Source organism: Furipterus horrens, unplaced genomic scaffold, assembly GCF_987537825.1.
Source record: "Furipterus horrens unplaced genomic scaffold, mFurHor1.1.pri manual_scaffold_6, whole genome shotgun sequence".
Taxonomy (NCBI): Eukaryota; Metazoa; Chordata; class Mammalia; order Chiroptera; family Furipteridae; genus Furipterus; species Furipterus horrens.
In genome coordinates this window covers 106,804,656-106,948,834 of record NW_028327176.1, presented here as the reverse complement: position 1 = coordinate 106,948,834, position 144,179 = coordinate 106,804,656, and the positions used below count along the sequence as shown (strand labels likewise).

Sequence of the window (144,179 nt, the reverse complement as noted above, 5' to 3'; positions counted from 1 at the left end):
AAAGGCTGAAAAAGCATTTTTATAAAATCCAGCACCCGTTTGTGATAAAAACACTCAGTAAAGTGGGACTAGAGGCAGCATCCCTCAACATAATAAAAGCCATATATGAGAAACCTCTATCTAGCATTATACTCAATGGGCAAAAACTAAAAGCTTTCCACCTAATATTAGGAACAAGACAAGGTTCTCCGCTTTCACCACCCTTATTCAACATAGTACTGGAAGTTCTAGCCACAGCGATCAGACAACAAATAAATAAATAAATAAAAATCATCAAATTGGAAAGGAGGAAGTAAAACTTCATTTTTTGAAGAAGACATGATAGTGTACATAGAAAACTCTATAGTTTCCACCAAAAAACTACTTGACCTAATAAGTGAATTTGGCAAAACAGAGGGATACAAAGTTAATATTCAGAAATCGATGACATTTTTGTACACCAACAATTAAATATCAGAAAGAAAAACTAGAAAAATATCCCATTTACTATAGCAACAAGAAAAATAAAGTACTTAGGAATAAACGTAACCAAGGAGGTAAAAGACCTGTACTCAGAAAACCACAGAACACTGAAGAAAAATATTAAGGAAGATACAAAACAATGGAAGCATATCCATGTCCGTGGACTGGAAGAATTAACACCACTAAAATGTCCACATTATACAAAGCAATCTATAGATTTAATGCAATTCCTATTACAATATCAAAGGCATATATCACAGATCTAGAACAAATATTTCAAAAATTTATGGAACCCCAAAAGACCCCAAATAGCCCCAGCAATCTTGAGAAAGAAGAAGGAAGTAGGAGAAATCACAATATTTGCTACCAAACTATACTACAAGGCCACTGTAATCAAAAGAGTCTGGTACTGGCATAATAATAGACACAGATCAATGGAATAGAATAGAGAGCCCAGAAATAAACTCAAGTCTCTACAATCAATTAACATTTGACAAAGGCAGCATAAGCATACAATGGAGTAAAGATAGCCTCTTCAATAAATGATGTTGAGGGAACTGGACAGGTACATGCAAAAAAAAAAAAAAAAAAAAAAAGAAATGATACTAGACCACCAACTTACACCATACACCAGAATAAACTCAAAGTGGATAAAAGATTTGAATATAAGCTGTGACATCATAAAGTCCTAGAGGAAAACATAGGCAATTAAATTTCAGGTATCCCACATAGTAATACTTTTGTCAATGTATCTCCTAGGAAAAGGGAAATAAAGAAAAATATAAACAAATGGGACTACATCAAATAAAAAAGCTTCTGCATGGCTAACGAAAAACATGAGCAAAATAAAAAGGGAACCAGCCATATGGGAGAGCATATTTGCCAGTGATATGTCAGACAGGGTTTGATCTCCAAAATATGTATAGTACTCATACAACTCAACACCAGGAAGACAAACAATCCAGTTAATAAAGGGGCAAAGGACCTGAATAGACACTTCTCCAAGGAGGACATACAGAGGGACCATAGGCATATGAAAGAATGCTTCATATCACTAGCTATCAGAGAGATGCAAACTAAAATCACAATGAGATACCACCTCACACTTGGCAGAATGGACATCATGAATAAATCAAGTGCCGGTGATGATATGGAGACAAGGGAACCCTAGTGCACTGTTGTTGGGAATGCAGACTGGGGCAGCAACTGTGGAAAACAGTATGAAATTTCTTAAAAGAACTAAAATGGAACTGCTTTTTTGACCCAGCAATTCTGCTGCTTGGAATATACCCTAAGAATCCTGAATCACCAATTCAAAAGAACTTATGTATTCTTATGTCCACAGCAGCCCGATTTACAATAGCCAAGTGCTGGAAACAGCCTAAGCGCCCATCAGTAAGTGAGTGGATCAAAAAATTGTGGTACATTTACGCAACAGAATACTATGCAGCAGAAAGAAAGAAGGAACTCCTATCTTTTGCGACAGCATGAATGGAACTGGAGAATATCATGCTAAGTGAAATAAGCCAGTTGGTGAAAGACAAATATCATATGACCTCACCTATAAGAGAAATCTAATGAACAAAATAGAACCACAGGCATGGAAACATGAAACAGACTGACAATGACCAAAAGGCAGGGGGTGAGAAGAATAATGGTTAAAAGAAGCGGAAGGAACTGGACAAAGGAAATGTATGAATGACCCATGGATATGGACAACAGTGTGGGAATTGACTGTGGGAGTGGGGGATGAGATGGGCAAAGGAAGGCAAAGAGGGGAAAATTGGGACGATTGTAATAGAATAACAATAAAAATGATTCAATAAAAACAAAAAGAAATATCAAAATCTACATTTTGGAAGTTTCACCAGAATTCACTGAGCAGTTATTACCTCAAAATAAAGCAAGGAAATCACTATGTATGCTTTGTCTTGGCAAGTAACTTTGGTTTAGGTGTGGTGTTGGCTTAGATCCATGCACTGTGACAGAGACCAGGGTCCCTCCTGCCAAGCCACTTACTTAGCATGAGTGGGTAAGCCAGAATAAGGGACTGTGGATAAGAATAAAAGAGCGCTCAAAGAACTGAGCCAAACCATGAAGCCAGAAGTATTTCTTTTTAGAGCTCTGGTTATTTAAATATGAAAATAAACATAATTTGTTTTCCACCCTGCTGCAAAATACAGCATATCAGTTATATTTAAAATAATATTTTCTTGTATTTTTGTAGATGACTTGTATAGTAGTTTTATTTCTTCAAACAGGTTATTATCTCTCTGGGAATAAGAACCATGTCTTCCTAACATTCTTATGGTCTAAGATAGCATCATTAACTATAGTAATGTATGTATATTAAATACCTGATATGTGTTTTTTGACTAAATGATATTTCATCTTTATATAGCTTTATGGTTCATGATGTGCTTTCTCTTTCTCACTTTCTCTCACATACACACATAGATACAAAAAAATATTTAACATACACACAAAATTATTTAACAACCTGGTAGAGTCAGATGCATCAAAAAATTGTTTCTGTGAAACTTGAGGAAATAAGGGAGTTGTTCATAGGTAAAGCCTCATAGTTAATAATTAGAAGAACCAAAATTTAAATCAAAGCTTACAAAATCTAAGTGTATTACTATTCTAATGACTACCACTGGTGGCAATCTGGTGGCCCTCAAGCTGAATTTCAGCCACAGATTCATTTTTCCCCATTTTGATTCAGCAGTAGATGACTCTTTTCTCTGGCTGACCCCATGCTCACCATTTGATGCTGAGCAACACCTCGTGCCCTTCAATAACTTATGCTACTTGCTTCACCCCTGAGGACTTGATATCCTAAACTTCACCATAAAATATGGATCATGGAAGTTGTCTGTACAAGCTTTGGCATATTGCTTAAAAGTGAACTCATTAAAGGTTAGAAGGAAGCCAAGTAAGCAGAAAGGGAACCTGAAATGATATATAACTATTGAGAAAGACATTGTCATGGGAGATCTTCATGAAGTATCTGAGTCCTGAGACTTCTCTCTTATAATGATCTTTCCTTCTTATAGAATACAAAGGAATTGCAAACTGTGAGTTGTGTTTTTAAACAAATGAAGTCACTTAATAACCCTTCTCAAAACAGGCAGCATATAAAACAATGGAGATAACTATGTAAGTCTACATTTTTTCTACTCTTATAAATCACTTTGTTTTAAAAAATAGTTTGTATTTGCTTGGTTTGTTATATTTTTATTAGGAATTTGAAAGTAACTTGCTCTTCGGTGATATAAATCAAAGAAGTCACAACTGAAAATCACCAAGGATCCACAGAATCTGCCAAGTGAAGGTAATGGAAGAAGTTAGGATACATTCACACTTTGCAAAGAGACCCCATGGCCCCACAGGTCACACCTAGCAACAGCTACAAAATCCAAGCACTTTTCTATATTCCCATCCCCAACTGCTGCAAGAACACCATGAGCCCTAGGTTCAGAATTTATTGGACAAGTAACAAATCTCAACTCAGGCCAAAGTTGGAAGCACTACTATGATAGATTCATATTGCTTAGCATCATATTTACGTATCTCTAATTTTCCTGACATTGCTCTCTCTTAAATCCTCTGATGAGGATATATTTCTTGATTTTAGAGAGAGAGTAAGGGAGGGATGGAATTGAGGGGCAGAGGGGGAGAGGAGGAGAGGGAGAAAGGGAGAGAGGGGGAGAGGCAGAGGGGAGAGGGGGAGGGGGAGTGAAGGGGAAGAGGGGGAGGGAGAGTGGAGGGAGGGTAGAGAAGGGGGGCAGGTGGGGAGAGGAGGAGAGAGGGGGAGAGAGAGAGAAGGGGAGACAGAGGGGGAGACAGAGAGGGGAGACGGGGAGAGAGGTGGGGAGATAGAGAGAAATATCAATGTGTCCTGACTAGGGATCGAGACTGCAACCTTTTGGTGTACGGGAGGATGTTCCAACAAACTGAATCACCCAACCAGGACAACATACCCCTCTCTTTATCCTCTTAAAAGAATCATATAAATCTCATGCTCAGAGAAGGGAATCACCCTTAATCTTGACAGATCTTAAAAAAGGATTAACGTTCTGATTCATACTGAGGGACTTTTAATCATTGAATTCCCTAAAATGGGGTAACTTTTATTAAAAGTCTGTCTCCTATCTTTGCCCATCTTCTCTAATTCTTATGTCATTTTCCAAGGCATGATGAGATGAGTCTATATATTCCTCAAAGAGATCTTTTGATATAACGTATTTCATGTGAAAAACTATGGGACATTTACACAATAGAATACTACTTGGTGTAAAGAAAAAGAAAATTTTACCCTTTGTGATGTGGATGGACCTGGAGAATCTTATGCTAAGTGAAATAAGCCAGTCGGAGAAAGACAAGTACCATATGATCTCACTCATATGTGGAATCTAATGAACAAACTGAACTAACAAGGAAAATAGGGACAGGCTCATAGATGGAAAGCAGGCTGACAGCTAAGGAGGGGGAGGGTAGGGGGTGGAGGGATGGAGCAAAAAGAAAAAGGACTCATGGACACGGACAACAGTGACTGCGGGGGAAGGAGGTATAAGGGGAGTAAGTGGTAATGGAAAAAATACAATAAAAATTTTAAAAATAAAGTTTAACTGGAATAAAAAGAAAATAGGTTGTTAAGACTTAAGATATTTTCCTCTTCTAATATATTGGTATTAGTTAGTTATAGTGGCTAGTTTAGAAGAGCTAAGAGTCTATTTTGGGTTCACAAAGAATTTTGAGATTAGTTTGTGATCTTTTCCAGACTTCACAGAAAAGTGAAGATGGGAGGGCCAGGCATTTGCCATGGTCACTCTGATAATCTATCATCAATATAGGCGATGTGTTTAACTAAGGTGGATATCACTCAGGCTTGTTGGAATCTCAATGAGAAACGAAGGTTAAGGACTTGACTAGCTCTAATATAAGGCTCACAGCTGACCGTTACTTCACAGGTGCTTAAGAATACAACTGCAGCATGCAGAGAGCTAAAAAGGAACCAACGCTAAACCAGGTCCATATTCCTGGGCCTGACTGGACAACTACAGCCTGGCAAGTCAGATTCCAACAAAGAAAATTACTTAAGTCTAGGCAGATGACCTTGTTGGGCATCTGGTTGACTGACCTTGTTTTTATCCCCTCAGCAGTGACATATGTAGGAGACGGGACATCAAAGATGTCCTGGGCAGCATCAAAGATCAGTTAGGTCAGGGCTAAGCCTAGCAGGGAAATGGGTTGTGAAGTAGAAATTGAGATTAAAAGGAAAAAACACAAATTGGGAAAATCTGGCCAGGCAGATGTTTGCAGTGCAGTGAACTGAGCCCACTGAATCATGCTAATGGTAAAGACTCCTGCCCCAAGATCTGTCCCAGCCTGTCTCTATCAGCTTTCTGTCTCTGCCTCAGGCTGGATTGAAGGGCTGGGGCCCCTACCCTGGGCTCTAGAAGGCCAGTCTGAGCCGCCAGAGAGCAGTGTGGTGGCAGCATTGAGAGAACATAGGCTTTTCTCAGCTGACCATAGGATGCGACTGTCATGGACCTAAATCTGCAGCAGCTGTTTTGACAGGATCTTCACTTTTAACCATGGTAGAAGAGGTTCAAAGCAAACATTTTGCTTCCATATTTAATGCCCCTTAGTACAACCTCCCCTACCCATGCCAATACATAATTATCCTTATCAAAATCATGTTGGCTTTTTAGTTTTTCATAAGTATGGTTTTAAAGAGAGTAGTTTATAGACAACAGATCCAGTACAAGAAACAGCCAAATGTTGTGGAACACATTTTATGTGAAAGAGGGCTTTTAACATATTTGTTGAAATCATTTTCATGTATCTATTTCTCAGAAGATTGTGCCTGTTTTGTAATTCTTTTCCAACACTATTGGAACAGTGCCAATAAAATAAGTGATGTAATGTGGATGTTAATCTCTATAGGAAAAGTGGATATACTTTGTTGTTGATTAAGATATGAGAGAAGAAGACTAGACCAAGATGCAACCCGGGAGGCTCCTGAGCTCCCCCTCCCACAGACACACTGAATGTACACACAGAGCTGTTTCCTCTGAAAGACACCAGAAACTAGCTGAGCAACTGCTGCATATCAAACAAATGAGAAAATAACCACATTCAAAAGGGTAGGAAAGGCTGAGACACACGCTGGCCATAAACCGCACCAGGTCTCACCGCCATGCAATTGGTGGGGGACGCCCAACTCTCAGATTCTCCTCAAGGAGCAAAGAGATTGGATTCCATAGCTAAAGTCCCAACTTTTAAGACTCTCACTGAATGGGTGGGCTCCCAAAACACCTAGCTCTGAAGGCCAATGAGGCGTTCGTCCATGAGACCCACAAGACTACAGCAAATAAAGAAGCAGTTATTAATAGGTGCACAAGCACATCCCCATAGCTATCTCCTCGGGGCTCGGAGCTCAGGGAACAGGCAAAACCAAAACAGCCCACTCCAGGTCCTTCCTGGAAAGAGGTTTACCTGCGTAATTTAAAAGCTGCTCCGGAAGGCCAGGTAATGGAGCAGGCATTCGAGGCTGGCTATGAGCCTCCCCGGAGACCGGGGAAGCTAAAGGGCACATCTCCCCGCCTCTCCCAAGTTGCCAGCAACTCCCTGGAAGGACCTTGTACAATCAGCTGCAACCCAGCTTTAAGGGCTGTCACCTAAGGATTGGGCCCCCAGATTCCTGGCTCTGATAACCAACAGGGCTTTATTCCCCAAATCACACAGGACTTACCGGGTAGGTGCACCAAACGCTTTTCGCAGGTGTCCTCACAGAGCTCCGCACAGAAGGAGCAAGTAAAAAATTCCCAGTCTTCTCTGGAAAGGGGTTCATCTACATACTTTGAAAGTTGCTGCCTGAGAGCCAGGGTTCAAATTTAGCAGGCATCTTGGGGCTGGCTGCCATCCTCCCCAGTGACCAAGGAAGCCAGTGTACAGTTCTTCACGCTTCTATCTTCAGAATGCTCAATGATAAAACCAAGTCACCTAGAAGGAGCCCATGCGCACATGCTGCAGCCCAGCTTTTGTAGCTGCCACCTGAGGGATGGGCCCCCAGATGACCTTCCCACTCCTGCCCACTACCCCCATACACCTGGGTCTATCACAGAGAAAACAGACAAAAGCACCCATCTCCCGGTTTCTACCTAAAAGGAGATTAACTACATACTTTCCCAGTTCCTGCCTGAGAGTCCAGCTGTAGCTAATCAACCTGGAATCAACACTAGGCAAGACTGAGTTGTGTTCTGTACACCAGCAAACTATCAGAGAGATTAAGAAAATCCCATTGACAATAGCTACAAAAAGAATAAACTACTTAGAAATAAATTTAACTAAGGAGGTGAAAGACAATAGATCTTAAGTGTTCTCACACACACAAAAGGTAAATAAGTGAGGTGTTGGTTTTGTTAGTTAACTGAATGGGGGAATCTTTTCAAAATGCATCAATATATCAAATCATCCCACTGCATGCCTTAAATATCTTACTATTTTATTTGTCAATTATACCTCAATAAAGCTGAAAAAAATGGGAGAAAAAAAAAAGAAATTACGTGGGGGGAGGGCATAACTGCTCAAAATTGTCAGTTACCATAGTTAGTATAAATGTTCCTAAAAATTTAGTTGTATGAGCATCACCTGAAAATCTCTGTTGAGTCATATAACAGTTTGAGCATGGTAGATTTATTAAATTTAGAAAATTACTGTAGGTGGAATAGTTTTCCTGATTGATTCTTAGAGCCTTAATTTTGAACACTGAATGCAAACTATATTCTGAAAAAAATTATGAACATTACTTTAAATGGTGTATTATAATTTTAATTATCCTATATTTCAAAGAAACAATTGTCTCTGTTTTTGGAAATTGAATTACTTTTTGTAAAAATAAATATACAATTGCCCAATGAGTAAAATGTTCTCAGTGTTTTTAGTAATGAAATACTAGCTTTTTGTTTTGTTTTGTATGTGGACATTCGCCTGTGCCATTCAAAATATGAAAACTATGTCTCTATACATTTTTTAATTTTCTGGAAAAACTGTGTGGCAAAATATGTAACTGCTAAAAGATATATTACTTCTAAAAGAGAGGGCTAGGTTAATTCAATCAACTGAAATATATTTCTAACAATTAGTTAAACATTACCAAAAAAAAAAAAGCATTCAAACAAATTATATGCACATCACCACCAGTACTAAGATAGTTGTATATTTTGTATTAATGCAAGCGTGGGCATTTCTTTAATCATTTGAAATAATGTTTTTTAAATCATTAACTATGAATTCAGACATATAATTTTGAACAAAATACAATTGAATATTCCTCCCTTTGAATACAGTGCAAGCCTGGGCTTCTTTGTTCTTTTATAGTATTTCAAAGTCGATTTTAACAAAGCATCAGGAAGGAAGTTAAATACAAGGCTGCCTTGAATTTATAAAGTAGTTTTCTTCCCAGAAAATCAAAATAACTTGCATATATTCTTACATGACATTTGTCAGTCTGCCAGTCTTTAGTTGTTCTCTTATGCTAAAACATCCCTGGCAAAATAAACACCAACTCCTGCCTTTTAACCAAGGGTGCTGAGCAGAACCAAGTAGATCTCTAAGTGCTACGAGTCTGATTTACTTTTAGACACAATATACCTCATACATCCATATACATATAGGATTGTATTTGTAGGAACCATGTCAAACATTCCATGAAGTCGCTACTGTATCAGATATATTTGGGTAAAGGGTGGTGTTCCCTTCAGAGCTCGTTAATGGCCCCATAGTGCCACACAGCACTCTGTGAGTACATTCCATGTTCATTAAACCCATTTGCAACTGATCTCCATTGTTCTTCTTATTGTTTCCATCTATTAACTTACCCCACGATGAAGATTTTGCCACTAATGTATGAATCCAAAGAATGAGACACCAAAACCAATCCCTGCCTTTTGTAGATCAGTTCAATAAAAATAATGTTGGTAAACATTTAGCTAACACTTTCTAAAATCTCTCTGAGAGCCAGAAACTATTCTAGGTCTTTTATTTGCATAATTCCATTTAATGATGTTCAACACAATCTGTAGAAAAAAATTTTTTAAATGAGTTATTGAGAGATTACATAATTTGCATATGGCCATAGCTACTAAAATGCTCTCCATATGCAAGTTTAAATTGCCCATTTTCAAGTCGTTTATGACCAAGGCAAGCAATACATGGGTAACTGACACAAAGATACCATTTACAATGTACAGAGTGAGAAAGAAAGATTTATGGTCTAAAAATTAAAGAATTTTCAATAGCATAGGTAGGCATATCTATTTGTCAGACAAGTGGGCTTGCACTGGGCAGTACTGTATGCAAAAGAGAGACCTCACACTTGGACTCAGGCTGATTCAAGCTTTGTGGTGCCTGAAGCATACTTAATTTGGGAAGTCCTCCTTAAGGAAAATATTATAAAAATATGACACAAAACATAAAAGTGCTTATTTATTAGGAATGAAAAAAATCTCAAAGAATTAAAAAAGTTAAACCATCAAATACCACATCAATATTAGCAACCTGATACGCGTGTCAATACTTTATTTTCCATAATTTTTGGTGCATGCTCTTGGTTTTTTCCAATGACAATGATTTTATAACAGAAATTTTTTAAAAGAGAAGAAAAGTAATATTTAACTTCTTCTCTAGCATGGCTGATGGAAAGTTGGGTGTTTTTAAAAACCATTGATTCAGAGGTCTCTTTCTATGTTATTTTCTTTAAACTGATAATGCCACATGTGTTTATAAAGTGCTTCTTGCCTAGAGGAAGTCATCAGAGAACTGCAACGACAGTTGCTGGTCCAGCTTGGCCACGTCCTCCCTTCCCATTCCAGCCCTCACTAGGCCATGGGTGTGCAGAGCATGGCATAGCCATGAAGCCTGGTCATGGTAATCTCTGAGCAGTGAGCAATGAAGCAGACTCTGAATCAATTCCTGTTTCTTTAAGTCAAAGATGGGGTCCAATGCCTGATGAGGTCTATCCAGCATAGATCTAATTGTTGGCAGTAAATCTCGTAGCCTATCGGCCTTTCCTCAGGTTCAGGGCCACCATCATGGGATAGAAGGTGTTACCCACACTGGGAAGCACACCATGCTCTCAGCACCTCTCCACATCTTCTATGGAGAATGCACCAAGCCATGTCTCATTATTGTCCTGATAAAGCTGCCTCTGACTGTAATACTTTACATATTTATAGAGAAATTGGAGGTGGAAAGTGACATCCCATGGATTATACAACTATGAAAGTTTCCTAACCAGGGAAATGGCATGTTGTAAAACGAGAAAATCCAGGTGAGTCTGAGTACCAGCACTGCATTTATGTGGAGAACCTGGGTCTTTCATTTGAATCGGCTCACTTAGCTAGCCATCTTTCTGCTAGCTTATTGAAACTTCAAGAGGGAAGGAGCCAACAGGGGCATTTGGGAGAAAAATTTAAACTCTCCTCAATGCTCATAAAGAGAATGACTTTTAGATTCAACTAGACCATGTTGGATTCTATCACTTACTATTTCTATACGGTGGGAGTAATACATACTGTCGACCATTGAGAAGCGATTGAATAAGATATTTGCAAATAAAGGTGAGTTGCTTGACCTATACATGTTTAATGTTAAAATTCTACCATCTCTCCTGAACCAACCAAGACCAATATTCTTTACCAGTGGAGTGGGTTTTATTGCTGTAAACTGGGCAGGCAAGGTGCCATGCTAAGCTCTGACACAGCCAATGTCAATCTCTGTCCTTTGTTTAATATTGCCTTTTTGAGTTTAGCATGTTGACCACACTGGATTAAATCCTTGCTGTAAAGCTCCACTCACTTGACTAATTCTAAATATATTAATAGTGAAGATACTTAGTATTGATGACTACTGACGCGAACATTTCTTGATGTGAGTGACCCCTGCTATCTTGTTCAACCCACTAAATTGGATTTCCGTCAGTATTGCGGCTGGCCTGTCTGAAACCAAGAATTACCCAAGCCCTGTGGCACTGAGGGGCTGGCTGCAAAGCTAAGTCATTTGATTTCATCCAGTGCTTTCATGATTCTCTTTCCTGCTGGCTCCTGCTGCTAAGTTCTCAGCAAGCAGGAGGGTCTAATCCAGTCTCTTAAGACACTTCCCAATGGGGTACACAAAACCATTTTGAATAACATCATGCTTGAAAAACATATATTAATTCCCAGGATGACTAGTCTATAAAAACCACATTTATTTGAATAAAAATTGTAAAGATCAAAATAATGCTGAGAACTTTACCTTCATTATCTCTCTTATTCATCAGAAATCTATAGGGGACCTACTAAAATTAAGTCTATTTTATAGATCAGGGTTTGTCACACTATGGCCGATGGGCCTGACTGCCACCTGTTTTTGTGTGGCCTATCAACTATGAATAGTTTTTAAACCATTAAGTGGTTGAAACATAAACAAAGAAAGAATAATACTTTTGACATAGAGAAATTATATGAAATTTAAATTGAATATTAATTAATGAAGTTTTATTAGAACATGGCCACATCCATTTATTTACATTCTGTCTATGGATGAATTTCCTCTACGAGGCCTAGGGGAGTATTTGCATCAGAGACTCTGGGGCTGGCAATGCCAAAAATATTTACTATCTGACCCTTATTTGAAAAACTTTGCTGACCCCCATTTAGGGATAATGAAGCTAAAGAGAAGAGAATTCAGTTACTTACCCTCACCTCTCCTAAAAATAAGTGGTGAAACTGAGAAAAAAAATCTGGGTCTGACTGATTCAAGAGATCATACTTTTAACAACTACATACTGTGACTATAGTTCTGGTTGTTAGGAAATTTAGTAAATCTCACAGATAGAAAGTAATCACATTTTAATGACTCTGTGGTCATATTTTCTCTCTTGACCATTGCAAGTAGGTTTGGCAGAAGGTGAGTGCTACCACTTCTGTAAAATGGTGTGCTGCTGATTTATAAGGAGAGCATTTTGCTTTGCTGACATCTGCATGGTGCAGTGAAGTTCTGGTCCTATTTCAAGTAGAATGATTGCCAAGCCCCATATTATGAACACTTCTACTTCTAACCTAACTTCAAAAGCACAGCACATATGCTAAGATTTTGGAATTGGATGAAGGCATGGGACCATGTCCAAGAAATAATTACAAATGATTATTCAAATTATACCTTCACTTAATTGCCAGTAAAAAAAAAAAAAAAAAAAAAAAATTCCTTCCTGGTTTCAGAAGCCAGAAATGGTGACAAAGGGTTCAATCCATTAAATAAATAGAAAAGAATTGTATCATAAAAGTCATTATCTTAGAGTGACATTTTAATATCCAACATTCATTTTTTTAATTTTTTCTGTTGTATTTTTTTCCATTACCATTTATCCCACTTATACCCTCCTTTCTCCTGCAATCGTCACACTTTTGTCCAACATTTATTTTAAGATCAGTTTTTAATATAAATATTAAAAATACATTTATATTATTTTATTTATATCTTAACAACTGTTAAATTTCAGATCTAATGATTTAAAATAATTATACAGTCTTTTTTTTGTTTTCACCCTGGTGCACATAATGCTAATTTTCAAGGATGTCATTATTTAATATATTAGAGCATAAAATTAGGGACATGAAGGATTAAGGAACACTGTTTTTTAATATTTTCAGAGCTGCATAGACTGCATAGACTATCTCTGCATAGACTGGCAAGTGACAAAGTAATATTATTGTGATGCTACATTGACTTATGAATTAACAAAGTCATAATGGTATTATCACATGCTATCCTCATTGTCAACGGTATTAGGATCTTTGGAAGGAAACAATCTGCATTTGTGACATGCTGTCCACTCTGGAAGTCTTCATCCTCCTAGTATTGGCATGTTGAATCTTAGAATACCTTTTTTTTTTTTTTGCCTTGGCTTTAAAGGTAAATGCCACATTTTGGGAGAACACTGCTCTTGTAGAACTATTGCTTACCTCAGTGGAGAAATAAAAGAGGTAAGGCAGTTTTTTTTTTTAAATTCATTAAAGCCATACAGACTGAAAAATCAGTAACTCGCTGGAATCTGTAAAAGATGGAAGGAAACACATGGAAACCAGTGCCCTGAGAATTGCAGACACACATGTGAACACTGGGAGCCAAGGCTTAAGGAACAGCGCCACAAGCAGAAATTGCCTTGGGAACAAGTGCCAGGAGTAGGAACACCCGACTGAACTTGAAGAATTTCTGGAGTCTCAGAGTTAACAACTCTGAGGGTAAAAAGTCCAGGGGGATCCAATCAGATGGTGGGCCCAACCTATTGGGAATTATCTAGAAGTGAGCCAGATTCTGAATGGGAGGGTGGAAAAGAAACCATTTTGAAACACTAAAGCACAGTATCTTAATAAGGTCTGCCCTCAGAAGATACTAGTTAACCAGGACCCGACTGCCTGAAGTATTACCAGAACGTAAAAAAAAAAAAAAATTGAGTAAATGAAGCACCCAAATACAAACCACTCTTGCCATCCTGTTCTACCACAGTGGGGGGGGGGGGGGATTGAGAAACACCTGTGAAGGCTCTTAAAAGTCTGAGACCTAATTGTAGGCCGATAGAACGCTTTCTCTCCCTCCGCCACCCTGCACCTCAATGCCACATCATTAAAGGCTTATTTACAACACTTTCTTTTACCCAGCAAATTGTGTTCCTTAGCAAAAAAAACAAAAACTAAAACAAAAAAACAATGCATACCAAAGAACAAAAACAACAACAACAACGACAAAAAAACCACACACACAAAAGATTGAGCAAGCATCATTACTAGACATGGCAGGAATATTGGAATTATCAGACTGAGCATACTCAACAACTCTGATTAATATGCTAAGGGTTCTAATGGATAAAGCACGCAGTATGCAAGAGCACGTGGGCAATGTAAAAATGAGATGGAAATCCTAAGAGCCAGCCAAAACAAATGCTACCATTCTGGTAAGTGATGTCGATAATGAGAATATGCATGAGTGTGGAGAAGGAATATAAGAGAAAGTTCTGTACTAGCCTCTTAATTTTGTTAATAAACTTAAAACTGCTCTAAAAGTTAGTCTTTAAATAAGAATATTAAAGCAAATAAGGTATTCCAAAACTGCTTTTACTTTCAGTGTCTTCGACCAATTTTCTGGACAAAGATTCCTTCAAAATTAAGCTATTTTCATATAGATAGTATGTATAGCTTGTGAATCTTCACCTGGTTATGTTTCTTTCATCTTCTGAGTCATTTTAGTATTTTGTCTGCCTGCCTCTTATTGAACTTTTGGTGTTTTATTATTGTTGTTTATTTACTTGAGTCACTCTCCTGGATTCATCACATTGTAAACTCTTTGAAGGCAGGTGCTGAATCTTAAAAATTATTTTCGTTTCCTAATATAAGGGATTAATGAAAAGTCACTAACTTGAATGAAACATTTCATTGTAAAAATGCACATTATAAGGACAGATGTATGCTGTTGTCGGACATACACAGAGAAGCTATTATGTGCCATAAAATTTCCTGTGCTAAACTAATGAAAATCTGTTCATTGTGAATGCCTGATTTGCTTTGATGTTTTGCAAAGACAAAGATTGGATAAACATGAACTGGGGAGGAAATTTTACTTCTTTCAGCAGAAAGTAGATAAGGAGAAGGGGAGCTTCAGAGAGTAATAAGAATATTATACCTGAAAAGTGCTTGCAACTCCCAAGGCAATGATGGTATAAGACAGAATGTTAGGACCACTGGAGAATGTCCAATCTGAACATATTTTTCAGCATTATTTTACTTCTAGGTACAATCAGAGCAGCCAAGAATGTTCCTCTCTTTTCCCATCTCTAGTACATATGGAACATTCAGGACATGCTGAGTGCTGTTCTAGGAACCATAATATTTTGTATTCTAAGTGCCTCAAATTAATTTTGCTGAGGTGAATAGATAAATACGATTCTTTATTCTAATCTGTGATAATAAATCTGGTCTGAACTTTGTGGTTAAGACACTAATGGGCATATGGAAGATGAACCAGTACTAAACATTTGTTTTTCTTTTATGGGCTTTGAAATCTAATCATCTTAATTTGAATTTTGATTCTATCATTTACTATCACCTTATATCCTTTGAGACTATTAAGGAAAGTGTGTAAGCTTCAGTTTCCTTATTGGGTAAATGGGAGTAACAGTAAAACTTAACCCATAAAGTTTCTGTGAGGATCACTTGAAACAATGCATAAGTTCTCAGTGCCTCCTATTATAATGATTGCTGATTTATTGTGCAGCTGACCCTACTATGGCTCTATTGATCCCTGGGGCAGACATTTTTTAAATGGATAATTAATGATGGTAAAGTTTGAATTTATTAACTGGACTTCAATGAGATAATATTTGTCCTTTCAGAATGCTTTATATAAAAATAACTCCCCAAGCCTATGAGTCCTTAGTTTCCTCTCCATACTTAGCAAAGCACAGAATCATCAATTTTGATGACCTTTCCATTTTTTTTTACCTAGCTCCATATACTAAGGCATATTAAAGTATGTCTTATAATTCATTAGCTATTTAAATTTAATCTAAATTGAATATAAATCAATGGTATGTGTTGTTTTTTTTTTTTAATTGAGTTCTATGGTTAAGTCTTTACTTGACCCCAGTATAAAGAGAGTCCTCCTGAACATACACTCTTGCCTATGTTCCACTCTGAGTGTAAACATCCATATTCTCATTTTACTGGCCTTTCTGGTATAATTACATTGACTATTCTTTAACTTTGCAACCACGAGAAAATGTCCAGTTTTATAGACTCTCCAGGCAACCAAAGCCACTCCTTAGTTTATATTTGTTCAGCCTGTCTTTCTGAGTTCTTAAAAAATTGAATGCCATTCTGTATTTTGAAATACTTTAAAAATTTTTTTACCAAGATCATTTTCAAGGCACAAACTAGGGTTTCCTGAGATGGTGCTATGTAGACAAACAAAATACTTTTTATAAAGCAGCATTCAGCTTAATGATCAATTTGAATACTCTACAGCTCCACTGAACTGCCCTTTTTATTGTCACCCATGCAGTGACACTTTTTTTCAAGTCTGAAATCTATTTAAACTGGTCAAATAAATGCATTAATGAACAACTGAGTACCACTAAGTTCTTGATATCAACAGGTCATCCAGACATCTAAATAGTGACAAATTTAACATTTTGGGGATGACTTAATAGATATTCATCTGTAGCACTACCTTTAAGAACCAAAAGTCTTGCCCTGACAGGTGTGGCTCAGCAGGTTGTGTGTTATTCTGCAAACTGGAAGGTGTCCAGTTCAACTCCCTGTCAGGACACATGCCTGGGTTCTAGGCCAGGTCCCCAGCTGGGAGTGTGGAAGAGGCAGCTGATTGATGTTTCTCTGGCACATTGATGTTTATCTCCCTCTCTTCCCTTCTCTCTAAAAAGAAATAAATAAAATCTTTAAAAAAAAAGAACCAAAGGGCTTGATTAATATAAATATGTAAACTTATACATTCTGTTAAACTCTATTTCTGTACTTGTACTTATGTGTTTACATAATTTTGATAATGTGGGAGACAGTGTTTGATGTAGCTCAGTAATTTAATAGTATGCATATTGACTTAAAATCTCAACTCATCCTATCTATTTATTGCTCTGACCTAGGGAGTTACAAGACAAATAATATTCAGATATAGAAAAGAAAATAATTTGTTAAGTATTTGAAAATGAGCCTATAAATAGTTTTTGCTGATTATATATTAATATGAGAGAAAAAACTTGCATAAATTTAGAGGAATCAATATGGAGCCTGATGTAGGAAAATCTGGATCTAATCTAAAATCTGTAGTTTAGTGTGTATACGAATCAGGCCCTGTCACCACACATTAAACGCACCTTTTGTCATTAACCAAACTGAGGGGGGCTGCTCTTGGGCTAGATGGCCGCTCAGAATCCCAAGCATGAGATAAAGAAGACAACTTAAAACTAACTTCCCAAGCTCACTAAACATTAAGAAATCTTACAGTATCAACGAGGGGGAAATTGGGACAAATATAATAGAACAACAATAAAAAATTTTAAAAATGAAATTTTACAATCTCTTAAACCATTGTTTTTAGTATTCCCAGAAGAGTCCATGAGATTCTAACATTTCTGGCTGATGGAACAGCTGTCACTCCCTGCCCGTCTTCAGGAGGTTGTGCTGGAATCTATGTCTGCCCCTCTCCAACTCACCTTATTCTGGTCAATCTCTGACCTCTGGTTTTACATTTCTTGGAACTCACACAAGAACATTTTAAGCTATCTGACATTTAAAAATATTTTTTACCCTCACATACTTACAGTTTTAATTCCCAGAGTCTGGAAAGCAACTTCTTTGTCAAACCTTGAGTTCAAAGGAGAGAACTCAGAATTTAAAAAGTTATTACTGCCTTTAGCCAAGTTAAAAACAAAATAAAGCATTCAAAGCCATGCTTAAAAGATGATAATTCTACTGTGCTAATATTTACCTTGTCCCCTTCGTTCAAGGGGACTCAAATGATAAGGTAGATGTCTTTAATATTTACTTACTCCTATGAAGTACAAAATATAATTTTCATTAAATAGGAAGGAAAACAAGGACAAAGAAGTTCAATCTCAAAAAGTGGTTTGTCAGAAGATAGAAGTAACATTCAGCTTTTTACTTGCTCTCTGCTCTTCCACCTATTTTAATTTAATCTTATTTTAAAACAATGTCTTCCACCTTATTAGTATTGGAATGCAAAATAAATCTCTCATGTTTTTCCTCTGGAAATCAAATGAATTTAGCACTTACAGTCCCATCCCTGTGCCGAGCACTCTGAATGCACTTGATATAACAAATATTTAAAAATCTTGAATCACATAAAACACATTAAAAATACTTTGCAAAGCTTAATACTTTTTTATACTTGAATTAGCCAAATATATAATAGAATTTTAAAAGAACAACATTGTATTCTTCTTGGGGAAGAAAAATAAGAAATCAAAGTATTTAAGGCTCTTCATTTACAGAAACACATCTAATTCTGAGCTTTATGGTATACCTTCATTAACGAGAATGCTTACTGTTATTTAATGAGTATATAACTTATTTAGTCTTAGCAGTTAACTAGAGTAAAATTTGGGTAGGTTGTAAAATACAAAAGTAAAAAAGAACATTCTTTCTAAAATGAAATCTGTTAAACCTAATTGAATCTGCCTGATGATTGAGACATATAAAGATGGTTAACAATCTTTATTTTTACAGCTAGCAAGAAGAAATTTAGAGACACAATGTGCTAGTATCAAGATATGCCCTTAAATTTGTTTTCTAAAATAAATCCCTGATTCAAATTTTTATTTTCTTTTTATTTGGGGGGTTGTTGGTTCACCCTCCCACTCTCATTTACCTTTTTCTAATGAAGGTCAAATAGTGGCGATCATTCTGTCAAATTTATTTTGTAAATTTTGTCACAAATATTTTGTGTATTGCTGTGGATGTTACAGATACGACTTGTATTTTCTAGGCCATTCTAACTCAGTAAGAATAAGGAAACAGTAAGTTCCCATCTAAATCTATTGTGGTGGAATTTTAGTACCCCCTAAATTCTGCCATATATATTCTATGAGTCTTTAGGTAGATTTTTATCCTCTTGGCTACCTCATTGCATCTATTATTTCCTGCTCTTACTCATTGTGGTAATACTGCCAATTGCCTTTCACACCAAAAGTGGTCTATGTGCCTAACTGTTGCTCAGCAAAGATTCTGCAGTTACTGCTACAATTTTTCAATATTAGCAGAGAGGTTGCTCTATAAAGCCAGAGGCTGTGTACTGCAGGCCATGGTGGGGGTGGGCACCGCCCAGCCCCTGATACCTGCCTCGTTTTTTCTAAGCACCACCTGGCGGTATTTTAGAGCAGCCTTTTCCCCTTACAGTCTCACATATTCGGCCAATGTTGGTTGACATTCTAAATGACTAACGCAAGTCACCACTTCCTTCCCTAGAGTGCCAATTGCCTTTGAACGCAATTTGAACAGCCTACTCCATTTCCTTTAGGATAATTCTTCATCAGGGGTTTTCATTTGTTCAAAGAAAACAATCCTCAGAAGATCAGCCCTGCTGGACCTCTAAAGATGCCCAAATTCTAGGGTAAATGTGACTGAAATTTAAACTAGAAACACCTTCTCCATTAACCCATTTATGATGCCTTTGTAAACATAGCTATTCAAATAGTTATAAAATGCATATTTTAATGCATAGATATTAAAGGAATATATATTTTCCAATTCCAGTCAAGGAAATGACTGGATTTACACATAGAATATTTACCAGGCATCTCTATGTGCACATCTGCTAGGCACTAGGAGTACATCAAAGCACAGTTTGGACAAATAGGTCACACAGTTTTTTTTTTTTTTTTCTGAAAGTTAAATTTTTTTCCATTACCATTTAGTCCCCTTACACCCTCTCGCCCTCCATAATCACCACACTGTTGTCTGTGTCCATGAGTCCTTTTTCCTTTTTTGCTCAATCCTTCCACCCCCTACCCCACAACTCACGCTAGCTCTCATCTACTCTCTATCTTTGAGTATGTCTCTGTTTTGCTGGTTAGTTCAGTTTGTTCATTAGATTCCACATATGAGTGAAATCACATGGTGTTTGTCTTTCTCTGATTGGCTTATTTCCCATAGTTGTCTTACCACTCATTTATTGATGGACACTTGGGCTGCTTCCATATCTTGGTGATTGTAAATAATGCTGAAATAAAAATAGGAGTTCCTACGTTCTTTCAAATTAGTGTTTTGGGTTCCTTCTGATATATTACCAGAAGTGGGCTTGCTGGGTGAAAAGGCAGATCCATTTTTAATTGTTTGAGGTATCTCCATACTGCTTTCCACAGTGGCTGCACCAGTCTGCATTCCCACCAACAGTGCAGTAGGGTTCCCCTTTCTCCACATCCTCACCAGCACTTGCTGTTTGTTGATGTATTGATGATGGCCATTCTGACAGTGTCAGATGGTATCCCATTGTGATTTTAATTTGCATTTTTCTGATGACTAGTGATGTTGAACATCTTTTGATATATCATGTCTGTATGTCCTCTTTGGAGAAGTGTCTATTCAAACCCTTTGCCCAGTTTTTCATTGGGTTGTTTGTATTATTTTGGTGTTGAGTTTTTAAGTATTTTATACATTTTGAGTACCAGCCCCTTATAAGATGCATTGGTAAATATGTTCTCCCTTTCTGTGGGTTGTCTTTTTATTTTGTTGATGATTTCCTTTGCTGTGCAAATACTTTTTAGTTTGATGCAGTCCCATTTGTTTATTTTTTTTCCTCTTGTTTCCATTTTCTGGGGAGATATATCCAATAAAAAAATAACTTTGGGCAATATCTGAGATTTTGTTGCCTATGTTTTCTTCTAGAATTTTTATGATTTTGGGTATAACATTTAACTCTTTGATCTATTTTGAATTTATTCTTCTGTGTGGTGTAAGAAGGTGGTCTAGTTTCATTTTTCGGCATATATCTGTTCAATTTTCTCAACACCATTTACTGAATAAACTATCTTTAGCCCATTGTATGTGCTTGCTTCCTCTGTTGAATAATAATTGACTCTAAAGGTGTGAATGCATTTCTGGGCTCTCTATTCTGTTCTATTGATTTGTGTGTCTGTTTTTATTCCAGCACCATGCATTTCTTTTTACTATGGCCTTATAGTATAGTTTGATATTAGGTGATGTGATTCCTCCAACTTTGTTCTTCTTTCTCAGGGTCAGTGTTCCAATGCAGGGCCTTTAGTGGTTCCATATAAATTTTTGAAATATTTGTTCTAGATCTGTGAAATACATAATTGGAATCTTGATAGACATTGCATTGAATATATAGAGTGCTCTGGATGGTATAGACATTTTAATGATGTTAATTCTTCCTATCCATTAACATGGTATGTGCTCCCACGTATTTGTATCTTCTTCAGTTTCTTATAATTTTCCATATACAGGTCTTTTACATCCTTGGTTTGATTTATTCCTATGTTGTCGTCGGCGGCGGCAGCCGTCCGTCTTGAGAGACGATGGCGTAGCTTCTTGAGAGTCTATCTGCACCGCCGAGAATGGCTGTGCAGTCCGACTCGGGAGTGACAATCCCTGCCACACTTGTTACAGGTGAAGGCAGATGGCTGTTGTTGCTGCTGTTGACGCTGCTTCCGCCTCAATCTTTTCTGGACCGCCTCCTCGTTGCGCGCAGCCTCTGCGCGTGACGTACCTTGTCTGACCGCGAGCCTTCTTCTGCTTGAACTTCCCATGTGTTGAGATTGATGGAGCATTGTGTCATGTCCTTTTTGCAGATGTCTTTGAACCGCAGTTTTGGGCGCCCTGTCATCCTCTGGCCTTCTGCTAGCTCGCCGTAGAGGAGGTCTTTGGGAATATGGCCTGCATCCATTCTTTTGACATGGCCGAGCCACCTGAGGCGTCTCTCACTAAGAACTGCATGCAAACTGCTCATGTTGGCTCGCTTCAGCACCTCGGTGTTGGGAATCTTATCCTGCCAGGCGACATGCAGGACGTGTCGCAGGCACCTCGTGTGGAAGCTGTTGAGTTTCCTTTCATGCCTTGCGTAGGTGGTCCACGTCTCGCTGCCATAGAGGAGAGTGCTGAGTACGCAGGCTTGGTAGATGCGCAGTCTGGTTTTCTCAGTGAGGCTGGAATTGTTCCACGCTCGCCGGTTCAGTTTGGCCATAACTGTGGCTGCCCTGGCGATTCTCTGATTGACCTCCAAGTCGACTGACAGAGAGCTCGAGATGGTGGACCCGAGGTAAGTGAAATCGTTGACAACCTCCAGGGTGTATCCATCGATGGTGATGCATGGGGGAGTCCCCGTGCCTTGAGCCATAACGTTCGTCTTCGTCAGGCTGATGGCTAGTCCGAACTCCTTGCATGCGTGGGAAAGGCAAGTGACTAACTGCTGGAGTCCCTCTTCGGAGTGTGATGTCAAGGCTGTGTCGTCGGCGAAGAGCATCTCACAGATGAGCACCTCTTTGACTTTGGTCTTGGCTCGTAGACAGGCCAGGTTGTAGAGCTTGCCATCGGATCTGGTGTGAATGAAGACATCCTCGCTGCAGTCCTTAAAGGCGTATTGGAGGAGCATGGAGAAGAAGATTCTGAACAGCGTAGGCGCGAGGACGCAGCCCTGCTTTACTCCGCTGCTGACTGGGAAGGCCTCAGAGGTTGCGCCGTTGTAGGACACCATGCTGTGCATGTTGTCGTGAAAGGACATGACCACAGCAAGCAGATGTGGCGGACAGCCAATCTTCCGTAGCAAGCTGAAGAGTCCGCTTCGACTGACCAGATCAAACGCCTTCGTGAGGTCGATAAAGGCGAGGTAGAGTGGTTTATGCTGCTCGTGACACTTCTCCTGCAGCTGGCGTAGGGAGAAGATCATGTCCACTGTTGAACGGCCAGCTCTGAAGCCACACTGGGACTCTGGGTAGACGCGGGAAGCAAGGGTCTGCAGGCGGGCAAGAGCGACCCGGGCGAATACTTTGCCGACGACGCTGAGGAGAGAGATGCCCCGGTAGTTGTTGCAGTCGCTGCGGTCTCCTTTGTTCTTGTACATGGTGATAATGTTGGCGTCTCTCATATCCTGGGGGATGTAACCCTCCTTCCAGCAGAGACAGAGTAGATGGTGGAGCGACTGTAGCAGGACTGGTTTCCCGCTCTTTAGGATTTCTGGAGGGATTCCGTCGCTTCCTGGTGCTTTCCCACAAGCGAGGCGGTCGATGGCTTTGCCGAGCTCTGCCGCAGTAGGTGGGGTGTCTAGCTCCTCCATGACTGGTAGGTCTGGGATGGCGTTAAGAGCAGTGTCTGTTACGGTGTTCTTCGTTGCGTACAGCTCGAGGTAGTGCTCGGCCCACCGCCGCATTTGCTGTTCCTGGTCAGTGATGACCTCACCTGTCTTGGACTTAAGGGGGGCAATCTTGGAGGGGATTGGGCCTGTTGCCTTCTTGATACCCTCATACATTCCTCGTGCGTTGCCTATATCGGCGGCTTCCTGGATGCTTCTGCACAGGTTTAGCCAATAGGTGTTGGCACAGTGGCGGGCGGTCTTCTGGACTTTGTTCCTGGCAGCCCGTAGGGCTTGAAGTGTACTGGGAGTGGGCGTGGCCTTGTAAGCCAGTAGGGCCTTCCTCTTAGCTTCGATCACGGGTTCCATTTCTTCCCAGTGAGCCTCGTACCAGTCAGTGTTCTTCCGCTCTTTCTTCCCGTAAGCAATAATGGCGGAGTTGTATATGGCGTCGCGGAGACGTGGCCAATTGGATTCGATAATGTCATCTGCCACCGTTCCCTCGCCAAGTGCATCTTCCATCCTGTTGATGAATTGCTGGGTCTTAACTGGGTTGCTGGCACAACTGGTGTTGATGCGTGGGCGACCCTTCATCTTGGAGTGGTGCAACCTCTTCGACGTTATGCGCACCTTGCTTACCACGAGGGCATGGTCCGTGTCGCAGTCTGCACTGTGGTAGCTGCGGGTGAGGAGGGTGCTGCCAATATCCGTTCTTCTGGTGATGACGAGGTCAAGCTGGTGCCAGTGGTGGGAGCGGGGGTGCCTCCATGACACCTGGTGGATCTCTTTTTACTTGAAGAATGTGTTTGTCACGCACAGGCCGTGGTGACACGAAAGCTCAAGCAGTCGCTGATCATTCTCATTGATCTTTCCTCTCCCAAAGTTTCCGAGGCAGGTGGGCCAGGCCATGTGGTCGGCTCCTACTCTTGCGTTGAAGTCTCCAAGGAGATAAAGAGCGTTACTTCTGGGGATCTTGGATAACGCTTCGTCCAGTGCATGGTAGAACTGTTCTTTCTCTTCGGTGGTGGCGCAGAGGGTTGGGGCGTACACACTAAGAATGCTGACTGGGCCGAAAGTTGTTGACAATCGGAGGGCAAGTAATCTCTCTGTGCCTCCTGTGGGTGGCTCTATGGAGTTAACAAGCGTGTTCTTCACAGCGAACCCAACACCGTGCTGTCTTGATTGGTCCGGAGACTTCCCTTGCCAGTAGAAGGTGTAGTTGGTTTCTCTGATAGTTCCGTTGTCGGCCAACCGGGTCTCCTGTAGAGCCGCAATGTCGATGTTTAGTCGTGCCAGTTCCCTGTCGATGATGGCGGTTTTCCTGGCATCATTGATCCACGGAAGTATTCCTATGTATTTCATTGTTTATGAAGTAATTATAAATGGGATCATTTTCTTATCTTCCCTTTCTTTTAGTTTGTTATTGGCATATAAAAATGCAACTGATTTCTGGATATTAAGTTTGTATCTTGCTACTTTGCTGAATGCATTTATCAGTTCTAGAAATTTCTTGGTGGAATGTTTGGGGTTCTCTATGTATCGTGTCATGTCATATGCAAATAAAGACAGTTTTACCTCTTCCTTTCCAATTTGGGTGCCTTTTATTTTTTCTTCTTGTCTGATTGCTGTAGCTAGGACTTCAAGTACTAAGTTGAATAAGAGGTGAAAGCAGACATCCTTGTCTTGTTCCCTATCTTAAGGTTTTTGTACTTCATTTTGTTTATGTGATGAATCACATTTAGATTTGCAAATGTTCTACCAACCTTGCATTTCCAGTATAAATCCCACTTTATCATAGTATATGATCTTTTTTTTAAATTTTATATTTTATTGTTTTTCCATTACCATTTCCCCCTTATACTCCCCATAATCACCACACTGTTGTCCATGTCAATGAGTACTTTTTCCTTTTTGCTCAATCCCTCCACCCCCTAATCTTCCCTCCTTAGCTGTCATTCTGTTCTCCATCTATGAGTCTATCTGTAATTTTCTTTAGTTCAGTTTGTTCATTAGGTTCCATATATGAGTGAAATCATATGGCATTTTTCTTTCCTTATTGGCTTATTTTTCACTTAGCATAATATCCTCCAGGTCCATCTATACTGTCGCAAAGGGTAAATTTTTCTTCTTTTATTTTTTACCGCTGAGTAGTATCCCATTGTGTAAATGTCCCCTAGTTGTTTTATCCACTCATCTACTGGTGGGCATTTGGACTGCTTCTGTTTCTTTCTTTCTTTTTTTTTAATGTGTTTTATTGATTATAGTGTTACATTTGTTCCAATTTCCATTCCCTCTGCTCCCCTCCACCCGGTGGCCCCCCTCCCTCCCCTTGCCCCCCCCTTTTAGTCCATGTCCATTGGTTGTGCATATAGTTCTTCTCAACCTCTCTCTGTCTATTCCATTCCCTCCTACGATGTTTCTTAATTCCCATACCATCTCCCTCCCTCTCCCCCTTCCCTGCTTACTTCCCCCCAATATGCTCCTCATACCTATAGTTCTTTTTCCACTCTCGTTGCCTAGTTTGCCTTTGTTTCAATTTCTTAGCTTCTGTTGTTGTTTCTTTTGATGCAGTTTTCATTTTAGTGTTCATAGTTTTGACCCTCCTTTTTCTAAACCAGTCCCTTTAACATCTCATATAACAGTGGTTTGGATCTAATGAACTCTTTCAGTTTTATTTTGTCCTGGAGACACTTTCTCTGCCCTTCTATTCTGAATGACAGCTTCACTGGATAAAGTATTCGTGGTTGTAGGTTTTGGATTTTCATTACTTTGAATATTTCTTGCCAGTCCCTTCTTGCTTGTAGGGTCTCCCTTGAGAAGTCAGCTGATAGTCTAATTGGGACCCCTTTGTACATGATTCTTTTCTTCTCTCTTGCTGCTTTTAAGATTCTCTCTTTATCTTTAACTTTTGACATTTTGATGATAATGTGTCTTGGAGTGGTTCTCCCTGGGTCCAGTTGTTTTGGAACTCTCTGTGCTTCCTGGACCTGTAAGTCTATTTCCTTCCCCAAGTTTGGGAAGTTCTGCTTTATTATATTTTCACTTAATTTTTCAATTTCCAGTTCTTCTTCTTCACTCTCTGGCAATCCGATCATCCGTATGTTGGATCTCTTATAGCTGTCCCAGAGGTTTCTGATCACCTCATCATTTTCCTTGCTTCCTGTTTTATCTCTCTGCACTGGTTGACTGTTTGTTCCTTCTCTATGTTCTGGTTTGTTGATTTGAAATCTGGATTTTATTTCCTCACCATCTGTCTTGTATATGGTTTTGTTCCTTTCAGTATGAGTGTTTTCCAATTCTTTCTCATCTTTTTCCAGATCTTTTGTTAATTCTGTAAGCCACCTGATAACAATGGCCCTGAACTGAGCCTCTGACAGGTTTCTTATTTGTTCATCTGTCAGGTTCTTCATCTGTTGCCTGGTGAGCTGCGCCACCGGGATTTCTATAGTTGTCTGCCTCATTTTGACAGATGCGTTTTGTTTTCTTGGGCCAGCTATAGGGGGCAGTGCCTGTGTACTTGTTACAACCCAGTGACTGGCAGCGATCCGCAACCTCTTTCGCCACGCTGTGGCACTTTGTCGTCACTGCCCAGCGACCAGTGGCTACCCGCAACCTATTTCACAGCGCTGTGGCGCTTTGTGTGGGGGCGGGGGTCCAAGATGGATTCCTGCAGTTATTCTTTTAGGAGACCGGGATCCGTCCTCCCGCCCTCTGGGCCTCACTGTTCGAGGTGATGCGGTGGCTGCTTTTCCCAGCGTTGGGGTCACAAGCTGCCAGGTTAGATTGCAGCTGAGATTGCTCTCCCTGCCGCTGTCCCTGGTGCTACTGCAAACAGCACCGCCCCCTTTTGCTCTTCTTACCTACCCAAAAGGCGCCGCTGGTTTATAACTTCATACGTTGGGTTTCTGTGTAGCTTTATTTTCTGGAATTTCTAGTTATCTTTTGTTTTGAAGTAGTTGTATTCCTCTCTAGTTGTAGAAGGAGACCAAGCATGTCCGTCTAAGCCTCCATCTTGGCCGGAAGTCCTTGCTTCTGTTCAGTATATGATCTTTTTGATGCACTGCAATATTCGGTTTGCTAATGTTTTGTTGAGGATTTTAGCTTCTATATTCATCAGGGATGTTGTCCTAAAATTTTCTTTTCATAGTGTCTTTACTTGGTTTTGGAATTAGGATAATGCTGGCCTCATAAAATGAGCTTGGGAACCTTCTGTCCTCTTGAATTTTTTGAAATAGTTTGAGGAGAGGTGTTAGTTCTTCCCAGAATGTTTGGTAAAATTCCCTTCTTAAGCCATCTGGTCCAGAGCTTTTATTTGCTGGAAGTTTCTTGATTACTGCTTTAATTTCCCTAGGTGTAATCTGTCCATTCAGATTCTCTCCTTGTCTTTAAGTCTTGTATTTTAATGATGACGTATCTTGGTGTAGGTTTCTTTGGGGCTGACTTGTTTGAAACTCTCTGAGCTTCCTGGATTTGTGTATCCTTTTCCTTCACCAGATTAGAGAAGTTTTCAGTCATCATTTCTTCAAATAGGTTCTCAGTCCCTTGCCCACTTGCTTCTTCTTGTATTCCCATGATGTGGATGTTGTTATGCTTCACGTTGTCCATAATGTTTCTTAAACTTCCCTCAGTTTTTAAAATTCTTTTTTCTTTTTGTTGCTCTGCTTGGGTATTTTTTTCTACTATGTTTTCCAAATCACTAAGTCAATCCTCTACTTCACCTAACCTACTATTTATTACTTTCAGTGTATTATTTATTTCAGATATTGCATTCATTATTTCTGACTGGTCCTTTTTACAGTTTCTATTTCTTTTTTCATGCTGTTGAGTATCCTTATGACCACTACTCTATACTCTCTGATAAGTTGCTTGCCTCCATTTTATGTAGTTCTTCTTCTGGAGTATTCTCTTATTTTTTCTTTGGGGGTCTGCTTTTTGTCTTCCCATTTTGGCTGCTTCTTTGTATTTGTTTCCATGTATTAGGTAGATCTTCGAAGACACTGGATCAGACCTTTGTCAGACACTGCTTGTAACTGGCCCTGTTTCGAGCTATCAGTGACCCATAGCATGTGGTTCCCGCTTCTGGGGCTGTTTGTGTGTGGAAAGAACCAGGATGAACACCAAGGCTAGCTTTTATCAGTACCCATCCTACAGGAAGATCAGGTAAAATCTCAGAGCTCCCGGGGATTTGCCTTAGTTGTTAAACTTAATCAATGATATAGCCTCAAGCAATACTTAGTAGCCCATCTTAAGCTCCACGGGGTGGGACAGAATAATTCCTGCAGGCTGGGCTATTGCTTCCCCCGAGGCTGATGCCAATTGGAGGGTAATGCTCTGCCTGAGAAAGATGGTTCCTGCAGTATGGGGAATGACTCAGCACAGGAATCCTTCAGTCTGTTCCTTCAGTTCTTTCCCCAGAGCCACCAACCCCAGAATCTCCTCACATGTTTCTCATCCACTATGTCCTCTCTTCCCTGGAGCCCAAGCAGGGTAAGTGGCTGCAGACAAAATTTTTTTGTGTTGGCCCTTTAATAGGCTCTTTATATCTCCAGCCATCTTTCCCTGGCAGACAGAAATCCCATTGCTTTTCATAAATGGTTTCTTTCTCAGCTCTGTTACTATAGGCTGGGGAGCCCAGCTTGGGGTTTGGACCCCACATTCTCAGGGGGACCCCTCCTGCTGCTGAAATATCCTTTGAAACTTTAGTTGCCACCCATGGGGGCCCAGTCAGCCCTCTTGTGCCTCCTCCACACTCCCTACTTGTCACATTGTGGTGAAGTGGTTACTTCTGTATGTCCTTGCTTATGAGGCTTCTCCCTAGCTAATGTTCAGTTGGTTATTCAGGATTATTTTTCTACAATTTAGTTGTAATTTTAGATTGGCCCCAGGAGGAAGTTAGTGTAGATTCCACTTACTCCCCTGCCATCTTGGGTTTCAGCATACAAAATTCTGCTGTTAGTTTGAGCTAGTCTTAAAACACATGAAAACTTGTACAGCCTCTGATTATTCAAGATATTTCTTTTTTCTTATTCAAAAGTCTACTGTAACCTGCATAATTACAATAAAGTAGGTTCCCAGGGAGTGTTAAACAAATAAATGAGCCAGGTTGTTGAGACAACTATGAGAAAAATGTCCAATTTGATGTTATACTTTTCTTTGTCAGCTGGGGTTTTCATATATATATCTTGCATTCTTCTGTTTCTGTTTCCTACTGCTTTCAGCTCAGGTAATTCCACCTCATGTGATTCTTTTGCTGGGGCAGGATACACACTTACTCCTTTAATGCTCTTCCATGTTTATCTAGTGCAATTACCTCAGGATGGACTTTGACTACTTAAATCAACTGAGCCTATTTACAGCTTCCCTTTATGATGGTCACAAAAAGCTAAACCTTATCTATTTCCTTTACTATCCCATTGAACAATGTTTTTCCTAAACATCAGCATTTATGCTAAAAAAAATTAAAATAAAAATTGTTTTAATTTAAATTTATACTTACCTACTTAAAAATCACACTTGCCTTTACAAAGACACTATTTAATTTCCAAAACACAGTATTTTAACTGTATCTTAATCTGCAATATAAGAAAACTTATTTTTTTCTAAGGAAAACACATTTTGAGTTTTAAATTAATTTGACTTTAGCTTATTTAATGTCACTAATTGATCTACTACAAATTTTCCTTTAGAATGTTTTACTCAAATTAAATGCTAAAAGTCAGTTACTAATTTTTTAAATAAAATAAATTGTTTTTCAAAGTTACAAGTTATTTAACATAACTACTATATTGCAGTAGAAATAAAAATAAAGAGAATGAGTATATATAATATTGTTAAGGAAAATATTGTCACTGGATATCAAATATGGATAAATTATTATATAAAATATAATTGCTAATCAAAATAAATCTAAAAGTGTTTAAGATATGGTTTCAAAATGTATGGAGAAATATGCCCTGACTGGTGTGACTGTTGCTTGGGCATCATTCTGCAAAGCAAAAGGTCACCAGTTTGATTCCCAATCAGGGCACATGCCTGGGTTGGGTCCCCAGTTGGGGCATATGCAAAAGCTACCAATCGATGTTTTTCTTTCTCATCAATGTTTCTTTCCCCTCCCTACACCTCTCTCTAAAAATAAGTAAATACAATATTTTAAGAACTATGAAGAAATATTTTAAAATGTATAAAGTCTAAATTCATAATATAATAATTAAGTGAAAGTATAAGCTTATGTGAAAATCCATGGTATGAAGATTAAAAAATAAACACCTTACAATATATTGACATTTGTACAAAATTATTTAATATTCATGTATTAGATGTAAAAACAAAATTTCATTTGAAAGAATAATTCTTTGCTAACATTGTATGTATATTAAAATTTGACTTTTTCGTTTAAAAGTTTACCCTTCTTATTTTATATATTCTAGAGCCAAACTGAATATTATGATAAACAAAAAAACAGCACCACGCATAGTTAACATGAAATAATGATTCTACTTTATATCCCTTAGCCATAGGCACATTAAGAATCAACAGATATAATAGTTGAATAACTAGATAATCTTGAGAAAAGTTCAAGTTGAATGCAGTCAGAGTTCAGCCTTCTTCCTGCTTATCTAGATCATACCAGATGTCATCTTGATTAAACAAGATATTTGCTTGCACACGTGAGACTACCAACACATACTCAGACCATAACACACCATATCAGAGCTGTGGCTAAACCTAATTGTTATGATAGAGGGACATTAATGTGTTTAGGATACAGGCACTTAAACTGTTTTGAAGCTATCTGTCAAGAACTTTGAAATCACACCTATTTTCTTAAATTTCTGTTTACAAATTAATATACTATGTAGAGAGTAAAAATTACCTTATCAAACTTTACTATGAATGTACACTTACATGGCATTATTTTCCCACCAATATTAATTTGGGGAAAAAAAGAAATTATATTGCTTGAAATAAATAATCCATGAAGTTTGAAGTGTCTGTTTAAAATGTAAACTTTGAGAAATTTTGTCCATCAGGAGTTTCTGAGCCACAGAAACTTTGAAAACTTACTCTGTTACAGATTCTGCCATATAGCTGTTCCTGAAGGAAAATAATTAAAAGGCAAAACTTCTAAGCTACCCATCACAAGTGGATAAAAGAAAGCATCCAGTACTTCCCAATTTCACTAGGGAGAAGGAGGAACTCACAAACTATTTCAAGCTGTTTCCAGAAATGATGATAGTTGTACAAAAAGGCAACAAGCATTTGCCTGTTATGATTTAACCGCTATAGTCTTTTTGTAATTTCAGCTTTAAAGTTACATTGCTCTAAATTTTCAGGATTTGCGATTTCAGAGCTGCCTAATGACAATTAGCCCATTATCTTCTTATTTCTGAGAGATGCCCCATGTAACAGTAACAAAGAATGGGTGTAAGGTCAATCTGGTTTGGTTAACTGTGGGTTCTGCCTGTATGAAATGCATAAGGATTATGGTCCAGAATTACATAAGTCAATTTTTCTAAGAGCAAAATTAAAAATCTCTTTCACTCACTTTTAATGTTTTCAAATAGCTTGATACTACCTATGAAGATCATACAATTTCCAGATGACTCTAAAAATCAACCCACTAACAATTAGAAACAATTTCTTCTTTTGCAACTGAATTCCTTTTCTGATTATGAGTAAATACATATTTGCAAGTTAAAAAAAATTTTTTTTGGTTAATATACCTGGCTACCATTCCACTGGAAAATGACTCTTCTCTTTAAAAGTTGTACTTTTATGCTATTATTACAAGTGTGCAAAACTTTTGATCTATTATACTCAGTTTACCAAAATAATAAAATCCAATGTTGTAGTATATGGGAATTCCCTAGGTTATAATGAGTTTTAAAACTTACTTTTGTGAATGATGTGAAACTGAATATTATATTCTGAATTTGTGTTTATAAGATGCTGTTGCTCTCTAGTTAGTTATATTTTTGCAATTTGCAAAGGAGAGCAAAAGAAAGTGACCATTTTCAAAGGAGGTTCCTCAAGCACAGAGGAATAAGAAGCCTGTAAGGTAGGGTATAGTATAAGATTAAAACTACAGGCTTTTGTGCTTAAATCTCAGTTCTACCAATTCAGAATTCTGTAACTCTTGGAAACTTATCTAACTTTTTGAAGCTTATTTTTTTTTATTTGGAAAACAAAAGATATGTACTTCTCAGGGTTATTGTGAATATTCAACTAGATTATGTATTTAACAATGAATTCCATTCACTGCCTAGCTTCCTATGATAATGGGCTTTGTTCTCCAGTACAGAAGCAGGTTATAGCACACTAATGGTTATTCTTCCTTTCTGCTCATTGTCACAGGTCAACTGGAAGGGGACCAAAATGACTGCCTAGTAATTAAAACTGGCCTGCTAGGTTACATTCAGGAATCAATCTCTACTTAATTCCTTAATGTCAGCTATTATGATTATTTTAAGTTCCATATGTCTTTTTTGCCTGTGGAATTCAACTAAACCCTTTTTGGCTGATTGCTATTGGATCAGGAAACAAACATTTTTCTCATTTAATGCCTAATAGTTTGGGCAAGGCAGAAATTGAACACATTTGGGAGGTAATGTGACATGACAGTGTTACAGCCACTTTAGTACCATTACTTATTAGTTATGTGACTTGGGGCATTATGTCTCAGAATCTCAATGTCCCAATCATCACCTTAATCATTAACTATAAATAATGAGGGCAATGGTACCCACGGAATGTCACTGAGGTCACATTAGTTTCAGTCTCAAGACTTGGTCTTGAGTAAGTACTCAATATATGTTTTCTTTTCCCAACTATAAGGTTTTCTCCCATTAATATTTCTTATCATGGTTCTATGGAAAATTGTTTAAATGACATAGATATTTTAATGCCATTATTTTAATTATTAAGTAACACAGATATTATTAGACTAAATCTTGCTTTTTAAAAACAATACTACCCCATCCAGCAAATTAGAAGGTGTGAAATTTAAAGTCTGTAGAAACACTTCACACTTCTCAAATGATGCACTGTTTCTTGAATTCTGTTCTCTGTGGATGAAGTAAAGCCAAATTAAAGCTTTTGTAATCAATATGGAGCTTTTATTTCATTACTCTGAGAAAGGCAAGGGTAGCTTATGATCTGAGTATCAACATGAAATCAAGATATCAGAAGACTTAAAATCTTCAATGACGTGCCATGGTCCTGGAGGAACAGGCTAGAGCACCACTTTTCACACTCAGCACAGCACTATTATTGTGAAAACACAGCTCAGTCACACTGCGTTTAGCACAGCATAAAAAAAGAGCAAAGACTTTTGCAATCAAAACCTGTAAGCATTGTCATACCAATGTTGATAAAAATTTATGTAGAAGTTTACATTTGTAAGATTATTTTATATTAGAAGAAGGATAGGAATAATTTAGGTTTTCCAATTCCTGCTGGCTTGCTATAAGTTTAAAGGAAGAAATGACCAAGGTCAGCAGCTGATGGGTGAATAAAATACAGACTCCCTGGAAAAAGTGAAAAGCAGCACATTCTGGATGGTTCTCAAAGAAAGAAAACAAATTCATATGATGTCTTTGTACTGCATGAGGCTGATACTTTGCAAACACCCTCAGGCAATATTTTTTAAAAATGCTGAGCTATATAGTTTAAATTTTACTGTGCTACCCAACCTGTTACATATGCTCCACAGGAAAAGTAATACAACATTAATAAAATATAACAAGTCATCCTATAAAATTTAAAGGTAATTTAAAATGAAAAGGCTTTGTCTTTTTTCTCATAACCTGAACTTATGAAAACCTTATAAAGATGTGTTATAAAGGGTCACTAATAGTATTAGGTTTCTTTTATAAAAGACTTTGAGTAAAAGGAAAAACTTTGAAATAAATGGTTAAAATCCATATACCATCTTGCCATTAAGTTTCTATTTAAGACTTAAGATCTCAGGCTGAAGAAAACAATTTAATTACATTTTTTACCATTAACATTTAAAAATGATGTGTTTATGGAGCCATTCTATTAATATAATTAAGCACAATTAACTTTATCACACAGAACAATAACTTTACTGTACATAGTATGTTGGTAAAAATATGCATCATACCCAAAATTCTGCCCCTTCAGAAACCTATTGGCATGCTACAAAAACTGTCCATAATGTTCTTTGGACAAATATTTGTAGCTACGTTCATTTTGTATTTTAATATCTATTTGCAATTACAGTATCTCATTTATTTTTGTGTATGAAGTTTCCAAACTTCTGCATAAATCCTCGAAACTTGTTTTCATTTGGCTGATATGTGTGGTAAACATTAGTGTTGTAATTCAGCATTGGGCTGGACCTACCATAACTACTGCCCACAGCTGTGGATTTTATTTCTGGGCGGTGTATACTGGCATTTGGCATATTGCTTGTTGGCTGAATAGAATTCTCAATCTTACAAAATGGCTCAAAACGACTATAAATGCGCCTGTCAGTTGATTGAGTTCTTAGAAGATCATTGGGCTTTGGCCTTGAAGAAGCAGCTTGTTTTCTTACAGGAGCAACAACAGTATTAATCTCCTTTGAATCTCGGTATTGGATTTGTTCTGTGTTAAATCTTGGGGCAGAGGCATCCCCTGCCCTTTCCAGGAACTTGCTTTCAACTGGACTTGGAGAAGGTATTATTTCATTACCTTCATTGGATGCAGAATTTATCCCCTGAGATGAGCTAAATGTTAAATCTTCCTTACTCTTGTGGATGCTGCCTTGAGAGTTTGATGAGGAAGCATGCTTTCTTCTGGGAGATGAATCAACTTTCGGTTCTGACTTTCTTGGGTTTTGATTCTCTTCAGCCTCAGAAGCTAAAGTGTCAGAACTACTACACATTCTATAAAAGGGAGATGCTTTACTTTTGGATAGATTTTCTTTCTTTTCTGGGGTAAGGCTAAGTAAGGACCTTAACTTCTGAGATCCCTTTTTCAAAAAGCTTGGGGAACCCTTAACTTCCTTCTTTGAAGGGAGTTCTTTGTTAGGTTCCTCTTTATTCATATCAAGCAACGCAGCAATGGAAATTGACTTGGTAGCTGTGCCACTTGGAGGGTCTCTCTTGATGACCTCCTCCTGTTCTTCTATGCTATTGGTCACATTGTGCATGCTTTTAGAACATTTCAGCAAATCCTCTTTGGGTTTTTCTGGATGTCTAATTCGATTCCTCGTAAGCGTACTGTATACATAATGCTTACTATTTCCATGATCTAAATTGGCTTTTGAGTAGTCGAAGAATGGGAAACTTCGCCTTTTAAGCATATTCTCATTTTGTTGATTTTTTACATTTTCTGTCTGCTTATTTACACACAATGTTGTATATAAATAGTTGTTTGACTCTCTGTGGCCATTTGTAGTTTGGTTTAAAACTGCTGAGTGGTTTTCAGGAACCCACGAGGTGTGCATTTTCGGCATCTCTGACTGAGATGGTAGCTTGGGGCTTGGTTCTGTCAAAGGTTTGTCTGTTGAATGATCTACACTTGTAGGGGTGTCTGGGACCTCTTTAGGTGTGTCACTTCCCTGGGAATCAATGATAGTTGAATTTGAGGAGCCAGTTGCACAACTATTAACTTCTTGCTGCTCAGGTAAAGTTGGTTTAAACACCAAAGAGGGGCGAAGCCGCGAATGCGTGTAAAGGACATTTGCTTTCAAATTCTCAGAACTATCATAGCTCTCAAGTCGGTCACCTAGAGCTGATCCGTTAGAATCAGGTGCAGCTTCTGAATGATCATTTAAGTAGGATTCAATTCTCCAGTTACGCAAGAATGACTTGGTGGTATTTTCAAGGGTTGGCATTCGTTGTTGCAGAAAGCGAACGTGATTATCTGTCCCATTAAAAGACCTCCGCACATTTGAATTCCTTTCTGCAAAATGTGCTGTCTTCCTCTGTGCAAGCCAATTGCCAAAACCCTGGGAAGGTGCGTTATGGTGGCTAGCATAGCCTCCCCGTGATGAGGATGCCAAACTATCTGAAGACTTTTTCCAATTAGCAGGAGGATTGATGGTTCTATTCACAGTCCTGTTTAGCAACAAGTATGATGCCGTTTCTGGCTGTTCCCCAGCATAACTATGCCTCTTCCAATTTTCATTCTGACTGGGCTGATACTGACGGATTGTATTTGGACCATTAAAGTTGGGAACAAAATGAGGTTTGTATCCAGAATTTCTTATGCTATATTTGTCATGTTCATTCCAAGCATATATCCCTCTGTTTTGGAAGTAGCTAGAATCTAGTTTATGAGTTGTGTCTTGTCTACCAAGAAATGTTCTTTGGCTGGAAACAGAAGCTAATGAAGAGACTGAACGCTGGCGAGTGCCGTTCTCCCACAGGGCTTTGCCACGCTTCACCCGGGCCGACTCTTCCTGAGCAAATGAACTGGGGACACAGGACCTGGCATAGAGAGTTCTAAATTCTTCATCAAAGGACTCGACGAGTTGTCCTGTGATTATTTGAACCAGGCTGAGGTGAGCTTTTTCAAATGACCACATGTAGCTGGAAAAAAATCAAAATTGGAAAAGTTTGTTGAGTTAAAAGACAAATGACAATAGAGCTAGTTCTACTAAGAAAAATGTGTCATATAATGTTGAAAAAATAGTTTTTTTCCTTGACTATCATAATTAGGAACAGCTCCAATCAAATCACATGCTTGTAATATGGATATGTTGCTCCACTCCCATATTCATACTTTAAATAATGAATCAACTCAAGTCCTGGGTTTGAATCCACCATAATTCTTTACACTACTTATGAGAAGTCCAAGGAAAAGCCTGCTTTGAAATTTGCATCCCTGCCTAGTAGAAATTTGTAGAGTAAAAAATGATATTATATTTCATATATACCATCCTGGCAGGGTTCAGGCAAGCTAGCATCACAGGAAAAGTTGAGAGAACTGGCCTCTGCTGAGCTCTATAGTCATATGAGCTTGGGCCTCAGTTTCCTCATATCCATAATGAAGACCTGAATAGCATAATTGTTAGAATTCCTTTTAGTTCTGACATGTCACAATGCAAGATAGGTCTGTGCTAATACAGACATTTTTCTCTCTGTTGCTTACTCAGTTAGTGTAATTTAGAATGCTGGGAGTTGTAAACATGGAGGATTTGTGGGCAGCAGCCTCAGTCACTAAACACTGCACTCTGTGTACACAGCATTGGCCAATTTAATCTTCACAACCCATGCCCGTCAGAATGCCAAATAAGATGTTTTAATACAGGTACAATATCTAGGAAAGTAAAATTATACTACTTTATAGTATTTTGTGGAACTTCCGATCTCTTTTCCAGAGTTTAGAGTTAACAGTTATCTTGAAATTTCATGTAAGATTTTAAATCTAATGTTTGAAAATCTGAGTAGTTAAGCACACTGAGTCACTGAGCTTAAAAAGAAATAAATCACTGATATGTTATATATCAAATAATGTACATGATACAATAGGTTTTAATATAATAAAAAGGGAGATGAACACATCCTGCACAATGAAAGAGTTTATTGTTTATACAGGGGAGATATAATGAAGGTAGATAAAAATATATTTTTAATGTGCAGAGTAATAACTTAAAATACGTAAAATAAACAGCAATCTGCAACTTAATTATTCTGATGTGCTTAATTTTATCCAGAATACTTATTGGATGGATGGCATGAGCAGGACATTTACTGGGTACTTCGTATTTACAGCTATGATGACCACTAGGCTGAGTTAAAAGATATGGTACAAAAGTGAATTATTAAAGGAATTGTCAGTCCAACTGAAGATATGAGTACAAAATATGTTAGAAACAGCAAATAAATAAACGAATAGTCAGCTATCAAATATGGGAAAATCCCTCAAGAAAGGGAGATTTTTAGCAACATTTTGATAGAAACTAGATAGCCCTGAAGTTCAGACATGAAAGGTGTGGGAGGACAATTTGTGTGGAAGAGAAATATAGAAAAAGGAAGTAATAATGTCCATGTATTATAGAAAACAGAAATCAAATTATGTTTAACTGAGTTTAAAAAAGCAATATAAGAGATGGATGAACCTTGAAAGCAAAGCAAAGTTTGTGTAGTATCTGATCCCAAGTTTGAGTGAATTATAATAAAAAGAGATGTTTAATGAATTATTTTTTTCTATAGCTAATTGTAGCATAGACTTGAGATATGAGGGATTTTATTTATTATGATGAGTAAAGTAGTTGGAATAAGGTGGTAAGAGAAGAGACCAGAGCAGAAATTGCAATAATGAGTAAAATTATTGCACCAGGAACAAGAAGAAAGGGTAAGAATATCTGTATGTCATACAGGATGTGCATAGGTTATGAAGTAAGAATTATCTCCAGCTATAGAACTTAGGATTCTGAGAAGATAATGGTACTGTGTGGCAACTGGAAAAGGTTCCATGCTTTGGTAGCTCAGAAAATAATACTGCAATAGAATTTTAGATAATAGACAGACATTCAATTGGAAATATTTAATTTAGAGATTATTCTCTGGAAGCACTGACCACTACCAGAGATAAAATAACTACTTATACCAACATTAAACAATCTTCCTATATAATTTCCAGGATCCCAGCAAATCCCTGTTGTGTAAACTCAGCTGTTGATAAACATTTCATGCCCAATTTCCAGTTAGTTCTATACTCCCTCATTCTTAAATATAAAAAGTTTAGACTATTGCTTATAAAGCTTAAAAGCTTAGAAGCAAAACCAAAAGCAAACCAAACAAACACCAAAAAGGCACCCAGAGGAAACAGAAAATGCACAAATAAGAATACGTATTATGACACACAGGAGACTTCCGGCCAAGAGGGAGGCCTAGACTGACATGCTCTGTCTCCCTCCACAACCAAGGACTACAAGTATTGCAAAACCAAAAATAATAAGTTCCAGAAAATAAAGCTACATGGAAGTCCAAGGTATGAAGTCATAAACAATTGGTGCTCATCTGGACGGGTAGGAGGGGTGAGACCGCAGCTGAAAGATCAAACTGTGCTGGAGGCGGCAGCCGCAGCAGCGAACAGCAGGACCGGTAAGCAGACACCTGTATTTGGGGGGAGGAGAGAAGCGCCTGGGAGCCGGCCCTGGCCCTGGCTGCCGACCAGATCCATCGGCTCGCGATTCCAATGCCTGGGAGGGCAGACCCCATTGTCTCAGATTGTGGGACTGTGGGGACAGAGGACGCTCCCAGTTCCTCAGCAGAGAGTAACAGCGGGAATCCATCTTGGACCCCCGCCCCCACGCAAAGCACCACAATGTGGTGACAAAGGTCGCCAGGTTGTGACAGCACATGGGGCTCCGCCCAATACAGCGTAGGATGTGTGACAGCGCCCCACCCAAGAAGGAAAGATAAACAAAATGGTCAGAATGGCAAAATTAATGATTGAAATACCAGTCACACAGCTAACAGAAAAACAAATAAAGGCCTTGACCGATGAACAGATAGCGAATCTTTCCAAGGCTCAGTTCAGAGCTATAGTCATAAGGCAGCTTACAGACCTAACAGCGGGGCTGAATCAAGACAGGGAAGGAATGAAGGCTAGTCCTGCTGAAATGAACAAAAATACATACAAGACAAGTGGTGAGGAGGGGAAAGCCATGGATCAAATCAGCAAATCGGAACATAGGGAGGGAACAAATAGTCAACCAGTGTAGAAAGAGGAAACAAAAAGTGAGAGATATGATGAGAGGCTCAGAAACCTCTGGGAGAGCTATAAGCAAATGAACATTCAAATTATAGGATTGCCAGAGGGTGAAGAAGAAGAACTAGAAATTGAAAAAGTATGTGAAAAAATAATGAAGCAGAACTTCTCTAACTTGGGGAAGGAAATGAACTTACAGGTCCAGGAAGCACAGAGAGTTCCAGATAGGCTGGACCCAGGGAGGACCACATCAAGACACATTATCATCAAAATGTCAAAAATTAAAGATAAAGAGAGAATCTTAAATGCAGCAAGAGAGAAAAGAAGAATTATGTATTAAGGGGTCCCAATTAAACTATCAGCAGATTTCTCAAAGGAGACTTTACAGGCAAGAAGGGACTGGCAAGAAATATTCAAAGTAATGAAAATCAAAAAACTACAACCATGATTACTCTATCCAGTGAAGTTGTCATTCAGGATAGAAGGGCAGAGAAAGTGCTTCCAGGACAAAGTAAAACTGAATGAGTACATCAGATCCAAACCACTGTTATATGAGATGTTAAAGGGACTTGTTTAGAAGAAGGAGGATGAAAACTATGAACATTAAGATGAAAACTGCACCACAACAACCAACAACAGAAGACAGGGAATCAAAACAAAGTCAAGCTAAGTAGGCAGCGAGAGGGGAAAAAGAATTATAAGTACGGGGAACATATTGGGGGGAGATCAGTGGGGAGGGGCAATGGGGAAAAGGGGGGGAGATGATGCAGGAATTAAGAAGCATAGTAGGAGGGAGTGGAGTAGATAGGAAGATGTTGAGAAGAACTATATGCACAACCAATGGGCATGGACTAAGTGGGAGGGCAACTGGAGGGAGGGGGGTCAAAGGTGGAGGGGAGCAGGTGGAAAAGAAATTGGGACAGCTGTAACAGCATAATCAATAAAGCACATTAAAAAAAGAATACACATTAACACACTCACATACAATTAATATCTTCAAAGAAAGAAAGAGAGAAAATAATAAATCTATAAAACATTAACAGGATGCTATGAAAATATTTCAAGTAGAAGATATTCAAAATATTTGACAGCAAAATTTAAAAAGAAAGATATGATAGAAGAGTTGAAAGGTATAATTGAGAAAATCCCCGAGTTAGTATAGTAATGACCCCACCCATGAATGGAAAATTGTAGGGAAAAACACAAAATGGAAGTAGAAATCTGGTTAATAAGAATTTCAGATAGAGATAACAGAAATAATTGAAACAAAAACATGAAAGAATAAATAAGGAAGATGCAACTATTTGGATTACCCAGAACAACAAAAGAAAAAAATGCCTAATAAATATGAGAATAGCATGGAATAAAAGGGACATCCTAAGCACTTGCAGAAAGAAAAATTACATGAAGAAAACTGGAATAACAATTGTTTGAGATTTCTCAAATAGAAATTTGAATGCAGGGCAATGTCTTCCAAATTCAGAGCAAAAATTATTCAACTTGATTTCAATGTCCAGTTAAACAATAAATCACCTAAATTTATAAATTTTTAGACTTAAAAAATCCATGCTGATAGAAAATATTCTTGATCAAAGTTGGGAGAAAAACCATGACTTGAAAATAAAAATGAGTTAAAAAAATTGAATGAAAACTGAAATTTAAAAAACTCAGCTCTGGCTGTTGTAGCTCAGTGGATTGAGTGCTGGCCTGTGAACTGAAAGGTCACCCATTCGATTCCCAGCCAGGGCACATGTCTGGGTCGTGGGCCAGGTCCTGGGTTGGGGGTGTGTGAGAGGCAACTGATTGATGTATTTCTCATACATCGATGTTTCTCTCCCTCTTTTTCACCCTTCCTTCCACTCTCTCTAAAAATAAAAATAGATAAAATCTTAAAAAACCAAAAAACTATAGCTCAAACTACCCAGAAACATAGGAAATACCAGGATCCCAGCTGTGCTCCAAGTTAAAGCCCAAATTGGAATCACAGATTATTGGTAGTAACTGAGCATTTGGAAAAGTTTTTATGCAGTAAGAAATCAGTAATCAACTGGAAAAGAAATAACAATAGTTAAGTAGAAAACAAAGACAAAGAATAAAACAAAAATAAAATGGTCATTATTAACTTTGTTATGAAGAAGGAAACAATCACAAATCACTCCTTTGCTCATTAATGATCAATTTTGATAAAATTTCAATAATGTAAACTCATACTTCTTATTTAACCAAAACATCGTGATAGAGCTGTATTGGGTAAATGGGGACCAGCAGGGCAAGCGGATATGAGTGGTTACGAAATAAAACTCCTCAATTGCCATAATATGAAGTCAAAAGATCACATCTAAAAGTGACAAATCAAAATATAGCAGTATAATCAGATTGTTTAAGTGAATGAAATACATATCAGAAGAACTTGCTAAAAAATTAAATAACTGTATCTGGAGGTCAGGAATTAGGAGTATATTGAGATGGAATATAAGATGTATTTTGTATTGCCTGTCTTTTAGTAACATTTGATTTTTTAAAATATGTGCATAGATTTACTTGGATAAAAAAATAAAAAGAATTTTATATTATTTTTCAACCACAGTTTACATTCAATACCATTCCGCACCAGTTTCAGATATACAGCAGTGGCCAGAAAATCATGCACTCTACAAAGTGATCCTCTCAGCTGCCACAAGCACCCACGGGGCCATACCCAGTTATCTTGACATTATTAACTCTATTGCCCATGCTGCACACTGCATCTCTGTGGCTATTATGCAACCACCAATCTGTACTGCTTAATGCTGTCTCCTTTTTCACCCAGCCCTACAACCCTCTTCCCCTCTGACAGCTGTCAGTCTGTTCTCTATACCATAACTTACTATACCAGCCCCTCCAAACATACCGTCATATATTAACCATGAGGCTGGGAATGTAGTTATTACCTCACATGTTAAATAGTGGTTCAAGAGCTCTGAGTTCCTGGTTGGGGATAATAAAGTGAAGTCCATGGAGTAAAAATAGTGACTAGTGGTGGCATGGATATCTAAATGTGATGATGTTCAAGTCTGAGCCAAGAGAGCACTTTAGAGCCAATAACTTCAGTGAAACTTATCTTTTGAAAGTAACTTTTATAAGTATCATAATACTTAAAAGAATTTATAAAATTATGTCAGTCAATTTCATGGACAATATTAAATACCTTCCAGATTTTCATATGACAATTTCAAATAAGGGTATCCAATTCAAAATTTGACTTACGTACACTGATAAAAAGTATATAGTTGTTTTATCTCATTGATGTTAGTATTGTGATATTGCAAAACACTTATGTTTTTGTTGATAAAATCATCATCATGACAAGTGAGCTGTCACACAATTTGTGATTATGGTGGTGAGTACAGACACAAAGCCTATCTAGAAATGCTGAGAGTTTAAAATAGGAAGATATTTTATGGCAAAGAATTTTGATATAAAGAAGAAGGCCGTTTGAATTTACTTAGGAGGAAAACAATGATGATTACAGAATATGAGCGACAAAGAGTGGTTTTAACCAAAAGGGAATAAAATTTTAGCCAGTTTCAATGAAGACTGGTTCATAACTGTTCCACCAGATCCTGTTAGAACATTGTTAAAAGGAATGGTTCATGATAAGCAGTGAGAAAAAACAAAAATTACAAGAGCTGACAACCATTAGTTTTTTAAAGAAATATATTTAAACTTAACATGGAATCATACAGAGTTGAGTTGTTAGATAAGAGTTTTGATGAATTTTTATAATCTGTGGTCCTAGGAATTCACTATGTTGACATAACTAACAAACACCATTCTATAAGTCAAGTGAACTCCTGACTTTAATTAAAATTTTAATTAAAAGCCATCTAAAAGTGATCTAAATACACATACACACAAATAATGAGTATTTAAAAGGACTCATTAATTTTAAGCACTAGTGGTAATTTCTGTTCTTAATACGTTTTCCTTTAGAAAGCCAAACTACATTTTCAAGAAAGGATCCCTTAGAAAAGGGAAAGTCAGCACATACAGTTTTTTTTTTTTTTTTGAAGGCCTAAAATAATGGTTAACATTAGAGGCTTTGTATGCATAAAAGATTTTCATAACAATAATGAAGTAGTTCTACGATTACGCTCATTACACAGAGGAGCAAGTTAAGGTGCAACAAGGTAAGTAACTTGCCCATGGCCTTCCCGTTCAACATGGTATCTCCTTCTTGTGGACTTTTTAAGTTCCTAAGGTTTCCTCTCACACTGTCCAGATTATTTCCATAGCTCTCCTGGCTTCCTCCCACAGTCTTTAGTGATGAGTCCACTCTGGCCTGGTAACCTAGCAGTGCATATATGCTTATTGGTGTTTCCATCTGCCTTGTTGATGTAGCCTCACTGCGTATCCCATTCAGGACTGATGCCTGAAATTTATGAGAGAATATTAGGGCAGCACTTACACTCTGGAGCCAGCAAGATCTGGAATGTGCTGCCAGACCTGGGCTGCCTGTGGTCCTTGGCTTTGGGGTTTTAGACAAGTCACTTAAATTACTTAAACTTCAATTTCATCATTTATAAAATATGAAAACAATAGCCTTGCAGATAAGTTATAAGGACAGGGTTGAAATGTATAAGAGAGCTAAGCTAGGAGAGAGTAGATATATTGCCAGTGAAAACCTTGAAACATGCCAGGGAGTAGAATCTAGTTCTGAGTCACCTGTCTAGTGTCTGCCGTGACATTTTTAACAGTCAGACTCTTAAATGCGTTTTTGGTAGTACTATAGTGACTACATAATAATTATCAGATTCTTAATAGTGCTGAAATAAGAAAAACCTGTTTGATAGGTTCTCCAAAAATGACAAATAGCTTCTATTTTTATGAACAATTGCTATTAAGTCCATACTACGTACTGTTTTCATGAGGAACAAAAACACTTTTTGTATTGTAGAGCTATATGAAAACTGAGATATTCATCAACACCCCCCCCCCATTTTTGGGATAAAGAACTTGAAGGCCAAAGAAGTTCTGTGATTTTCCCAATGGCTTAATGTTCTTTAGAGGTACAGCCAGAACTGAAACGCAAGTCTCCAAGTTTCCTTGCAAGGGGTTCTGTTTTTATTTCTAAGGAATAACTAGACAGATTACATTAAAATTTGAAGCTAATAATTTATGTAAATGATTGATAAGGCTGCAGGTAAACACAAACTAGGCTATTATCAAAAAGTAAAGAAATAGCAACTGCTGGGAGGATGGGAAAAAGAGGGAACCCTTGTGCACTGTTGGTGGGAATGCAGACTGGTGCAGCCTCTATGGAAAACAGTATGGAGGTTCCTCAAAAAGTGAAAAATATAACTGCCTTATGACCTAGAAATTCCACTTATGGATATTTATCTGAAGAAAACAAACAAACAAACAAACACTCACTCAAAAAGATGTCAGTATCCCTATGTTCACCGCATTGCCTCTATTTATAATAGTCAAGATATGGAAGCAACCTAAGTGTCCCTCAATAGATGAATGGATAAAGAAGATGTGATATACTCTTTAGCCATAAAAAAGAACAAAATCTTGTCATTTGCAACAACGTGGATGGAATTAAACTTGTTATTCAAAGTGAAATAAGTCAGACAGAGACAGTTAATCATGGTATGATCTCCCTTTTATGTAGAACAATGGAAAAAAACAAAAACAAAAAGATAAGTTTATAGATACAGAGCACAGACTAGTGGTTGCCAGGGTGGAGTGGTAGTGGGAGGGGTATGAGATGAATAAAATGGGTAGAGTGTCAAAAGGTGCAAATTTCCAGTTATAAATAAGTGCTAGGGGTGTAATGTACAGTATGGCGACTGAAGTTAATATTATATGGCATATGTAAAAGTTGCTAAGAAAGTAATCTTGAAAGACGGCATCAGAAGGGAAAAAGTTTGTAACTATGTATGATGATGAATGTTAACTAGACTTATTGTGGTAAGCATTTAGCATTATATACAAATATTAAACCATTATACCAGAAACTAATATAATGTTATATGTCTATTGTAATACAATTAAAAAATAAAGAACAGATTACACTAAAATGTAAAATTAATAAGTTCTATAAATGATTATCAATGTGAGAGGTAAACACAATAATCTTACCTGTATGAACCATACATAACTTTCTGGCAGTCAATTAACAAAAATTTTTGTTCCAATTTCCCATGAAATTTGGATCCTGTTTTTGAAAGATATTCTTGGCCTTTTACTGTCCGCACTCGAATATTCTAGAATTATAGGCAAATAAAACATAAAAAAGGAAAATATTTTAAAAAGTAAAATACATGTTAATATAAAACCTTAGTACAAAAAAATGTATATTTTATATAATTTTTTAAACACACAACCAAAAAAATAGTTGAAAGCAAATTTTATTTATTTTTTAAATTTATTTATTTATTTTTAGAGAGAGAGAAAGAGAGAGAGAGAAATAGCAATGTGTGGTTGCCTATTGCACACCCCCAACTGGGGACCTGGCCCACAACCCAAGCATGTGCCCTGACTGGGAATCGAATCAGCGACACTTTGATTCATAGGCTGGTGCTCGATCCACTGAGTCACACCAGCCAGTGCTGAAAAGCAATATTTAAAACATCACTCAAAAAGGAAATATTCTAGGATAACAGTAACTTAAAATATGGATATATTACTTTACATTTACACAAGATGGTTTATAAATCACTTAGGATCCTACTGCAAGATCCTTTCAGGTTATAGACTCATCATGTCAAAATAACTAAAATTAAAATGCATCCATCTTTTAAAAACTCAAATGTAATTGAAATCACTAAACCAAATGAATGTGATAAGCCATATTGGCTGAATGAAAAAATCACTCAGGTCAATGGTTTCAAGGTTGCACATGCATTAATTATTACTGGTAGCCAAAGTAAACTCAAAACTTAAGTACCATATAAATTTGGTGCAGATGTATGTTTTCAGTTGCACACAAAACAGCACAAAAGGACCCTTTTGTGATTAATCATCATTCCACTGTAAATTACACACATTCTCTCTCTCTCTCTCTCTCTCCCCTCCCCCCTCCTCTATTTTACTTTTGGAGTAAGATAGCTTAACACGTCTTAAACTTGACCAAGACAAAAATAGTACACAAACTTTAAAAACAATGCCTCAGACAAAAACATGGGACTCTTACCCTGAGACGCTGAACTTGACAACCCTGTTTTTCAGTCATATTTAGGAAATGATTAAAGTTGGATTCATCGAGCAGAATGTATACAGATATCCCTCGAGTTGATGCCTCCACTATTTCTTTGAAAATGTCCACATCTGTAAATATATCCATCACTAAAGCAATGACCTATTAAAGATAAGAATATCAAACAATTTTAGACACCTAAAAGGGAAAGATCTAGAAATTGGTGCTTTCAATAAAAATTGGATAAAATAAAAAATTTAAATACATAACACACATAAATGTATACACAAATATTTGGTTTTTAAAATAGAAGATAAAACATAAGAAATTGTGTTGAAAATAAACAAATGAGTATATACAGATATGAAACACGAATTTCATATTAGGTTTCAATCAAAAGGAACTTGCATTTCAGTACAATGTTGAGTGACAGGTAAACCTGAATCATGGATTACGAGGTTGCCTACAGGGTAGATGGAGTGGACAGGTAGATGGAAGGTAGAAATTAGTACTACAAATTTACATGGGAAACATTTCCAAGGAAAAGCAAGATTTCTGGAACTAGTTGTTAAGAATAAAAATCTTGGAGACCTGGGACAGAGAAGACAAAACTTCTAGAAACAGAAGATGAGAAAGGGTATAAAAGACTTGAAGACCAGAAAATTAAGTACATGTGCCTAAAATTAGTTGAGGAAATATAATAAGCAAAATAAATAAAAAAGGCAAAAATTACAATATAATTAAAAAGGTAAAGGCAGAGAGAAATATTTAAAAACAGGTCCCTAAAATGGAGAGGTCCAAGTTAATTGTTGGGAAAAGAATCATTATGGACTCCGAGGAGCAATGGGAATGAAATATCCTTAAAAGGGAAAAATCACTTTACTGACCACCTACTATGTGTCAGACAAGAATGACCAAATCCTTGTGCTTTGTGAAACTTACATTCTACTAGGGGAAGACACCATGAGCAATTGACATAATAGATAAATTATATGATAAACTATAAGATAATTTAATTAGGAAAAATATAGCAAGATAATGGGGATCAGAGACCCCTGGAAATTGAGGAGGGGTTTGAAGGATTTCAGGTCTCTTTGAGAAAGTGTCCTCTGAGCAAAGACATAGAAGGAATTGAAGAAGTCATGCATGTGGGTATCTTGAGGAATTATATTCCAGGCAGAGGAAACCAGCAGTGTGAAGGCCCTTTGTGAGGAGCATGCCTGGCATAATCAAGAAATAGTAAGGGGAAGGTAAAAATTAAATGAGAAAAGGAGAGAGTAATCACAATGCCTTGAAGGCATTATTGAACCTTCAGCATTTTTTTTTTTTCTTTTCTGAATTGAATTGTAAGCTGTGAAGAAGGCTTTTACATTGAGGTAATAATGGGATCTGATTTAGGTTTGAAAAGGATTGCTCCAGCTTCTGTGTTAACAACAGACTAAACAGGCTTTAAGGATCAGAGCCAGGGTGGAAACAGGGAGGCCCTTTAGAATTCCTGGAGCGACTCCAGAGGGAGGTGATGGTCCTGGTCCTAGTTGCCATCAGTAAAGAGCAAGGGTCAGATACTAGATATCCCTGGGCCAAAAGGACATGGATGTGAGAGAAAAAAGGAGAAAAAGAGGATGACTTAGATTTTTAGACTCACTAACCTGAAGAACAAAGTTGTTCTCAACTGAAATAGTGGAATGCAGCTGCATACATTGTAGGTAGAAGATTAAAAAGGCAAATTAAGTTTGAGGTGCCTAGATATCCAAGTGGAATGTTGAGTAGAGAGGTGTAGGCCAGAGACGTCAGTTGGGTGTCCACAGTGTCAAGATGCCAATTAAATCCAAGTCACCAAAGAGATTGGACAAATAGAAAAGAAGGCAAAAGACTGAGCCCTGGGGCAAGAGGTACCAGCAAAGGAGCCTGAGTGAACAAAGAGAAGGCAGCCCTCTTGGAAGGCAAGTAAGATAGTGGATCAATAAGTAGAATGTGCTCAAGAGTGTCAAACCCTACTGCTAGGCCAAGAAACAGGAGGATTATTGTATAATATAAATGCATTGGGTTTAGTAATATACAGGTTATTGGTGAATTCCACAAGTATAGTTTTAGTGGAGTGCTAAGAGCAAAAAGCTTATTAAAAGATCTGTAGGAGGGAATGGGAGTAGCAGGAATAGGTAACTCTTTTTGAATAATTTGGCTACAATAAAAATCAGAAAAATGGAGAGGTAGGTACAGCTGGGTCAAGAGAAGTTGTACTTTTTCTTTAGTTTTAGGTGAGAGAATGAACAGCATGTCTATATGCACATGAAAGGTTCCACTAAAGAATGAAAATTAATGATGCAAGAGATAGTGGGAGGTGGGATGGGGAAGAAGATAATTACTGGAGCAATGTTTTGAGTAGGCAATAAAAGATAATATCTAGCAAAAAAGTAAGGTAATTAGAGCACAGAGAATAAAGACCAATAAAAGGTAATCTGTACTATCAAGCCGGAAGGCCAAGTATAAGCATGCAGATGCTGGTAGAAGAGCCAATGGGGGCGATGGGATTATGGAGGTTCTCTTCTGAACACTTCAGTTTTCTCAGGAACTGGAAAGCAAGTTTGGCAGCTGAGAAGATGGTGAATTACAAAAGATGTATTAAAGGTATGAGGAAAGGGGTATTAAGGAGCCATCTAGGATGGTTGGAAAGGGAGTAAATTATAGAAATATAGTGTGATTTCAGGGAAGCACTAGGACTCACCAGGATATAAATTTAAAATGAGACCAGTCAATGTGGTTATGAGTTATTCTCAACTTCGTTCAGCTACAGGAGTACAGGCATGGAGCAGGCAAAAAGTTTTATTTAACCATGGATGTAGTTCTGGCTGTGAGAGACTAACGAAGTGGGAGGAGGAAGTGAAATTGAAGTTGTATGTAATATGGAGATTAGGAAGAAAAGAGGATGTCATTAATAAGAGAGATATGAAATCAGGGTGGGATTAATGAGGTCTTGCTGGGGTTAAAGGACAGTTAGATATTAAGGAATTGTTAATTTCTTACTCTTACTGTAATACAGTGATAAAGAAAATAAGAGATGTCATTATATATGTGTATGCATATATGTATACATGTATATATACATATATATATGCTTAAAATCTGTTGCCTTGTATTTACCTCACATTAAACTAGATGAAACAAAATTGGCAATTAATTGACAATTTTTGAAGCTGGTTGATAGTACATGAGAATTCTCTTTACTATTTTTCCTACTTTTGAAAACTTCCAGAACACAAACTTAAAAAAAATTAAAGTAATATTGTATATTAGCAGGTACCGGAGAGGATAAGTTAGAAATGTAAGTACCAGTGGTAATCAGATGGGGATATATGAAATAGCTTAAATAAGATGTGCAATTATAGGCTATGATACTATAAAAAATGATTGGGAATCAACAGGTAAGGAATGTAGGACAAAATCATGAGAGGAGAGAAGGCCAATGACCTGGTTTTCAGGAGGATTTCTTACATGTATATCAAAATTTTCAGGAACTGAGACAGGAATGGTATTACAAAGAGTAACAGAGAACAAAGATCATCAAGAAATGAGAGGAAATGGAATGACCTGGAAATAGACACATGGCAACAATAGCCAGGATAATTTAATGTACATATCGTAATATGTTAGAAGATGAGCAAAGTCATGGATAATATATAAATCATTTTATTTACTCTAATAAGACATAAAACAAAACATTGAACCATGCATATATTATACAAGTTGATAACATTCTTCAAACTACCTGTGAAACATACTTGAATTAGATTTTCTCTAGGAAGAACAATTTCGATCATATCTAGTGGCCTCCCATGATCCTCTTCTTTTTTATAAATCATATGAGGTGCCAGAAGAAGGGAGAAGCTAGTGATAACAACCGCACTCATGTCTTGTAATATCCTTTATAACATCAAATATGTGAAGAACCTTCAAATCACATTCAAATGATTAATTGATGAGTTTACTCTGTATTAATGAGTGGTGTGATGATGTATGGGCACTGAGATGGAGAAAATGTCACTATTATAAACTTATTTTACAAAATTACTCCTAGAAACATAGGCCTGAAGCAGTCTGGCACCAATTATGTTTTTTTAACTTGAAAGGAATTTTTAAAATAAGGAAACTATTGTGCAACATAGTATTCTTTAAGACATTATCAGCATATCTAAGGAATTTATTTTTAATGTGTCAGGTAGCTTCATGTAACAAAGTAATGGAAACTTTGGAAAGAACAAAAACAAATTACCAGGATAAATAAAGGTTTTTGTGTGCAAAAAGTAATTGAAGTCACTCTGTCAGTGGATGGTTCTGGCACACCAAGGGTAGAACAAATGCCAGTCTCTTTCGCATGAAAGGCAATACACTGGATCAGAATCTAGGAGACCAGAGGACACATCTTTGACAAACGTATCTGATGTCAGTTGAGTCTGGTAGCTTAGCTTCTGGTGACCTGCACCATCACTTGATATGTTGAAAAATAATATAAAGTCTACAGAAAATTCTGTTGTGCCAAGAGAGGTAAAAATAAAATGTGCTATTTGTTTTTGTTTGTTTGTTTTTAAATTAACAGTGGGTTACATTTCTGGAAAGGAATAAATTATTAGAAATGAGGTATGCCAAACCTGATCTGAAGGTACATACTGTATTCTCAGTTATCTAAATCACACTGTGTTGTAAGAAGGACCACAATGGCTATATATAATCAAAGAATATATACCTGATTAGGATAGGCCTTTTCAAAAGGTACATCAATTGATTTTTATAAGTCAACACAGAAATCAGCTACGTTAAGTCCTATTCAAGAAACTACCATGACGTTGTATACCATTTAAACTCTTGTTTCTTCATTAATTCCTGTTTTATTCTTGCTTTATAAATTGAAAAAGTAAATAAATAAATGTTTTCATCAGCAACATGAGACTTAGAAATTTCTGGGAAGACATTACAAATTGTTTTTAAGATTTGGGTGAAACCATATCTTTTAGTAGTTTCAGAGAATCTGACTCAAGCATGTTGGTTTTCACTTGTCTTTCTCACAGTAGTAGATTCTCCTAAAGTGACCAAGATAGTGGAGACCACACTGAATTAAATATAAATACTGAACAACAAATTTATAAGTTCGTGTTCATGACACAATTTAAGGACATTCAGAAGAATGCATAATTACTTGTAAGTAATATACTATAATAATAATTCAGAAAAAAACCTTTATATGTACATGGGTCCTATGGGTGGGTACATGACTGAATGAAACAGATTAACAGGGTTTCATTAAGAGCTTTAAATAATGAATAAAGATTATCTTTAGCCATCCAAGCTGGAAGACTAGCATTGAAAATGACAGCAATATTTTAATACATTGACTGAACTACCCTAACCACAAACTTATACTTTTGAATATGGAATACATTTAGTTAGGATTTGTACAGATTATGAAGGATCTTGAAATTGTGACACATGCTTAGATTTGATCTAGAGAGCAATATAAACCTTATCTGGTCAAAATAGTATCTTGAGAAATATTCCATATTAAAATACCTAAATTCTATTGAGTCATATTGACTGATAAAGATTATAAAACCCTCATTTATTATTTTTATTGTAATGTTCATATTTACGAATGCACAAAACACCAAAAGAAAATCACAAGGTAGAAACTAGTGATAGAAAAGATGAAAAGAATAAAAAATCAATGATAGGTTTGATAGAAAATGTTCATCACAACATTGACATCAAATATATGCATTTCCTTAGAAATATGCTTTACTACCTACAGTATTTTAATTTTGAACCTTGTATTGTTTATTCCTTTGTAACCTATTAGGATCAAAAGCTATTAGTAATAATGGTTCTATATGACCTACATACTCAGTAAAATGTAAGTATACCTTGGGTTAATGTTCTGTAGTCACAGAATGATCATTATCACTCTCAAAATTGAAAAACTGAATATTATACATTTTCTGTTTCAAAATACTAAGTGCCATTTGAAAGGATATGGACTTCTTTGGTAATTGCCTACAGAGATACAGGAGGATTTACTTCTTCTAACAGAAGAAAAGCTAATAAGGATTTCAAATTTAAAGAAAAATGGAGCTCTATAACTGTATTTATAATAAAATTCAACACAACTAGAAAACTTTAAGAACTGAGTAAATCAAGGGAAATGATCACTTAGGAAATATATATTTCTGAGTCTGTAAAGCCTTTCAAAAGCAATGTGCTAAATGGATTTCAGAGAAAAAAAAGAGGTTGGTATTACAAGTAAGTGCTTTGAGCCCTTATCCTTCTGCAGCCTAAGTAAAAGTTTCCATTTTGTGTGAAATTTTTTACACAATAAATATCCACTATAATATTATTTAGTAAGTTACAGATTTACATTACAAATGCCTTAATTTCTGCAGATAGTTAAATGTCTATTAGCATAGACTAATAGCTGTATTGATATATCAACTGGCTTGGTCTGTCGTAAATTAAGTAATCTTGGGGAAGTCACTAAACAAATCTGAGTCACAATGACCTCTGTTACATATTAAATAAACCATAAGAGATCATGCATGGACCAAGTTCTAAAATTCTGTTTTAATCCCAATTATCCAACAACTGGATTAAAACATACATTGTACTTAGCTTGTAAAAATTGCACCAAACACGACTTGGTGAAAGTGAAAAAAAAATTGGGTGTTGTAATAAAAGTCAATGATAGGTGATGTAAAGGGAAATATTTGGTCTCTGTTATGGCTACAATACACATTTGTAATATTAATATTTTGACAACTCAGAAGTGAAACTGCATAAATTATTCCTCAGGTTTTTTATATTGTATTACATGATTGAAAGTAATTATACAGCACTTTACAGACTAAATGTTTGTGTCCTCTCAAAATCCAAATGTTGAAATGTTAACACACAATGTGATATTTGGAGGTAGGGACTTCAGGAGGTTATTAGGTCATGAAGGTGGAGCCCTCATGAAGAGGATCAGTGCCCTTATGAAAGAGACCACAGAGAGCTCTTACCCCTTCTACCACTTCTCCAGAGTGAGAAGACACTTGTGTATGAGCCAGGAAGAGGGTCCCCACCAGACACTAACTCTGGTAGTGTCTTGATCTTGGGGTCCGCAACTATGAGAAACAAATGCTCGCTGTTTAAGCTGCCCAGTCATTTTTTTTTTTTGCTGTTGTTGTTTGTTTTTTTTCCTTTTTTTCTTCTTATTCCAGAGAGAGAGAGATTGATGTGAGAGAAACACTGATTGGTTGCCTCCTGAACACACCCCAACCAGAGACCAAACCCCCAAAACCTAGGCATTGAACCCATGACCTTTCAGTCTACAGGGCAATGCTCCAACCAACTGAGCCACACTGACTAGGGTGAGTCTATGGTACTTTAGTTATAGTAGCCCAAACTGAGTAAGACAACCATAAAAATAAATTATGGTTTATCTTTGTCATGTTTAAAGAAAATCTTATATTTGGTTTGCACTAGTAGGCATCTTTGCTTTTTGAAATAGTTTTTACTCTGATACTTGGAGGAAAGAAAGTCCTAAAAGAAACTGCAAAGATAAGGCAAAGTCCTTTTATTGATTTCACAATTCAGTCCTCTTTCATGTTCTCATTTCCCTAGCACTTTTCAAAAAGAGACTTTTCCTGAAACTTAGCCTGGCAAAGGTTTCCAGCATGGCCCTTAGAGTCAAGGTGTCAGGGGATAGAGACACAGTAGTTAGGAGAGGAAAAACAAGCTCAGGACTTCCCATTTTGCGTGACCAAATAAACAGTCCACCTCCAGAGCCTAAGAAGGACCTCTGAGAGGAGTTACTGTGAGAGGCTGGAAGAGAGACAAGTAGGGAGTGCTGAAGCCGGTTCTGTTCAACTAGCCAATAGTTACAATACCCCTAATTTGTGCAAAACCCAACTCTTGGTATCTTTTAAAGAGCTGCTCTTTAAAATAAAGATCCATACTCTGTTATCACAGCACTAGAAATACTAGTCTATTCTACTGCTATAGAAGAATCAGAGCCACATTTTAGTCAAATTTGGCAACATTTGTAAAAAGAGGAGAAAGTTAAATTTATGTCATTTATTTAAAAGTAATAATAGACTACTAAAAAACTATGAAGCATTCATATCTTCAAAAAACAAAGTACTTACTACATAATACACTAATACATCAAAGTATACAAGTATATAGTAGTATAGGTATGTACCAAAATGTAGTATTTATTTATGATTTTTTTACTTCTTTATTAACATTTATCATTAAAATCGTCAAACATAAAGAAAAGCTAAAAAAAAATACAATGAATACTCACTCTAATATTTTTAAATTTTGTTATATTTGATTTAAATTTACATAAATGTATTCAAAGATTTGGAATCAAAATTGAGACTAAAAACTGAAATAAATTTATTTATGGCTGTAATTTTTACCCAGGGTTAGGGAGAAGGCAACTTGCTGAAATACATTTACTTTAGACCAAAGCCATTCATTAGAAGTAATAAACATTTCATATTTAATTTCTTAATAGCTTGATATTAACCTTTCAGTCCTGGAATATATAAGGTCTTCAATAGGTTTTTGTTGAAATGCAATGGTTACATGGTGCCTGTTCTCAAGGAACACATTGCTTTATATGATTTATTTATAGAACTAAGCATCATGTGACACTTGCTGTTATAACATCATGACCAAGAATCAACACATTCGTATATATAGGATAAGTTAAAGGTTGAAATGTCTACCAGTCGTCGTCGTCGGCAGCCGTCCGTCTCGAGAGACGATGGTGTAGCTTCTCAAGAGTCTATCTGCACCGCCGAGAATGGCTGTGCAGTCCGACTCGGGAGTGACATCGTATCTGTCTCCTCCCGTGTTGAATCGACATCTTGCGATGACGCTGAAGCTACAGAGCCTGGGCAGGGTGATATGGAGGGTCTGCTGTTGCCCATGCAGCAGACCCCCCCTCTCTTCGCAGCTGAAGGGTCCAAGGGAAAGACGGAGTCAATACAGCTTGGCTTCAGGTGCGCCGCAGGAGTTGCCGGTGTTGACTACAACGTCAAACCGCCTTAGGGACTCCGGCTCCGGATTTTCTGTCGGGGTTTACTCCCTTAGCCTTTCCCCTGAAGAGGTATGCCGCAAGGCAGCGGAGGTTTTTTGGAATCAGAGTTTTCCTTCTCTGATGTGCCCTGACTGGAAGATCGAACCAGCGACACTTAGCTCGCAGGCCGACGCTCAATCCACTGAGCTAAACCAGCCAGGGCCTAGTCTACCAGTAAGGAGAGGAATTAGTGGGTTTCAGTCCTAATGGAGCATAAATATACCATATATGATCCTAAAGTATATGGTGGCAGCAGGAATAGAAGGTATAGAGGTAAAGCTGTAAATAATTGGACAAGACTCAATGGCTGAATGCTTGTGGAAGACAGTAAGAGGAACTGTTAGGTATGAAAGACATAAATTACAAGGAGAATTATTGTACCATTATTTTAAAAAACTTAACATTCAAAAGTAGCATTTCATTTTTATATATAAGGAAGCCCAAAATAATGTTCTAAACAATGTGCTAAGAAGTTGTGTTCTTTGTTTTTTCCATCCATTTATTCATCCATCCATTCAAGGTCTTTTTGTTTTTTCTGTTTGTTAGTTTGTTTTTGTTTTTTTAATGACTCGAACATTTTTAAGCATACAGAAAAAGTTTAATGGACACTGAAAGAATAAAATGGGAATGAGGTGATTCAGTTGATGGCATATCTCAGTGGTTAGAAAGGAAATGAATGAGCACACAAGGAAGAGTTTGCCTCACAATTATGTTACACAAATGTGCTAAGACAATAGGGAAGACAAGAATGGATGATAACTGAGAGAAATGCTTTGGTGGTGAGTAGGATATGATGGGAGGAGGAAAGGGAAACAAGTTAGTAGACTGCCACCGGGTGCCCTTACATACTTTTCATCATCAGAGGTCAAGGTTTTCTGTGGGTATATGGTCAGTGAGTGCTCAGACTGCAGGCTTGGATGGGAGTGAAAGATTCAGATGAGCTGCTCTGAGCAATACAATATGAAGTTAATGAAGAATTAAAAGACTTTTGCAGTGTTACAGTAAGAATCCATTCAAGGTTAAAAAATGTAACAAAGTTGACATTTTAGCAAGTTTTTGAGGTATTTTTTTAGCAATGTTCAACAACTGTAAAAAGAGATTTATGTAACAATATTGATTGAATACTTAGTAATATTATTTTCCTAGGTTTGATCATTTGTTTTTTTAAAAAACCTTAATTTTCAGAGAATCATATTGAAACAATTACAGAAGAAATGATCTGATGCATGTGATTTTTTTTAACTTAACTGGGGATATGGAGAAACAGAACTGACCACAAGTTGATAATAAGTGACAGAGGGTGGTAGGTACTCTGCATTATTCTCACTTCTTTGATATGTTTAACAACTTCTATAATAAAATAGGTATTCAAGAAACTTTCTAAACTTTCATTCTGCCTACTTTATTACTTTTTCTTCTCATTTTTTTGTATTCTTACCTTTTAAGTCATATGTCATTCTCATTAATTTTCCCTTTTATTTTTGTACCCATTCTAAAATCACTTTCTTAGTGTTTCCTGTTCTACAAATGTCTGTCCCTGCATATCTATTTGAATCTGGGATCTGCCATTTCCTAGCTGTGTGAACTAAGAGAGGGAAAGAAACCTCTCTGAGCCTCAAAATTCTCATCTATAAAATCAAGTAAGTAACTCCTAACCCACAGAATTGTCGGAAAAATTGGGGTGACGTATATCAAGTTGCCATTGAGTGGCACATGGTAAAAAATAATAAGTATTATAAACACATGGCAAGAGGTCATTAAATAGTTGCTATTATTAATAAAAATGTTGATGATAACATAGCTTGAAGAATAAGCCTTTCATTGTATTTGAGCAAAACTTTATAGTTCTTAATTTAATGAAAAGATGAGTGAAGTGTTTCACATTTCTCAAGTCATTAGTATTTTATTTTATAGTGTTGGCCTTAACCAAATATTCCCAACAATGAAAACAACAAATACAAAAAAACGGAACAAAACTTTCTATTCCTGCTTTAAGAGCCTGCGTTCTTTACTTGGGTAATAATTCTTTCATTTTTATGTCAACTATAAACAATTAACCTGACATAAAAAAAAAAAAATGAACATACTTTATTGCAAAAATACCACAACTCCTATTTACTCAATAGTAATTTCTATTTAATTAAGAAACCTAAATATAAAGCTATGAAATATTACAATAGTATTTTGTATTTAATGTGACTTGTTCCTATGTCTTTATCGTATAGTCAAATTATACATATTTAATCTCCTATTAACTCTACCACTCTTTCTTTTCTCTTTTGGATAATTTTTACACTAATAGCTTCTGTAAATTGTGCAGTATTTTTCACTTTGATGCCAGAAAGTTGAAAGACAGCATACATTTGGTGGTAGGCTGCAATTATTCTAAAAGCTAAGAGATACAGGAAGTAATTTTCAGTGGAATATCAAGCTAAATAGAAAAATTCTAGCCACATTACTTAGATATTTCTCGAATAACCCCCCCACCCCCCCCCCACACACACTTCAGGTTCCTTAAGTTTTTAAACACGTAATGATAGTCATGTTATACAGATAAACAAGATTACAAGCACAAAACAACAAATGTTTTCCAGTTATGCTACAATAGTAAGACACAGATTTTACATTTTAGTAGCAGCTATTTTATTTTCAAGTCTTTAATATTATAATTAAAATCTCATTAAGTTCTTCATTTTCTCTGCTGGAAAAAATACTAAAATATAATTTATTTATTTTCCTAAAGTAGGTTCATAAGAAGAAACTTGTCAGTATTCTGAGCAGAAAGTCTGTTTCTGATTATTACATGTTTTACATCAGAAAATAAAGGTTTTATAAAAATTGAGATTGCTTTTATTAAAGCTAAAATAACCATATTTAGACAAACTGTTTTTATTAGGTTAAACCAAATTGTTTTATCTGTAAAATTAAAGACATTCTATGTCTTTATATATTAGCTGATTGGTATTTTTCATAAATGTTATTTAAAAAATGAAATATGTTCCATAAAAATAGCAAGTTAAGCTTTAAATGTAGGGAAAGGGGAAGTTAATGATTAAAGAAGAGAAAGAGAATGAGATGAGGATAAATATTAGAAAAAAAAAACTACCCCAAAATTTTCTTAAAGTAGTAAACTCAATTTGGTAACTATAGTAAATTTATAAAATGGCATTATAAAACTCATTTAAACTTGAAGTATTGCCAAAGGCCAAATAATGTCATATTTTATGAATGAGGGCACAAATAATATGAAAAGGTACTTGCATTCTAACAAAATTCAAATTGGAGTTTCAATTTGGACAAGTTAAATATTTTTAAAAATAATTTAAATGTACCTGTAATTTAGATTTCTTGAGTCTTCATAGTTAGAATGAATAGATCAAATCACAAAATTACCAGCCAGGCCTTAGAACATTCAGATAATCACAGCAGAAGAAAAAATTATCCAAGTCATAAAACTGTAAAGTAGTTCAATAGGAAAGCTAATCCAAGATTTTATTATTGAGCTGATCAAATGCAACCATAAGTCTGCTAAATGATAAGGATCCAAAGTTATTTGTCCTCAAAGAGCAGTGTAGAAAAGGGTTATGCAAAATACTCTTGTGATTTAAATATCTGATAAGATGTAGCATTTTCTTTTTTTAAACCATTTTACTTTCTTTTTGTTCAATTAACATTTCATTTTAAATTAAATTATAATTCTAAGCATGTAGAAAAGACTTCCAAACCCACTTCTTCAGATCTACTAATTATCTAGTTAAAAGATCATCTCACTGTTTTTTTTTTTTTAGACTTGATGTTTGCCTTGTTTTTTCATTAAACTCTTACTTCAAAAGTGAAATTTAGAAGCATTTATTTCAATTCTAGCATCTGAATCAAAAAAAAATATACAAGTGGTCAGCAACATTCATATAGCATAAAATAATTTACAAAGTATTTTTCTATTATAAACACACACAGTGTTTGTCTGTCTTCTACCTAAAGGAAAAATTACAAAAAAAAAAAAAAAAAAAAAAAAAAAAAAAACCTGAGAAAAGAAAAATAGCAATAGTTTCACAACTAGGAACAATGGCATTTTCCTTTCATCTGAGAGAGAGAGATTCGCTGTTCCGTATATTTATGCATTCATTGGTTGATTTCTTGTATGTGCCCTGACTGGAAATTAAACCTACAACCTTGATGCACTGGGATGACGGTCTAACCAACTGAAATACCTGGCCAGGACAGGTATACACGTATGTATATTTTTAACTAAGATGACATATTTATATGATTTTATATGCTCTATATTTATCATTATAGAATAAATCTACTCCTATTATAAACTATCACACCATCATGTTTGGAAAAGCTAATTCTCCAAAGCAAAGACTATAGTCTGGACACAGAAAGATTAGCTGGAAATCTGCTACATAAGTCCAGAAACCTAATTAGCAAAGAGGGTTATATCCTTCAGTGTTCTGGCAGGAAAAAGAATTTCCTCAAGACTTTTCAATGCTGAAGAATTTATGAATTTTTACAGAAGTGTGAGCATGGTTAATGGAAACAGTAAGGGAGACAGAACCCTGGCACTTGAGCAAGGGAAAAAACAAATACACAGAAAATGAACTTCCTGTGTTCACTCTCTTGCTGGTCCCATTGGGAACCTTCCTGGCGAGGAAGGAGGACAGCAAGAAAGGCCAGGTGATGTAGTCGATTGTAACAGCTTCTAAAAATGGAAAGAAGGGCAGAGAAGGGTGAAAAATATATCTGGTAGGAGTGAAAATAGAAAATAATGTGCTCAGGGATATAGAAGAGGCCAGATTTCAAAGATATTTAGGAACTAGGTGGCAAAAATAAAATGTGATGGGTGTATGAATCAATTTGATGATGGGTATATGAAGAAAATGTACTTTGGATAACTTCCATATTCCTGAATTGTGTGATTGGGTGGTTGGTGTTATCAGTGACACACACAGGCAGATGAGACTTTGCGTCCGGCTTTGGTGTATTTCAGCCATTTATGATACAGCCCTGTGGAAACCCAAACCTGCTGCTGATTTACAGGGTCTGAGACTCAGAGGAATGTTTCTCTGCCCCAATTTCACAGATTCCATTCTATCTTTCAGACTATTTAAAAAGAATTCATAGAATCAAATGTAATTTCTTTAAATGATACTTAATGTCTATCAAAGTTTAAATAACTTCTGAGTTTTTAAAAAAAATTTCAAAGTATATTTTATTATGTTACAGTATCACAATTTTTTCCTCTTTGCTCCCCTCTGCGTAGTACACCCCTTCCCTCCAGCAATCCCACCCCCCCTTACTTCATGTCCATGGGTCATGCATATAAGTTCTTTGGCTTCACCCTTTCCTATATTATTCATAACTTCCCTATGTCTATCATGTACCAACCAATTATGCTTCTTAATCCCTGGACTATTTCCCCATTTCTCCCCCTTTGCCCTCCCAGCTGATAACCCTTCAAATGATCTCCATACCTATGATTCTGTTTCTATTCTGGTTTGCTTAGTTGGATTTTGTTTTTATTTTTTAGATTTAATTGTTGATAGTTGTGAGTTTGTTGTCATTTTAATGTTCATAATTTGGATCTTCTTTTTCATAAGTAAGTCCCTTTGACATTTCATATAATAATAGTTTGGGGATGATGAGTTCCTTAAGCTTTACCTTGTCTAGGAAGCATTTTATCTGCCCTTCCATTCTAAATGATAGCTTTGCTGAATAGAGTCATCTTGGTTGTAGGTCCTTGCTTTTCATCACCTCAAATACTTCTTGTCAGTTCCTTCTTGCCTGAAAAATTTCTTTTGAAAAATCAGCTGAAAGTCTTATAGGCACCCTTTTGTAGGTAACTCTCTGCTTTTCTCTTGCTGCTTTTAAGACTCTCTCTTTACCTTGAACCTTTGAAATTTTAATGATGATGTGTCTTGGTGTGGTCCCCTTTGGGTTTAGCTTGTTTGGGACTCTCTGTGCTTCCTGGACTTGTATGTCTATTTCCTTTGCCAAATTTGGGGAATTTTCCTTCATTATTTTCTCACATAAGTTTTCAAATTTTTGCTCTTCCTCTTCTCCTTCTGGCACCTCTATGGTTTGGATGTTGGCACATTTAAAGTTGTCCCAGAGGGTCCTATGCCTCTTCTCATTTTTTTCAATTATTGTTTCCTCATTCCATACTAGCTGTTTTTTTTTTTCTTCCTTATGTTCCCAATCATTGGTTTGAACTCCAGTTTCCTTCCCTTCACCACCAGTTTTGTGTGGATTTTCCTTTGTTTTATTTAGCATAGCTTTCAGTTCTTTCCTTATGCGTTTGCCATACTTAAGGATATCTGTCAAGTCTGTGAGCATCTTTACCACCAGTGCTTTGAACTCTACATCTGTTAGGTTGGCTATCTCCTTGTTTGTTACGTTGGTTATCTCCTCATCTCTTAGTTCTCCCACTGGAACCTTGATCTGTTCCCCGTTTTGGGCCATATTTTTTCTATCTCCTCAACTTGACAGGCTCCTGTGTTTGTTTGTCTCTGTGTATTAGGTAGAGCTGTTGTACCTGTTACGTTGTAAGGGGCAGAGCCTTAGGTATTCATCAGTACAAGGTGACCTGGTTCACCACGTTGTGTTGCTGTATGTGGGGGAGGGGTCTGAGAGGGAACAATGCCACTTGCTCAGCACTTGCCCCTCTTCCAGGCACTTTTCCCACGTTCATATGGGACTGGCACCTCTCTGGCTATTGCCCTGGCTATCGTTACCAGAGCGGGTGTGTCTGTGGATGTTCTAGGACCATGGGGCCCTTTAAACAAGCAGACTTTGCTGAGAGACCAGTAGTTTCTTCCTCCACCCCAACCCCCACTGGTTTGTACAGTCAGAAGCAATGAGGCTTTATATTCCCCAGTGCTGGAACCATGAGCTGTGCTGTCTGTTCTGGTGCTGGTAACGCTCCCCAGGTGTCCCTCCCAACTTTTTAAAATGTGTGACTGCGCTTTCCACCAGCTTGCTGCTGCCACCACCACACTGAGTCCTCTTTGCCCCAGCTCCGCCCCTCCTATCTGTCTGGATGAGTATTTCTTCTTTATATCTTTCTTTGTTGGACTTCCATGCCATGCAGCTCTATTTTCTGGAACTTCTGATCGTCTCTAGTTTTGAGGTAGTTGTATTCCTTCTTAGTTGTGGAGGGAGATGCAGCATATCTGTCTAGGCCTCCATCTTGGCCAGAAGTCTCTTCTTAGTTTTATACATACCACATAGTCCATGAATCCAGCTTTGAAGGTCATGTCATTTCATCATCTTTCATATCATCCTTGTTATTCCTTTTATATCAAATCCTCATCTTTCTTGATGAAAATCCAATTCATTTTGCTAGGCTAAGCCTACACACAGGCCCCTTTCACAAAGCTTTTGCCCATTCCCTGAGTCTAAATTAACTGCATCCTAATTATGTTCCATCTACAGTTTACTTATACTTTTACCACAGCATTTATTTCAGCCTTGTTGCTTACTTACTACTTTCAAGAGCAATAACATAGGTAATGGTGGGAACTACCTCAGTCATTTTTTGACTCAGTCATTCCCATTCAACTTACTAATATAGTTCAGTAAAACTCATTAAATTATTTATTGTTGTTTCTCCAAAGCATAGTAGAGTTATTTTCAAGGAGTAAACAAGCAAATATTTACATTTCTTCTTTGGAATTTCTCAACATTTTAGTGATTTAGTGAATAAAGCACTTTCTCAGAAATCTTTCATGGTATGTTTTATTTGAAACTTAAAAGTTCTAGGAAGGAGGTGTGTTGGAGCACATGGACTGTTGTTATAACTTTGTTACTGGCCTTCTCATTCTTGGAAATATTTTATGCATGTTTACCTTTATGTAGTATTATACACCACCGACAACAGCAAGAAGAAGCTAAAGATCAGAGAAACTAAGATATTTATTTAAGTTGATGCAATGATTCATGAAACTCTGACTACAACTAATTTTCTTCTTGTTCAGTACTCTTATTATTATACCATCTAACTTCAGTCTCCTGCCTGAGAACGTGTATACCTGAGAGCCTCCCAGGACACAGTGGCCATCTCTTTTTTGCAGAATCTAACTTGATTCCAGATGTGTAGTCAATACTTCATTGATAATGAGAGGCAAAAAAATAGTTTGGTGCAGAGTTACATTCTTGAAATATATCACCTGAATCTTATATCTCAAAGTTCTGACAATCTTCATGATATTGCCATTGGGTTAAGCGTAGTCAATTCTACTTTGTCTCTATAGTCTGTTTAGAGTCATTTTGAAGCTAGCCTGGGAGAATCTTAGCCTGAGAGACTCTCTTTCAAATGTATCTAAACTGACTAGGGATGATTTCCAATATATGCATAAATGATATGAGACATGAAAATTCCGATTAATTTTTTTCTTAAAAATACAGCTGGAAGTGGTTGTTTGAAAAGTCCACCTCATTAATTTTAAAATGAAAAATCAAGTAATGAGAATAAATCATATGTTCATCCACCCTAAAATTCACAGACTATTTAAATCAGACAGCTCCACGGTATTTACAAATGTTTTTCTCCTTGGTGTAGAACTATACATTAGGAATATTTCTCAAAATGGAAGAACCTTCCTATGAAAGAGTCAGAACCCCAACAGTGTAAATAGAATGGGCCATTAAAGAAAATTAGTTTCTAAAAATTATATGGAGGAAAGAAGAAAGCAGTGTGAGGGAATATGAAGTTTAAAGATGAATGAAGTCACTAAATATAGCTTCGATTAGTAGAGTATCTTTTACACAGCATGTTCGCCATCTGCGCTAGCTAGGCTTTTCTTTTTTCTCATGAAATCCCAAGTAGGCAGAGATCTGGTACAAATGAGGTAGCAACAGCTACTTTGTATTTCACAAGCATCAAGTCCATTCATGTTTTTCCTCTAAATTTTGATAAAGAAGAGCTTTAAATAAATAATGCTATTTTTTTAATCCCTGGAGTAGATTTTCTTTCATGGGGGTTCTCTACCACATCTGTTTACAGCTGTTCCTTTGACAAAAATCATATGGCAACTTACTCAAGCTTAATGTATAAGACTTATAGGTATTAGGTCACTTTTGAAGCCATTATAAAAATGTGTTAGCATTAGAAATTTAGGTTCCTTTAAATCTTAATACAGTCTCTAAAAAATTGGTCAACACCACAATGTTTAACTGGAATCTTGTATAGAATGAAAAAAAAATCATTCATTGAGCAAATAAATAAATTTGATCAATTTTGACCTCTGATGTGCTTTTAAACGTTGACATTCTACAATTATATGAAAATAAAACTTCATAAAACATTCCCTATGAAAATAGTATCATGATTTTCTCTTGTACTTTCTTCTCTACCTCCTCCGTTTCATGACATCAGGAGGCTCCTTACATTGCAAGCTAATGAGATGTTAGGCACAATAGTTGAAAGGAAAGATCAAATGTGCAAGAGAATAAGGAACTGAAGAGATGCAGCACTGGGTTTATGAGAATGGCTACCATTACTCAAAAATATTCGTCGTCGGCAGCCGTCCGTCTCGAGAGACGATGGTGTAGCTTCTTAAGTGTCTATCTGCGCCGCCGAGAATGGCTGTGCAGTCCGACTCGGGAGTGACACGGTATCTGTCTCCTCCCGTGTTGAATCGACATCTTGCGATGACGCTGGAGTGTCCTCTCCAGTGGAGCTGAAGCTACAGAGCCTGGGCAGGGTGATATGGAGGGTCTGCTGTTGCCCATGCAGCAGACCCCCCCTCTCTTCGCAGCTGAAGGGTCCAAGGGAAAGACGGAGTCAATACAGCTTGGCTTCAGGTGCGCCGCAGGAGTTGCCGGTGTTGACTACAACGTCAAACCGCCTTAGGGACTCCGGCTCCGGATTTTCTGTCGGGGTTTACTCCCTTAGCCTTTCCCCAGAAGAGGTATGCCGCAAGGCAGCGGAGGTTTTTTGGAGTCAGAGTTTTCCTTCTCTGTTAAAAATATTACTCATACTGAAATGTGTTACTTTCATATTTTAGCTACATTTAAAAATGCTTTGGAGTTGTTTTGGTTGTTTTCCATGGTAACATTTTCAAACAATTGAGATCAGTAAATAAAACCATACTACCTAAGAAAAGTAACCCATTCTCAAATACAATGATAAAAACAATGATCGAATAAAACAATGATAGGAAAAGCGATACAAGATAATCTTCTTTATTTTAATTAAAAAATATGATAAGACTGCTCTGGCCAGGTGATTCAGTTGGTTGGAGCACCTTCCTGTATACCAAAAGGTTGTGGGTACCATTCCCGGTCACGACACATACCTAGGCTGCAGGTTTGATCCCCAGTCGGGGTGCCTATGGGAGGCAACAAATTAATGTTTGTCTCTCACATCAATGATTCTCCCTCTGGCATAAAAAAAGATACATAGATCAAGGAACAGAATAGAGAGCCGACACCTTCATGTCCAATTAACACTTGACAAAGGAGGCAAAAAACATATGATGGGGTAAAGAAAGTCTAAAAATGGTGCTAGGAAAATTGGAAAGATAAGTGCAAAAGTGAAACTAGACCACCTTCTTACACCATACACAAGAATCAACTAAAAATAGATTAAAGACTTACATGTCAGGCTCGAAACGATAACATAGGCAGTAAAATCTCAGACATCTCTTATAGTAATTTTTTTTTCTGATATACTGCCTCAGGCAAAGGAATCAAAAGAAAAAAAATAAACAGAACTATATCAAACTAAAATTTTTTTGACAGCAAAGAAAACCATCAAAGAAATGAAAAGACAACTGAATGGGAGAACATATTTGCCAATGATACATCTGATAAGGGTTTAATATCCAAATTTATAAAGGAACTTATAAAACTCAATACCCCCCAAAACAAACAAAGAAATAAACATTCCAGTTAAAAAGTGAGAAAAGGACCTGAACAGACAATTCTCCAAAGTGGACATACAGATGCCCAACAGACATATGCCAAGATGCTCAATGTCACTAATCATCAGAGAAATGCAAATTAAAACCACCTGTCAGAATGGCTATCATCAATCAATAAATCGATGCACAACAAGTGTTGATGAGAATGTAGAGAAAACGGAGCCCTTATTCTTTGTTGATGGGAATGAAGACTGGTGCAGCCACTGTGGAAAGCAGTATGAAATTACCTCAAAAAATTAAAAATGAAACTGCTTTATGATCCAGTGATCCCACTTCTGGTAATATATCTGAAGAAACCCAAAAAACTAATTCAAAAGAATATATCAATTGCAGCATTATTTACAATTGCCAAGATTTGAAAGTGGCCCAAGCGTTCACCAGTAGATGAGTGGATAAAACAGCTATTTGCAACAGTGTAGATGGACCTAGAGAGTGTTATGCTATGTGAAATAAGTCAGTCAGAGAAAGACAAGTACCATATGATTTCACTTATATAAGGATTCTAATGAACAAAATAAACTAACAAACAAAAATAGAAACAGACTTATAGATAGAGAGAACAGACTAGACTGATAGCTGTCAGAGAGGAAGGGGATTGTGGGGCTGGGTGAAAAAGTAACAGGATTAAGGAAAAAAACAAGACAAAAATTCATAGACACAGACATTAGTATGGTGATTACCAGAAGGAAAGGGGGGTGGGGGTGGGGCAGGAGAGTGTATAGGGGTGACAAATGATGATGGAAGGAGACTTAATTTGGGGTGGTGAACACACAATACAGTGTACAGGTATGTACACATAAAACTGACATTTTATTAACCAATGTCACCCCCTATAAATTCAATAAAAGATAAAGTAAAATTTAAAAATAAAAGTAAAGTCAACAACAAAATTCCTTTTAAATGGAATGTAGGTTCTCCATCAAGCTAGAACAGGATGTTCAGTTGAAATAAGTTTCAGATTTTTAATTTAGACCTTTCAGCACAGTCACACATACACTGACTGACAGCTTCATATTGCAGCATGAGGGGGAACCTGCTTCTTGAAGAGTAGATTCCTGGCACCTGGTCTGCAAAAAAAAAAGCTATGAGAGGCCCAGAGGAGCCAACAGGGGTTTCAGCCTGCTCCACAGCCTTGCATTTTCTCTGCAGCAAAAAAAAACAGTCCCTGCTTACACTTTTTCTCCACCTCTCCCTCTTACCTTGAGTAGAAGCTGAGAAGACAAGACTTTACATCAGAAAGCAGCAGGACAGTAGCAGACTGCCTGCAGCTACTCCTTTTATCTGCTTCCTCTAGTCCTGCCTTCCACCTGGGCTGCTCCGTCTGGGGATCATTTCCAGCCTTGCCAGTCGCCCTTCCTTTCCTTTACATGTAATTAATCTCCTCTTCTCTCTCCTGCTCCCTTCACTTTCTCTATCCCTCTTTCTCTTTACTTCCCTTACTATTTGGCTTCTCTACAGAGTTAGTTTTTGCCTCCTGTTGACATTCTGCCAAGTCTGGCTTCTGTGAGTTCCATGTAACCAGAGATAGACTCTGGTTCTTACTATTTCTTGGCCTCACAGTTCTAGTGGTAATTTCATCTGCTGAACTCTCAGTGTAACTCTGCATCTCTTAGTGTAAAGTCTTAACACAGAATCTTTTTAGCCCACCCCTGTAACAAATAACAACTGGAATGGGCAGAGTTGGGATCATATCTATTTGTTCATTTTTTATTTAAAAAATAATGTACTGAGCTCTCATTCTCTTCAGACCCTGTGAGAGACTGGAGGAAAGGTAAAGGGTATGAGGGAGGGGTGTGTTTATCTTGAATTTTTTTTAGAAAGGAGTAGGAATGCAATAATCTAGGTTAGAGCAATGCTTAATCTTTGAACAATAATACTTTTAGGTATAAATGGTAGTATTTGTAAATTCACTGAACAGGGCACCTTCAGATTTTCGGAAGACAATTCTGTTCACTGCCTTTGAACAAGTTTTTGTTGCTCAGGTAGACTTTTTATAAATGCCTCTGCATCAACATATTTACTAATCATCATTCTGTAACATCATTAAATATCTGAAAAGACCAGCTACTGTGTAGAGCATTTTAGAGGAGAGTGAAATAGTTTTCATCTGTAATTTTTTTACAAAACAATGATTTGACGATTGAACACTGAACAATGTGTAAACAAAGACTTTAAACCATTTGTGATTAATCATAGGAGCCTAAAATGAGAAGCACATTATCTTGGCTCAATGGGGTTGGACAATAACGTGGATGTACAAGACAAAATTCAGCCTGACAAAGAACTCTTCCTCTAGTCACACTGAGTAAGGTTTGATATTAATTCTGCAGTGAATAGCTAGAAAGTGGTATTAGAACCTACTCTATCTATGCATGACCTATAAGCATGTAGAGCAACAAAATATGAGTATACAGAAAATCAGGGAAAAGAGTAAAAAGTACATTATTATTATACAATAGAATAAAATAGTATGCTCCTAGCACATTAAGAAAAAAAAAAGCATTGCAGTAGAGAAGAATGGAGAAAGAAATAAAGCAAAAAAGAACAAGTAAAAAAATATATTCAAGATGCTTTTTGACAGAGATGATTTTTAGAACAGTTAATAACAATGTATAACGTTTACGGAACTAGAAAATAAAAAAATAAAGACAAATACCCCAATAGAAAAAGAGTTTAAGCCAAAACATGTGACAAGTAAACATATGAGATAAAAAAGACCTTAACACCAGACAGGATTACAAATTAAACTATCCTGTTTTATCTATCATTGTATTAATAAATTGAAGTGACTGAGAACACTCAAGGTTGGCAAATGGAAGGAGAAAATAGGTACTAATATGAAATCTCAGCAGTAATATAAATTGAGACAACTTTCCTAGATGACAACTGGTAATGTTCTTTACAGTTCACAGATAACCAAACCATACCCTCTCCCACACCAAACTAATTCTCTGGACTTATCCTAAGGGGAAATGTTACTCAAATGTAGGGGTATACATACTTGTATGTTCAACACTGCACTCTCTATAATTACATACATATGTAAGCAATCTAATTATTCAATAAATAATAGCACACTACAGTTATGATACATACAAATAATAGGGAAAAGAGTGGTGAAAACAAACAAGGTTCAAAGCAGTATGTAGGATATAAACCCATTGATTAAAATATAGAGAATATATACATAGAAAAAATCTCTACCAAAATTAGTTCAGGCTATTTTTGTCTTTTATCTACTTCTTGTTGTATTACTATTATTAGGATTAGTTCTATTTTTATTATCAAAATATATTTGTTCAAATAGTTATGAAATTAACCATACAAATTTCACCTTACATACTGGTAGTTCAGTCGTTCTGAACAAATCACTTTGTTTTATCCTAAGCGCTGAAGTTAAAGAGCCCTTGAAGATTCTTGTGTATAGAGAGAGCAAATACAGTAACCATCACTCCTTGAAAAAATTCTTTTTTTTTTTTTAATAATTTATTGATTTGTTTTATTTTTAGAGAGAGGGGAAAGGAGAAAGAGAGGGAGAGAAACAGAGAAACATCACTGTGTGGTTGCCTCTCACTCACGCCCCCAACTGGGGACCTGACCTGCAACCTAGTAATGTGCCCTGGCTGGGAATCGAACCAGTGACACTTGGCTCACAAGCCGATGCTCAATCCACTAAGCCACAGCAGCCAGGGCTGAAAAAATTGTCTTAATAAGACATTTATGAGTGAACTACAGGGTATATGTATGCAAGATTTTAGACACCACTAGTAGAATACTAGAAATAAAATAAAAAGACCAATCTGACATACACAATAAGGGAGATTTGCCTGGAATTCTACAGTCCTTTTATTACAGAGCAGGGCCCCCCAAATCCCCAGAGCCTGCAATTTGGGAATGGGGGGAAGGGGACAGCTTTCAAGATGCCTTTGCATATCTATGGCTGGTAGCTAGTGTCTTAGTTATGCAAATTGATTTGGTTCCTCCAAGGCCCCAAGGAGGTAGGAGGGGTTTTGACCCTAGAATGGTGAGGAAAGAGCATACAGGCCTGTACAAAGTTCTGTGAATGGTCAGAACCAGTTACCCTGCCCACTGCATCAAAGGCCTCAGTCAGGGATTTAAAAATAAGGTGACAGATCCATGCAGCTTTGAAAGGGCAGAGGAAGATCAACGGGGCTTTGAAAGGGCAGAGAGAGAACCATGCGTGATTCAGTGCAACATGGCACATGTTTTGCTGGACTGTTATACAGAGGCTGATGACATTGTACCCTAGATCCTGAAGAAGGTAGCAGACATATAAGGGATGAGAAGCTGCTGGGCTTTGTTTTCATTTACAGCCATCTGGGGAGCAAGAGAAGTACTGGGTCCCGTGGGAGAACAGGGCTCTGAGCTGAAGTGCTCACTGCCCTCCCCAGGTTGGAATATTGTAAATAAAGACCTGTTTTCCTCAACACTAGTTGTTGGGTTTCTCACCAAGGCGCCATGTGATAGAACCCTCTTTTGCTAGTTAATACTTTTATCTTAGGACTGTGAACCCTGGGGGGTTGAGGGGGGAGACACCCACTAAGAAGGACTCCTGGTGGCTAACTGTGCTCAAATAAAAAAGGAAGACCCTAGCATCTTTCTGTACAGGGGCCTCTCATGCAAACTGCACTTTACAAAGAAGCCTCTGTGCTGACATGCCTGCCTATGTCATCTGAACCAGTCCTTGTAAAAGTTTGGAATCCTAATTCAACCAACAGATTAGGCTTTCCCCCTTTCAATCAGAGCTGTGCACACTGACCAATCAGAATGGCTCTATTCTGAGCAATCAAGACAGTACCTTTTGGGCTAATCAGGAACTGCCCATATAAGCCACCTCCCTTCTGCCTAGCAGAGGGCACTTTCCACTGAAGACTGCCTTTCCTTGGTTAGAGCTGAAACAACAAAGATGTCTCACAGGAACAGACTGGAGCAGACCAGCATGGAGTGGAGCAGAGCTGTTGAGTCAGACAGGGGCTTGGCCCCAGGGCCGCTTGGCCCCAGAGCTGTTCTACCACCATGCTCTTTTTAGAGCCATGCTGTATCACTGTTTGCACTGAATAAAGTTTATTTCTTCATTGCACCCTAAACTGAGAATTCTTGCTGGCGTTAAATTGGTGTCAACAACCATTAGTTCACACGACAAACACAAAAGTATTGGAAATTGTTAAACACAAGCTAACTATAATGATTAAGAAGGACATGTCAGTCTCCCCAGTAACCAAGACAAATTGATTAGAATTCTCAAAATGACTATGATCACAATAGAATTGAAGACTGAAATCATGAGAGACCTAGCCAATTCCAACTCACATAGCACCAAATATAAAGAAACTCCACATAGTTCATATCAGACTTCTGGATTTCTGAAAGTCTATAGAATCAATAAATACATAATTCAGAATGACTAAACTTGAATTAGTGATTTATAGTCACAAATGTCTCTGAAATAGAACATGGGAGCATTTGGGGAGAGAGTCTCCATTTCTGCAGTCAATATCATGGAACAAAATTATACTGTTATCTCACAACATGTAGTTTGATGTTAATGTCGGGATCGAATGGAGGTGTAGGAAACAGTGTTTAACCCAATAATGCAATCTCTTTCCCATGAGTTAGATGAAACAAAACAAAACAAAAAAAACTGTGCTCAAAGTAATTCAGGCAAAAGATGACCAATTCCCATATTATGATGAAAATAAAGTCAGTCCTATCCTCCCCTAATAAGAAAGACCCACGGATGAGAAGGCCAGCTGACCTCTAAAGACATGAAAAACGGGGCTGGGGAGGGACTCGTGGAAGGAAATGTAGTCTGTCAAATTAGCTACTGTTTATACAAATGACACACCTGTCACTAAAAAACACCAACCTGTGAAAGTGCTTAATTACCTTAAATTACTTATTTAATACGCAACGAAGAACACCGTAACAGACACTGCTCTTAAAGCCATCCCAGACCTACCAGTCATGGAGGAGCTAGACACCCCACCTACTGCGGCAGAGCTCGGCAAAGCCATCGACCGCCTCGCTTGTGGGAAAGCACCAGGAAGCGACGGAATCCCTCCAGAAATCCTAAAGAGCGGGAAACCAGTCCTGCTACAGTCGCTCCACCATCTACTCTGTCTCTGCTGGAAGGAGGGTTACATCCCCCAGGATATGAGAGACGCCAACATTATCACCATGTACAAGAACAAAGGAGACCGCAGCGACTGCAACAACTACCGGGGCATCTCTCTCCTCAGCGTCGTCGGCAAAGTATTCGCCCGGGTCGCTCTTGCCCGCCTGCAGACCCTTGCTTCCCGCGTCTACCCAGAGTCCCAGTGTGGCTTCAGAGCTGGCCGATCAACAGTGGACATGATCTTCTCCCTACGCCAGCTGCAGGAGAAGTGTCACGAGCAGCATAAACCACTCTACCTCGCCTTTATCGACCTCACGAAGGCGTTTGATCTGGTCAGTCGAAGCGGACTCTTCAGCTTGCTACGGAAGATTGGCTGTCCACCACATCTGCTTGCTGTGGTCATGTCCTTTCACGACAACATGCACAGCACGGTGTCCTACAACGGCGCAACCTCTGAGGCCTTCCCAGTCAGCAGCGGAGTAAAGCAGGGCTGCGTCCTCGCGCCTACGCTGTTCGGAATCTTCTTCTCCATGCTCCTCCAATACGCCTTTAAGGACTGCAGCGAGGGTGTCTTCATTCACACCAGATCCGATGGCAAGCTCTACAACCTGGCCCGTCTACGAGCCAAGACCAAAGTCAAAGAGGTGCTCATCCGTGAGATGCTCTTCGCCGACGACGCAGCTTTGACATCACACTCCGAAGAGGGACTCCAGCAGCTAGTCACTTGCCTTTCCCACGCATGCAAGGAGTTCGGACTAGCCATCAGCCTGACGAAGACGAATGTTATGGCTCAAGGCACGGGGACTCCCCCATGCATCACCATCGACGGATACACCCTGGAGGTTGTCAACGACTTCACTTACCTCGGGTCCACCATCTCGAGCTCTCTGTCAGTCGACTTGGAGGTCAACCGGAGAATCGCCAGGGCAGCCACAGTTATGGCCAGACTGAACCGGCGAGCGTGGAACAATTCCAGCCTCACTGAGAAAACCAGACTGCGCATCTACCAAGCCTGCGTACTCAGCACTCTCCTCTATGGCAGCGAGACGTGGACCACCTACGCAAGGCACGAAAGGAAACTCAACAGCTTCCACATGAGGTGCCTGCGACGCGTCCTGCATATCGCCTGGCAGGATAAGGTCCCCAACACCGAGGTGCTGAAGCGAGCCAATATGAGCAGTTTGCATGCAGTTCTTAGCGAGAGACGCCTCAGGTGGCTCGGCCATGTCAAAAGAATGGATGCAGGCCGTATCCCCAAAGACCTCCTCTACGGCGAGCTAGCAGAAGGCAAGAGGATGACAGGGCGCCCAAAACTGCGGTTCAAAGACATCTGCAAAAAGGACATGACACAATGCTCCATCAATCTCAACACATGGGAAGTTCAAGCAGACGACCGCCTAGCCTGGAGGCTCGCGGTCAGGCAAGGTACGTCACGCGCGGAGGCTGCGCGCAACGAGGAGGCGGTCCAGAAAAGATCGAGGCGGAAGCAGCGTCAACAGCAGCAACAACAGCCATCTGCCTTCACCTGTACCAAGTGCGGCAGGGATTGTCACTCCCGAATCGGACTGCACAGCCATTCTCGGCGGTGCAGATAGACTCTCAGGAAGCTACGCCATCGTCTCTCAAGACGGACGGCTGCCGACGACGACGACGACTTATTTAAAAATCTGATTAACACAAATGATCTGAATGGAAAATACCGACTTCTTTTCAAAGTAATTCTAAGGTAGAGAACTTAATACCTCAACAACATAACTTCAGCCGGCAACTGCACTTACTTTTCTTTATCTTTCAATATTAAAGGGATGAATAAAGGAAACAATACTATTTTCATAAGAAACTATGTAAGGTATTTTATTAACTTTTCCTATTGTATGTGATGTTATGCATTCTTTCACATAACAGGAAATTTTTTACAATAATGGTTTCAAGGGATAAGAAGATCACCCCTTTCCCTTACTATATAATACACTTTGAGCACATTTTTTTCAAGAGAACAATACACATTTCTTTTTTACAGTGGTGAGCAACATTATAAACCTGATACAATTTTACTTACTGAGATTATATATTAATCTAGGTATTTACCAAATTCTCTAGTCCCAGTAAGGTTTCCAGCCTAGGAGAAAGAGCTAAATGTATCAAAAAGAGAACAAAAGAACTTAAGGATAATAGCCTAAAAAGCAGGACCAATATGAATTGTATTCTGAGGCCTTTGTCATACTTAACCTTCAGGCTTTTTGTTTTTAGACTATTCAAGAATCCTGGTTAGGCTAGATATATAGACAGATTCCCAGTGCTTGTGTCAACAATAGCTTCTGTTGCCAGCAACTCAGGAAAGTTGACTCATGTCAAAGAGCAGTCGGTCATTTGATTGAATACATTTAAATTTTGACCTATAATTGCCCTTCAATACCTGAAACACAGGGTTGCTTTGAAGGCTGAGTATAATGATCTTAGTTAGTGGTTACATATGTGAATATAGTTCCTGGGGTCCTGCACCCACATTTCCCAGCCATTCTTACTAAATTGCATGGGGTGGTCTAGTGTGCTCATTGGTTTTTGGCATCACTCATTTTTTTCCTGCAATTTCCCTGCCTCTTTCACTTTCTCATTAAAGGAACTTTTATGAGGCATGTCACCATTTAGCTGCAAGAACAGAATCATTTCATGATTCAAGCATTTTATTTACCATGTCTTTGTTATATATGTATAGGTTGTCACTGAAGTATCCCTTTTTCTTTCCTCAGTCATCAACATTTTCTTAACAGCAAAGACAGATTCTATGGCATCAAAATTATTGTTTTATAAATGTTTTGAGTATGTAAAAATATAAAATATTTTTGGCAGTTCTGAAATATGAAACAGAAATCATATCAACTGCTGACTTCCTTTTTCAATACTGCTCTCATTTTTTCTGCCTCAATATTCATTAAGAATATCACTCTGCTGTCATATGAATGCTTTCTTTACACATGATGATTCTTGCTGGGGCCAGGGAGAATGAACAGTCTGCAAAGTCCTCCCAGAGATACTGATATCACTGCCATTGGGAGGGATGAGGCTACAGTTGCCCACACTCCTCCCATCACTAACCCCACTGAAAGGCCATGATCTAAAGATAGGTAAGTTCTTTGTTCTTGCTTCCTAGCTGTGCCTTGTGTTTACATGAAGGTACTAAAAGCTGAAAGCCCCACCATAAGCTAAAGTATGCTATAATAATTTTTCCATTAATAACTTCATATATTTTCACAAAATCTTAGCCAATGACAAATGTGATACTGCATTTCATAATCATATATCATGGGATAAACTAGTTTACCTGTTTCATATATCAAGTTTTACTTTGTTTGTTTTAACCTGAATCATTTCACTTCATTATGCTTACAAAGTGTACTCTAGGTCATTTGGTCTGCATAGCTCAACTTATCTGTAGTCACCAAAATGTGAGAACATTTGAACAGCATTCAAATTGGCAATTTCCACTAGCTTTTGAGCAAAACACACAGATGACAGAAGAACCAAGTAAAAAGAGCAATGAGATTATTAGGTATGGCAAAAGGTACAATGTGTATTTTGAACCAGGTATAGAGTTGCTGCATTTCCTACTACACCCTGATTTCTTAGTATAAAATTATCTTTGATGGTGATTTTTTAAATTATTTTATTAAATCATTTAAAAATTTTATTCTAGTACAATTTTTCCACCTTTGCCCTCCTCCACCCATCTCACCCCCCCACCTCTCCACCCCCCGCTCCCACAGTCAATTCCCTCACTGTTGTCCATGTCCATGGGTCATTCATACATGTTCTTTGCCTAGTCCCAAAATGTTTGGGAAAACCTTAAACCTATTCTCTCAATAATACAAATGCCATATGTAATGTTTGTTTAAACTATAATAATAATTTCTACTTTATTAATTTATAACACTAATTTAGATTACATGGCTAATTGTAACTCATATTTTCTATTTCTCATTTTTATTTAAAAAATGATAGGCATTTACTATGCTAGAGTTTTAAAATGTATAAGAAGGTTCCTCAAGGACTTCAAGGTCTGGTTGGAAAAACAGGGGCATGCACAAAGATTTGAGTCACAGCACGGTTGTCACAAAGATGTGCATGGAAGCCTGGAAGGTAATACTGAACTATCGTCAGAAGTTCAGGAGATGTTTAGTAGTGAAGATATGTTAATTAAAACTTAAAGGTTAAAAAGAAACCAACAGGAAGGAACACTGCAGGAGAACAGAGGGATAAGAGGTTCCCAAAACAGTACAGGCAAGAGACCATGCAAGCTTGCAGTAGAGCAGATGGCAACAGAGTCAATTTGCTGTATATTATAATAAATTCAAAACATCTTGAAACAAATTTGGATGGGGCTGTGGAAAGTATGTGGGAAAGGAAGAAGTTAAACAAATTATTTCAAGGTTATAATTTTAAATGCATAGTAAGATTGTGATACCATTATCCAAGTCAGAAAATATAAATGCAATATCTGATTTGAGGAAGGGGTCAAGATAAGGAGTTCAGTTGGGGAAATACTAAGTTTGGCGTATATGAAACACTCAGGTGGAAATATCCAGAAGACAGTAACTGTGAACTGATGATAGGCAACCTTCATTCTTCCATGCCTTTGTCCCAGTTCTCACGAAGTAACAAGTGACCTCCAGAGATTAGCATTGCCATGTCTGAATTTCCACAAAGTGCAGAGAACACCAGAGTCTGCTTCACATTCCAAGCAGAGCCAATGGTAAGTATCCCAAGGAATCTGCTCATTCCTGCACTGCTTTGGGGTATACAGAGGATTCTTTTTTGAGCTAGGAGAACATCAGACAGCAATGATAAGTAGTTTCAAATATTTCAGAACCTTCTTGTTTATCTCAGGCATTAATTAATAGGGGATATATATTATGTTGGATACTTGGAAATCCTATATAAGCAAAAAAATTTAAACATCCAAAGAGGGAGGAAGAAAATCATGTTATCCATGCTAAGAAAGGTCAACCTGGGCAGAAGAAAGAAAGAAATGGGTTAGTTATATAGAACCAAGGGATATATGTAATACTCATGGTTTTTGGAATCTGGTGTTGAGGCCCAGGGCAGGCTATCCCTAAATAATCCACAATAATATAATACTTATTTCAAATGAAAATCACTTAAGAAGCAGCTAGAGGACCTGCCTGACTCTCCTCTGTCTCTTTAAATGTAGGAAGTGTAATTTGGAAGGTGTCCTTCTTGCTATAAAAGGGCTAAGGAGTAATCAGATAAGGAAGAGACAACCATGTGGCCAAAGACAAAGAATCCAGAGGTCAGAAACCTTTGTAAACAAACCCTGTTACTTTCACTAATTTACTGCTCTAAACCTACATTCTACTTAAATTCCTTACTAAGTACACTGAAACTTATTCTCCTTTGTTTTTCAAATCTCCAGAAATTTATTGTCTCTTTATGTGAAGAACGTATAAATGGCCTGTTCCACTTCTCTTACAGAGAATTATTCTTTTAATTCCCCTGTATACACATAATAAAATTTGGGATTTTCTCCTGTTATTCTTCCTTGTGCCAATTTTATTAGTAGCCTAGACACAAGAACTCATGGAAGGTAGAAGGGGGGATTCCATCTCCCTGACACTGGTAATGCTAAGTAAAAATGTATAATTCAGATACTTTCCTTATTTGAGTTTTCTCATTGGCCCAAATAATTGATTGATTTATCTGATTCTGCCATAATTATAACATTGAAATTTCTTAAATCTTAAGATGGTTAAAATAGTACAGGCCGTATTTCTATTGTATACATGTCTAATCCTTATCTGCTTGCCAAAAGAATCACTGGCTGTGAACTGGCATGTGAGTTCCGTAATTCTTCTACTGGTAGATAGCCTAGTGTTACTGTTTATCTTTTTTACTGTCACATTATCCTACAAGTCCAAGGGGAAAAAAAAAAGAATGACTAAGAAGTCCCAAAATATAAATGTACCAAATAAAACTTAAACACTTTGATCTGCATTTGACAGCTAACTTAACAGTTGGGTTTTGTTGTTCTTTTATCTTTTCCAGCGATCTGTAGTTTTTCAGATGGAAATTGTCATTAGGATTCCTATCAAAAGTTCTAAGAACATTTTCTGAGCGTTTTGTACATATATTCTATTTATAGAAAATACAGTAATAGGTAAGTGTCAATTTTTAACCTTATGTAAGAGCTTTCCTATTTACAACATTTAAACTACTCAGAATATAAAACAAGGCAGGCAAGGTTTTCATTATCAGCAAAAAGATTATAAATATTACTTTAGATTAATCAAGGTACCCATAGCTGTTTCCCATCAGTGGTTTCCATACTATCCAGAAGTAGTTTCCATGAGGTCACATGGTGGGTTACTGCCATGCCAGTACAGCAGCCATATTAGCTAATAAATCTGTCCCAAGTCTGTTGCAAGGCAGTAAGTAGCCTGAAAAATCTCAGAGAGAGGACACAAGAAAGAATGTAGTAATGCTGAAGAGGAAAGTAATAACAAAAGCAATAATAATAACAACAACAAAGAAGACTCAAGAGAAGGAAATACACAGACAACTAGCTAAGTACTGTCAGGATGATGTTAAATGTATCTTCATACTATTTCGCATTCCTATTATTTTCATATGACCTGAAAGAATATAGATTTGACTATAATATTCAATTATGTTCTTTAACAAACTGATTTTTATTAAATGTATAAATTCAGATTACATAAGTTTTCCTGATAGTTTTAGAAATGTGGCTTTAAGCACCAAAATATTTTTGTTTTTAATCTATTAATTTTAAATGAAAAACATTCCTAAATATAGAATATCTTCCCTGAATTCTCAGGCATTACTGACTATAATCTACATCTAGTATTAATCAAATGTACTCTAAGATAACAAAATGTTAAACATTGTTGACAGTGGCAATCACTACTCTGTATGCTTATGGTACTTTGGGAAAGAAGATCAGAGTGATTATTTGAATTGTGTGAAAAGTCAGAATAAATGGGCTCTGGGATGAAACCAGGAGGCCTGTTTCACCAAAAGGCCGTATATTTGGGCATATCTATTTTAGCCGTCCTGGCATTGGTTTATTTCTTGGTTCTCTGCTTCATTCTGAATGGATACTAAAAACAGGCAGCCAGATCTGGAAAGGCAGCATACTAGCTGTATACTTTTAGTTTAAGCAACTGATGAAGTATTTTAACCAAGAATCTTTTTAACCTATAACATGCTATTGGTTTCAGGGCTCAATTTTTTCCTACTTTAGTTGAAGCCACTTTCAACAGAAACAACACAAAGTAAAAACTATAAATTTGAACCTTGTATGTTTATTTTCAGAATATATGATGCCTTGATATGTGAGTGTGTCAAAACTCTGATGCAACTCCATCTGAACACATATTGCTTATGAAAGCAAAAGCAGAAGCACAGGTTGGCATATCTACCTATGGATAAAAAAGGTATATATTTTAAAAAGTAATGTACATGTCTCAATAAAGTACAACAAAGTACAATAGAATTTTACAGCAGGCTGAGAGGACCTTGACATGGTATTGAATCTACACCTTTATCTTCCCAAGGACATACTGCTCTAATCTAACCAAAATGTGATCTTTCTCACTCAACAGTGATCATCTCTTCAGTACCTCTTTGTAATATTTATTCTCACTGATTGATTTTGGATGTTAAATTTATTGTTGTTTTCCCACATCCCTTCTAAATGACTGAGTTCACAACAATAAAGTATTTGTAAATACCCTGACAATAAGCCAGAGACTTAGGTTCCAGTTTTAAGATCTACCATGTTTGAATTGCTAAACTTGATCAAATTATGGTCAAATTATTTAATTACTTGGAATGCGTTTCTTTATCTGAGAAATGATAAGATAAAATATAGCCCAGAGTATTTTCAAGGCTTAAATAAAATACTCATTTAAGGCTCTAGCATCATACTTAGTACATAGTAAGAGGTAGAGCTAAGTGAGATTCAAAGGCAGGCAGTCTGGATCCAGAGTTTATGCTCACAATGACTGACCTAAGAAGCCACATACATTTGTATATCTTGAAGTTTATTTCTACAAGGTATGATTTGCCCCTGCTTATTTCTAAGGACCAAACAAAGCCACTCACCATTAGAATTCTAAATTCCAAGGGCCTGTTACTCTTTCTAGTATGTCATCCACTGAAAACTCAAGGAGCACGCTGTGTATCTTAATTCAGTCAAAAACAAAAACGCTAAGTCAAACACCAGATGGTTGAGGACTAACTCATGGAGACTTCCATTTCTTAGGATCTCTAAGATGACACGTATTCTTAATTAAAATCTCTTCCAGTGTGTTCTTTCAAATATAAGACACCTGTGTAAACTAGATTGTATGTGTCCCTTTTTGGGGACATGTGTGTGTGTTTTTTTTTACCGACAGACACCACACCACGGATATGTTAAGTTACCAAAAGGAAATTGTATTTCCCCAATTTATCTATGAGACTGTCATCTTTAAACAACTATGGGACATTTACACAATGCAGTACTACTTGACCGTAAAAAAGAAGAAAATTTTACCGTTTGTGACAATATGGATGAACCTGGAGAATGTTATGCTAAGTGAAATAAGTCAATCAGAGAAAGACAAATACCATATGATTTTATTAATTGGTGGAATCTAATGAACAAATTGAACTAACAAGGAAAATGTGGACAAACTCATAGATGGAGAGCAGATGACAGCTAGTGGTGTGGGTGGGAGGAGGTAAGGAGGTGCAGGGATTGAGCAAAAAGGAAAAAGGACCCATGGACATGGACAACAGTGTGCTGGTTACTGGGGGAGGGGGGTACAGGGGAACTAAATGCTAATGGAAAAAAATGTAATAAAGATAAAATAAAAATATTAAATTAAAAATCAAGATATTCATCAGAATCCAAATAAACTGTATGTATCATTTGACCACTATTGTATCAGAAAAAAAGAAAGGAAGGAAGGAAGGAAGGAAGGAAGGAAGGAAGGAAGGAAGGAAGGAAGGAAGGAAGGAAGAAAAAGAAAGAAAGAAGGAAAGAGCTACTAGGACTTGGGAGTTTTCAAATTCTTGGTCAATCCATTGCTTCTTGAATTTAGATATGAAACACTTGGGAGAGCCACTTAAAGCAATGGTTACCACACCACAGTCACTGAAGGCCATTGGCTATATGTCCTACAGCATGTATATGATTAAAGTGCAAAGGTACACTGTTCAATACCAGTTTAAATGGAACTCTTCTCCATCACCATTAAATGAAGCATTTACAGAAGAATGAAAACATCCAAATGAAAAAGAACAGCTTCGTTCTTGGAGTAATCAAAAAGTACTGTTCTCTGACCATGGTGAAAGATACAAATTCAGGTTAAAATAAGTTGACAAAAAAACAATTATATTTTAGCACTTATAACAGTTAAAAGTAATTAGAATGTCAAATCACTTCCCAAATGGAGAAGTAGGAGGACTATAGTAATTAAACATTGAGAGCCCACATGTATACACATGTGCACTATAAAGAACTCTTTGAAGATACCTTTTATATCTCTCTGTACAAGAATATTATCAACAGAGAATCATTGGTGCTAAACTTTAGAAGGTTTTAATAAGAAGAATAACTTTCCATCTACATCAATTTGTTCAGGTATTAGGCCTTAGATTTAATATGGAAATTGGCTCTGTATGTAACTTGATTTAGTAGAATTATAATATATTAATTGGTTTATGGCTGTTGGACATATATCATAATTGGAAATGTGAGGCAAGATGCTGAGAATGTCTTTTAAGACTCATCAGGTGATAGTAAACATTCATATCTAGAACTTTTTCTTTGTTAAATCCTCACTCAAGGATATGTTTATTGATTTTAGAGAGAGAGGAAGAGGGAGAGCGAAAGAAACATCAATTTGGGAGAGAAACATCGATAGGTTGCCTCCTGCACGTGCCCCGACTGGCGATTGAACTTACAACCTAGGAATATGCCCTGACCGAGAATCAAACCTGCAATCTTTTTGGTATATGGGACAACACTCCGACCAACTGAGCCATCTGGCCAGAGCTAGAACTCTTTTAGATATAAAGTGTTAAGTGACTGAACTGATACTAGAAGTTTGGTTCATATTTTAAGCTGATGTATTGACACAGTTTATTGAACATTTATACTTATAAAAGTTTGCCTTAATATACCAAATTATAATATGTATTAGTAATTACAACACAAATAGACTACATCAAAGAACATGTCAGTGGCAGAAATCAAGAGAATTCTCAGGAGTAATCTCATCTCACTAATAGCAATCATGCTTCCTGTATTAGTTATCTGTTGCTATATAGCAAATTATCCCCAAATTTTAGTGATTTAAAACAACAAATATCTATTATCTCACGGTTTATGTGGCTGAAGAATTTGAGAGTGGCTTGGCTGACTGAAGGCTACAGTAACATGACACTGGCTGGGAAGGAGTATCTGCTTCTAAGATGGTTCACTCACATATCTATTGGTAGATTTTACTGGGCTGGCCAAAAAGTTTGTTTATAGTTTTTTCCATATGAAGGCTCTAGTAGTGCTTAGTTATCTTTTACTTCATTCAAAACAATTTTGTTAGATTGTATTGTGACAGCTGTCATATCGGTGTGCATTAAAAAACTTATCAAAAGGGGCTGCCTTATGCATTGGATAATGTTCAGCAACACCCCTGGCCTCCACCCACTAGAAGCCAATAGCAGGAGGTAGGTGACATACTCAAAATATCCAAATCAATGAAGTTATTGGTGAAAATGAAAAAATGGGTCTTTTATTTTATGAAAAAAAAGCATACAGTTTTTTTGCCAACCCAGAGGTCAAATAGTTCCTCACCCCATGGGCCTCCATATAAATAAACTACTAAATGAACTCGCGACAGAGCAGTTAGTTTGCCCAGAACAAGTAGTGAAAAGAGATCATGGGGGAAGTAAAGCATCAGTTACAACCTGCTCACACTGTCACTCCTGCCATCTTCTGTTCACTAGAAGGAAGTCACTACATCCAGTCTGCACACAACAGGAAGGGAATTCAGACCCACCTTTTGGAAGAAGGACTTTTCAAGAGTTGTGGACATATTTTAAAATGAGCATATGTAATATTAAAATCAGTGCCCCACCATATATACAATATTAGTAGACAGAGACAGAGAAGAGGAAAGGGCAAAAGCAAAGATTTAAAGGTAGAAAATAACAGCATGTCAAATCTAGAAAGGCAGATGCTGGATCTGGTCAGTTTCTCTGGCATTTATGGAATGCAAAGGTACAAGGTATATAAATTAGGAAAGAATGACATGGTCCTTGAGCATCTGGCAAGTGATAGCGACTGTAGGAATATTGGAGAAAGTGGAATTATTATATAGTAAGATGAGTTAAAGGGACTGATGCAATTAACCTGAAAAGTAGAGAACAGAACAGTGGCAGCAGCAATGGAGAGAATGAGGAGGAGGAAGATGTGGCAGAAGTCCAAAACCCTGCCTGATGACAAAACTGGAGGTATTAGGAGAGAGGGATGAATTCTATGTGATGCTGAGATACTGTGGCCTTGGTGCCTAAGAAAGTGATGATGCCTTTCACAGAGTGAGAAGACAGGAGAAAGTATTTAATGAGCTTCATAAACTTCTTGCTACTATTTTTGTCATACTGCATTTGAAAGTTCACTGGGCCATACAGGTAAAGACACTGTCAGAATTAAAAGCCAATGTTCAGAAGATCGGAGTTGTAAACAGCAGCAGTAGCAGAAGCTGTGGAAGTTGAAAGCAGCCCTAAGGAATAAAATGTGGAAAGAGAACAGACCCAAGAATAAAAGAAATCTTTTAAGCATTCACTTGCAGTAGATGGAAAGAGAATTACCAAAAGACCTTAAGAAATAATGTAAGTACAGGGAGAGAATGGAGAGAAATACACAGAAACCAATGGTAAGAGAATTAAGAGAGAACACTACACAGAGAAGTGGAAGGGACTGAGGGTTATGAGAAGGTCATTGTCATGTCTTATCCACGTGGACAGCAGTGGACTATGGGGCACCAGGACAGGAGAAGAATGGAAGAAAAATCTAGACTGCAGGGTTGGGAGGTAAGAGAAATAAAGAAGCAGGGACACTTAATGAAAATTTTCTTAAGTAAGCATGGTGGTTAAAAAGATAAAGAATGGTAGCAAGAAATGATAGTGGGATAGAGGCAAAGAACACTCTAGAGGAGCATCTATTGGAAAGCGGATGGGAAATAATTATAAATACAAATTTAAAGTATAAACATCATAGTAATAGGATTGTGGGGGTGGGATGGGATGGGGGCGTCAGAATCAGAGATTTTTTTTTCCCCCTGAAGAAACTGTTCGAAGATAGGGTAGCTGAAATTAGGCTCTTAAGGAAGAAAAGCTGGAAATTAAAAGGACATCACCTAGAAAGTCCTCAGTCAGGAAGAAAGCATCAGGGACTATCCAGGGAAGCAGCCCTTAGCATTTGACAATAAAGATACTCAATCCAGTTTGAAATGTTAAGCCCTATGACAAACATGTAATTTAAAATATTGTTTTTATCAATGTTTTTTTTCTCGTTAATATGATTATATTAGTTGAATACTGTTACACAGTTTACGGCCCTGTATATAGCAATTTCTTCAGCAATTACCAGAAAAAAATGTTTTGGACTTTTCCTGCTTCTGGGGTTGAGAAGAGAATTTCACATGTAAACGGATGAGTGCATTCTTTGGGTCACATTTCCTAAAGTGCTATTTTAAAATAATTGTTTGGGCTCTCTCAATTTCTTTGGTCTCACCCTTAAAAATAAGGCTGTGTGGACGTACACATTAATGCGAAACTAAGCTCTGGGAAATCTGTGACTTTGAGCTCCAGGGATTTTGCTACGATGAAACTATATAAATAAATGCTAAAAGCTCTCTTGATTGAATCAGAATCCATCTAACAAAAAAAAAAAAAAAAAAAAAAAGGCAGCTGCATGACAATTTTTTTTTCTTTTTTGGAATGAGCTGAATTGTTTTCAAATTGGATTGTTAACTGAAATAAACTATTTAAAATGTAACAGAAAAAATTGTTCATATACTTGGCTCAATGAATACATATATTTTTTAAATGTGACAAATAATTTTGAAAAAAGACGAAATGAACATATACTCAAAAAATTAGCATTACATTTTCCCAAACCTATATTTTATAGAATATAAATGTGACAAATATAATGCTATAAAAAGTCTTATATTTGATTTCATTTAAAGCTATTCATTTTTATCTGCATGCTTTGAGTACGTTAGGGTATTATATATATTTCTGTTTTAAAAAGTTAAGTTTAACAGAAATAGTTAAACTATAAGTTATATATATATGTACACAAGCATATATATAAAAAGTTTATATATAAAATTTACAACTAAATTATATTTGTCTGTATATAATATTTGATAATTCTAATGCTATCTTAAAAAGACATACAGAGTTAGTTTTTTAAGGCTTTAAACTTAGGAGCCCTTAAACATTACATTTTCCATAGAGTTAAAATCTGTGTGTTTGAAGGACTTAGAGATCTCCTTGTAAGATTTTAAACACGATGAACTGAAAAGTCTGTACATATATCCTCATATGTATACATGAACAGCTATCCTTACATAGATGTAATATAACACACAAATATAATACAGATAGAACATATAAACATATTCCTATATGTATACTACTTTAAGTAGTATTTTAAACACAAACATTTATCTTTGTAGCTTAGATAGACAAAACTGGATTGGGATAATTATTTAAATAGTGAGTTTCATGATGTGTTAGATAAATAAGGCATGAGAAAGAAAAAAATCCAAGATGACTTCTATCCATAAAAATGTTGGAAATGTTCAAAATAAGAGTAAAATGAAAATAGCCTTTAACTGAGTCACTGAATGAGCAATATTTATATTTTAGTACTAGACATAAATTTCAAACGATTTTCTCTAAACATTAAAATAGTGACAACTTATCATTTCCTTTGACTTAAAACTCTTTTAAGAATACCTAATATGTGTAATTTTTCCTTAAATTTTCATGCAGATTTTGTGATATTTAATTATACGAATTCATTCAAAGTAAAATAAAAAGACTCCTCTAATATAAGGCTATGATAGTTTGTATTAGACCAACTCTTCTGTTGGAAACAGTAAGGGCTAGAAAAAAAATATTAAGGCAGCCAGGATTTGTGGGGCCAGGTTCACAAGGAGAAACAATGAGGTAAGCTAAGCTTTTCCTGCCACTTTTTCACCTAACGTTTTTTCAGATTTGCCAATTCACAGAGCAAGAAGGTTAAACAGTAAACTGTGGTGAAGGACTCTCAGCAATCTCAGAGAGATAAAGAAAACAAAAACTGGATCCAGTACCACCAAGGCAAAAAGGACTTAAAAGCCCAATCACAGATAAAAGGGAGTCACAATAAAGCAAACTCAAGATTTTATGCAGTTACTAACCGTAATACATTTGCCAAATCCTAAACTGTCACTGAACAAAAGGAGGAGAAACCAAATAAGATGAAGTTGATATAAGAGTAAAAAGCTTAAGAAAACTTATAATAATATTGGGAAGATAAAAGTTGTGGTTCAGATTATTCCAAAAGATGTTCCTGTAAAAACTTCCATTGTTTAAAAAAAAAAACCCAGTAGAGTTACCCTAGAAGTAAGTGAGAACTGGAGATAGACCACTAATCTGAAAGACTAAATCTCAGCCTCATAATGAATCCCTGTCTGGAATATAGTGATCTACCCTCACTTTAACAGTCAACCCAAAGGGGAGAAAAAACTAAGTCCTCTTTAAAAGAGATTACTCTGCAACTTTTCATACTAAATATCCATCATTCAATCAAAAATTTCAAAATTATGAGAGATCAGACCAAATAACCAAACAACCACAGACAACAGAAGTAGACCTACAGGTGCTCCAGAATTCAAGATTTGTATAACTGGAAAATACCAACACTAAAATTAAGACAATAACAGATAAGTTTTATAATAAATAATATTCAAATGAAGAAAGAATTAATGACTTGCCCTGCTGTGTGGCTCAGTGGGTTGAGCTCCAGCCTGTGGACTTAAAGGTTGCTGGTTTGATTCCCGGTCAGGGCACATGCCTGGGTTGCAGGCCAGGTACCCGGCTGGGGGTGTGCAAGAGGCAACCGATTGATATTTCTCTCATACATTGCTGTTTCTCTCCTTTTTCCTCCTTCCCTTCCCCTATCTTTAAAAAATAAAATAAAATCTTAAAAGAAATAATAATGACTTAAAGATAGCAATATAGAAAATATCCAGAATTAAGTGCAGTGAGAAAATTATGGAAAGCACAAAAATGAATATAAAATATATGAGTTGTATTTAAATAAAAAAAATAAAGGCCAAATATGTGGTAACAGAAAATGATCTGACTATGAGTGATGGGCACACAATGCAATATACAGATCATGTATCATAGAAATGTACACTTGAAATCTAAATGATTTAATTAACCAATTTTACCCCAATAGATTTAATTTAAAAAGAAACAAAGATTTATATCATATATCTAATTAAATTCCTAGGAGAAGAGAAGATATAGAATAAGGTAAAAGCAATATGTAAAAAAAAAAAAATGCTGAGATATTTCCAAGAGAGCAGATAGACTCTAAGATACGAACTCAAAAAATTCTGCTATGTTAAGGAGAAAAAAATTAAAAATTGAAAAATAATTATTCACATAGTTACATCACATTTTTAAAGCTTCATGAATAGGATGTCTTAAAGCAAAAATAGGAAAAAACATATATTATCTTTAAATTAGCAACAAAAATGCCAGCTGACTTCACAATTAAAATGATTTAAAAAAAAAATCCACAGCAAGAACCCTAGGCTCTATGACAGAATGAAGAATAGATCTCATCTAAAATCAAGGACAGTAGCATAAAGTGACAATAGCACAAGTGGCAACCAATCAAAGTCCGGTAAGGAAATTGATCAGAGCTCAACCGAACACATAACATTTAACACAGATTTTAAATGAAGAATGGAAGGCAGAGAATATAAGAAAGGATGTTCCAAGTAGGGGGATGACCATATATACAAAATCAGGAAGGAATAGTTGCCATGGAATGCCTGGAGAATTCAGTAACACCGAAGTATAAGGTGACTGGAGGCAAGTGGAAGAAGATAAAATACAAAGGTAAGGGTGCATGCAGAGTCTCTTTCAACATGAAGAGCCACATATATGTCATGCTTATTCGGTTGGACTGTATCTGGTAGATAACCAGGAATCAAATATAAAAGTATCTACACAAAAGTGTTGTGAGAATTCAGTTGGTTTGCATGGCACCAGCACAGAATGGTCTATCAGAGGTAATGCTGACGGTGAAGTGCTCTGTCCTGTCTGGGCCCCCTGCCTGGGCTCAAACACTAGCACTGCCATTTCTGACTTCTAAATCCTAGTATACATTATTTAACCTCTTTGGTCTATACCACTGAAAAGAGACAACAGAAAGTACCTATCTTAGAGACGGGTTGTGAACATAAAAGTTAACACATAAAAAGTGTTTCACACACTGTCTAGCACATACCGCTCAATAAATCTTAGATATTATTAATGTCATTACAAATTTAGTTCTCCTTCCAAAGCAGAAAAGTGACATGATATAACACAGTCTTGGAATGGAAATTGAGATGCCTGAACACTATTTGACTTGATAGATACTCATCAGTTGGGTGATTTTGGACTTTTAGACTTTCTCAATTTCCAACTGCTCATCTGTAAAAAGACTACATGGTCACAACTGCATATTTTTTATTTATTTATTTTTCTTCCATAACTGCTCCAGAATTTCAAAGGCTTGAATATGACTTCAATGACTCAGATGCTTATTTTTTTCCCTGTGATTATGGATTTTCCAGTAGCACCTATTGGGTTGATATTTGGCCAAATGACAATGATTTTGCTTTTCATATTTATCAACTTGTTTAAAATATTTGTTTGCATTCTTGGGGGTGAATCAAATGTGATTATTAACAATAAATTAATCCAGTCCAAAGGGAAATTTTGGTTTATGAAAGAAAATGTATATTTACTAAGTTTTCCGCTTTTAAAGATTTAAGAGTCAACTAATTGTTAAGGGGCTAATGATTACACAAAAACAGTTATGAGGTTTTCTTCATGTCCATAGGAAGATGACCATGACAGCCTCATTATATTAGCCCTGGTGTACCAAGAGGTGGGAGGAGTGGTGGGAGTCGGGGGTGGAGGCTGCTGGGATTGCCCTGCCTGTATGAGGGTCTGCCCTGGTGAGAAGGAGCACAGTGTCACAAATATTACTTAAAATTGTCAGCACATGGTGTAATAAAAAGCAGACTACATTTTGGTCAATCTTAGCACTGTTTTTAATTTCCTTAGAGACTGTGAGCTTCTTTATTACCTGAATCCAAGACAGGCAGCTCCCACTGCAGCCTCTTTTGTTATGCCATTGCTTATCAGTACAGAAAATCAATTACTTTACTATGGGAAAAGTCCTAAGTGAAAAAAAGTAGGAGGCACATTATTATACATAACCTCAAGTATGATCTCAGTATATTACACATGTATGTTCTATTTCAGAGATCTGTATAAGGTATTATACATGCCTACGCACACAAATACATGCACATATACATCTCTATCCATCTACTTACCAAGGAAGAAAATGTCTAAATTCTATTTTCTTAAGCCTTCCCTATATTTTTTCATATCTTCTATGTATATATATATGTACTCTGAATAAAAAACAAATAAACCTTTACTATATACATTTGTTGAACTAGTAAGCAAACACAATTGTATTTGCCAATAAATATTTTGAAGATATTTTATCTATACCAAAATTTTCTACTTTGAAACTGCAAGAAGCATCTCTATAATAATCTGAAACTTAAATTATAAAAAGGTGGGGAAAAATCCAGACCCTTTGTAATACATAGGTCGCACACATAAATGCCACGCACACCGTATTTTATCTCTATATGCCCCATAAATCTTTTAGCACACCTTCCAAATATTAGACTAAACCACTTGAAGTGTTCTTCTTTTCCACATGTATGACCTAACAGTGTTTTGTGCATAGCAGGGATTCAATAAGTATACATAGAAATAAATTATGCATAGATAGTTGAAACTTCTTATATAGAAACACATTTTATTGACCTAAAATCAGATAATTAAAATATTTATAAATAGCATTAAGACCCCCATAATCACCTTTCTTAAGATACAGAATTAAGTATATATAGTTCTATTTTTTCACTTCTAGCAGGAAATTGATGGTATGTTCTCTTCAAGAAGAGATTGTGTTTTATTTTGAATTTCAGTCAACTCTAGGCTATTGTTAGCCTGTTAATGGGCATTATCTCTTATACTGTTTTATATTTTCCTCTACATTTTAGCCAACCAACAAAATATTAATATGTCCAATATCAGGTTTGATGGCACCACTGACTTACTCAAAAACATTTCATGACTTCCCACCATCCATATCCACAAAGCTGGACTGAAGTACCTTCACAAGTTGGTCTCAACCTACCTCTACCACCAAGTTCCATCTTCCTTTTCCTCCCACGTCCCCTCTTTTAAAATGCCAAGCTTTCCACCATACATCTCCTACTTCTCAAAATTTACTCAACCAAAATGATCTATGCAAAAACTGATCACAAAGTGATAACTTCCCAGTTTCTTATTCTGTCTTTTGCACACCAGACCCAGCACATGGGAGCTGCTAAATAATTGCTGTTGGAAGGTTTTACTTCTCAGGAGGTTACATACTGTGTTTTATTAGGTCCTGGGCCAGCATCCAGTCTGTCTTCTTCTTATCTCACACTGTATTTACCCACCACTTTATATTTGAATCTTATCTAAGTTACTTTTAACGCCATCCCTCACCTACACCCTCAGAATCAAGGCTGGTATCCAAGTCCTGTCACTCTGTGTTTAGATTCTAATGCGAATCCAAATCTCTACTTAGATATATCTGCAGGTCTTGGTGGCTGGGGTTTTACTGGTCAACCATCCCACCACTGTGGGGAAAATGAAAAAGCCTCTATAGCTTAGTCTCTGTGACTACTTCCTCATCCAGCTTGCCTGATGACTCTGACACTTTCAAATGACAATGCCATCATTCTAATTGCAGACACCAAGATTTTTGAAGTAATCTTATCTTTTTCAACTTATTTCACATCCCACATTTTACTGCCTTTAAAATATATCCAAAATCTAACTGTCACTGCTAACATCCTGACCATCTAAGATACCATCATCTCACACTTGAATTATTTTAATAGCCTCTGATATTCTTGAGCTTCTAAAGTAAATTTTCAAAACTTAAGCCAGATGTATCCTTTTAAAACACAGCATATTTGAAAAATTGATCATGTCTCTCGTTTGTTCAATACTCTCCAGCAACTCCCCATTTGACACAGAGCATAAGCCAAGGTTCTTGTCATGGCCCATGAGGGCCTCCACATTAACTCTCTAAACTCACCTACTCATCTCCCCTTTGCTTTCTTGAGTCCAGGAGTTGTCATCCTTACTGTCCCCCTAACAAACAAGAAGCCATGTTCTTGCCCTAAAGCCTGTCCAGTGTGCTCAACCAAGAAATAGATACATGGCTCATTCCCTCTTTCCCCAAATCTTGACTTCAATGCCACTTTCTTGATGAAGTCTACTCAGAGAACCATATCCAAAATTAACTCCCACCACCATCTCAATCCTCCTACCCAACCATATTTATGCTTTGTTTGTTTTTTTTATCTCCACAGCAATTCTCATTCATTAAGGTTATTATCTCTCTCCCCATTTGTATGTAAGCTCCATTCAAAAGTATAGTTTCTTTGGTATTTTATTCTCTTATATATTCCCAGAATTTAGAACAGTACCTGACATACAGTAGGCATAAAATAAATATTTGCTGAGTGAATGAATAGCCTGACATACTTTTCACCTACAAGGCTAGCCAAGACTGACTGATCCCCCTCACAGCTGAACTCAGCAGAGGCCAAAAGATAACTTCACTGTCTGACTGTTCTTTTCTTAATTTTTAAAATTTTCCCTACATTTGAACTCAGATAACCCATTTATTTCCCATACCTCCTGATTTAGTCTGCATTCTAGGCACTACAGCTCATCTACCTATTATAACCTCCTCTCAGTTCTAAGTATGTTACTTCTGACTTATAATAGCAACCCCAAAATGTCCTTGTTCCTGGCTCATTTAGAAACTAATACTTCCACATCATCAACTGCTCTCAATCTTAGACCCTCTCAACTAGGTCCTCCGATACCTCTATTTAGAAATATACAGTCATTATTACTTTCTAATTATGATCATTTTGGATCATTACCACTGACTAGAGACATACCTGTTACAAGAAAGCAGATTATATTATTCTTCTGTAAAATATAAATAATAATAGTGCATACTTCACAGGATGGTTATGAAGGTCAATTTAAGGTAATGTATATAGAGTGCTTAATACAGTGTATGACACACAAGTAATAAATGTTACCTGATAGTCCTTACTAAACCATATAATATAAATCCATTACACAAAACTAGAAGCCAAGCCCACTCCTGATGAAAGAAAGCAAACTAATTTCTTTCACTATTTGGAGAGTGACAAGTTAAAAGACCTGAATAATTGATGTAAACGCATATACCATATGATGAATCTGTGGTAAGTGTAGAGCAGGCAGAATGCTTCACGTACAAAATGTCATTCTGGCCTTACAGCCCTTACCATCTCAAAAAAGGTCCCAATTGCTAACCTTCATTATGGGTTATATCTCATAAGAAGAACAGATAAGGAAAGTTATATGCCCTTATCCTTATGAAAGATAACCTTTGATAAAATGCCTCAATGTACACCTGAGGTCCTAAGCTCATTATCATATTCAGCTGCAAACTACATTTTATTTATAATATTTTAAACAAGAATTTCTAGAGAGTCAAGTTATCTTCTCTTCCTCTATGTTTCTTTCACTCCCTACTGGAATACCGTTTGCCCCCTTTTCCTCAGCAGGGTTATTTTAATGACTTTGCTCTAAAGGCATCTGAATTTGTAGGAGTGTTAAATTCTATCCCTATGAAATTTAGGTGTTATTTAGACATTAGGAAAACTCTGTATTTTATGAACATAATGTTTCATGATGACAATCAGCTTTGCCATTTCTACAAACTACTAAAGGCGTGTTGTCAGAAAAATATTATGCAATTCAATAACTAAATGGTTTGTTTTTATTTTAATTTGTGACAGGAAGGAAAATGAATAAAAAGAAATAATAAAAATAAGCACTCTACTTCAGAGATCTGAGAATTCACAGAACTAATTTTTTTCCCATAGTCAGTAACAATCCCTCAGAATTTAATAGAAACACTGTACATACTGCATGCAGTTCTTATAGGAATTGTTTCTCACAGCTTATTTTGGAAAAAATATTAAAGATCATCAAAGAATAATAACTGAGCAGAGAATATGGTTGTAAAAACATGTCCCTTAATCAGATTAAGTCATATGCCCTATAAAATAACTCAAATTAAAAAAGAAATTCCCCTAACAATTAATAAAGATATAGGTTAATATCATCCAGGCAGCATTTCTGATAAATTTTGTCCCTAATAGTGATTCTAATTTTTATTTTTAAGGCTAAACTCTTTTTACAAGTTGAGAATTTTCAAGTGAAATTCTGTTAAGAATAAAAATCTGGGTGATCTTTAGCTTTTACCTGATAACACACCGGTGAGTTATCTGAAACTCATAAATTACAGATGACTTTACTGTGCAACCAAGTTGAAGATCTCATTTAACGATTTTATTTTTATTTTTTCATACTCTTGAGATATTATTTTTCATCAACTGAGCACAAAATAGTACCTCTCTCAAGAAATCATGTTTTTATTTTTATTTTTTTAGGTTAAAACTAATTATTGCAGATCTTAAATAACATTCATTATCACTTTTTAAATTATATCAGAAATATTTAGTAAGTAATATTTCATAAGCCCAGAGTTATTTAAACCAAATTTTGACAATAAATGGCCTATAATATAAACTTTAAAATTTTGCAAAATCTTGTTGTTCTTTTTTATAAATATAAACCCTTCTATAATGTTTATATTTAAAAAGTTAATAAAATTCTCACTTTTAAAATTTTAGATAAAAGATGGGAAGTTTATGTACATATAAAATATATATATTTTTGGGGGGGGGGTGTACAGACCTTCCTCCCTTAGTTTTTCTCAGAGCTTCATAGATTTTTTTAGATTTTCATAGCTTTAGGTAAGAAACTATGGTTTATAATTTTGTCTTTCATACTTAACCTACTTTCCATAAAAGAGAATACTAAATTTAGCATATTTGAAATATATTAATAAAATATATATCTAAGCTGTCTTCACAGTAGGCCTTATTTTCAAATATACTTACGCTGAATCAATATATTCCCATTTTGAACTTCCTAAGAAATAACATTGGGAAAACGCTATGTTGCTCTACAACTAATGCAGTGTATATACTCATTATGATACTTCAGAAATGCATTTAAGTATTTTTGGGAATAGTCATTTCACAATCAGTTAATAGCCTAGATGACATACCTAGTAAAATACTATCTTGTTAGATATTGAACTTTTAAAGAAAAAATGCTCAATCACAATGATACAAAAATACAAGCTGATGGATTTTTTTTAAACAAAATTAAGCTCTGGAATAATGTGGTAAGAGGAAGAGGTGCAGGAGGAGGAGGAGGAGGAATAGCAAGATGAAGAGTTATCATCTCAACACTATACGTAGGGTATTTAATGTGTGGTAGGTGTCATGTTAGATATGTAATCTATTTCTTTCCATTCTCACAAGTGCACTATAATGTATCAGAATCTTCATTTTACAGATGGCAAAAGTAAAGTTCAGAGAGATGTAGTGTAATGTCTAATGTGAACAGCTGCTTGAGCTGGATTCAACCCAGCCCCTGACTCTAAGATTCAGAGCCTTCATACCATCCCATGAATCTCCTTTGTAAAAGAGCATCATTTGAATTTGGCAATAGAGAGAGGAGATGAAGAGAAAAGGGGGGAGGTGGGATAGAAACTGCAGCTTTGAATCAAATCAATCAAATCAATCAAGGAAGACCAAAATTATCTTGCAATAAAGTTAAAGAGTCCCTATATGTATTGTCTTCCCTCTCTCCTCTCCCTTAAAACTATATTAAAAAGTATATACTTGATATTATCATGGTTATTGATAGTAGAGGAGGGAGTATGTGAATGAACTGAGCAGAATATGGAATGCGTCATCTCTCTGTAGAGCACCAGAAGTTTGGCATAGAAAGAGTATCCCCACAGACAGCAATAGTTACATGGCAAAATCAGTACAATTTTAATAACAAGATCTCTCTCTCTCTCTCTGATTCTCTTCTCTGTCTCTCATATACACACAAATACATATATATTAATAAATAATGCATTATATTCAGAGGAGAAGTGTTCAAATTAATATCAAAGGATAGCAATGTCATTAAATCTGAATAAGCAAAAGGTATTTCCTGGAAGAAACTAATTTTGACTCAAGTTCAAAGAATAAAAGTACGTATTGTGAGAGATGGAATAGGGAGGGGAAAAGGGAAATTCTTAACAAAAATTGGGAATATTAAGAGAGAGAGGTGATCTCAATCTGAAAAAGGCACTGATGAATACATAAATATCATTTAGCTGGCAGGATATAGTTGCAAAGTAATACAGAAGGACGTGGCACACTATGACACAATAAAAATTATTCATAAGTGGACTAATTCAGCAAGGGCGTAACATATTGAAATAGTCTTGAGTTGATAAGCACTATTAAAGATTAGATAGGAACATTAGATTTAAAAAAATAAACACTAAAATGCTTTGCTTCATATATTTCACTAAATTAATGAAACCACCTGGGAAGGTATAATAACTCATTGAATCCATACCTAGTAGTGGTAGAGCCCTGGTGAGCAAACCTTTAGTCTAGTACTGTTTTTATAATACCAGACAAATCCCAGGAAACTCCTCAGATCTGTTCACCTTCCCAGTTGCAGCCATGACACAAGCTGGCAGGTAATGTTTCTCCATATCACTAATAACTCCCTAGGCCATAACAGACACACCCAGGAACAGTGACTCAGGGAGGGACCAAGACCTGAACTCAGGAGATGCAATACAAATCACCTCAGGAATTAATCTGCCCTAATTTTCACTAGACTTTTGCTTATATATCTTCTTGATTGGATATTTCACAAGAGTAAGGTTCACGTCTTACACAAGTAGCTAGCCTAGAATTAGGAAATAGAGAGGCAAATAGTACTCTGGTTAAACATTAACATGTTCAAGACTATTAAAAGTTATAATTTGAGTGGCTAGAAGAAAAATTACTTTAATGAAAGATGACTTTTTAAGTAATTAAAGAGGATACTTTCATAAGAGACATTCATAGTAATTAGAAATACATGCATATCTCATCTTGGGAACACCTCTTGAGAGACAAATAATTACCTGGGAAAGTCTTGATAGATGCTTATCAGACTTTACAAAGTTGGTCCAAATGTATTTATGCCAACCACATGGTGAAAAACAGAAAGAGGACAGAAAAAGGGCCCTTAAATAAAAATACAGCTCTATTTGGGCACAAGTAAGGTGTTAGCAGAACTTGAATTTTTCCAAAGGAAAATTTTCAAATAACAATATAAACAAATATACAAAAGCAAAAAGAAAGAAAAAAAGCAAAAGGAAAGAAAAGGGAAACACACCTCTCTAAACAACTTCCAAGTGACAACTGGCAAAAATAAAATGAATCCATAAGGATAAATCTATGGATTTCTAAAATAAATACATCTATGGATCTCTAATATAAAAATTATATTCTGCTTATAAAAACAGAATGATGTAAAAATTGTATTACTTAAGATAGAAACTGTGAAGATTAAGAAAGAGAACCTCATTTAAACAGAGTGGGGAAGGCCTGTAGGGGACCTCGCAGGTACTGTCTCTCATTGTCAAGCCCCATCTCGGACAGGAAGATGTTTGTTTACAACTATTTCAACAGGCAGGAGGATCTTCTCCTCGCCCAGCAACAGTTCAGCCAATGAAAAACTCTTATAACTCAGCCAGTGAAAAGCCACTACACTTCAAATTCTCATTTTCCTCCAATGAACTCTGTTTACAACATTCCCTCTGAATCCTCCCTTCCCTCTATTTAAAAAAAAAACAATGTTTGTCTCCTTTCTTCTCTGGACTTGTGCATGGTTTGCCATTAGACCATGTCCCAAATTGCCATTCATTTTGGTTTTGAAGCAGCCTATTTTTACAGGGAGAAATATCTAGCTATTTGTTTAAGGTCAACAGATCAAACACATATAAATCAGTGAAATTAAAAAACAAAATATTTTCAGTAAAGATAAACAAGATACATATCATTTTTATTTATTTTCTTGGTGACTATGATCAGACTTCAGATATTTGGACTGCTAAGAAAATTGCTTTTGGATTCTTTTCATTATTTTAAGATTTTTCCATAATATGACATTTATATTCATCAGTACCTTATCTCAACTGTAAACAGAACAGTGAAAATGGATTTAAATTTTTCTCTGAGATGGCTTTCTGGGTTATTTTTGATGATTTCTAGCCCTGCTTGTTTGGCCTCATATTTCCACGGAGTTTGATAATGATGATTATAAATACACACACACACACACACATATATATATATATATATATATATATATATATATGTATGTATATATATATAAATTTGGAAGCATAAAGTTTTCTTCTACCCATTAAAATATACATTATTCAAACACTTTCTGGAAAAAAAAAGAAAAGATTATCCTAGAGTTACCAATGAAGAGAACTTGTCTTCTTAAACAATTCAAAAACATAAAGTTTATCCTGATAACTAATAGGCTTTCATTGATTCTAAGGGTTATAAGAAACTGATTTATCTGCTGAGTAAATGACAGTCATGAAAACCATGCTTAATCTTTAAAAAGTGCCTGACAAGCTCTTATTTTATAATAATGTTTGCTCCTATTTTAAAAGTTCTCACACCATCTTGTCCAGCAAGGCTAACTAGTATAAAATCTTGGAAAAGTGGGTCAATAACTTTTTCATTTCAGGAGAGCTGGATCCTTCAAAAATCTTTAAATAAACAATGACATATTAAGAAATTTACAAAATACTTCAGAAATATATATTCAATGCACATATATATATATAGCTCATTTGACCTCAATATTTATAGCAACTGGAGAGAAACTAACACATCCTTCAGTGCTTTGGGGGAAAAAAAAATTATCTGTTATGGTTTATATACAATTGAAACATATGCAATTTACAAGGTTCAGATAGCTCACTTTCTTAGAATTCATCTTGAATATGTAAATACAAATTGAATAAAGGTAAAAAAATCCTCTTTCTTATTTTATGTCACTTTGATTTTGTGTAAGAGAAGCATAACATCACATTTCTGTTTTACAGTAAGTGCTTCACGTTCCTCAGCTCATTAATGCATGTGGGAGTTTTTAGCAAAGAACAGGCAAAGAATATTACTTTTAGAGTTTCTCTAAATAAATAGCTGCCACATTAAAAAAGAAAATATAACAAGTGACCATGACTAACATTCAGTTTCCAGTTAGTGCTAGCACAAGAACTGAATTTCAATTTGCATCACAGAAATGCAATGCCCCATAGGAAACTAGCTGTGGTATAGGCTGATAAATTCATAACTAATTTGTTTGCTATAATAATAATATTAATCTTCACTAATATATTTTCTAATTTTCAGTTAACAATACTGTAGTTCAAACACATATCGTGTCCCCAAAACAGAAATCAGCAAATATTGGTACCTGTTAGTCTACCTGTACAAGGACTCATGTATTCTTGACTTCTATTGTTTTACAAAATATAATTGTATAATTTGTTCACAGAGCTTAGGATATACAGTTTTAAAGATACGGTTCAATTCATTCAATAAAAGTTTGGACACCTACCATGTGCCTGATTCTATAGCTTATTTTTAATAACTGAAATATTAGTGCTTTCTTTAATGTAATCCTGCTAAAGGAGTTAACACAGTTTAAGTCAGTTTATTTGAGTTAAAGATGGTTGGGGATAAAAAAACACCTTACTTTTTGCAAAGCCTACATTTGACATTAGCCTCAGAATATTGTGTCTCCCTAATATGACTGTGAGGTTTTTAGTTGCTTGTCTTACACTCTATCATGTCACTGTAGATTTCAAGGATCTCGTATTTCTCTACTCCATAAACGCATGCTTTTCAAGCATTTCTTGTTGCCATGAAAGAAAGCAATTTCATGTATGTGTGTATCCTAAGATCCCTTTTAGATTAAACTTCTATATAGTATATTAACCATAATTAAGAATCAGAGACCTTATAGTTAAAAATCATAACTTTTTGTTCATAAATTTTAAAACTCTAGGTTGAGCTCAATAAATGGCTTAGTGAAACTGGTTATAGTCTCCAAAGTGCCTATCATGGCACTAAGTACATAGATAAGTCTCAATAACTTTTATTTAATTGATTAAAAGAAAATTACTATAGTTTAATATGAGCTCAAAAAGAAAATTTATGAGATTTATAACCCAATATAAATATTTAATAAAAAACACTGAGGCCCCAAAATGGGAAGTAATTCAGGGTCTTCCTTCAGAATTTTGCATTATTATGCCTGATTTTAGATTATTTCCATACAACTCAGGGAATAAATGAGTAAATCTATGACTTATTTAATAGTACGAACTATATCCAGAGCAAAATTTAAGGCTCAGTCCTGTTGAGAACAAAGAAAATTTCAACAGATTTACCAGCAACATATTTTTGTTCAGAGATTAAGAAAAATTTAAGTCCTTTGAACTTATAAATATGTCAAATAATCTCATTCACAGTCCACACACAGCCTGCATGGACATAAGGTCTCTTGGGTGTATGTACAATACGTTATCAAGAGAATGAAATCTCCACCATTAGCAGGAACATCACAACTCTCTCAAATATATGCAAGATATGAAAAGTGCAATCTTCCTATGCATCCATGTGTAATTTCTTGAAAACAATAGGCATGGTCCCCACATATAGAGATTATTTTAATATACATATGTGTTATACTATTTTGATGCTTTCCCACATGTTTCAAATTTCTTATTTAGAAATAGAAATATTATTACCTTTCTGGCTTCTTTTATCATTTTCCGAATAGTTTCCTTAATTGTAAGTAGTTGTGCTCTTGGTGGATGAAAGAGGAGGTCTATATGGGTGCCCCCTAGGAGTCCCGGCATCACATATGGCCAGCCTAAGTCAAGATCGGGGGCTTCCACATCAGACTCAATGGGCCAGTAAGTCCCTGAGGATGAGGTATCATCGCAGGAATTATCAGTACCATGTACTGTACTTTGTGCAATTTTCTGGACATTTTTCAAAATATAATTAACTTCTTCCTCAGCTAGAAAGTCTGATACTCGCTCCTTGGCAAGAAATTCTTGGTATGCTTCTAACCCATGTTCAATCAGCAAATCAATGGCTAGTCGGTACCATTCCTTGTAGTGAGGTTCAATGTAATTGTCTGATTTACACTCATCATTCAACGAGGACAGCAGTGATGACGTCTCCATGCTTGCAAGTGTTTGACAACAGCACTTTCAAATGTCCATTTGTGCAGCAACAAGAAGTATCTGAGCATTTGAAAAGAAGAAAATTAAGATCAGTTAGAATTCTGTAATCAAATGTTTTCTAATCCATGTCAACCATTATTTTTACTATCTATAAATCAGTATGACATATATTTCATATCAAAAGTGGCATTAATTGCGTCTTAACTCAAAACTACCACAAATATACTTCCTTTAACTATCGGCTGATTTTCTTTTTCTAAGGCCTCTCCTTTCAGCTTCTCACCTAAGAAAATACTCTTTCCTTCTTTGATATCCACAAAGTCTATTTTTTCTAAAATCTGATACTACACATGGTGGTATCAGTTTCTATAAGCCTATTTGATTTTGCTTTTAAAATATTTAAAAATAGAATTAGAATGCAATCAGTACCTGGCCAGCCACTGATATAAGTCCTTACTGAGTACCTTTTATGCATATAATCATATACTGACGAAAGATAAAAAGCAGAAAACACTTGCTCTACAGGAATTTATTAATTAGCTGAAGAGGCGAAATGCACACACAAAGATGTTTGTAACCACTTTAAACAAAGCCATTTATTGCTAAGGGCCAAAATGAGTACTGCCTGCCACCAACGCTTTCAGATAAAAGCATGTAGAAATAAATATGGAATAAAGGAGTCATGAATATCCCTGCTCAGGAGGTGGGCTTCAGCTGAACCTGGAGTGCTGAGTAAGAATGCGGTCAGGTGGCCAGAATGAGTATTTTCATCCCACACAGGAGTGAAAAACAAACAAAAGCATGAAACAGGTAGGAGCTTGTACATTCAGGACTTGTGAAAAAACTTGGTCTGCCAGAAAGCAGGTTCCTTTTAGTAGGAGTAGGAGATAACGCAGAATAGACACAATGGAGTCAGGTGTGGAGGGACACAGGAGATTTCTGTGATTCAGCAAAATTTGTGTTTGAAACAAATAGTCTGGCAGTACCAAGGGAATGAATGGGCGAGAGACAAGTAGCTAGGAGAGTCTTTCAGCATTCAAATACCCAGTGAAAAAGTGTCAGATGTATTCAAGAGATGGTTCAAAGCAAGAACTCCTGAAATTTGATGGCTTGACAGTGTACGGATGAAGAAATTTAAGACATTAAGATCATTCAGGGATCTCTCTGGGGAATCAAAATCCACCTGTTCAAGCTCACACCCCATCCTTCACAATACCCCTCAATGTTATGCATTCAATCACTCACTGTGTGATTTATTAGATTGGACTTTATCTCAATCACATACAGGACTTTCCAGTCTTTTGAAATCATTATCTCCACCGTGTGGATTCAAAGAAAGTACAACTCTTGTGATGCTCTACGAACACTAAGGGGCTAATCTGACAAAAAACGTATTTGTCAGTGGCCTGGGCCTAATTTTCAATGTTCCACTTAACTCAGCTTTTTCAGACTAAGGCCTACCAAAATTCAAATCTGATTTGAGAGGGTAACCCAGGATCCATTACCATTTATTTACTCCTTAGCTCAAAATATGTAATAGGAGTCACTAATCATACAGAGAACTTGAAAAGGAATGGACAATAGGGACACAAGTTTTGCTGGGCAGGAAGGGACCAGAAAAGATCCAGCATACACTAAGAAGAGCCGAGGAGCAAAATAAAGAGTCTACTTTCCTATTTTGGTGGAGACAATCCTGCCCCACCTCTAAGCTCAGAATTTTCACTGACACAATCTAAAAGTATAAAGATCCTAAAGATTAAATCTGATATAATAATAAAGACAGAACATGTTCATGCTACTAAAATGTAGTGTGCAGAGGTCAGGGATGCTGCTAAACATACTTTAATATACAGGACAGCCACCCATATAAAGGAATTATCTGGCCCAAAATATCACAAGTGCCAAAGCTGAGAAATCTTCACCTTGCTCACTTCTTATGCATGGTATCATACTACTAATGAATGACCTTTTCAATGTTCCTTAAAGTTCTCATTTACATGCTATACTCATATGTAACAAAGAAAAAGATTTTTTTTTCTTTTTTATCTACCTAACATAATAAATCCATTTAATTAAAGTATACTTCCCTAAGGTTTAGTAAAGTGTGATTTTCATTTGGTCATTTCAGCACATGATCACATGAAAATCACATTTATTATTGTAATTGTTAAAAAATGGTAGTCAATTGCTGTCTGTTCAAAAGGTATATTGTTTGCTAAGCATTTATTTCTTAATTTTTAAAATTTAACTTTTGAATTCCCATAACATGTGGTATTAAAAACCTATTACCTGCCCTGGCTGGTGTGGCTCAGTGGATTGAGCACTGGCCTGCAAACCAAAGGGTCACCATTTCGATTTCCAGTCAGGGTACATGCCTGGGTTGAAGGCTAGGTCCCCAGTTGAGGGTGTGAGAGAGGCAACCACACATTGATGCTTCTCTCTCCCCTCTTCTCCCTCTAAGAAAAATAAATAAATAAACTATTTTATAAAAATTAAAAAATAAAAATTTATTATCCATTTGGAAGTTAAAATACAAAGTACTTTAAAACCTATACTAATTTCTGAGCTTCATCTATGCAAATATATACTTAGCTAGTATAAAAAATTCTTTCTTGAACTATGGGTGACCTGAGAAACCATAGGGATCAAAAGAACTATGAAAGCAAAATAAACCCTCAAAGACATAGCTGAAAAATTAATATTGAAAGAAACAACTGAAGATGAGAAAAAAGTATAACACTATAGAACTAATCAAATACACGATACACGATATAATGTTGAAAAACACATGAAAGAAAAATGCAATAGCCTTGAGCATGGAAGTTGAGATAGTATGGACAAGGGTTAAGATAAGAAATACACTTGATATTGCTCTGCTGAGAAAGCAATACTCTAACCACTTTCTAGAGATATGCATTTATCACAAGGGCTGTTTTTGTGAAGGAACAATCCACAAAAAAATTTTAAGGGAGAACAGCAAAGTAATGGTGCTTGCATGCAATAAAATAGCACCTGTATTTAGATACAGACTTAATACTGAATCCTCAAGTGTTTAGTCACTGAACATTTGAAGGGCTTAACTGAGGATAAAGTAATTGGGTGGGCCTTTATAAATATAAAATCACATTATTTTATTAATAACCATTAAACATGCCTTGAATATGTATTAACAAACATGATAGTTAATGAGAACAATAAAATCTTGCAATGATGTAAAAGCTGAACAAACTGCTAGGCTCATTTACTAGTTAAGTGATTCATTGCAGAAAAATAGCCTTATATAATAACAGACTCACATCCATGCCTCATAACCATTACAAATTGCATTTGATATTAAATTTTAGTGTCATTTTTTGAAAGTATAAGTTTCCAAATGTTAAATATGTAAATACAAAGAATACAAAACAAGGTATAAAAAATTATATTTTAAAACAGTTTGGCAGTTTCATTTATAAAACTAAATATGCAAATGACTTATGATACCACAATTGCACTCTTGGGATTTATCTCAGAGAAATGAAAACTTAACTGCACACAAATACTGCCCATTAATGTTCATAGTGCCTTTATGCATAATAGCCCCAATTGGAAACAACTCAAATGTCCTTCAACAGGTGAATATTAAACTGTTGTACACTCATACTATGGAATACTAATAGCAATAACATGAACAAACTATTGATAGATGTTATGTTGTAAATGAATCTACAGAGAATTATGCTGAGTGGAAAAAAAATCAATCCCCAGAGGTCACAGGCTGCATGATTCCCCTTATATAATATTCTTGAAATGATAAAATTATAGAAACAGAGTGGTTGTCAGGGTTCACCTCAGTGAATCATTCCAAGGAAGGTGTGTGGGAGAAGGGAGGGTAAATATGTCTGTAAAAGGGCAATGGCAGTGATTTTTTTGTGGTGATGGAAATGTTCTGTATCTTGACAGTATTAAAGTCAATGTATTGGTTGAGATAAAATATTTTGCAAGATGTTACTAGCAGCAGGGAAAACCAAATAAAGGAAACAAGGAATCACTCTGAATTATTTCTCTCAAGTGTCTGTGAATTAACAATAATCTCAAAATAAAGTTTAATTAAAAAATCACACTGATGAGCAATCTCATGTGCCTTGAATAGAGAAAAAAACACAATAAATCAAATAAATGGTGAGAGCTTATTTGTAGGGTAAGACTGCCTGTTTCAAAGCCAGCTTGTTCAATTATAGTAAAGGTCTTGAACAGGTAATATGTCCAAAGCCCCAGTGTGGTCTTTTGTGGAAAGAAGAATAACAGCAGTCTTCACCTTATTGAATCATTGTAAGGAATAAATGAGATAAAGTACTTAGCTTTTAACGTTATTATTATTTTACATTTAAACAACTTGTTAAAGTAAAATTACTATAAAGATACAAAAAAAGTTTGATCATAAAAGTTTTGTAAGATGCAAAAAAAGGTTGTCATTCACTATTTCAGCAACTGCAGCATAAACAAACAGCCAAACCTAGTGTCAATTTGTTTATGGTTCCTGATCTGAGATTCGCTGCAAAGACTTCTGAAACACTAAGTCAATAAAAATGTTTCAAAGAGAAATTACAAGGTTCTTAAATTATAGTTGAAGTTATAATTACTGTACTTAATGTGCAAGCAGAAGATCCAAAGTCAAGACTTGGAATGAAATACAGCAAGGATCACAGTTGCTAGTACCTCTGACATCCCTTTTTCAACTTCTGTCTTAGGTTGTTTCTATTCAACTAGTGAGCACTATTATGGGTTGGACTGTGTCCTCCCACAAGATATACTCAAGTACAAATCTTTGGCACCAGTAAACGTAATCTTATTTGTAAATAGGGTCTTCTCTGTAGATGTAAGCAAATTAAGATGAGGACATATTCAACTAGGGGGGACACAGACAAATACACGGGGATGAATCTAAGTGATTACAGAGGTAGGGATTGGAACACTTAAGGATTGTGGGCCACATCAGAACTAAATGAAAGGTATGGAACAGACTCTTCCCTGGAGCCTTCAAAGAGAACGTGGTCCTGATGACACCTTGATTCAGGACTACATACTAGCCTCTAGAACTGTAAGAGAATAAATTCTGCTCACTTTTTTTTAATGTTGTTGTTTTATTTTGTTACAGAAGCACCATGAAGCTATACAAATATACAAAAAGATTGCTTTTATTGTTAAACCTTAAAATTGTTAAATAAAGAAATTTAATTAAAAATTAATTTTCTATTAAGAAATTATTTCAAGTATTTTTTCTAGCTTCTGTAATCATATAAAACTATTCTCTGACATAACTTCAAACTTGAGTAAATTTTATTAAAGAAAATTTTATAGCTTTTCAAATAGCGATGAAAAATCTCAAATCAATCTTTTTTGGGGGAATTGACTTTATGATGTTTATCAAAATGTCTGCCTCCAAAATATGAGAAAATCTTTCATAAAGGATTCTTTCAGAACATCTCTGTCTCATAAAATCATAATCCATTGTCCACAACAGTTGAAAATCATGTATCTCTTTATTCTTCAAAATTTTAGCTGCCAAGATTGTGTTCACTTTGAATTTGATTACCAGAAATTTAAGATAACAACTAAAACACTCAAGAGCTACTATTAAATTAAAAATTCACTATAATATTCAAGCTGCCAAGTACAATTTGATATCTAATTTGGCATCTAAACATTTAAAAATTCTAAGCTGGTTTTATAATAACATAAAAAATAGCCCAATGGCATAGATTCCATTCTTCCAAAGTATAATTAACTAATTTAATACTCAAATTAATTTTATAAATCTCAAATGAAAATTTCATTTTTTTTATACTGAAACATTTCTTAATTTCCTTAATTATTTAAATTGGGGTTAGGGTGAAGATATATCACTTTCTCACCAAAACAATTCCAGGGCTTATTTATACTGGCTCTTATTAAATGTATTTGTCAACCACAGCCTAAACTATAGTTTAGATATAAGAATATAAAGGCCTCCAATATATATTAATGACATAAAAACATTATCACTCACTATCATTTGGAAGCACTGAGTAATTCCTGTGGTGAAATTCATAGAAAAAACAATAAACCCTTTACTCAGAGCATATACTCAATTGTTCAAATTGCAGAGGAAAAGTCTATGCATGGCTTAAAATGCAAGTAAAATTAAAGCAAAATACTATTTTTGTCAACACCCAAACTACTCCTGAATTATATTCCGTCATAGTATTAGCATTCCAGAGTCTCCAATGATGGGATTGTACCTGTGCTGTGCCAAAGTGCTCCATCTCATCCTGGTTCTGATCAGTGTGTGTAATAGGAACTAAATGATATAAAAGCCCTAAACGTTATATCGGCCATAAAAACTGCTAAAACAGTTAGTAAAATAGGAAGGAGTTTTATTTATTAATAAGGCTTATTTTTCTCTTGCCTTCTTATTGAATACCCTCCTTCTGTATGTATTCAAGCAGGGTACATATTTTTGCAAGAATCCTATAATGTGTAACAAGCTGGGTTTTGGGGCACCCCTTTCTTCAGATTATTAAGATGATATTTATTTTGCCTGCTGAAAAGATTTGTGATACTCACAAACTTGCTAACTTTTGCTTGGAAGTAGGAATGTGCTTAGGAAACTGTTTCTTAGTCTGGGAAGAAAAGGAACTGCCTGCTAACCCTCTTCCCAGTTTCTTCTGAGTCAGCCTTCATGGTCAGTTTCATTTTTTATGTGACATAAACATTATGCCCTCCCATTTCCAAATGCAAGACAAACAAACAAAAAACTCAAGAAACCCAAAAGCCTCCTCTAGTGCTTTCAATAGCATGGAAAAATGTTTGATATGATGCTATGTGGATAACAAGCAGGCTACCAAACTACATAACAACAACATTATAATTAAAGAAACTCATCCAAAAACAAAAAGTAAAACATAAACATAAAAACAAACACACAAACAAAAAACGGGGGTTGTATTTGAGTGGTGGTTCAATGGCTCTTTTACATTTGGTAAAAAACATATTTACAAAAGGTTTACCAATAAATATGCATAGTTTGGCATTGGATAAAAATTTTAAAATAAAGAAGTACCCTAATAGTTTTTATTTTTCACTTTAGAATGTCTCCTTTCTTCATGTACTACATTGACTGTAATAGATTATTCGAAACCCTGCATATAAATATTAGTAGTTCTTACAGAGAAACACATGAACAAATACAGAACACCCAGAAACTAGTTATATGGATAAGGGACCATGAACAAAAGAACAAATAAAAATAACTACATGCACTTAATGAGGTCTCGATAAGTAGCTCACTAACCCAGTGTCATCTCTAACTGTCAGTGGCGAGGACTAGGGCCACTGCAAGCAGCTGCCACAGCAGTTCCTGCAGGTTACCACTTCTCATGCATTAAATGCATTATTCTCTACCTTCTTCACCATGATGGAAGAGATTGACTCTGTTAGCACAATTATTAATGCTCAGACATAATTGTTAAATAAACAGCTGTCAGGGGCCTTGGGAGGCAAGGGGACAGGGGATTGAACAAAAAAGAAAAAGAAAAGAAAATCTCATGGACACAGACAACAGTAAGGTGACTACCTGAGGGAAAGGGGAGGAGGGGGTGGTAGAAGAGGGTAAAAGGGGGATAATTGGTGATGGAAGGAGACTTGACTTGGGGTGGGGAACACATAATACAGTGTACAGATGATGTACTATATAATTGTGTACCTAAAATTTACATGATTTTGTCAACCAGTGTCATCCTAATAAGTAAAATAAAAAGAGAAAATAAGTAAATAAAAATAAAATGAAAAGAATAGTAATATAGTGCCTTAATAACTTAATGTAAAGCATGAGAGTTGATTAAAGTATGATGGGCCCGAAAAATGCTTAAGTATTAAGTTTCAAAATATGGCACTACCCATACAGAACTTCACAAGACTGAAGCAGATATTTGTTTATATAAATGGAGGTTAGAATTTTGATAATACAAAATATTACCATTTACAAGTACAAATCCACTGAATACATAAAAGTAATTAGATAAATCCACATTTCTCCATCAAAAAATAAACATATTAATTTAGAATGAGCACTTTGTCATCCCCTAAGTGTCATTTGGGGACTCTCCCAAAAATTTGTATTTGAAATGTTTAATCATGTTAAAGTTATTCTGAATATAGTGCATTGAAATTAATTTTAATAACGTTCTAAGTCTTGTGTTTCTCAACAAAAATTGTGATAAAAAATGGCTGTAAAGCATAATTCATTTCTCTAATGTTTTGGGTTTTAGTTCTGTTATTATATGAACTTATTTCAGCAAAAAAAAATTAAGTGGGTATTTAAATGGATTAGGAGTATAAATGTTAATCATTAAGGTGAAATTGAAGTAAACTAAATATCTCAGAGAAGCCCTGAGAAGTTTAGAAGTGTTTATTTTACCACTTGATAAAACAGAGCTGTGCGAGGCTTAAATTTTTCAAATAAATCATGAAGATTCTAACCCAAACTTTGGTTTTAAGAAATATCTATATTGCCCTGATTGGTGTGGCTCAGTTGATTGGATGTTGTTCTGCAAAGCAAAGGTTGCTGGTTGGATTCCTAGTCAGGGCACATGTCTGGGGTTGTGGGTTAGGTTCTCTGTCGGGGCTTGTGCAACGGGCAACCAATCAATGTTTCTTTCTCACATCAATGTTTCTCACTCTCTCTGCTACCCTTCCCTTCGCTTTAAAAATCAAGTTAAAGTCTTAAAAGAAAAGAAATATGTATATCTATCTACTCTAAAGGTAGGTAAAACTTGCGACAGCATCAGGATAATTTTTCTTTTTGAGAATCCTAGAGTGCTAGGGAAAATGACTTTTATTTTTTTGACCTTTATTGTATTTTTTTACATTACCTTTTAGTCCCCTTTTACCCCCCTCTTCCTAGCAATCACCACACTGTTGTCCATGTCCATGAGTCCTTTTCTTTTTTGCTCAATCCCTCTGCCACCTAACCCTCTCCACATCTCTGACTAGCTGTCATCTGCTCCCCATCTCTAAGTCTGTCCCCATTTTCCTCATTAGTTTAGTTTGTTCATCAGATTCCACATATGAGTGAAATCATATGACATTTGTCTTTGTCTGATTGGTGTATTTCACTTAGCATAATGTTCTCCAGGTCCATCCAGATTATTGCAAAGGGTAAAATTATCTTCTTCATTATAATCAAGTAGTATTCCACTGTGTAAATGTCCCATAGTTTTTTTAATCACTCATCTACTGATGGACATTTGGGTTGCTTCCATATCTGGGCAATTGTAAATAACTTTGCAATGAACATAGAGGTGCTATGTTCTTCTGAATTAGTGTTTGGGGCTCCTTTGGAAATATTCCCAGAAGTGGGATTGCTGGATCAAAAGGCAGATCCATTTTTAATTTTTTGAAGTATCTCCATACTGCTTTCCACAGTGGCTGCACCAGTCTGCATTCCCACCAACAGTGCAGTAGGGTTCCCCTTTCTCCACATCCTGGCCAGCATTTGTTGTTTGTTGATTTATTGATGGCTAACAGGTGTGAGATGGTATCTTATTGTAGAAATGACTGCTAATAGTTAGTGACTATTGATAGTGCCAAGAGTATCTGAAAAGTATTGCTGAGAAATCCCCAATGCCTGGTTTAAGACAGAAGGCTAAGAAGTTTCTTCAGTGCCTTAAAAGCTACTTATTTTTCTGTTGTCCAGGCTTGAGCTTGGGAGCTTTACTCACCTCTATCATGAAAATTAATAAACAGTAATATCATTTAAAAATGGATTCAAGCCCAGGCCAGTGTGGCTCAGTTGGTTGGAGCTTCCGCCTATATAAAGGTCACAGGTTTGATTCCAGATCAGGGCACATACCCAGGTTGTGGATTTGATCCACAATTCACAGTCGCAACCCATTCTCATTTGGGTTGTATACAAAAAGGCAACCAATCAATGTTTCTCTCTCACACTGATGTGTGTGTGTCTCTCTTTCCCCACCTCTCCTTTCCGCTCTCTCTAAAAGCAATTAAAAAAATGTCCTCAGGTGACGATGTAAAAGAATGGATTCCAGAGACTAGAAGAGAGAACTCCCACGCATGTTCACATAAGACACCACAGGAAGACATGTACCTACCTTGCATCTCCAATAGGAAGTGACAGTACTTTATTACTTTGCCCAGTAACAGCTCAGCCAATGAAATGTCACTATACTTTTAACTTTCAGTTTCCTCCAACAGACTCTTCGTTTACAACAGTTCTTCCCAAGTCCATTAAAGAGGTTCCTCCCTTCCCGGCTTGCATTTGGTTGGCCATTAGACTGCATGTCCTGAATTGCAATTCTCCAGTGAATCCAAATAAACCCATTTTACTGGAGAAATATTTAGCTATTTATTTAAGGACAACTCTCTGTCAATACTCTTGCCAGGATAATCTCACCAAGTCTTACTGCAGGAAATAACATATGTATATCTATGGATGAATCACAAATCTACAGATTTGACTACTCCCCCAGGTTCCAGACTCATATATTTAAGTGGTTTCTGGACACATTCCCTGGATATATGACAGATTTTCTTTCTTTACATTTAACATGGCCACGTTAATCCCTATAAAAGGATCTTTGCATTAGTTGTTCCATCCACCTGGAATGCTCCTTATTTTCATTCCTATCTTACACCGATGTCACCTTCTTATACAGGTCTTTCAGACTACTCATTTTACAAAGAATCCATTCTCTCTGCCATGCTTAAATCTATTATCTGGCTTTATTTAACTTATAGCACTTATCATTATGTGAAATAATAAAGGTATCTGTTTACTTGCCACTATCTGTATCCCCCTCATTAGAATGAAAGCTCCTCAGAGGCCACCATGCTGTTATATTCTTAATTCATCAGTGCCCCTGTCATATTGGTTATTGCATATTTTGAGTATCACAGCTGTCTTGTATAAGGCCTATTGTCTTGTATTTTAAGTATGCTGGGATCTATGTTCCATTCTTTCCTCGGTGGGAAAGGAGACATAACTAGGGAACCATCTATCTATCTACCTACCTACCTACCTACCTTCCGACCTTCCTACCCACCTATCCATCCATCCATCCCCTCCTTCACTTGTTTGCCTGCCTCTCCTCCTGAATTCACAAAACCTATCCACAGGTCTCTGATTGCCACAGGAAGTGGAGTTCAGGGTCATTCGATCTATTTCTTAACCTTAGCATACTTTATAGCAAAGGATTTAATATATTTAAATGAAAGCAACTCAGGCAACAGAGCCCCATGAAATGAAGTGTTGATCATGTACCATATGCACTCATCTATTTAATACAATGAAGTCAATCTTGGTACACATTCACATCTACAGAGGGACAGGTTATATAGGAAAACATAATAAATATGTGCTCCAATATGAACTATTAAAATGGCTTTCTGATTACATTTAACAAAATAGTGTGCTCCATCTATGAAAAAGTGAAAGTTTGCAAATTAAATGCCACAAAAAAATGTGTTTTGCTTAGGTATGTTAAGAACATCTATCAAAAGTCAAGTGATATAAATATTTAATGGCAAACAAGCAATCTTGGACTGTTAAAAGTAGAGTTTTAAGAACAGTAATAAAGCTGTGAAAATTGTACAAGTGGGCAGAAATTTACTTGATTAAAATGAAAAAAAAATTAAATGTCAATAATACATCTAGCCAGAAAATATTTAAATTTAATTTATGTAAAGAGCCACATACATAATCACAATATCCAAAACAATATTAGTGTTTAACAATCCTTTATTAGTTTTTTCCCTTAGGATTCACTTTTAATGAAGCCTCCGTATATAGCTATATTGCAGTTGAAATAAAATGATCCACTTTTATTTTCCTCCAGAAACTCCCCAAAAAATCTAACTGGAAAACTACCTCACACTAGTTCAAACCTTTTATGGTTTTCAAAAAATACTCATCAGCTCCTCTCATTTGTTTATGGAACACTAGCACACATTGAAATGAATCAATAAGCTATAAGTAAATACATCTTTAAATGTGTAAAGAGCTACTGGATTTGTATAGATGGACTTCTAGGTTTTGTAGATTACATGTAAACCTGGGTTCCCTATAATCTCTCTTCACAACTGTGCTTAATTCCTCTGACAGTGGTTTGAACCTGGGAGACTATAATGACTGAGAAAAAGCTGGTGTTTACAAAACTCTAGTTACAGTTGCCTAAACCAGACCTGAACCAGAAAATGCACCTGTAAGCTCCTTTGTTTCACTTTTATCTGTCATTAAGGCTCATGGGAAGGGGAAAGGAAAAGGGATCACACAGTCACATGGTATCATGACTATCACTGGTGACTTTCTGTTCTGCACAATTTACGTGTGTGTGTGTGTGTGCACACATGTGCAGTTGTGTGAATCTTGCTTTTTCCACCCCTTTGCTGTTCAGAGTTCTGATTTCAAAGGCAGAATTCATCTCTTAGTCTCTCAATTTAGCTCCCATTCCTAAAAAGTGTGGCCAGTATTTAGCAATTTCTACAAAATGCATTTTTAAGTGGGAATCATACTTTCAGATATGAGTGAAATAGAACTGGTCTAGTATTGCACAAATAAATGTTTTTGCAATATAGCATTTTCTAGAATACTTTCAATGTAGATAAACTGATGGGGTTTTCTTTTTGCCTTACATTAAGCATAGAAAATGCAGATTTTGCTATAATTTAAATTTTCTTTGGTATCATATTCACACTGAGATTAATTTTTAAAGAAAGGTCCAATCATATTTATGAGTGGTCCCTACTTAGTTCTTCTGACATTTGAATTTTTCTGCATTTGACACTGATACTCAACGTACTTTTCCTGTGACAACTCTAGTCTTTAATCCATCAGTTAACAAATGTTTCAATGAACTGCATAGTGAGGCTATAAGCATGTCAATATGCATGTTCAGCAGTTTTAATAACATCATTATCCTACTTTTTACAGTCTTATTTGCACTCTTATTTGAATATTTTATTGCAACTTAAACTTATAAGATTTTGGAAAATGAAAAAATAAGAGTCTTGATGTTATTGATAATGAGCTGAATATAATAGAAGATGGAAATCATTGGATGTTCAAAAAAGATAAATTATTAGTTTTAATATGATGATCATTGTACACACACTCCATTGTTAAAGCAAATAACATTTCTTAAAATGTATAAAATGCTGGAAATATATTGTAGTTAGCATTGAAAGTATAACTGGATATTTTATTTATAATATATCTTAGCTATTACAGAATATAATTCCCCTTGTAATATATGTTAGCTATTTGATTATCATATAATCTGACTTTTATAGATTTTTAGAAACATACAATGTACCAAAGTAGAGAATTACACTGATACAAGAAATGACAGATAGACATTTTTTAAAATAGAAATAAATAAATAGGTTAAACAGAGGAAAAAAGACAAATAAATAGAAGTAGAAAATGAGACAAAAGGAAAAAGAAAGAAGAATGGTGGGGTAGAAAAAAAGACAAGAGACACAGTGAGAAGAGATGAGTAAAGCAAGGAAGTGGAGGGAGCAAAGGCAAAGAAAGAAAGAAAAGAGAAGCACTGAGAAGGAAGGAAGGAGAGGGAAGACAAGGAACGAGAAGGAACAAAAAGGGTCCAGAAAAGCTAACATCAGACAAAAGGAATGCAGGGACTAGATGAGATGAGAAAGAAAGGGTTGAGATGAAAAAATAAAATATGGGGGACATTGTCAATAGTTCCTTACTCTAAAATGACTCCTGTTTATTTCTCTCTTCTCTAACAAATAATGCAAAGTTAAATTTATTTGAGAAGAACACATTTAAAAAAAAAACATCAGGAAACAGCTGTTGAATGAGTCAAATGGGACTATTTGGAGACACTTGCTGTTAAGAATTAAAGCCATCATTGTTTGTGTATGTATACAAATGAAAGCCCAGATAAACATTCCATGTTGAGTGATTCTATTACAGCCAATGAGGTGGAAGATGACACTTTCTAGTGCTTTGAGAACTGCCTTTTTTTTTTACCCAAGTGAGTAATGTTTATATAATCAAAGAAGCAACCTGATGATGGCTAGGGAACTAAAATCCTTGGAAATAAAAATTTGACAACATAAGTGGAAATAATGAGTTTCCCAGTGAAACTCTGGGGAGATCTTAGTTAACAATATTTTATGGTATCCGCAATGAGAAGTGATTATAGAGAATTTCAGAGAAGAACGTGACACAGTAGTGATCATGTCATCCAAACTCTTCACCATGCAGTTAAAACCTGAGAGGCTAATAGAATGTAAGTACTTGTCCAAAATCACAACTAACTCAGATCTGTTAATATTCAATTTTCCAAATGATTAATGAACATACACAATATCTGATGAGACCTTCAGAGACTATGAAGGAAATAGTAAGTAAATTAACCTGATCCATTAATTTCTGTTTGTACTTAATAATGATTATTGGGAACCCAACGGTGAGCTTCCTGAAATTCAGAAACAGTATCATGTTATTCATATCCTGAGAGTGGAACACACTGCTTGATGCACAGCTGTCAATATATTATATTGAATGAATGGATGGATAGCGTGCAAAAGCACAGTTATGACCTTTAGATATCATGACTGCAAAGCCTTTGTATAAACTCTTTAAAACGGGCCACTGACAATAATATGGAGATTACACCTGCCAGTACTCAAGAGGCTGACCATTACTGCTTTACCTTCCTAAGGGCTGGGCACAGTCTACCAATTACTTGGTACATAGCTCAAAAGATAAATGTCATGTATGTGCCTTTAGGGGACATCTGGCCTCACTCCTAGAACTTTGTGAAAATAAAACAAAACATAAACTGGGTAGTAATTAGATGTCCCCAGAGGAAAATGTTCCTCATATCACTCATGATCACGTTATTCAAGTACTTCCCAACATAGATGTACCCAATGGGGGAGAAAATTTCTTACATTTGGATCATCTCTCCGACCCAGCCTTATTTTCCTTACAGCATCATAGTCACCGAAAACATCTTCTGCCTCTCTGATCCCCAACCCCCACCTCCTGTGTATAGCCTCCTGACTCCCTAATAATCCCTCCTCCCCAGGCCTCGTGCCAAAGTGCTCCCACTCTACTTAGCCCCTTTGTCCCCACACATCCCTTTTTACTGGAGTTCACAATTTCTCCAGCTCCTGTATCACTACCCCAAGGACTGGCAGGATCTCTCTCTCTGGGAACCCCACTCACCTTTGAGGGCTGTGATAGGCACCTCACAACAGTGTCAATGCCCACTGGCCCACCTCCATGGGAAGGATGCACCACCTGAAGGCTCCAGCACATTTTCTCAGAGAAATGTTGATGGAATTATTTTTTGATGGAGCTTAGGTGTTATTTGTACAAAATTTAGCTTATTTGTATAAAATGATATCCTTAATATCCATAACCAGTATTTAGAACTATATTTCCATAGGGGACTGACAAGGAGGGAATGTATTATGATTTTCAAATGATAAACTTTCCAACAGTGCTAACACATGTTGCATTTCCAGATTAGAAACAATTAAATGAACAAAAGTACATTTCAAAGTTAACAGTAACAGTGTGTTTAACAAACTCTGGGAATTGTGAAACATCCCTGGAGCACTGATATTTTGTAAGTTACAGAGAGACAGACATGCAAACTTACTTAACTAGCTAAACAAGCCCAACTTGTAATTTTACAAAAAAAAAAAAAATTGTTAAATTAACCTGAGCAGAGCCTTTTCAAAAGGTCTCCACTAACCAGATTTATGGAAGATGCCTGCTTTACTGGGGTCATATTTTCACCACAAGATTCTGCATACTTAAAGTACAATGTCACATCTTGGAAACTCACTATTGAATAATGTAATTGAATGGGAAACAGGTATTTGAGTTGTTGCAGGATCAGTGATGGCCAAGAAAATACTCAAGGGATGAATCTCCACGGTAAACTGTAAGGGGCTGTTGTACCTGGAGGGGGCATAATAAAAACCATAATGATATTTGCCTATCCCAAAAGAGTTTATTCAGTTATAGTTCAAGTAATAATCTCCAGAGAATAATCACAGGAGACATCACTGAGTCAGCACCAGAGGTGCGGTTTGCCTGCGTCTGCGCAATCCCTTTCAGCAACTGTTCAACTGGTGATTCTTCCCACAATACGTTTGGAACATCTGTGGTCTAGAATGTGCCAGCTGTAAAGGCAGGATCCACCCAGCCCCTTAGGCAGGCTCTGCAGGGTGCAGTCAGCACCCATAATAGGTGTGCACACCACGTGTGACCTAAGCCCAAAAGCAAGGGGGGGGGGGTGGAATTTGAAACTGGAATGTGTGGGTGCTTCTATCATTCTGGGAACTGTAGGAAGACTGGGAGAAAACAAACAAAACAAAGAACACTCTCCAGCCCCCTGCTTCATCCTGTTTCACACCATTCTCATTCTTTCTTTTGAAAAAACAAAAAGAGCAGCTTCCCCTCACAAGTTTCTTGCATCATTATCCTATTGCTTGTCCGGACTGATTCAGCCTCAGTCATGGATTTCCCTGGGGCCCTTGCATTTGTCAGGGATGAGAAAGAAAAAGAAGGGAGGTGCCTGTCAGTAAGTAACCTGGCAAACTGTCTAGCAAGTGGGAATCTGGAAATGAGCTGTTGAACATCATAGCCTAGCCTAAACTTCCGGCCACCAGCATGGCTTTTTCTTAGTGTTCTGGCCTCCTTGGTTCTCACACTCATTTTCAAGTCAGAGACCCTATAACCTCATCACTCCATGTGTATGTGGGCAACATGCTATCCTGTGTTCCCATAACCTCCAGACTCCACCCTATAGAGAATTATTGTCTCTTTACAGATCTGTGATTTCAACAACTAACACATGCACATTATCTGCCTCCTCACTCACCTTATATAGGTAATAATTCTCCCGACATGTCCCAAAGAATAAGACTAAAGTTTCCAAGTACTTTCCCGGAACAATCTCCTTTAGTCACATGTTCCTTTTAAGGTCACTACAACCTAGAACAGCGGTTTCCAAAATCGGATTCGGTATATACCAGAATCACCTGGGGCGCTAATCAAGGACACTGACCCAAGCTTGGTTAGGCCAACTCAAGTTTGGAAAGTACACTCCTCCACTATTCCGGAGGCAGAAGCGGGATCGGATAAAAATTTAAAAGAGATTTTTCTCGAGAAAACCTTTTCCAGTCCTGCTCCTCCCATGAGACCTAAAGAACACCCCACGCAGCTCTGCAGCCTAAGCTCCCTGCCTTTTACCTGTACTCGCCACCCTCCACCCACTACACTCGTTCCTCTCCACTTCCACCCTTTACTTCCTTCCACAAGGCTCTTCCCAGTCCTTCCCCACTGCGTCTTCTCCGAGGTCCTCCGCAATCCCTTAGAAAGAGGAAACAACTCCAACGTCCACTTTGGTCGGCGCCTGTCCCTGGGGAAATCCAAGCCCACCCTTCTGGAGACTTAACTTCTCAAACTTCCCAACTCCCTCTCACGTCCACGCCCAGGAAAGAAAAGTAGACTAGGCAGAGGAAACACAGCACGCTGCACCCTAAGGAACTTCGATCCCGCGCGCGTTAGCTTGGGCAGAGGTCCCTTTCCCTCCCCTCCGCGGGGCCGGCCCAAGGTGGGAACAGTCCCGGGCCCCTGTCGTGCCCGCTTCGCGCCCGGCAGTCCCCCGCCCGCCGACTTCTGCAGGGGAGCCGGGAGCCCCACTTACCGCCGGGAGCGCCCGGAGCCGCGCCCGCCGCCGTCGGTGTGGGCCCAGGAAGCGGCGAGCGCGAGGGAGGGGAGAGGAGTTACCTGTGGAGCGTCAGGTCGGCTGGCGAAGCTTTTCCCGGCGCACCTCGCCCCGCACCCCCGGGGCTAGGTGCAGAGCTGAGTGAGGGCGGGCGTGGGGACCAGTTACAACAAGTCTGAAGTCGTGTCACACCAAACTCCGTGCAGCCAAGAAAGTGCCTCGGAACCTGTCTGAATTCAAAAACCCAACCCTCTACCAGCAAAGTATAAAGCTTCCCTTTGTTATCCGCCCTCGAAACTACTCAGCAATTACAAGTCCACACATCTCAGCCAGGGCAGCAGAGAGACCTGGGAGGACGGTGGCGCTCACCTGGGATGGGGGTAGATCTCGCGGAGGAGGGCTCTACTCCCATTCCCCGCCCTGCCTCGGCTCCAGAAGGCACCGAGGGGAGCCCCAGGGGACTGCAGGGTGAGAGCCAGGGTTGCACCACCCTGGAAGGAGTTCGGGGCGGGTCCAACCCACAGCTGATAATCCCAATCAGCAGCCAGCAGTGCAGACCCCTACCCAACCACCTGAGTGTTTCCAGGCTTGGAAGTAGAAAAGTGGAAGAAAAAGGGCTGAAAGAAGAATTTCAAGTATCCTTAAAGAGTTGGTTCTGACTTAGGACTGCCCTGGTCACTAACTTGGAATGAAAAAAAAAAAAAAAAGAAAAACACTTTTAAATAGGAACACCTGAGTGATAAGCAGGTCACTCTAGGTGAGGGGTTATGGAGCAACGTTATGAAATTATTTATAATTTGTTTTTAATATAAAAACAGCAATTAATAAAATTTATTTTTATTTCTTTGTCTCCATCTCAGTAAATTAGTTATAATTGTTTCTAGTAATTGTATAACCATATACTCTTCAAGATGTAGCCATTAGCAGCAACTGGTAAAAATGCAGCCGAATGAAAGTAAGGGTAATAATAGGCATATTTCAAGATTCCACATGACATGTAAATTAGTACAAAATAAAATTGACCTTAAAAATAACTTCTCTGGCTATTTTGCTCAGAATAAAACACTTGGGGAAATGCTAAACTATGAGGATGGATTTGAATTAGGTCTCCATTGATAGGGAGACTTAGACAAGAGAGTGAAATTTGCATATTCTAGATGTTGAAACAGAATAAAGGCCAAAGGCAGAAAGTAAAAGCAACTTTCAGAACAGAACAAAACTAGGCTTCCAGATTGTGGGCATCTGTGATCTAGTTTTTCTTTTTCTTTCAATAGCATATAGAGAATTGTTTTGTTTAACATTTTTAAATTTTTATGTTCCTGCTAATTTTCATGCCTCACTTTCTGATATTTTTGCAATTCTGGTCTTCATTTTAAAGTTTTTTTTTTTTTTTTTTAAGGTTTTATTTATTTTGAGAGAGAGGGGAAGGGAGGGAAAAGGGGAAAGAGAGAAATATCAACCTGTGGTTGCCTCTCCTGCGCCCCCAACTGGGGACCAGGCCTGCAACCCAGGCATGTGTCCTGACTGAGTCACACCAGCCAGGGCTGGTCTTCATTTTAGACATGTTATTGTCTGACTCACTCAGTGAACGTTCTCTGTAATTCTGAATGTTTCTTAAAGGAGCAAATTTATGAGCATTTTGAGACTGCATTCATAAATATACACTTACTCAACAAATTAAAATGGGCTCATGGTAAGTCTAATTTTATTGATATACATTCATACATAAATCAAGTGAAATCACAAGGAAGACTATCTACTACAGTGTTAATTATTCAAAGTAAATAAAAGAGAAGAAAATGTAAATGAAGAGGGAAAATTCATTAAGGGCACGATACAAAGAGCTTTCCATCCTTAGTGGGATAGATTATATAAAATTGACCTGACTCCTTAAAGAACCTACAAAGTAGGTGCAGAGAGAGGGCATGTACACACACACACAGAGAGAGAGAGAGAGAGAGAGAGAGAGAGAGAGAGAGAGAGAGAGAGAGAGAGAGAGAGAGAGAGAGAGAGAGAGAGAGAGAGAGAGAGAGAGAGAGAGACAGAGACATAATAAAAAGAGGGAGCTGATTAGTACAAGCCAGTGTGAGCAACTGTAAGCGGAAAGGACTCAGCTCCTTTAAGAGGTAAGAGGAAGACATGATTAATCACTTAGATCATCGTAGTATGCTGACAGAACTTCACAGAACTATGAGAATTTGAATTGGATCCTGACTGATGAGTAGACTTGACAGGAGTCTGAAATTGACATGTGACTACATGTTGAATGTGCAGAGTAAAGGCGGGACTGTAAGAAAGTTCCAGGACCATATAAATCAATTGCCAGATATGGCTGTAGGTGTGGCATGGCTGTGTTGGAAAGTTAGTTTAGGAATAAAGTTTAGTCGTTTTTTCACCTACAGAATGAGGTCAGTATTATTTACCATGTAGGATCGTTATAAGAATTTTATGAATTAGAAACTGTTTAGGTAAAACCCTTATCACAGCATTTGCTATATGGTAAGATGACAATAAGTGGCCATTATAATTATACTGGGGGTCAGAGTGTGAAAATCCCTGACTATAAGGTGAATAATGTAGACTTGTATCTATTGATGATGTGATATAATTACTCATTTAGAAGTTGGTGATGTTTAGTTCAAATTCTAGGAAGCCAGAAAGAGCAGTATGGCCCAGCTGCAATACAAAAAGCAAGACAAAGGTAGGAGTAACAAGAATGGAAAACAGGAGACCAATCTGAGAGCCAATGAGGTTGAAGGTCAGTGTCATTTGGGGTCAGATTGGAGGTGGAAATTAAAAGGAAATAAATAAGAAACAATGAGTTTTAATCTGTTTGAAGTTCAGTGGAGGGAGGGAGAGTACAATAGCCATATGTGTGAAGAGTAGAAAGAGCAGGAACAGGGTCATGTGAAAAGGTACTTTTAAGATGTTGGGGACCTCTCTATATAGGCACCCAAAGAAAAACTGTGGAGAGGTAGTAGAGGAGAGGAAGAATAGTGGGTAAGGAACAAGGGCCAGATGGAGTGGGCAGGGAGACATAGACCTTGATCTGTTTTTCATATGAAGACAGCCTCATAAATTCACAATCTGATGGTTTGTTTTGCTTTGATAACAAGTTATATTAAAAACAGGAACTAAAATTAGAATTATACAATACTTAAAATATAACTAGATGAGAAGATTGTACTCATTATTAAAAGGTTCCCAAGACAATATTTATTGATAAAATAGCAAGTCACTCTTTATTGTATCTTTATCCCATGCTACAAAATTTAGTCTGAAGTTCAAGAACAAAACAGTGGACATGTTAAATTACATTCAACAGATCTCAATTTATCTCCCACATTGAGTTCAAGTACACAAGGTGATTCAAAAGCAGTAACAGCTTTTTTTTTCTGCCCTTGAACTTATAATTTAATTGAGAGGACAAAATACATATGAAATAGAATAGTACATGGATTAATATAAATAAGCACAAAAATATGCATAAAAATAAAAGGTACCTAAATTATAGAAGAGAGGAACCGACTACAGTTTATTGTAAAAGGACATTATATCCTTGGTAACAGGGTTTTTTTTCCCCCTAATTATTTATATTGCCTTTAACAAACACGTGTTTCTTCAGAAATTCTTAGAAATATGATAGGAAGCTATTTCTTTGAGTTATAAGGTCTCAGTCATTATTTGTAGATAAAGCTCCTAGTCCTTTCAAGAGTTTCAAAATATTCATAGTTTAATGTCCTTTGAGGCAATGGCTCCCAGGCAGATAAAGCCATTGATAGAGAAAGAATGTCATGTCTAACATTTTTCCCAAGTACCTTGGGGAAGTTAAGAAGCAAAATTCCTGTTAGTGTTGGCAAAACCTATTGCTGAGTGAATCATAACATTAGTTTAAAAGTCTTATGATATTTTACATAAGACTACTATGAAAATTATTGAAATGAACTTTGTAATCATTTCATGTATGCCATATTTAAATTGTTACATAAAGTATTATGTAAATGTCATTAACTCAACACCCATTTATTGAAAATATTCTGTAAGAAAGGCATTGTGCCTTGCACTTGTTGGGACAGAGGATGGAAAGATTAATAAAGCATAGTAGATATAACTAGGATTCCTTTATCTGAATCTTTGACTTGTCTGTATGTATGTCCATGTGTATGTGAAGATGGAAAAACTGAAATACAATTTAAAGTTCAAACAGATGTATGAGTCTTTATGAAAAAGGTGTGTAAATAAATGTAATTAAATCAGATTAGATATATATGTAGAATAATAGTTATTTTGTTTTTTTTCCATCACTAAATTTATTTAGCAAAACTGGAAACATTATACTTTTGTGGTAGAGTTTCATTCAAAATTTTGATGTAGTACTGTGTAATTATATTTTTAATTTAATAGTATCTTTAAAAGATACATAACTATAATAAACTATTTTAGGGAATGAGGGAAAGAAATACAATGGTAAAAGGGCAGAAAACCATGGTCCTTTAACTAAACTCATCATATCCTGCTCCCTCATGAATGCATTTCCTCTTCTCCACTTCTCCAGATTAAATACATGAAAATATTAGGTTGCTTATATTTTTAATAACACAAATAAATAACTAAAAATCTTGCCAGTATTAATTGCTAAAATGCATCATCATGCAATTAGGTGGCTAGACAAAATGTGAAGTGATGCTAATAAAAAGATATTTGATATAAAGTGCTGATTATTGTAATTATTCCATTTTAACTATATCCATTAGTTTTTGTTACCAGTATTTACTGAAACATATATTGTCTAGTTTAAATATCTTTTAAAATACTTCACCTAATTTCTGAAAAATTATTAGCTATTTATTATTTTATGGATGAATATGAATAGCCATCCTCAGAGGTATTTTATCGTGGCAGTATGTAACAATCACTATCACCAATATTATTAACACAATTACAGACATCATTGCTATTTTGTGTTGTATGAATTAGGTAGAAATACATTAATATTTATCATTCTGAGTGTCCTCAGAATCAGTCATTACCTGGACTGGGTTTCACAGAAGTTAGCTGAGGTCTGGGACATAACTTTTAATTTTGCAATTAAAAGAAAAAGAGAATAAGAGAAAAAGAGAGAGAAGCAAGTAGCAGTAAACTTTCAACTTAACTGCCTTTTCACAGATGCCTGCAGTTCTGTATCGCTGTCTCCCAGACATAGGATGGCTATTTTCATTGCTTGCCTGCACCCACCTCAGCTCAGTGGGTCTCCAGCCTGTGGTGCCTTCCTTGCTCTTTCTGCCTCTGTGCAGGAGAGCCATCACTTGAGCCTCATCTCTATTCCTAACTCTAGCTTTGACTAGTGTGAGCTCCTTAAAATGTGTAAGTCTTGATCCCTTTACTACTTCTCTGCCAAAAATATGTGACCTTATAACCTCCCTTTTATTATTTTTCTGGGCTGTTATTAAAGTTAGCTGGTATGATTTATCTTTCCCAGTGCCTTGTCATCCAATCAGATCAGTGATTCTCAGTGGAAGGGATACCAGCCCAGCCCATAGGAGACATTTGGAAAATGCTACAAATGATTGAGGCATTTCTCAATCTCTACTGGCATTTGGTGGGCAAGGACCTGGAGGAATGACATATGTCCTGTAATGTATTCTGCACAATGGAAAATTACCCATGTCTTGTGCAAATGATATCAGGTCCTGCCAGATATAATGAGGGTGAAAAACCCATTATAATTGCCTAAGACTAGAACTTTTCTGTTTTATACACAAATACAATTTTTTGTGTCCAATTTTAACATACACCAAATTTCAGGAATCCATTACAATATATTCTGCTTAATTTAGACATTTGCTAAGAATTATTCTTTATTTCATAACTCACAGCACTAACAGAATTTCATTAGAGTTAACAATAAAACTTATCAGTCTCCCTGGGCATCTATAAATCAAACATCTGACCCCTTAATGTTTTCTGGTCAGGTTGTCTGTGAATATTTACATACTAAAAGAAATAGTATTTTCATAAATTTATATTACAATTAGGCATGGCATTACTTTAAAAAACCATGTTTGGGTTAAGTTATCTTATCAATAAATTTTACTTTGTTTTGCTATAAGAGGAGGACATTAAGCTTTTTAAAAAAATCCTCACCCAAGGATATGTTAGAGAGAGGAAAAGAGGAAAAGAGGGTGGAAGAGAGAGAGAGAGAGAGAGAAAGAGAGAGAATTAACCAAGCCTGAAACCTAGGTATGTGCCCTTATGGGGAATCAATCCAGACAGGATGACACTCCAACCAGCTAAACTACCAGTCCAGGGCTGGGACATTAACCTTCTTAACCTTGTTTGTTCCAAAACATAAAGGGACAGAAGTCCGAGAGTTGAGAACTACAAAACCGGATTATACCTTTCATGGAAAAAGTAGAATAGTGAAGGAGAAAGCTGAGATTTACTAATTCCTTGGTACCAGGCATAGTGCCTTAGCTTCTGTTATATGCTCAAACTCTGCAGGACCAGCTCAGTAATGACATACAATGGCTAAGTGATAAATGAACAAATACTGGGTTGGCCAAAAAGTCTGTTTGGTTTTTTCCATAAAATAAAAGACATATTTTTTATTTCCACCAGTAACTTTATTGATTTGGATATTTTGAGAATGTCAGCTATTTCTCACCTGGTATAATGCTGATTGTTCTCAGTTAATGTCTTGATTTGATTGCTATCAACTTCAACTGGTCTACCCAACTGTGGAGCATCATCCAGCCAGAAATTTTGAGCACGAAACTTCACAAACCACTTTTGACACATTCAGTCAGTCTCAGCACCTTCTCCATACACTGCACAAATCTTTTTTTGTTTGTTTGTTTTTGTGTGTGTGTGTTTCAGTGCATTTTTTACCTTTCTTGAAATAATAAAGCATAATATGCTCAAAATGTTGTGTATTTTTTCCCTCATCAATATTAAAATAGCTACACAAAAATTCACCAATTTTATTAATTTTTTTAAATGCACACAAATATGACAGCTATTGCAATACAATCTAACAAAATTGTTTTGAATGAAGTTAAAGACAACTAAGTGCTACTAGGGTCATCTTACGGAAAAAAAAAAAAATGAACTTTTTGGCTAACCGATAGTTCAAAGTTATAAATCATTTCCTGACTGATAATAACAAAGTCCTTAGCAGAGCCTAGGCTTGCATGGTCTGGCCTGTCTACTTTTCTACTTCACCTGGCCTTTTCTCCTCCCCTTATCCTGCACCTCTGCCCACACTTCCTGAGCCCTGGCTCTGACCGCCTCCTTAGTTCTCCTGTTTCATCAGCCTCTCATGTGCCTCAGGGCATTCGCAAATGCTGGTCTTTCTGCCTGGAAAGCTGGTTCCTCACTATGCTTCTGCTCTTTTTCACTCGAGAAACCACTCACTACAATTATCTCTGTGCTTTAAAAAAAAAAATATATATATATATATATATATATATATGTATATGTGTGTGTGTGTGTGTGTGTTTTCTTGTCAAATATGACTTTTTGCAAAGGCAAAGCTCTAATTGATTCTTTAAAGAGTGTACAATATCCCTTTGTGAGGATATGCTCTATTATATATGCAGCATTCTTCTACTGATTAGAATTTTATACCCATATTGTATTATTCTGTTAGTCACAATGTTGTAATAAACATCTTTGTTCATTTAAGAAAAAAATCTATGAACTCCTTCTTCAGAGTTAAATGCCACTCCTCCTTCCACAAAAAGCCTTTGTGGCTTCTCAGACCAGATAAGTTCTAGTTTATTAAACTTGCATGTGCTTTTCTTCCTAAAAATTGCCATAATTATAATTCTAGTTTTATTTATACAAGAGCCCAATTTCTCTAATTCCAAGAGAACTCACACTAGTTCCTAGAGAGCAATCATTTGTCTCTTTCTATCTGCCAATATATCTCTAGTGCATAATAGAAACTCAGTAAATATATGAAGGATGAAAGAGAGAATGAATAAAGAGAGAATGAATAAAGTATTATAACTTAGAGCATCCTCTGTTTAACTCTTGCAAATAATTCTCTCTTTTGTCTCTTAACAACTCCTGTAGTGTCCTTCTGAGAACAGAGAGCTGATATAGTGTTGAAAAGGATAAATGGAAGATATTATGAGCTTCAAAGATCTGTCTTCTGTATTCTTCAATATCAAAATTACAATATTAAAATGTATCTCTTAGTCACTGCTATAAACATTTAGTGAAATTAATCATATTTAAACACAAGTAGACACACTTTAGAACAGTGTTCTTCAATGCTTTTGGCACCTTCCATATTGCAACCAAAACTATATTTCCTTAGTGGGGATTAAACAGGAATTTAATTTAAGTACACTAAACTTCATTTAGGCAGATGTGTCTTAAGGCTCCGACTTTGCTTACACACATAGGTAAAATAAAATCCATCATAATTATGATTATTAGATGGAAAAATGAATTAAGGGAGAATGTTTAAAAAAGAAAAAAGTGCAAAACATATATGATACTACTGCTGCAGACAGATTACACAGCTGTTTGTCTTATATAAAGAATACAATTAAATTTTTTATTATGAAAAGCAATTGGGACACTAGAATATCTGGAATGAGAAATTAAGAGAAGGAAATAGAAATCCAGATGGAACAGAGATTGTAATCCAACACCACTGCCTAATTTACTGAGCCCAAGTTGTTGAGTCTGTTGATTTGCATTCAACTCTGGGATTTGTCATGACCCCTTAGCACAGAATTCTTGTGTCTCCATATCCATATCCCTAAATCTGGTATAATTATAGTAATACTGACAAACCTCAAAGAGATGTTGGGTAGCTTAGAAACCTTGCAATTATTGTACAGAAGTCTGATATTACTATGGTTGTCATTAGTGCAGACACTCCATACCTATTTCAAACATCAAAGTCAAGACGAGCTCTAAAATGAATTAAGACAGAAAACACAGTATTATTCTCTAAGTGGCAGAATTCCATGCTGATGGTTCACTTTGAATGATCATGTTCTAAAAAGATTATCTAATGTTTTAAAATAACCCCCAGATTAAGTTTTTACCTTGCATAACCTATGGACTAGGGGAAAGCATTTGTCTTAAATTAAGCCAACCAGAATTTCTCTTGGAATTTAATGACAACTCCAGCATGATCTGGAGTCTGTGGAGGAGCCATATATAGTCATGTAGACAGTAAAGCGAACTGGGCTGCAAAGAGAACAAGCACACGGAGGGACAGTGTGAAGCAGAGAAAAGATGAGACTGAGTCCTAACTGCTTTCCACTTCCTAAAGCCAGGTTCTGTTGTGGGCTGACATCCAGCTCTGTTCGTGGTCTCTGGGAGATATGCAGCCCACATTTACAGATACAGGCTGGTTTTTGTCCCTTGCTAGTATTCTAAAGAATTCTAATTAATGACCTAGTTTAGAATCAGGTGAAAGGCTAAGAATAACAGAGCCCCTGCGAACATCGAAGAGAACAGGTCAGGAAAGGGTTAGGTACAGGGAGGCTTTTCCCACCCCAGAGGAGGAAGTTGATAGTTCATACCATGCTACTATGATGTATTTGATTCAGCTATTATCTGTTGATTTTTCAGGCTTAGGGTAAGTGCTTACCTAATGATGAATTATGTGTTAACGATGAAATCATAGCAAATAACAGCTATGTGAGAGGGTGTGGTTTGCATCTTGCAATTTTTAGTTTTAGTCCAGGATATTATTCAGTTCTGCATTCAGCTTCAAGCATACACAGAAAAACTGGGTCAATGATTTATAATATTTAAGGTCTAGACAACAAATTAATCATAAATCATAGCAACTGCAATAAGTAGATTTACCAGGGACAGTGGGTAAGATTGGTGCACTGATTTAAAAATGAAAGAATCCAAATATTGGGTATATATTTATCACACCTGACCACCACTCCCTTACATGTCTTTAAAGCAGTCTTCAAACATTTATTCCCAACAATACAATCTCCACCTTCCATTGTAAAGCTCATCCATCACTACCTTGTTAGGAGGAAGGAACAGGAGGTTGTCATGGTAAGAAAGGGTCCTTCCTCTTTCCATTGTTACCCATCCATGGCCTGTGGCTGGGACTGATCAGCAGAAAAAAAATGGCGATGCTCAAGCATTGGTGACAGTTTATAATCACCTGCAGAGAGCTTTCATGGTAAAATAACATTTGGAGCGTGACCAAACAGGCACTCGCGTGGAAGTATTTTTGTTTTGTTTTTGTCGGTTTGTTTGTTACAAATTGAGTCCCCCAAAATGAAGTCAGAAGGTGACAGTCCAGGAGGTTTCAGGGCAGCATGAAACTCTGAGGCACAGTGACCCATAATAAAAAAAGAGTGTGGGGAGAGTTATTCACTTGGGTCATCCTCAGATTGAAACTTAAGCACCACTAGGAAGTGGCATTTGCATACCTGTGTGTGGGTGTGTACACACACCCCCACACAGAGAAGCCTTCCTCCTGCATTCCCAGGGTGGCCTTGAACAACACTGCACAAGGAAAAGACTAAGACTTATTTTATCAAGGATTCCTCTTGTTTTCCCCCATTATCTTTTACCAGGTATATTGGGCATGGTTCATGTTAAATTTCAGTTGATAATGTATGAGGTGGTAAGAATCCATATCTGAACAGATTGAAGATGAACTAGAGTAGGAATAAGTTTCTCTTAGATAAAATTAACCTATTTAAATGTCTCTCAGTGGTACTCGCCCAACCAACACTTCTTTTTTTTTTTCTTTTTGAACCTGTATTTTCCGTTTCTTTTACATCCTATTGGTGGAAGTGGTGGGGGAAAACAACAGTATCTTCTCATTCTACCCACAGTCGCAGGTGGTCAGCATATAATCTAGCCTAGCACATTTTACAAAAAAAAAACAAAAAACAAAAAATAAAACACAAACAAAAGGTGGGGGGAGGGGTGGACTGACTGCTCAAGTTATTGAAGTAGGGCCTGTCAGAGATTGTCTACGGAACCAAAACGTCAACATTAAGTGACATTACTTTCCTTTTTTTTTTTTAATTATAAAATCTTTTGGCCATACTAACATGTATAAGAAAAATATAACAAGAAATAATATCACCAATACAGCTGCAGTTTGTGTGCACCCCACCACAGCTCATTCCCTATGACCTCACAGAGGTAATTACTGCCCCCAATCTGGTGTTTATCATTCTTATGTCTGTCCTTGTAGTTTTTCTTTACATATGTAGCATTCCTAAATGATATAGAAACTTCCTTTGTAAAGTTTAAAACTATATCAGTGTATCCTAAAGCAATTAGAAATTTACAAGTCATCTTTCTACAGAGGCAGTCCATCTGAAGTGAGGGAGCCTGGAGCATTGCTCTCCTTCTTTACTAACTGCATGGAGGAATGCTGACTGAGGAGGAAATCAAACCAACTTATAAGGGAAAATAAACTATAAAGTGTGTGTGTGTGTGTGTGTGTGTGTGTGTGTGTGTGTGTGTGTGTGTGTGTATGTGTGTGTTGGGGAGGGTTCCTAAAATGATAGAGTTCTGGATACAACCAAGTGTAAAACCATCAACTCAGTTTCCATTTTAAACTTAATCTGAAATAAGTTAGGTTTTTTTTTCTTGTAACCCAAAGAGTCCTCATATATAAATTGGTGTCTTGAAAGGAATATTATCAGTAACAAAATGCTGACATGGGAAAGTGTTCGAGTCCAGATGTCATTGTGAGCAGCAGTGATCTCTGTCCCTGGAGAGAGAGTTGGGAGTGTTTGATATATCCAAGAATCCATACCTCAGACCTTCTGAGATGAAACTTTTGGGGATTTAGCAAGAAGATAAGAATGTTAGCAAATATTGATCATGTTTAGCAGCTTCCAGTAAGATCCAGCAAGAATAGGGATAAGCTTTGATTCTCAATCCAATGATCTGCAAGCAGAAAGGGAACATTTAGATTTGTAAATAAAATACAACACAGAAATCTGAGATGGCTGAGAGCCATAAAACCAGTGTTTTGTTAATTATTAAAAAAAATTGTTTACTAAAGAAATAAATAAATAAAAAGAACAAGCAAAAGCAGGGAGGTGAAAAAAATAAGATTGGTACTTAGTAGTGGCTTAAATCATAGACTCCTCTTCCAAACATCTCCTAGTGTTTGTTCCCAGACTGACAGGAAATACTCTAGCTAGTAGGTAATGTAAAGCACCGTCTATTGGGATGCACAGGATGGGACAGAGATGGGCTTACCCTTACCACCACCAGCCTAGGGCTCAGTGGAAGCCTTCTAGCAGTGGCTCTGAGAAATCAGCAGAGTATTAAGGTCAATGATTGGGAGAAACACCAGTGGGTTTAAGATTCAGTGCCCTTGATTCGAGATTGCTACTGTTGCTTATTATCCTGTGGAGATTTCAGAAATAAATTAGCAAGTGGAAGAGTGGGAGTTTTAAGATGTTTAATTGTCAGAGAACTCTCAAGCCTGGAAAATAGAAATCTGTTATTGCTAACCCATCAACTCAACACTCAGGTCATTATAACCATATCTACAGAAAGTGGGTGGTTTAAGCAATTATACTCCTACAGAAGGAATCTTTCCATATGCTACTTTCATACATGGCCTTTAAGGAAAATGAGCCCTTGCAATCCTCCTAGCCCTTCAGAGCAAAAGGAGGTCAATTTGTGGCTACTTTCATACATGGCCTTTAAGGAAAATGAGCCCTTGCAATCCTCCTAGCCCTTCAGAGCAAAAGGAGGTCAATTTGTGACTACTTACCCCATGGCCAAGGAAGGGTTCCTTATTATTCCTTCCTATAGAACGTGATTTTGCTAAGGTTCAGTAACAGCTATTATTTCTTCTTCTCCCACTTTCCCCAATCAGTAGTATATTGCAGTTATCTTTCTTCCTGCTTACCCACATTGTAGATTGTGTTAGGGTGGTTAACTACATCACAAAAACCCACATATCCAAAGTAGATCAAGAGAGAGTACATACACATCAGTAGATGTGTCATCTGGAGATGATATCGATTTGTTGCCTATAGAGAAGAACTGAGTATATATTTGGTAACTTTTGGAATTATTAGAGGATGTTAGGTGAAGACTTCTAATAACTGGTGACAACGTGGGTGATTGGCAGCCATGGTGGGAATGTAAGAAGGGATTGGACAATATTTTATCATCACTTCCACCTTTGTAGAATTATTCTTTTCCTACTCATCAGGTTCCAGAGGTGCTGTCAATCATAAGGTGGACCCCTATCTTCTACCTATATGCCAGAGTTTAGAAATAAATGCATGACACAGTCCTGACATAGATTGAACTCCATTTTTCTTAAATGTAACAATTGTTCCTATGACTAAAACAAAATCAATTAGAGGAGTTCTCCTCTGGATTGTATATTTGGATAGTGGAGAGAAAACTGGGAAAGTACACCATGAACCTAATAGTGACCCATCTCCAACAGACACAGTGAGAAAGTCCCTCTGAAGCAGAGAATGTGAAGGTCATGCAGAGGAAAGCAGTGGCAATTGAGATATGTATATAGGAAAATTGTTTGAACTGGGGAATCTAGTTGAGCCTGAATCTAGAATTACCTTTGGGCCTTCCAATTAATGATTTATTAAAATTTCCTTTTACTTTAATTTAAAAAATTTTATTGTATTTTTTCCAGCAGCATTTGTGCCCCAAGTGGTTACAATACTGTTGTCCATGTCCATGGGTCCTTTTTTCTTTTTTCTTGATCCCTCCACCCCCTATCCCTGCTGCCCCCAGAGCTGTCATCTGCTCTCTACCAATGAGTCTGTCTCTATTTTGCTTGTTAGTTCAGTTTGTTCATTAAATTCCACAATGAATAAAATTATGTAGTATTTACCTTTCTGACTGGCTTATTTTACTGAACATAATGTCCTCCAGGTCCATCCATGCTGTTGCGAAGAGCAAAATTTTATTTTATTTTTTACAGCTGGGTAGTATTCCATTGTGTAAATGCCCCATAGTTGTTTTATCCATTCATTTATTGACACTTAGGCTGCGTCCATATCTTGGTGATTGTAAATAATGCTGCAATGAACACAGAGGCACTTATGTTCTTTTGCATTAGTGTTTCAGGTTTCTTTAAATAAATTCCCAGAAGTGGAATTGCTGGGTCATAAGGCATTTCCATTTTTAATTTTTTGAGGTATCTCCATACTGCTTTCCACAGTGGCTGTATGAATCTGCATTCCCCAAAACAGTGCACGTTCTGACCACCACTTTTTATTGGTGGATTTATAATAGCCATTCTGACCAATGCGAAATGATATTTCATTGAGGTTGTAATGTGCATTTCTCTGATGATTAGTGATGTTGAGGTTCTTTTCATATGTCTATTTCAGTTTTAAATGTTTGAGTTGTTTCTTTCCTAAAAATGTCCCAATATATGCCCTATGTATGCCTCTGGGTGAGTAATGAATTTTATGTTAAGATTCCTCCATTTATGGAATAGCTGAGTGTGTTTCTTGTTACACTACAGTTAGTTGAATCATGGACATATCTTTAGATATATGGCAAGGAAGACACATATGTGCTGAGAAACAAGAATAAGACAAAGTATGTCTTATTTGTAGTGCTCACACTGATCCTCTTTCCTCTGGACACTGTCCCAAGCATCACGAGAGTGAGATGGAACCATTTTAAAATTGTATCGACTCCTTGATCCCATCATGCTCAGGAGGAGATTACTGAACCAAGTTGGTCTGCTCCCATTTTATATCCTGTTTGGAAAAGGTCTTGTGAGCCAGCTAGTTAGTCATTGCATTGTGGCTGGAATCACAACATGTAAACTTTAGGGTTGTGCCAATGCAATTATACCCTAAGATGGGAAGCAGAGAATGCCCTTATGCCAAGATGGGAAAACCAATGCATATGGGAAGAGATTAAGATGAAAGATGGAATGAGAATTTTGATGGTTCTCCTGGACCTAATCCCACAGTCTTCTGATGTTCAACAGTATTCCAGCCCTGTATGTCACTCCTCTGTCTCTGCAAATTCAATTAAGCTAACACTAGTAGGGTTTTGCTTTAAAATAAAATATCTGTGTAATTGTAATAATAATTTGATGACAATGGCAATAATGTTAGCTAACATTTACTGAAGATTTTCCATAGCTTTACATATTGAATCTTCACTGTAACCTTATGAGATATATATTATTATCCCCAATTTAAATATGATGAAATAAATGTCAATATATTGTTACACGTTTAGTTGAAAAGTTATTCAAGCAAAATATTACTGTAAATTAAAAATCAATAAGTATTGACTTCATTTAAATAAACTATGAGATACTAAACTTCCAACAGAAGAGGTATGTAATAATCCCAGGGAAAAAGCAAATTCTTTTTGATATTACTTACTAGCATGGTATGATAGTTATTATGAAGTAAATACAAACCATCATGTGACATTATGAGTGATTTTGATGAGTATTATTATATGATTCAAAATATTTTTTTAAAAAACCCACAATATCCTATTGATATTGACCCTTTGTTAAGTTCTCATAGAAAATCTTGTGAATATTATTAGAGAGATAACACTCAGTACACTCTGTCTTCAGTATCTAGTTTTGTTTTCCCCTAATAATATTCCTAGCTGAAGCTCTGGTTTTAAATTTTAAACAAATGTTTACATGACTCAGAAAATTAGATGTAACATAAAAAACCAACTTTGCCTCTAGCTGAACAGAACTTACATGGCTACCTAAATAAAAAGTCAGGGAAAAAAATAACCATGGGAAATCTCACTTATCACATGACCTCCCATAATATAATTCAATATGAAGATGGAGTTTGAATCTAATATATCATTGTATCTTCTTTTGCATTTTGTATAGTTTTATATAGTACTCATTGGTTATTTTTGAGATCAATGAAAGGTGGATCTATTTTTGAATTGCATCTAGGGATGACTTGTGTATGATCAAGAAGGCTTTCATTTCAACAATTCACTACTACTTAACATTGTGTTAATGTTTCACAGATTGCTGGAATACATTTTCCCTGCATTACCATTTATTTTCATGTCTGTCTCCCCTACTAGACTGATGTAACTAATATCAGAGACTGTGCCATTCTAATTCACCTTCCTTTCTTTGGTGCCTAGTACAATGTGAGCACTTGATAAAGTTTGGTAAAATAAATCAATATTGTATCAGGCATAGAAATCTCAAGGTTCCAGTGCATTCACATACTACAATAGTTCAATTTAAGGCACGCATGAGTAATTTAGCCACTTATTATCTCTTCTTGTTGTGGTCATGTATAATTTCTTAGTCACTCTTTTTAATTCTCTTGAAGATTGCAGCAGCTATATAGCACTCTAATTCTTAATGAGCACAATATACACATAGATTATCTTTCCAATATACCTTGGGCATTTTTTTTTTTTAATCTCTTCTCCAGTCTACCTCAGGTAACCACTCCCATGGTCATATCCCAGACTTTGCCATAATGGAACCCTCTGAGAAAACAGTAGAAACCAGAATAAAATGTCCCAACATTTCAGAACCAAATATAAAAACCTAAAAATAAAATATTGTTCTAACATTTGAATGAACTCTCCTTAGTCCTGCAGAAGTTCAATCTCTCTATAGGTGCACTAGATTCCATCCCTTGTCACTCATTCATAGACAGTCCATGGCTTCCTCTCTCCTGTCTCTTCTACCAATTCTCTCTATTAAATAGTTTCCACAAATGTACAAATACTATAACATGTTATAGTGTTTCTGACTAAAATGAAATGAAAACATTTAAAAATCTACTTTCTCATTTCTCTGCCCCTCCTTACAACAAAGCTTTCAAAGAAGGCTGCCTGTACCAGGAGTTTTTAATGTTTATCTTCTCATTTTTCTAGAATTCATTCCATTGAGGCTTTCCCCCCACCATTAATGAAAATAGCTCTTGAAAAAAATGGTCCATATCATTCACATTGCCAGATCCAATGGTCATTTCTTTATTTGTATTTAATTGGATCTATCAGCAGCACTTGTCACAGCTGATCACTATATCTTACTTGAAACACAACCCTCTACCCCATGCCCTCAGGCCTCCCAGACACCTTACTAGTTGCTTCTTTTGAGTTTCTTTACTATTTGATCCTCACTTTTTGAATTTATAAATACTGGAACACCTCAGCTTATCCTTTACCTCTTCTTTATCTATACTGATTCCTTAGATAATCTCTTATAGGTCCATACTTTTATCTCCAATCTTGTCTTCTCTTTTGACTGCAGAATTATTTATCAGATGCCCTCACCATATTTCAGGTTGGATCTATAAGAGCATTCTAAAACCAACATATCCAAAATAAAGTCTTGGTTAGGCCTGATCTTCAGAAATTAAACAAAAGAAAACAATCCTCCCCACTTGTAATATTCCCCAAATCAGTAAATAGTAATTCCATTTCTTTTTATTTCAGCCAAAATATGAATGCATGCTTGATTTTGCACTTTATATTATAATCTGCATTCAATATAGCAACAAATCCCATTATATCATCCTTTAAAATATATCTTAAATCTTACCACTTATTATTATCTTATTATGTTTTAACTCTAATCATTTCTTACTTGGACTATTACAGAAGTCTTCAAACTTGTTAACTTGCAGTCACCTTTGCTCCTATGCTTCTTAAGCTTGGATTTGCTATATTTAATAGAAATACAACAGCAATGGCACAAACAAGATAAAAATTTCCAGGAGGTTCCATAGTCATCAGGGTCCAGGGGTTCTTCTATCTCACTGTTCCACTATACAAATTAATGCTTCACAATCTAGAATGTATGCATCAGCCAAGCACCTGTCTGCATTTTGAGGAGCAAGGAGAGAAGAAAGCACAAAGAAAAGGTGGCTCCCACCCTTTAAGGAGTATTTCTAGAAGTCCTCACATAATGCTTCTACTCACTAATTAATAGCGGGAACTTTGTCACTTGGACATGCCTAAATGTAAAATAAGTGAGAAAGTAAGTGAATCTCTCATCAATGTGTTGATCTAATAGTCTATTACTAGAGAATAAGAGGAAAGTAAATATTGGAATGCATCTAACAGTTTCTTAGAATATATTCTATAGCCTCTGCAGTTATTTTCAGCAAGAACAACCATCCATTCAGACACCTAATCACTGTATGAATAGAATGAGACTATCATCTTAATTATTGAAAGAGCCTCAGCTGGTCTCCCTACCCTTGCCCTATAATGTCTCTTCTCACAGGGCAACAAGAGTAAAAATTTAAAAATCTATATGATTATACAATTCTTCATTATAAAACTTTCTAATGGCACTTCTTCCCACTCAGAGTAACATCCAGTGTTTGTACAATAACCTGCAAGGTACATAAATTTTCCTCTTGCTGCCTCTCTGATTTCCTGGCCATTGACTTTCCCTTTTGCTCGCTGTTCTACATATACATTGTCCTCATACATTTCACACATAGTCTCACTGCAGCACCTCTGCACTCACCGTTCCTTCTAATGGAATATCCTTCTCTAAATACTCATATGGCCACTAGATATGACTTGTTTTGAGGGCTTCCCCCACCATGCTACACAAAAGAAATACACCTAGTCATTTTCTAATCTCGTCCATACTTTTTAATTTTATTTCACTTACTTACTCTTTTATTGCCTTTGTTGTTTGTCCTCATGATTTTTTAATGATCTTTTCCTATTAGCATGCAGTCTTTTAAAGGGCAGGAATGCCTTTATTATTTATTTATTATTCTACCCAGGCACACCAAGAATAGCATTCGGCAAACAGAAGGCATTCAATATATAATGAAGGAGTAAATTAAGTTTATTAATTAGAATTTTAAAAGTTAATATCGATTGTAAAAAAAACAATTTTTTGAGCTCATTAACTTTGCTTTTCTGTATACTTTATAAGAGTATTAATTACTCATTTAATAATGGCTTCATGGTGAGATTAGAAGTGCTGCTACACACATGAATGTTCTTGATCATTTTAATCATCTGATGTGACACATGACAATTTAGCACGTACATTCCATACAAAATATTTATGAAGTTTAAATAGATTTTCCTTACCAAGGAGTTCTGCTCAAGGAAGAATCATTTTCAAAGTTAATAAGGCTTCTTAGAATTACAATAAAATAGTTACTAAAGCCACATTTATTATGGTGGGTGAATATGTTTAGGGAGCTTCATGCTCTTTTAATCTCTGATAATGAGGGTGTTGAAAGAGATTTTGATAGCTCTTCTTCCCATTATTTTATATTGCTAATATTCCAAAAGTTTTATGATTTCTTCTCATAGATAGATATTTTGTTAAAAATTTTTCCTGTACCTATTCTTTTTGGAACATCTGTTCTATAAGTGACAACTAAATTGAAGCTAATTTGACAATCTAGCTCAATAATCTGATTCATATTTTAATACCTTAGGTTGGTTGGTTATCTCTTAAACCTTGGTTCTGAAGAAATTATTATTTTTTAGCTGAGTGCAAAGCTAAGAACTATTTTTTCTTTTGTCCCAGTCCTAAGTAGATTGTATTGCTGTACTTCCTAGAGACTCTAGATTACTAATTTAAGCATATGATTTTTTTTCATTGAGAACCTAATATTTAATCTATCTATTAGCTTACTGTGGTAGATAGCATTAGCCCACTTTGAAGATAGATAACCTGAAACTTATACTATCTTTTTATATATTTAAGATTTATTTGCATTTTCTATTCTGTTAACTTTTTAATTATGTTATTTTTCCACTTTTCAATTGTTTGGAAGTCGTTTTTTATTTATTTAAAGCTTTTCATAAATTAAGAAAATCAACTCCTGTCTGAAAGTTGCAATTATTTTCTAGTTTACTTTTTATTGATTCTTCTTATGATTATTTCAGCCATGCAGAAACGTTAAACTTTTCATTTTCAAGTAATCAAGTTCATGAATTTATTATTTCATGGCTTCTGTTTTTTTCCCATATTATATTTGGAAATTTTTTCTTATTCTGAGATTTTAAAAATTGCCCTCACACCAATTAGGATACTGATATATATATATATATATATATTAAATAACAGGATGTAGAGAAATTGGAACCAATGTGTATTGCTGATGGAAATGTAAAATGATGCAGCTGCTATAGAAAATCATAGTTCAGTTTCTCAAAAATTAAATAGAATTACCATATGATCCAGAAATTCACTTCTGGATCAAAAAGGAATTGAAAGCAGAGATTTGAACAATATTCAAGCATTATTATTTACAGTAGCCAAAAGGTAGAAAGTATTTAAATGTCTACCAACAGATGAATGGATAAATAAAATATTGTATGTACACAAAATAGACTATTATTCAGCATAAAAAAGCAATGAAATTCTAATACATAATAAAACATAAACATTGAAAATATTGTGCTAAGTAATTAAACCAGACACAAAAGGACAAATATTGCATGATTCTAGTTTTTGCAGTACCTAATTCAGCCAAATTCATAAAGACAGAAAATAAAATAGTGAAGTTACTGTTTAGTGGGCATAGAGTTTTGGTTTGAGATGATAAAAAATGTTTTGCAAATGAATAGTGGTGTTTTTGCACAACAATGGAAATAAATTTAATTTCACTTAGAAATATAGTTAAAATGGTAAAATGTACATTACAAATATTTTTCCACAATTAAAAATCTTTCCTGTTATATCATTTAATATTTTGCAGTTTCAGTTTGTAGATTTCAATATGGGACCATTGGTCAGTTGCAAGAAGCAGCCAATTTTTAATAAGAAAACTTTTTAGAAAGACATTTATTTATTTAGTTTTATACTAATTTGTTTAGCATTAAAATAAAATTTATTTTTTAAGTGCTCAAAAAAGAAAAAAAACCACTATGGAGACTTTCCTGAGATGTAGATTTAAATAGAACATAAAGTGTTTATTAGTTTTAACAGTGATTTTACTTCAAGAAGGGAAAAGGAGGAGGCTACCCCTCGCGCTCACTTTTCACTAGTTATCACTAAAATTCAAACTAGATAACCATAGTAATAGGTAAGTCAGGGTCAGATTTTTGTTTTAATAAAATCTCTCCCTTTAGAAAGTATTAATTTATTAATATCTCTACTGTGATGTTCTTTATTACTGGTATATTATAACTAGCTAAAATGAATTTTTCAAAATTCATAAGAGAATTGAAAGAAGGACCCATGGACATGAACAATAGAGTGGGGATTAACTGTAGGAGTGGGGGTGGGCGGGGCAGGGGAGAGCAGTGGGGAAAAATTGGGACAACTCTAACTGAACACAATAAAGGGAAAAAAAGGATGACATTTGATCCCATTTTAAAAATATATACAGAAGTATATCTTAAAAACTGTATTTCTTCAAGTGTACAGTAGTCCCTTCTCTATATCACAGTTCACTTATCGCAGTCTCATTGTATCATGGGATTTTAAAAAATATTATATTTAATTATTTATTGCAGATTTTTTGCTATATTGCAGGATTTTGTGGTCCTGTATATGTATGTTGTTAAAGTTACATAGGTTTAAGAGTGTAGAATAAATGTAAGGTTCCTACTTCGTGGGGTGGGGTCTAGAACATAATACCTGCGATAAGTGAGGGAATACTGTAATGATTGTTTTTACCCCCAGGAATTTTAACACATTTTTTTATATAAAACTCAAGTTTTCACCTTATTTTATCTTACCATTCTAGGTAGTGATTCTATATTTTCATAAATTACTCAAATATACATCTACTAACAACATTATCTACCAATGTGTCTAGTACAAAGTGATCAAGTGTGGAGTAGACAGAGATAGAGTGATTGCTGGGGCCAGATTGTGTAAGGCCTTGCACACACTGGCCTTTAGATTTTTATCCAGTGTGATATAGGGAGCTACTAGAGGAATTATAGCAGAGGAGTAATTTGTATTACGGGGATGTTTTGATTACCATGTTTGGAAGATTTTATGGGAAGGTAAGGGCAGAAGCAGCTGGACCAGTTAGATAGTTCTGTCAATGGTCTAAACAAGGAATGATAGGTACCTGATCTAGGTGGTGGTGGTGAAGGTGTTGAGACATGGTTGGACTGGGATATATTCTAAAATTAGAGTCAATGGGATTTGCTAATAGATTAGCTATAAGATGTTGGAGAGAGGAGTGAAGGATGACTCTGAAGTTTGGAAATTAGAAATCTGTTTGGAAGAAGTGGAAGATTATATAGATACAATGGAACTGAATGAAAAGAGCCTTCAATGCCTGACGGAATAGTTTGGACTTGCTCCTGTAAGCATTACAAACCATTTCAGGTTCTTGGGCAGGAGGATAACATGATATAAAAGGTGCTATTGGCTGCATTGTCTAGCTAGGCTGAAAGAAGGATGACAAGGCAGGACATAAAAACAGGACTCTGCCTGTTTCTGTATGAGGATGGTTATACTTGTTCCTCCTCTTCTTGCCATTGGTAACGGAGGCTCTCACACCCAGTGGTTCCTTGATTCCATCACATATGCCTTCCAGTTCCTATGGAATCTCTCAGGATGAGAAATATCAGAATTAGTATGGTGGGTCATACAAACACTCCAAGATACAAATGGAGTTCCTGTACCTCTCATAAAAATTTCCAGGCAACATGGTGAGCAGCTTGGTTGAAACTTTCAGACTATCAGATTTTGAATCTTGACTTTTACTACTTATATCTGTCCAACCTTGGACAAATAATTTAACTTCCTCCTACATGAAGGTTTCTGTTTGTTTGTTTGTTTTTTCAATATGGCAAATGAGGTTAAAAGAGTGCTTAACTTTTAGGGTCAAAGTGAGGACTAAATGAGTTTTACAGTTTACACTGTAAATCCTTTACAGGATTTGGAATGTTCCCTAGGACATGGTAAATTGTTCAATAAATGTGAGCTGATTTTTCCCCCTTAGCTTTCAAATTTAAAAATCAATGTAGAATAATCCTTAAGAAATGTTCTTATAGTAATCCTGTATGGAGTGATTGGGGTTTATAGTAGGCAAAAGTGAGAATATCATTCAAAAGAATGACATAATTTGTTATCTGGATAAAGAAAATAAAAGTGTTAAGTGATAAAATCAAGTGACTAGGACAATATTGATGTTCTCAAAAATAAGGAAGTTTGGAAAGAACCCTTATTTTTAAAAGGGGAAGTTGGGGCAAATTCCTTTGGAAGTGTATTTATTTCAACCAAAGTTTTAGATAATTATATGATATAAATAATATTTATAGTTACAATGTTTCTAGATTTCTTGCAACAAAGTCTTTCTCTAATTGGAATGCAGAGATTTATTGATTAGAAAAACAAAGAACAAAATCCTTGAGGAGCATTAACTGTGTGTTATCACTTTCAAATAAAAGTTTATAAGAAAAGAACTACTCTCCATTATAATGCTGTGCTTTCTGTTTCAAAATACCCCAAAGCATTTCTCCTCAGTTGAACTTTTATTATTATTATTATTATGCAGACTTACAAATTCAGTGTATGTATGCTCACTGGCTGATATTAGAATTGGTTAAATACAATTATAAGATTTAATTATTGTATGTTTTCAAGTAATTAGTAACCAAAACTATTTTCATTATTTATTAATGAAAATTTTTTAAGATAAAAAGCTTTGATTTTGGGGAAAAAATTGGTCTAAGTAATTAAGATGTATGCATACTAGAAGAAGTTATGGTTTTTGAGATTAATAAGAGCATTTGTGGCAACATTTTTCTATACCTGCTACTCATTTGAGAACCTTTATTTCTTATCATCTGTGGTAGGCAGAATAATGACCTTAAATTTGTAATCCACATCCTAATCCTCAGAACCTGGGAATATGTTTCCTTACATGGCAAAATAGTATTAAGGTAGTATATGGAACTAAGTGTATCTGACCTTGAAATGGGGAGAACATCCTAGAGTGTTGCATCAGAGGAAACATTATCATGAAGGCTATTATAAGTGTAAGAAGGAGACTAAAGTGGAAAGAGTGAAGACATTTCAATGTTAGAAAGACTAGAGCAGCCATTGCTGCCCTTGAAGATGTAAGTAGACCACAAACTAAAGGAAAGAAGGAAACAAATTCTCCCTTAGCCTCCAGGGGGAACACAGATGGTTGACAACTTGACTCTAGGCCATTGAGACCCATTTCAGACTCCTGAGCTCCACAACTGTTAACACAATAAATTTGCATCCTTTTAAGCCATTAAGTTTGTGGTAATTGGTTACAGCAGCAATAGAAGTCCAATATAACACCTAAAGAGATATTGAAAAATATGTACAGAATAAACTTTGAAAAGGAGTTTTGGCCTCTCAGGAAGTTCAAAAGTTGAAAAGAATGAAGAATAAATTTTTAATTAAGA

The 144,179-nt window shown here is 36.4% G+C and overlaps 1 protein-coding gene across 6 annotated transcripts; it reads right to left on the bottom strand.

The window, feature by feature from the left end:
- Nucleotides 1-34,499: 34,499 nt before the first annotated feature.
- Nucleotides 34,500-125,232, bottom strand: SACK1B (scaffolding CK1 anchoring protein B). 6 transcript variants are annotated; one of them, XM_090282609.1, is made up of 5 exons: nt 125,003-125,232; nt 101,650-102,153; nt 47,195-47,359; nt 46,141-46,265; nt 34,500-36,884 (listed from the first exon to the last, which is right to left on the bottom strand). In XM_090282609.1, the coding sequence occupies exons 2-5, from the start codon at nt 102,091-102,093 to the stop codon at nt 34,592-34,594; spliced, it is 3,027 nt and encodes a 1,008-aa protein (XP_090138735.1). In that variant the 5' UTR covers nt 102,094-102,153; nt 125,003-125,232; the 3' UTR covers nt 34,500-34,591. The 6 variants fall into 6 exon arrangements, with proteins under 6 accessions (XP_090138735.1, XP_090138740.1, XP_090138737.1 ...); XM_090282614.1 differs by having other exon boundaries at nt 125,085-125,232; XM_090282611.1 differs by lacking the exon at nt 125,003-125,232 and adding an exon at nt 124,880-124,984.
- Nucleotides 125,233-144,179: the final 18,947 nt, after the last annotated feature.

Coding starts and splice junctions, on each gene's coding strand:
- SACK1B (XM_090282609.1), bottom strand. CDS start 102,093: ATGGAGACGTCATCACTGCTGTCCTCGTTGAATGATGAGTGTAAATCA. Junction 47,360..101,649: donor TGATAAAAGAAGCCAGAAAG/GTAATAATATTT, acceptor TATCTTTAATAG/GTCATTGCTTTAGTGATGGA. Junction 36,885..46,140: donor GTTATGTATGGTTCATACAG/GTAAGATTATTG, acceptor ATTTTTTTCCAG/CTACATGTGGTCATTTGAAA.